Below are 144,179 nucleotides of genomic sequence, written 5' to 3'. Positions count from 1 at the left end.
GGATATTCCTGTAATTAACATGGTCATTATTCAGTGTTGCTGTTGCAAGCCCATCGTGAATTATGGCCCACCCTGGATATCGTACCAATGCGAAAACAACGAATGTGCAAATTTTGACTTTTTTACGTAGTGGAGTTTCTGTCAAATTTTCGTTGATAAATTCCTATGCTAACTTATTTACCTAATAAGTAGGTACATATTTTGCCTATGGCAACACTGATCCAAGTAAAACCTCTTTTTTCCCCCAGGACACTGAATATTACAATGCTTTTATTTAAAAAAATAAGATTCATTTTAGCACATTCCTGGTGCGACGGTGAGTTTTTTCTGTGTGCAGGGCTACATTTTCTCTTTCTTCTTTTTCTCTTTCCTTACTTGCTTCTCTTTATCACTCTCCACCTATATTTATCTCACATCTGCCTTCCCTTATTTCTTCATATTTCAGTCTCGCTCGACCTATACCCTGTACCAGCTAACTGTAGAGTAGGCGAACGATAACAAGCCTCTGCGTAAGTAGTGACGCGAGACGGCTCCACCAATGAACGGTGAGAGGAACGAGATTAAGTAATGGGCGACTGGAATTACCCGCTTTTCCTGCTTCACTCTGGCTTTGCCGACTCGATTTCAGTCCTCCTTCTCTGCCGCTATGCGCAACCCTGCTCCACAGTTAGCTGGTACAGGGTATGTATCGTTTCCTTCTTTCGCCTATATATACCTACCTACCTCTTCATCCCCCTTTCTCTCTCCTAGGAAGCTTTCAGACTGAAGCGGCAAGCGGGGTTTCATACCGACGTTACAAGGGACAAGCGACATGGGCCCCTTTAGTCTATAGGTCTAAGCAAGCATTACTCCGTGTATGCGCGAACAACAAGCCGAGACCACACGATTGAGTAAACAGCTTAGTCCGAGCGACACGTGCAGCTTGACGCGTCGCTCCGGTTCGAAAAGTTTTATTTATTACTGAAGGTTCGTTTCCAAGCGACATGTGTCTCTTGCTGCGAGTAGATTTTTGCTTGGGTCTGAAAGTTAACTGGAAGACAAGTTCAATTTAGGAAAAATACTAAGAATTCAGGGGCGGCTTAAGAGCCTGGCGACTGTCTGGGCACCGCCATTATGAAACGGCAAACCGGGACATCTCTCTTGCAAAAACCTTACTTCTGATTACATAAGTGTGGTTATTTGTTTTTAAAGAGTGTAGACAAGAATTTGTAATTGATGTTACTGGTGCATGCCATGCAAAATCATATAGCAATTTTTAGCTAAGAGTTTACTGTTATTTTGATATCATTGTGTACGTATTAAATAAACTCCTACGTACAATAAGCGTGTGGCAACCCTGGAGGGCCAGGGGTGTGGAGGAGGCAAGGGGAAGCTCCGACCTTGAATGGACCGCTTTCGAGGCGAAAGCTTTAGCACACACATGTACAGGCAAAATACTGTCACTAGAAATAACCTGTTGTAGAAGTTTAATACTGTTGCACTAAACAAACATAGAAGTACGAGGGTCACTATTTATATTTTGAGCCTTGGCAACACTGATTGAAGTTAGGCGCGATTTGACGTTTGCACGGAATCGTCTGACATTATTGACCATAACGTACTTCAAATGTTTTGTCAATAGCTTCATTTGTGTTGTTTATGTTGCCTTGGAGATTGTTCGACAACAATAAAATGGAATTAACTCGTGAACATTTTCGTGCGATGATTTTTTTACGATTTTCGACGTGGATTATCAAGACAAGAGTGCATCGATCAACTTACTTCCACATTTGGCGATGAAGCCCCATCTTTGCCGCTGTGAAACGCTGGTATAACGAATTTAATCGTGGCCGCCATTCGCTCACCGACGAGATTCGCGAAGGTCGTCCAAAATCAGTTGTTGTTCAAGAAAACATTGATGCTGTGCAAAACCTACCGTAATACTGCAAGATCGTCATGTGACATACTGTGAGATTGAGGCAACCATAGGCATTAGTTCCACCAGCATATATAAAATATTACATGATCATTTAGCTGTGAGAAATGTATGTTCTCGTTGGATCCCACACAATTTGACAAAAACTCAAAAAGACGCTCGCGTCAATTGGTGCAAACAAATGCTCAATAAATACAATCGCGGTGCTTCAAAAGACGTATATAAGATTATAACAGGTGACGAATCATGGATATATGCATATGAGCCGGAACGTAAACAGCAGTCGACTGTATGGGTGTTTCCAGATGAACCCAATCCAACAAAAGTTGTTCGCGCTCGAAGCACATCGAAACAAATGGTCGCCTGTTTTTTCTGGATAACTGGTCATGTGGCAACTGTGCCTTTAGAGGAACGTAGAACGGTCAACTCTGAATGGTACACAACAATTTGTTTGCCAGAGGTCTTCGGTCAAATACGGAAAACAAACAAACGCCGTCGGATCATTCTTCATCAAGACAATGCCAGCCAGCTATCACACATCTCGTCTAACAACCGACTTTATGAAGAATCAAAAAATCGAATTGATGGGTCATCCTCCGTACAGTCCTGATTTGGCACCCAATGACTTCTTCTTGTTCCCGAATGTCAAGAATAAATTGACAACGATTTTCGTCGGCGGAAGACGCCGTTGAATCGTTCAAAAACCATATTATTGAGGTGTCTCAAGAAGATTGGAAAAACTGCTTTGACAAATGGTTCGAACGAATGCAAAAGTGTATTGACCATAAAGGAGAATACTTCGAAAAACAATAAAGCAGTTTTCAATGCCAAATTCCTGTTTTTTCATTATTAGGCTCAAAATATAAATAGTGACCCTCGTATTAGTCAACTGTATATTACACAGAAAAAGAAATTAACTGATTAACGAGCAAAGCAAATCCGCGACACGAAATACCACATAACCATCTCTTCTCCGTCCTCCATTGGCACTCCAGTGTTCCCAGGTCGCTCCTATTTCTAATGCTTTAGTACTCTACTTTTACAATATTACTAACACTAAGGAGTTGTATCTGGTTATAGGTGTCAGAAATCCATCTCGCTCCGGGTGAAAATTTTACCTTGATCCGCCTCTGTAAGAATTTACTGACATTGTTTCTTCATCTTCAAGATATATTTCTGAGTGTACTGTTGTTTGTGTGTATTTTGAAAAGTACCAACCATCACAAGCATTAGCACCAACTGCTTCTTCACGAATTATAGCCTTGTGTTTCAGAAGACTTTTTTTTCCTGGCTCAAATCGTTTGTCCATCGGCACCCGTGCGTAAAGACCACAAGCCGGGAGAATAGAACAAAATCTACAAAACCTCCCACCTTTCTAGGAATTTCAGCGAAGATGAAAGGGAACAAAAACTCCCCTGTAATTGAAATTTGTCACCAGGGCTGCCCAAGCCCGGTGGCGGCATCTTCAATTGCCGGGTCCTGCGGTCGTGACGGCGACGTCAGAAGATTCCGCGGCGTCATGGTGGGGAGGAGGGGGGGGGGTCATGCGATAGCCATACAACGTCTCGGTAATATTTCTGGAACGTTACAATGTTACAGGCACAATCACGGGTTTCGTAACGATCCTGTTGGCTTTCAATGGGGTTCGTTACCAGGGCAAAATTCAGGTGCGCTCTGCCTACCTTAGGGCACTGAAAATATGCACCTTTGCCGTAACAATAGCGTATAGTTGAGGTCCTGATTCGGACGCCAGTTCGGCATCTTTGACATAGCTCGAGAGCAAGTCGTGGCAGTCCCTAAAACGGGCGCTATTGGTGGGAAAGGTTTGAGGGGAGAATATACTGGGCTCCAGGTGAACTTGACATATAGCTGTCAGAGGAAAACTGACATTTCGTAACTTTCTTTGAAGTAAAGTGGCGTTCGAATAAGGACTTCAACTATACTTATCTGAGATTATCTAACTATGATTTATACGTTTTGTATACATACTTCTTCCCTCCAGTAATCTTGATAAACACTGAAGTTGTGCTCTAGAAATGTCAAGTTTGTATTTTTCGTTTACAGGTGGCAGCATCAGATAATTCTTTATCATTGGGTACAAAAATTACATAAATTTAGAAATTTTATAATCATTGTATGTGCTTTTATGTATGTTAATTGAATGATGAAAAATGAGAGGAAAAGGATCTCTTGAAATAAGCCGTAAAGTAAGAAAAATACGTATAACAACAATAATATCAAGGAGAAACTGCATGGATATTATCTGAATTGCATTATTTTATATTCTAGATTCATGTGATCATCATTTCGCTAATAGTTCCGTTACTTTTAAATACGTTTTACTTAAACGTTTAGGTTTAAGACGTTGAAATAATGTTTACGTTGTTAATTTCTGCCATGTATTATACAGGGAAAACGCCCTTCTTTTGGGCGGAGGTAATAGATAGTGGAAACCGTATCCGTATGTTGTCGAATAGAGATAGGCAGCCTCATTAATTTATTCATTTATTGTTGGATACCAAACATTAGTAGTTAAAAAATTCGTAATTTCTATAAATCAACATAATAATGATATTTTAATCTTACTGATTAAAATTTTGTCTCACACTAGTGCACTTAAATATATACAGGTGTATATACATTAGTGTTGCCACGAGACGAGACTTTGGCCTGTCTCGTCTCGTGGAAATGCTGTGAATTGCTGTCTCGTCTCGAAAATATTCGTTTGTCTCGGGACACATGATCAATCTCGTCTCGTCTCTAATTTTTAAAAGCCTGTCCCGTCTCGTCCCGTGGGAAACACTAATATACATACATCCACGTAAGAATCAAGGCGGTAGAAACCCAAAGACAAAGATTACTTTAGTCAAAACCATAGCCTGCTACGATCCTTCGGATTATGGTTGAAATATACAACAGCGCAAAACGAAAGATGTGAGATTACGCTTTTGATAGCTTTTAGCTCTGTGTCCAGCAATATTAATGAAAATTAAAAACGCATTTCCTACTTCGTATTTTTTTAATTTCTTCGTGCGAGCCGTTGGCTGTACGCACTACATGTTGATTCACATTGGTTTTTCTTTTGACACATGTATGAATAATATGAAGACAAAAAAACATATATATATATTGAACAATGCTGGTTCCACAGTACACGTATTACAAGCTAGGGTCACTTTGTGCGGTTTCTTCGTTCTTATCGCTGTCCGCTACCGCCTTTCCTCGTCGTTCTCTCACTTCCCACAAATACCTACACACTCGTTGGACTATCTCACTTATGATTCCTCTTCTATCTTCTACCACTTCGATTATTTCCCTCCCTGTTACGTTCTTAACACACTTGTCTCGCAAATCACCAGAGAGCAGATGCTCGTCCGTCTCTACCTCCCCGCACAAAGAGCATATCGTATCCCCTGCTTCATTCTTCATTTTTACTTGTTTCCAACCCCCAGTCTGAACCATGCTAACCCTCCCCTTTATTTTTTGCCTACCAAATTTATGTATCTTGCTTTCCCCCATTCCCTTGATTTCATTGATTTGGTGTTTTAAGTCCACTTTATGCACAGTAAGGCTAATCGGGACTGGAATCCGAACCACTATGTGCCTCCACCGGGTATCGAACTCGGGACCCCTTGATTACAAGGCAACGACGCTACCACTGCGCCATCGGGGAGGCCCTCCCTTGATTTCAGTTGATCCCTTAGTGAAGTCTTCGTCTGACAGTCGGCTAGTATTTCTTGTCTGTCTATGTCCAGCAATCTCTCTCTGATTTGATTTTCGACTGATGTATCTACCCTCCCTCCCGCTTCCCACACCCATCCCATCCCAATAGAGTTCATTTTTTTTATATCCCTCCTCCAATTCCGTGTACTTTCTTCTCTTACTTGCATTATCAGACATTGACCCTTCAGTGTCGTGTTACCCTCCCTTGCCAGCTGAAGCCAATACTTTAAAGCTCTCATCCGAGCTTGTACCGTCTCTCTGTCTAGACCTAGTTCTTTAAGTACCCCACAATTGGCAGTGCTTCTACTTACACACATCACTTTTTTGTAGAATTATGTTTGAATGCTTGCGGCTATGCTCTCCCCCTCTTGCCCCCCACAATTAAACCCCATAGTTCATGGTTTCTGTTACTATTGACTTGTACAAACTTTGAATCACTGACAACGGCATTTGAGCTACTTTACTTATGGTACGTATTACTTGGTCTATTCCGAGCTTTGCTTTTCTTTTTCTTGTCTGTATATGTTGCGTCCAACTTCCAGTCATAGAGAATGTTACTCCTAGGTATGTGAAACGCTTCACAGGTTCAATTACTCCCCCCACCCCGTAATTCCATTTTTCTTGTTTGCTGAAAGTATACCCATTTTTGAAAGCCATGATTTCCGTTTTTTTAATGTTAACTGTCATGTTGTATTTTTGGCACCCCTCGTATATGCTATTTAGTCCCCTTTGTAGCCCCTCTATTGTCTCCGACATGATTACTATATCTTCCGCATACAAGAGTACAGGTATCTATCTCTCTCTAGCTCCCCTATAGATGGGGTTGTGCCCTGCTCCCTTGGTATTTCGTTCGCCACCCAATCTATGAAAAGAGAAAATAAAATTTGCGACAGGATACATCCTTGTTTTAACCCAGTGTGGGAGGGTTGTAATGATGATACTCCTCTGCGGCCATCGCATCTCACACAAAATTGTACCTTTTCATATATGGCTTGTAGCGCCCTTATCATGCGCGCCGACATTCCTTTTTCTTGCATCTTCCCCCACAAAATACCCCTGTGAACTTTGTCAAACGCCTTCTCGTAATCGATGAAGCACGCGTACAACTTTTTTCGTTTCTCTTTTATTCGCCCAAGTACTAATGTGTGCAGTATGAATATATTATCTAGGGTATTATGACCTTTCCTAAATCCTGCTTGTAAAGGGGAAATTTTATCAAATATTTCTGTCCACTTTTGTATTCTACGATTTAAATTGTGCGAATATATTTTGCTCCATATTGGGAGCAAAGAGATACCCCTAAAATTGCCCGCGTCGCTCCTATCCCCCCTGCCTTTATATATAGGACAAATTATTGATGTAGCTCAATCCTTCGGAAAATATCCCTCTTTGAAAATCTTGTCTATAGTAGTCTACGGTCATTTTCTAACATATCCATGTCTTCCTTCCTCCATTGCTCTAAATACGTCCGTTCCAATACAATCCAGCCCAGCCGCTTTCCATTTTTTCAGTTTCCCAATCGCCATTCTTAGCTCATCTACTCGTATATCCTCATCAAGCATCGGTATGTAGTCCACTAGGAAGTAACGTTCCCGTGCAATTTCTCTCTGAAATGTCCCCGCCAAGTAAAGAACGACAGTGACATTCCCAAATATGTGGCTCAATATGTACCCAGCTGTTTTTCTGACCCCTCAGTTTGCGTAGAACTCCCCATAATGCCGAAATATTTCTCTCCGAGATTGCCTTTTAATTTCTTCCAATTTTTCAACTTGCCATTTTTCTTTTTCTTCCTCTAAAATGTTTTTAAGCCCACTGCTTCCTGTATATTATTTTCCTCGATGGTTATTTTAAAGCGCTCTTGCAACATTTTTGTCACGCAATCAGTCACAATTATCTTGTATTGTTCCTCCCCCTCTTTAGTCCATACGTATTTGCGTAATATTTTCTCCGACTCTAACGCGAGTTTTGGCATATCTACGTTACTATGAGTATCCCACTCAATGTCAATTTCAAGTGGCATATGACGTAGACGTGAAAACCCTTAATTCTTTGTAATATTCGAGAGAGCCAATAGCATAGTCAATAGTACTACTTCCCCCGCCTCCACGTATGTGAAGTAGGGCCTCCCCCTTGGCGCAGTGGTAGCGTCATTGCCTTGTAATCAAGGGGTCCCGGGTTCGATACCCGGTGGAGACACATGGCACAGTGGTTCGGATCCCACTTTAAACTGTAGGTCCAGTCCCGATTAGCCTTACTGCGCATAAAGTGGACTTAAAACACCAAATCAAACCAAACCAAACGTAAGTGAAGTGCCCCGGATGATCTGGGAAAAGATCCCATTTAATATTTGGAGCTTATGCAACCCGCATAGTTCTAGCAGCTGCCTGCCTCCCGCGTTTACTATTTTATCCCTGCCTTGTCTAGGTTTTCCTAGGTACATGCCGTCGTGAGCCGTTTGGTCACCGTCTTGCCCCCCATAGTCGTCCCAGGATACCTCCTCATCCCCTATTCGAGTGTTTAGGTCGCCAGACACCAATATATTGGCCCAAGGGTGTTTTTCCGTCTGTTTTGAATAGTTACCCCTAGATTGTCAAAATACTGCTCTGAATAGAACTTGGAACCTGGAGGTTGTCTGTAAACTGCTAGCACGATTACGTTCAAGGACTCCGCTGCAAAATGTACCCCAAGAATTCCCTCATTATCGATAAATATATCTTTTATAATTGTTTTCCATTTCACGCCCGATTCTATGTCGAATTCATCAGATAGAGAGTTGTCAGTGGCTAGGCACGAAGTAGGTAGCAACCCCCCTCCCCTCTAGCGGCCACTGGAGGAATAACTTTCCAGGGAAATGCAACCGTGTTCTAAGGGAAAATCATATTTCACGATCGCCCAGTGGAAGCGTTCACGGACAGGTGATTATAGGACTACGGCGTTGCCACATTTATCACGCAAAATCCCATAATGCCTCGTCTTTCCTCCCCCCCCCCCATCTAGCGAGAGAAAGCGTCGGAGAAAATATTTTTTCTTTACCAGGAAATACAGTCTACCGGATTTCTAACGCTGCCGTCTTGTAATCAGTGGATCCCGGGTTCGAAACCTGATGCATGCATATTGCACAGTGGTTCCGATCCCATTGTAAATTGTAGGTTTCGTTCCAGTTACCCTGTCTGATCATAAAGTGGTGTCGTGGCGACGTCCACCACAGGCCAGTGCAAGAAATACCCCTGTTTGCCGGCCTCCGTGGAAGAGTTGGTAGTGCAACGCGTTATGATGTCCATGTACGTGGTTTTGGGAAGAATGCCTGCCCATACAGCACAAATCTCCAAGGGATATCCATTGGATATCCACAATGTCGAGATCAGATCCATGGATATTATGGACATCCATTAGATATCCAATTCTGGATATCCATTGGATCTCTATGGCAGAGACGTATATTCGGGGCTATCTGAAGCTATCTGCGAAGCCCAGACTCGGGAAATAAAATACAGAAAAAATATCTATCAAAAATGTGCATAGAATTTTTCATTTCAATAAGAAGATGAACCTATTTCTTAGAAGTTGGAAACATTGACCGCTTTCTTTGAATTCGCGAGACGGCTGGCCCAGCTGGAGGGCAACTCCACGGGGTTGACGGGTAAGCTTGACAGGGCTCCGATCAATGTTGCAAACCAATTTCTCCCACCATGTAATTTCCCCAGGATCGGGGAATTGTGGAGTCAAAGTGTTACAGGAGAGAGAACAGGGTTGCATATGGTGGGGAAAAAACCCTCTGAACTTCCTCAACAGTCTGGGTCAATGTTGCAAACCAATTTTTCCCGGCACGTAATCTTCCCAGGAATGGGGAATTTTGAAGCCAAATTATTGCGGGCAAGGGGAAAGTGTCATGTGGCAGGGACAAGAACGCTTGCAGAGGAGTTGAAAAAGAGGTCGTTGACCTTCAAACAACTAGAGATACAGTGGGGAGTAGAAAATTGTTGGCTGAGCGGGAATGGTTTACCGAAATGACAAGGACCAGTTCTAGTCTAGATCGCGTCGACTGGTCTTCGTGCGTGGAATTTATTTAGAGGCAGCGTGTGAATACAGTAGTGAGTGGATTGTATTTTTGTGAATGATATGTGCTGTGTGTTGTGTAGTGAACTGAAATGAGAAACATAATTAACAAGCTGTCTTTTCGGCTTACGAATTACGATAAGCACCAAATCGTTGTGGATTTTTCTTGTATGTCCACTTTATGAACAGATAAGCTAATGGGGATCGGACCTACAGTTAAAGTTGTATCTAAACCACCATGTATCGAACCCGGGACCCCTTAGTTTCAAGGCAACGACGTTACCACTGTGCCAAGGAGTACCCGAACATAAAATCGTGAAAATAGGTAGGTTGAAATTTTATTTTTATTCTCGTATATAGGCCTACATAATATTTCACAATATGGGCCTCTCATTTATGCAAATAAGAATGAAATTCTTGAAATCCTTTCCATACTGACAGTGTATATTTCCATGTTTTATTTATGAGGTTATTTCAGTCGTTCACCGCCAGAGTGACGGCCGTTCGGCGGACTCTTCATGCAACAGGTCCCGGCAAATTGCATTACAGGAAGTCCGTAACAGAAACCGCTTGTTTTGTAATGTTTCCACTTTTCACAATTACAGTTACAATTACAATTGAAATAAGCACGTACCTTGTCGCAAGGATGCTGTGTGTGTGTGGAAAAGGTGTCCTCCCAAATACAAATATTTCTGGCACCTTATTTCTGACAGAAAATCTTAGATTAGACATCGCTACTTTATCCTCAGTTGTCGCGACAGCGCCGGCAGCTTATCGGGGGTTGGGTGAGTTGTCAGCCGCGAGAGGGCGATTCATACTGCACGTGTCGGCAGTGATGCCAACCGTAGGGACATGTCCCTAAGCATAGGGACTTTTCACTAAATTTCGCCCGCGTAGGAACGTAGGGACAGATTTTGCCAAATGAGGGAAAACGTAGGTACTTTTTTCAATCTTGGTAAATGACATTTTATGAATTAGTTTATCTGGATACTTTAGCGAAGAGGAGAAAAAAGAACTAACTAACAAATCTCCATCAGAATTTTGGAACATGTTATCGGTTGCCAAAAACTTTCAATGCAAGTTCCTTTTTGAAAACATTTCCACTCTCGCGAAAATAGTGCTAACATTGCCACATTCTAAAGCGGAAACGGAAAGAATATTTTCAATGTTAAGTGATACAAAAACAAAAAAGGGAAATAAAATGGGACCAGAATTGTTAAAGACTGCAGGAAATACAGCATCACCAACCAACATCTATCTCTGCACAGCAGCAGCATGTATGACTTCAAATAACATAATCAACAGTAAACGACTCAACGTTATTCATTAGGTGTGTGCGGGATCCTTTACTTTAAAAAGTCGTTAATTCTCGACGTTTTCTGCCTTGTAAGTTTCTGGAACTTATCGAAAATTGTAAGTTTTTATTCTAGAAATGCAAAAACAATCACTTAAAGTGAAAATGACTTGTAAAATTCGAGATTTCCAGTGCTTCGGAAAATTTCGAACATTTCCCGTCCCGAAAATTTTCCGACTTGGTCGGGAAATTGCAAATTTTTCAGTCCCGAATGTCGGGATTTAAAAAAATTACCGTCCCGATCCCGTCCCGATCCAAAAAATTCTGTCCCGCACACCCCTATTATTCATTAAGGCAAGAATTTACAATACCGGACCCTTCTGTAATTTCTATGCTACGTCTTATACTCACGAAATATTTATTCGTGATGATTTATCTCAAGTTAACATGTTGGGGTGAGGGGGAAAAAATGTTAATTAACGTGTAGAAGTTGTAAAATAAGCATTTCAATTCTCGCGATGATTCTCCGTATACAAGTATGGTAGCCATATTTGTTGATATGAACAAATTACAATTAGTTACGCTGTCTACAGCGTTGCCACACTGTTGATTTCATACTTGGAGAGCATGGATTGTGTAAGAATAGCGGAAGAGAACAGTAAAAAAGTTGTTAATGTTATACAGATTGTTAGGTGGAGTGTGCAGGAGGGCTAATTAATAAACTTATTCATTTCAGTATATTGCCCAAAGAACGTGCTTACATGTGACAGCGACAATCACGATGTAGAAGAACTGATTTAATTACAGGTAAATTTGGCAACATTACATCAATCATAAAATTACAGGATACTAAAATGGCGTCTTCAATGATGTTAAAGTGCTACGAAAAAAATATTTTTTATCGGTTCGTAATCACAATTACCGCAAAACCATTCAGGAATAGCCCCACTGAGCATTCTCGGTAAGGTTAGGTTAAGTTAGGTTAGGCAAGGCAAACATAGTTAAAATTTGGGCTCGAAAAACGGGTAGCCCAACAAACCATTGACGGATAGCCCCACGAACCATTCAGGTACAAAAAAGGTAAAGTGTTCCCCTGTGCATAGCACCACGCCATGAAGGCGTATAGGGGGTGTGAGGGTAACGCCCCACACTTTCTTGATCCGGTCGTGAGTGGGGGTGATGTGATCAGCATCACGCCCCTGACCGCCTTTACCCCCCAGGGTTTCCCCCAGGTACCCATGTTATTCGACGCTGGGTAGGAGCCGGGGCCGCTTCCAGGTACGGTAAGGTTAAGTTAGGATAGGCAAATGTAAATTCGCTCCTTCATTAATTGTGGAAGCACCGAGCAGAAAGATTTGGTAAGTAAATGTGTATATTTTATCTTCTGTTTTGCATGCTCATGAGGTGATAATTTTTTTAGTCGCTTTACTTGGCGTAGGGACATTTGGTCAGTTGTAGGGACATTTTGACTACGTCTGTAGGGACATTGCCGAAAAATGGTTAGCAACACTGTCGGCTACCAGACGTCAGTGTACGTTCATGTTCACTTCTGTTTGCGTTTATCAGTACACGTGTTGCTTATACTGTGTTATTGTAATGTGCTACTCATGGCCAGTGCTTTATTGTGTGTTAATTGTTATTCATTCATTAGTTATGTCGTTAAACAAATATAGTCTTGAACAGAGAGTTTTTATGTACGATAATTACGTGAAAACGAATTCTTGCAGAAAAGTGGTCAGGGAATTACGATAGACAGGATCTCTTGAACCTAAGAAACGTGTTGTATTGCTGTTAAAGGAGGTCATTTTCAACATCTCTTATAACACAGGAGGTTAGTGATCATCATTATTATTACTTTTAAATATCATTTTACGCTTTCGGTTTGCTTTATGCGCCGGGATGCTGTCTTCCCTTTCTGACAACTGACGATAAAGTAACGATGTCTAATCTAAGATTTTCTGTCAGAAATAAGGTGCCAGAAATATTTGTATTTGGGAGGACACCTTTTCCACACACACACAGCATCCTTGCGACAAGGTACGTGCTTATTTCAATTGTAATTGTAACTGTAATTGTGAAAAGTGGAAACATTACAAAACAAGCGGTTTCTGTTACGGACTTCCTGAACGCAATTTGCCGGGACCTGTTGCATGAAGAGCCCGCCGAACGGCCGACACGCTGGCGGTGAACGACTGAAATAACCTCCCTGTATTTTTAATCACAGAGTTACATCACTTCAACCCGCCACCCCAAATGAGTTAAAAAAACAAGAACACCCCCACCAGCAAAATTTTGTCCATTCGAACACTATGATATAGTGCGATAGTCCAGGTTCTTAACCCAGTATACCCACTGCTCTATGGGATACCTAAAACTGGATCTCTGAAAGTCGACCAATTCTAGATATCTAATACATAGCCCAAACATGTATAGAACTGGCTGTGAGAAACATTGTCCAATTCCAAATAACCAATACGTCTCCAGATCTTGTCCAAAACGGGATATCCAAAACACACTCAATTCTGCATATCCAAAACATATCCAGATCTTGTCCAAAATGGGATATTCAAAACACATCCATTTCTGGATATCCAAAACATATCTAGATCTTTGGATGTCCTAAACATATCTAGATCTTGTCCAAAACGGGATATCCAAAACACATCCAATTTTGGATATCCAAAACATATTTAGATCTTGTCCAAAACGGGATATCCAAAACACCTCCAATTTTGGATATCCATAACATAGCTAGAACGGATCCAGAACTGGATATCCAACAATGAACATAAATATGATCTGTTTCGGATATTAGAAAAATATCATATCGTTATGTATGCTCTTTCATACTGTATCGTGGAATTGAAATAATAATTGCATTCATGCATTGCTCAATTCAGATGTGAACAATAAATGGTGTGTATGTATGGGTTGAGTTGGTGTTTTAAGTCCACTTTATGCACAGTAAGGCTAATTGGGACTGGACCTACAGTTTAAAGTGGGATCCGAACCACTTGTGCCTCCACCGGGTGTGTGTATGTATGGGAGAGAGGGGATGAGCAGATATCGATGGCGATGTATCGGTATCGGAAAGTACCGGTGGAATATTAGTTACGGATACCGGTCAATATTTTCCGGCGTTTTTATCGATCGCGGGGCCCGCAAAAATGCTGCGCGACATTTTCGCCGAGTCTAATTTCCCTGGACTGGAAGTTGTGCAAAATTCGAAGTTTCCATTGATCTTGTACCAATATGTGAAAAAGATCTGTATTTTGTGATTACATTGAAGGCATTCCTTATATTTTGACGTAATTGTTTCATATTTTATAGAAAACTATGGTAATTGATGCTAATTGGAGAGGAATACTCACTCACTACATTAATCGATATTTTGATCAATATTTATTGTTACAGTTTTCAAGCATCGGTAAGATGCTTGGGTATTGCTATGGGTATCGGTTCAAAGTGGTATCTGCTCAGCTCTAATACACACACACACACACACACAGTCTTCTTGAGAGGCGATAATTACACACAACATCGAAATGTTTTCGTGAGTTGCGAATCGAATGTAAACTCAGAGAGAAGGTGATAAGAATTTGGAAGCCTATAAACACTTCGTCAATACCAGAAATAAATTCTTGAATTTCCCCGTGCCTTCACGTGGCAACACTGCATCCCGATGACGTAGTAGTACCGCCGTCACCTTGTAATCGAGGCGTTCAGGGTTCGTTCCCCGATGGTTACGCATATAGTGGTTCGGATTCCACTTTAAACTGTAGCTCCAGTCACAATTAGCCTATATGTGCATAAAAGTGGACTGAACAAATTCAAACTCATATGGCAACACTGTCCCCATGTTAATTTGCACCTTTCTACTAGGAGTAGATTCAGTGACACGTTCGAGTGAACCAATTCCTTCACGACCCGTTCTTACGATTCAGAAATTAACCATTGTTTGCGCTCCTGAAGCGAATTGCTGAGAACAGGGAGAGAAAAAAAAACTGTTCGCTGGAAGTACTCATTTACTCCCCCCAACCACGCGACTTCGAGTAAACCCCCAAGGCGAAACGCACAGTTGCCAGATCTACAAGAACCACTTTCATCTTCCCAGCTACCGGTAGCCCTCCCCGTGCCCTCCGAAGGCGAAACGCCAGATCATTGTTGTCCCGCAACAATGCTATCTGGAGCATCTATTGAGACGTTCCAGCACGGCTAATGCTTCCCATGCATGCCATTACCCAGACGTTTATATTGATAATTGTCGTGTCCAGCGATTGTTCTCAGTGAAGGAAGGAATTCAAAAACGGTCCACATCTCTTCCTCGGCGAGATAAGACTGATTATTTCCCAAGCATGGTTTGATGAGGTTCATGATGTATTAATTGGATTCTCAATCAAGAAAACAATGGATCATTGCCCCACGGAGTGACCGATGTTGAAACTATAACTTCGCCCTCTCTTGATCAAGCTTTGCTTGTAAAAAAAAAATGGACACATGAAAAGATAGTAAATTGTAGCACTGATTGCTCAATCCGGTATTACAGTCAGATCCTTCGTTTAGGAGTGATTATCGTTAACAAAGCAATGAGTCCCAGGTGTGTGAGACCAGGGAATTTTGTTTAAGTAGGTTTCTTATTTTCGGGTAGGTTCTGTTTGGTTTCCGTAGAGATTATCTTTCTTTTTCCTCTGTGACTCTTTTTTTCTATGTATGCGTGTGGCTATCACAAATATTACAATGTTGTGTTAAGTTGTGATTATTTTAGAATATGAATTTATGAACGTGCATGTCTTACAACGTGAATTTATGAACGTGCGTCATGTCTAAAAAAAACTGACAATCGAGAAAGGTAAACAGTTTTTTTTAAAAAAAGTTATGTATAATATACAAGGGATGAATACAGATTTGTTAATATGTTTTTGAATTTCTGAAAAGAAAACTACTATTTTCTCGTGGGGAGAGCTACTGTTTTTCCGCATAGAGGACACATTTTCCCCGCGTAAAAATAGGTGCTAGACTAATCAGAACAGCTTAAGGCGAAGGGGGACAATTAGAGACTCTCAGAGGTTTGTGGGAACACTGACCAAGGGAACGGATGAGGAGGCGTGGCTCTGCGAGAGCAGGCCAAGTCCACAGCTGCCTCCCTCGTCCACTTAGCGCCCAATATAATTTATGACTGTTGATGGGAGCGAGGGACAACCAAACAAGTCCTCGGTCAACTTTCTTGCAATCTGAGAAGGAAGCCACCAGATGGGGCCAGAGAGAGAACTTGCTCTGAGATAACTGGAACAAGTTCATGAAATTTAAATTTTGAGTTTGTGCTGACATTTCTAGACTTTCGTTTTCGGTATCCAGAAAGTGCAGAAATCATTTACGGAAGTTTGAAACTGACTTTGACAATACACGCGACGGTATTTTCAATTATTTATTTTTTCTACAGTATCTTTCGACGCGTAATATCATGCATCAGGAATACCATGAAGGAGAGCAGAGAAAGTGATCTCCGTATGTTTTTCTTTTATAATAAGACCTCGATTCTTTTATAATAATAATGGACTCAAATATGAACTTTTCAACAATAAAGTATTATGAATTCAATTACAATTTTATATATTTTCTTAACGACTGAAAGTCAAGACATGGAATCTTACTCTGCCACTCCTCCCTCCGCAGAAAAATCCTTCGGGTGCCCTAGGTCGTCTGAGGAATGAAATGAACTAACTTTACTCCTATTTTTATGTGATAAATCAAATAATAATGTATTTATGGTTTTGGGTATTGTTCAAACCCCATAGCCTACATTACAGTTTACCAAAGTCTCCAACGGGGAGACATTATCGAACAGTAAGTCTCCGTCTCGTCTCGATTTTACAAAGTTTGTCTTGTTCTCGGTCCTGTCTCTATTTTCAAGAGTTTTCTCATTGGAATTTTGAATATTAAGATGTAACAAACTTGTACCAATCTCTTCGAGTTCTGAGATTTCGTGCGACTTTGGTTTAGGTTAATTTTTCAAAGGTCACACATTCTGATTAACCAACTATCCAACGAGACGAGAGTGTCGAACAGTAAGTCTCAGTGTTTTCAGTCTTTAGAGAAGCACGTCTCAACTTTGGTCTCGTCTTGGAAGTCAAGGAAAAGTTCCCCGTGCATGTAGCACCGTGCCGAGGAGGTACATTTAGTGGATGTGGGGGATAGGGCCCCACATATTCTCGATCTCGGCAGCTTTGGAGGTGATGTTATCAGCATCACGCTGCGACCGCCTTTACCTCCCACGGTTTCCTCCAGGTAACCACTGATTTGAGGCTGGGTGAAAACCGGATCCGTTTTTAAGTGAGGACAAGGCCGGAAAAATTCCGACCTTAATCGAACCCGGGTTCATTTCTGGCGGAGATCTTTTTAGTAGCATTGCTCATTCCGACGATATTGGAATAAATGCATGCCTGGTGCGTTATTGTCCCTCTTCGCCTTAAAAGCGCGATGCAAATCACTGTACTTCCACTAGGAATCAACCCTGAAACCACTTGATCACTTCTCCCCGCAGTATGTACTTTTGGATCACTTATTTTCTCGTATATTAATTCTCAGTAAGCTATTTCGCTTTGGAGGTAATTTGCGGTAGGCTGTCATGGCCTCTCCCTCCTCTTTCCAATTTTTGAAAACTTGTCTTTCAAATCCAGTATGTCAACGTGCACAATAATAATTCAATCTTCCCAAGTGTTCAAAAATGCATTCTTTAGCAAAAACTCACGGTGTTGTGGTGCAAGATGTCTTGAAAACCCCCTCCCTAGGCATCCATTAGTCACAAAGTTGATTTAATCCCAACTAATCCCACGAAATAAGGTTGTCACACAAGACCCAGAGCTTCTCAGGTACACGAAATTCGAAACCTCTGCCTTTTCACAACCATTTACGTTCTCAAGTTTCTCTTGCTGGCAGCTGTTCGGATGAGACGGGGAAAACAAAGAGATTCTTCATCTGTGACAGGTACACTGCGACCAGGTGAACTTTGGCTGTAATGCCTTTATTCGAACAGCAAATAGAACTTCTTAACCTTTTGACAGTTTACAAATAACCTGGCAGATGGAAGCACTTTCTCCGATGCTGCAAAATGTCTTAGCGCTACATTTCTTCATCGCGACCACAACTGTTTTGTCCGAAGAAGCTTTATATTTTTGAAAATGTATTTTCGTTAATTCTTGGCTTGTGTTTTTCCAAGTAAATAACTTGCGCTGTATCCAATAAACGGAAAGTTGAAGGTCAGGAAGGAAACTGTCACGTGATATCACCCTAAGCCATAGTCTCGTCCAATTCACTGCACTTTTTGACATTTGGTGTAGTGTAGGTGTACCCCGCTGTCAGGCTGGTGCAAGGAAATGACGTTTGACCAACTAAGGGAATAGCAGAGTACAATTTCAGAAGATTCAACAAATGCCTGTCTGCTGCTTTAAACGTTCATTTGGTCAGTTAGCACTCACCACGTGACCATACACCACACGCTACACCGCTCCAGAACGTAGTGTAAAATGTACAGACACTAAATACCACATATTAGATATAGCTAAATACATTACTTGCACCGGGTAACCAACTAGAGTCAAACTGTGCAGCGAACTAGACGGGGCTGTGTGCAGTGTGGTTGTATAATCACGTGGTACGTGCTAACCAATCAAATGAACCATGAAAGCAAACAGACAGGAAGTTGTTGAATCCTTTAGACTTGAACACCGCCTATCGTCTACTTCGTTGAACATGGTTTCTTTGCACCAGGCTGCCACTGGGACTGCACCTTGTGTCAAAAAGTGTTGCGAACCTGACGAGGCTAATGATTGATGTAAGGATACTAATTCAACTTCACTCACATCCAAACAGATATTATAGAGTCACGTGGTTATATAAGACCCTACTCCTTTAGCTAGAAACTAGAATCTATGTAGATTTTTAACAGGTGGTGCATAACCGTAGCAAGGGGGGAACCGACGGAGCAGTAGCTCCGGCGCCGAAATAACACCTTGCAAAAAAATAAATTTGAAAAAATATTTTCGGCTTTACTTGCAACACATCCATTTCTGTAAAAGTCACATCAAGTGTATTCGTATTTCTAACAAACATGATCGATTGATTTGTTTAATTTTACCTAGCATATCTGCCACTTTTGGCTAATCGCAAAGATGGGGACGAATGGTAATAAAGATGAAATTGATTGGTGAAGGATAGTCACAAACACACGTGGACAGAACATCCCATACAAAACACAAATGTCCAAAAGACATCCATTGGATATCTCTTGGATATTCAGGTCTAAAGTTCTGGATGTCCAATAGACATCCATTGGATGTCCCCTGGATATCCATTTGTCCACATACGTAATATCCAGAGGATATCCAGAAATGGATATGTTATGGACGTTTCCGGATCACTTTTTCTGGACATTATATGCTATGATTTAGACATTTTTTGTACGTACTTTGGATATCGTATGGATACGAAAAGTACATTATTTAGACTACATTTGGATATTATCTGGACATTATATGGATAACAGGGAAGTTTATTATTATTATTTTATAACTTTAGTAGGGCACCTTTTAGACATCAAATAGATGTCTCCTGGACTGAATTATCTATAAATCCTTAAGAAATTGCATGTATACAAGAAAATACTCAGCATTAGTAAAAAACTTTTGTGAAGCTAAGGGGATTTTATAGATTTGTACACATATATTTGTAACATGCACTCCTCTCTATCTCTCTCTCTGACACACACACACACACACAAACAAACAAACAAACACACACAAACTTACACACACACTCACAAAAGCACACTGACACGTCTACACATCCGAAAAATATCTATAAACTGGCTGCGAGTCCAGACGCCAGAGACTCGTTAGTTCTCAGTCCAGGGTGTACTGCGTGGAAATGAGGTTGACATTTGGGTGCCGTCCAAAAGGCTCACCTCTTACATCCCCAAACAAACAAATATTGCATTCATGGCGATGTGATGTACAGTCCCGGACACTGCTGGGTTGTAATGATTCCATTGTAATTCAATGTATTCACTACAACCCAGAAGTGTCCGTGGCTGTACAAGTTACCAGTACTGTAATGAGCGACTACAAACAAGAGAACCATCGCCCTGAAGCCTTCACGAATCTTCCCTCCTCCCGTTCAACTTGGGCCGTAAGGAAGCTGTCCCTCCCTTATTCGCGCGAGTACGATGCACAGGCCATGCGGTCCTTTTCTTGTTGTTCCAGTATAGTATACGCTGGGGTCTTTTAATAAAGTAATTGTGAAAGTGTTAACTACAACTGCATTAAGAGACACAAAAATATTCTCGCTATTGATTAATGTCAGTTATAAAATAATTCGTCAAGGTATTCTGCTGTATTAACACATTATAGCTGCCACGTGAGTTGTATTTAACTGACGCTAGTTTTAGGCCTGGGGCCTCGTGAAGCGTATTTAACTCACAATATGGGCGCCCGAAGGGGGTGGGGCAGGGGGCAAGTGCCTCCCTGAGATTTCTGGAAAGAATTAATGTAATCCGAATGGTGAAATTGTAGAGATATTTTATAACAGAAAACTATTGTTTTCTGTGACTCACAGGCCGTAAGTTAACAGCAACAATTGTTATTATTATTATTATTATTTGAAGTAATGTTATATATAAGCTTACAGTCTATTTTACACTGAAAAACAGCTTTTTGTCCAACGCAATTTGTATGTAATTTTAAAAAAAAACAGTGGCAGTAGTAGTAGTAGTAATGTAAAAATAACAATAACACGAATAAAAACATTAATAATAGCAATAATAATATTATTAATAATAATAGTAGTAGTAATAATAATAGTAATAATAATAACCGTTTCTGTGACTGTCACCCCTGAAAAAAAATTCTGCAGGCACCCTTGACTCGCACGTCTCTTTACCTTGGAAGCCTCGTGGTGTACCGGCAACTCATGCTACGTCAAGAGTGGTCAGCCACATTGACAAAATTTTGCAGTGAAAATCATCTTTAGTGATGCTGTTATTGTTATAATTAATACAAACAATATAAAAAGCGTGAATGAATAGATGTACATTAACTTATTTTATATTTATTTTTGCCTTTAAATTTCACTTAAATCTGACAAGTAAACAAAATGAACATTTTCCCGCATGAACAGTTTTCACGTTTTTTCCGATTGTGCGTTTGGCCTTGAATTATTGCTGGTCAGCTCCTCAATATCGATATAACGGTATACGTCAGAGTCATGTTACAAATAACAAAAGACTCAATGCTCAGAAAGAAACAATAACAATGCTCAGAAAAATCAATAACAATACTCGGAAAAAAACAATAATGCTTTAAAAAAACACTAAATATGCTGTGAGCCAAATATAACTCAAGTGACGTGCAGCGTAATAATTGATTCTAGCGCCGCGTGAGTTGCATATGACTCACGCACATAAAATAATTAAAAATAGCAATTTTTCATCTAGTTTTTATTGTATTCTTGTAATAAAACATCGTGACCCCAGGGACTTTTTTTCTTCTAGTGGCAGTCAACGTGTTAAAGCAAATGATCATCATTTCTGCAACTTTACTCTATTAGAAATTAGAAATGATACTTCATTAGCTGTAATAATTGTACTGCACATTAACTACCAAATAGGGCAGAGGTCGGGAGTTGTTTCTACTCAAACATTAGAAAGACGTGTTAAGGAAACAATACCTAAATCACACGAGGCTAGACTTCCTGCTGGACTTTCCAGTTAGACTGACTACAGACTACGATACTTATTATCAGTGATGTGCGTCTACGCGTAAAGAACCCTAGTCTACATTATACACGTAGACTGTTTTATACACGTAGATTAAATAATCTATGTAAACAGCATGGCCAAAGGTGATAACTTAGCAAAGGGCGCCTTGGAATTAAAAGAAAATTATACTGCGTATCAGTTGCTGATGTGTGAGGAGAACTTTTCATACTCTTTCTTTCAAATTCGAACAATTTCTCACCTAGGAAGAAACCTAATATAGGAAATATTGTAGTGTTTTATGGAGAAAAGACCACTTTTGCCTCACGACTGCCATCTGTTGTTGTTTTTGCATACTATTTATCTTCTTCCATAATTGATAATAGAAGAGAAGATACATTTTGTTGTAAATAGGATTCTATTCATTTCGTTAGGAACCAATATAGTTGTAAATGTCACTTTCCTTCATGAAACCCTTGAAAATGCACTTTAGATTGTCTACGTAGTTTATGTAAATTACAACCAGTGGCGAAGCTCCTATGAGGCTTTTGAGGCTTAGCCTACCCAAAAAAATGTTGAAATTAAAATGTTCTTATACCCTGTAACAATCAAAGTTCGTTAAAACGAATTAAACTATGTAATCCGAACGTTTGGTTCCGCCGATCCTTCCATATATCTCGTCAGGCGGGCCAGAAAGAGAGAGCGCGTTCGGGCCGAACTCTGAGGCTTTTGACGAAAAGCCTCGCGTTTAAAAGCAAGGCAGCTACAGCGTGAGCTCTGTGTACTGGGAGGGGAGGCTAAGGGGAGGGGACCGCCGATTCGCTGGGTAAAAGCGGCTAGCCTCAGGACCAAACCTGTTGTGCTTCTTCTCGTGCAAAGTGCGTTCGTCGTTCACGCGCTGCATTGTTGAATGTTAATTTACTTCAAGTGCATCCGCGCGTGTGTTTGTGTGTGTGTCACATAGTGTATTTATGTTATAAAAATATAATACTGTGAAATTGTGTTGGAAACTCTAAGATGATTTGCAGTAAAATAAATGTAAGTGGACAAGACTTCGTGGCTCTCAGATCCTTAACCTACGAAATATTGGACACACTGACTGTGCAACTGGAAATACGTTTTGGAGATCTTGAAAAGATAAAATTTGTTGAATTGGTAGACCAAAATAGCTTTGGGGAATATAAACTACATTTTCCTGTGATGAAATTAATTAACCTTCTGTCCACATATCCATTTTTCAACAAAGAACGATTAAAAAATGATTTAAAGAATATCTGTGCTGATGAAGAAAAGCTTTTACCTCCTGCAGACCTTCTAAAATTCATAGTTAGCAATGATCTTCAAACAATCTACAAAGAAGTAACACAACTTATCAAGTTGGTCTTGACATTCCCAGCTTCCTCCGAAAGAAGTATGAGCACCCTTAAGAGAGTAAAAAAAAAAATATCTCCGTAATTCAATGAAAAATGAAAGATAAAGTTCTCTCAGTCTCAGTACAATAGCCAATGAAAAAAAAAAAAAACTGGTTAAAGAACTTTCTATTGATCAAGGCTTCAAGCAAAGAGGAATTCATACTTTTGCGACCAACAAGAATCGACGCATGAACCTGCTGTATAAAAAAAATATAAGCATATTTTTCAGCCTACCCAGTATTTACGCCTTAGCTTCGCCACTGATTACAACCCAATGTCATCTACGCGTAGATTACGTGTAGACAACGCATATAGACGTAAACTTATAGTCTACGGCACATCACTGCTTATTATCGTACTTCTTGACAGACTTGACAGACTTTCGTTCCTACAAGGCATTGGGCAGACGAACAACTTGAGGAAGAACGTTGTAGGGTAACACCTACTGCTGCTCTTCTTAATATTGCCAAAATTAAAAGTAAAGTATGTGCTAGAAATCGGCTCGAATGAAACTATGATAGTCAAGGAGTACTCAACATGCTCTTAATGAACTCGGGTATGTATTCATACAGGATTCATTCATTAGAGAAAATAATAAATGAAGATTTTAATTTTCACATCTGTCGTGCACAAATCGCATTTCTGTGGATGAATTCCTACATATTAATGAACACTAATGTACCTTATTTATGTTACTTTTTTTTCTACATCGAGCAGAAAAGAAAAACAATCAACAATCGGAAACCACAGCATAAAAACTCTTATCCTCGCCAAACTCACAGATTATCTTTACGTGACCAAACTTTCACTCTGATTGGCTGTTACCACAGCACAGAACCAGGCACGTATCTAGAAATATATTTCGGGTGGGGGGTCCGAGCCAAGTGTCACAGGAATAAGAATAATAATGTTTAAATTAAAATAATTATAATATAATTATATTATATTAAATAAATACTAATTAATATATAGAAATTAATATTAAATTATTATTATTACAGGTTAAAAGACGGCACAGGATATAGACTTAACAGCACGTATTCATTTTCTAGCTTATCTGTAGTTCAGATCGGCATAATTTGCATAAAAACAAGTGCCCCGGCAAAGAAATTAATGTCAAATAGATGCAGAATTGAATATTGAATAACATAAAGGGATGTTAGATCCAGTTGGCAAAAAGTGAAGTTTCTGATTAATATTTTATCCACATTATCATAAATAGTAGTGTGCAAGCAAAAATATTTGGCACTGCCCTTCAAAGTAGTATTCCCTGTAAGTTCAGATGAAAAAAAATAACCATCGATTATATAACAGTCACCAAAACCAGTCAAGCAAGCACCATTTCCAGCCAGGTAGCGAGCCCAGCGCCAACTGGTGCATTGGCACCAAAATATATTCTCGTCCCAGGTACAGAAATCTCTAGCTACGTCTAAGAGGTGATGTAATTAGCTTATAATTCTTGGATAAATTCCTTTCCATTTCATAGCTATAATTCTCTCCACAGTTCATAAAGACAGAGGAATGAAGAGCTAAGCTTCTTAGAGAAGAGAAGGTGAAAAACACACACCTGCTAAAGGTAGATCGCGAAGAATTCAAAGTTGGGACATAAATGTCAAAATCTTGTGTTTATGACTTCATAAATTCCAAATGTCCTTCCACCCATTGTTTGTTATATTCTGTGCTTCCAGCCGACGAATGCTTAAGCGGCGGAATTTAGCTAGGTGTGCGTGGTGGGGAAAAGGAAGGGGGAGGAACATAAGTCAATAGGCGATGACTTCCAGTGCTCGGTTCCAATCGATGTTGTTTCGGATAGGTAACATTTTCATAGCTACATCCCCTGGCGTACGCAGAGAGGGTGCTGACGGGGCTGCAGCCCCTCCCGAAATTTTGAGAAAATGGAAATTTTCAAATGAAAGCTGTAAAGAGCTCTGTAAAAACCAAAGTGGTAACTGAAAATCCGCTTTAAAATGATCCGCGTTTAATTTTTTTTTTGTCTTTGAACAAACTGTAAGCCGAAGGTTAAAAATGACCATTATTAAATAGTATAGTGTATCCCCTTCCCCAAGAACACAGCTATGCAATATCCACCTCTACAATTCCAGCACCACCCGAAAAAAAATAATCCTGCGTAAGCCAGTGGCTACATCGACGATTTTTTACTTCCATAATACTGCTAAACAAATTTATGATCATTTGGAATCCAATTCTTCACCTTTAAAGTAGTTAAATGCTGAATAAATAAATCATTTACAATGCAATTATGAATGTGGAAATGGCATGAAATAATTATATTGGTCTATTTTCTTAATCATCATGTATTTGTATATATTTGGAACACTAACTACAGTGTTCAATTTTTTCTTATAAGATGGATGACATGATGCAGTAATGCAGGTGAGGTTCAAACTATGAATATGGCATTTTACCTATGATTTATATCTATATACAATATTTTTGATCTCGTATTTCCTCCACAGACCCACAGATGACAACTGTGTTCTTGTTGGATGGGGGTGGGAATCCCAGTTTCTTTCCTCCCAGTCAAACTGGTATATATATATAAATTTCAAAAATGGAATTTCCTATCAAATGATTTCTATTGGCCCAATTTTTTGCGTTGATCGTAATTTGAATTTGAATTTATTACTCCATATAAACCTCACGCACATTGGTATTTGGAAGGTACAGTTCACATTTTTCATTACAAGACAAAAATATAATTAATCACAAAATTTCTATAATTTACAATCTAATTATTTACTTACGCATTAATATTCATCATTTAATAATAATTTCTTCAACTTGCTTTTGAACCTTATCATATTTGTTTTTTCTGGTTTTACTTCATTTGGTTGATGTTTGAATATTTTAATCGACATATGTGCAGGTACTTCGTTGATCTAGCGTTAGTCTGATGAAGTATGATTTTAGAAATTGTTTATTTCGAGTGTTATGCGTGTGTGTTCTATTGAGCTTCGTGTCGCTTTTCTTTTCGCATATAATGCCATTTCATAAATGTACAGTGAAGGCAGAGGTAATACGTATTTTGTTCTATCATAAATGGGTAAGTGAAGAAATATACATATTCGGTGAATTCGAATAGAATTTTATTGAATTGAGATAAATTGTGGTTGTTAGAAGATAATGCGTCGTCGCCTTGTAATCAAAGGGTCCCGGGTTCGATACCCGGTGGAGGCATATGACGTAGTGGTTCGGATCCCACTTTAAACCGTAGGTCCAGTCCCGATTAGCCTTACTGTGCATAAAGTGGACTTAAAACACTAACTCAAACTCAACCAACTCAAGATAATGCTCTATTATAGACGGGCTAAGTGATGATTCTCTAACAGTAGTTTAGAGCACTAAGGAAGCACTAAAGAATTGCAATATTAGATTCGTTAGTGCTCTGTGTGTGTGGGGCGGGGAGGGGGGTAGGTTCACGGACGTGCGCTTCAGCCTTAATCTCAGCAAGCGCACGCTTTGAGTTCGCAAACGTAAACACACACTTGAAACATATATTTTCCACGCTGCGACAATTCGGACACATTGCAAGTAAATAATGCTCCTATGTTGCAGGAGATCAGCGACGATGGAAACTTTTTTTTCCCCTTCTGCTTTCCACCGTTTGCAGTAAATCTTATCTATTCTTCGCAGGGAAAGGCGAAATGGGCGATGAATGGTTGATCCTAAAGATAACGGCCAATATCTCTTGCAGCAAGGAGATTTCTACGTCCCGAGAATGGGTCTCCTCCTTCCACCCCCTAACGAAAACGCTTGGAAAGCACGGTGGGGATAGGTCGCGGGAATATCCCTCAAGAAGGTTTTTTTCCCTCGGCGAGAGGAGAAAAATCTGTGTAAAAGGCAGACTGTGAAAATATCCCTCAGCAGATGAAAATCTTCGTCAGAGTGGGCAAGAAGTACACATTAGTAAACATTTCTTGACACGGGAAGTATTCATCGGAGGAAAATATTAGGGCTGAACCGACACCACTTTGAACGGATACCACTTTGAGCCAATACCGATACTTTGAGAATTGCAATAATCAAAATTTGTTCAAAATATTGATCAATATTGGTGTGTAAATATTTTTCTCTAATTATATATGCATCAATTTACCAAGATATTTGCTTTAGTATGTTCAAGAATTACATCAGAATATGTTATGTAATAAAAAAATAAAGTTTTCGTGCAAAATTTGTGCAAAATAAAATGAAAGTTTTAATTGTGCATAATTTCCAGGATAATTAGACCCCGTGAAAGACCAAAATGGCGGGAAAAGTATCGGCTGGTATCGGTAGATGAATTTCAACCGATATCTTTCCGATACCGATACCAATAGATCGGCATCGGTATCGGCTCAGCCCTAGAAAATATCCCTTCACATCACTGGCGTACGCACGGGGGGAGCTGATGGGGCTACAGCCTCTCCAGAAATTTTGAGAACATCAAAATTTTCAACTGAAAGCAGAAAAGCACTCTGGGGAAAACCCAAATGCAAACCCACCTTAAAATGATCCCGACTACCATTTTTGTGTTTGAACATCTATAAAGAGAAGATTAAAATGACAATTACGAAATGTTTTATGGTGCGTAATGCCAACCCACATTTACAATTCCAGCCCCCTAAAAAATCCTGCGTACGGTACTGCCTTACATGGTTAAGAAACTTCTCCCGTGATGGGGAAAATATTCCTCGGTATAAAGAAATTATCCCATGTCAAGGGACAATATTCCTTGGCAACTGAGAATATTTCTCGGCGTGGGCAAAATGTACCTCAACGTGGAAAAATATTCCTCCACGTGGAGGAATGTCCATCAGCAAGGGAAATGATTTGATTTCATTTGATTTTTTGTTATTTAGCGCCGCTTCTCTGCCACTTTTGGCTTTTCGCGACAATGAGGATGATATGATGAAATTGACGAAGGAACACTCACAAAGCACACAGGTCACCAGGCCAGGATTCGAACCCAGGATCCCTGGCGTTGTAACGGGCTGTGTTAACCATTCCGTCACGGAGATAGGCAAGGGATATTATTATTTTTATTACAAAAAAATATTAAAGTAAGCAAGACGTATTATCCAGGAAGCCAAAACATCTGTATAAGTCGTGGCACTGCTGGTAACATCGTGAATAAGAAAGAATAGAAATTATAATAGTGCCGCCGTACGAACCGGTCTCCAATCACACCGCAGAACGACTATTTTCACAAAATCCTGTTTCCCTGCTGGCTGCTTTGAGGAGGAGTGTTTGAAAGGTTGCCGCTTGTTGCCCGAAGAGGGGGCAGCGTTAGGTCTAATTGGCAGGTTGACCGCAAGTTCCTTCGTAGGTAAACGCGGTAACAGAGGGTCACTGCCACAAAAATTAGACAATATCTAGGCTTTATAGTTCTCGTTCTTGGATATATTGAAATATCAATGTTTGTGCATTTAAAAAAAAAAAAGAATCCCTGCTTTGATAAACTTTTATTGAACGGGAAATTTCTCTCTACGAGGGATTTTTAATAAAAAAGAGGGAAATCTCCTGAGAGGGAATTTCTCCCACTCCCGCGAGATCTCTCGTTGCCGTTATTGATTGGGTCTCTATTGGCCGGGAAGAGGAGGGGAGAGGCAAGCCTTGTAACTTCAGTTCGAGAAGTTTCTAGACTTGAAAAGGATTTCTATGGCGCCGCATTGGATGCTGTTCGTCTTCTGTATCCTTCCAGGATCTCCTGTCGGGACTCTTCGCGATGTAAGCCCCAAATTGGTCTCTCTACACCGTTCCAGTTGTAGAACTAGTATCACCTGTACAGTGTAAATTAAGTACTCACCCTAACATAGGCGTGCGCACGAGGGGGCTAGGGAGGGGGAAGTTGTCCCTCTTAATATTCTCACTTAGAAATTTAGGGTAGAGAAATTTATTACCGTTATTGAACAAGTATTTTCAAGCCGACGAAAGTTCCAAGCAACTACGGCGGGTTTATTTTAAATATGGACGATATCGGAAATTTAATATCGCGATATATCGTCACAGACGATACGATATTTTTTCCATATCGAGATATCGGCGATATATAGTCTCCAAGATATATATATATCGCCAAATATCGTGACGATAAATCGTCTAGTTGATATTGCCTGGACGATATTTTTTCAATATCGGGATATATCGTCTGGACGTTATATCTCCCAACACTAGTTTATTTCCTATAATTGGACCATCTCACTTCATTCTCCAGCAAATTCCTTGTTATTAAGAGTCGCACATTTTATTCGTTAGCCTAGTTGGGCTACACCTATGCGGTCGCAGAATAAATTGGTCACACATTAAAATTAACAAATTATGTATAGTTGTTTTGAATCTGCTGTAGGAAATTATGCATATATATAAATTAGTCTGAACCACAAAGAAGAAAAATAAAGACGGAGGGAAACAGAGAATTTTTGTGCTACGGAAGCTGGAATTCTTCTAATAGAGTAATTTTCGGTGAGTCCAGACACACACTACTGTTTAGTACACATCCATAGAATAAAACAGTGAGATGGAATGAGTTTCTTCTTTCTCCGACTGAACTTTCATCAAGGCTTTTGCCCCCTTAATTAGAGGGTCTGCGCACGCCTATGCACCCTAAGTGTAGTATAAATTATATCTGTGTCTGTCCGCAGGAATTTTATTCGTGTGGAGGCAAGCAAACCACTCCTTCCAAAATGACTACTTGATTCAAATTCTGGTGTTCTTGTAAGAAGCGTGCCATTCCCTCATGATAATTACCATTGCAATGAAATTAACATATTTTTCATCATGGCCTAGTAAACATTTTGCACTAATTGTATAGCTTAATAAATTTAAATCCCCAAATCGGTCAAAACACTACATTAGGTTAAAAGAATTTGAAAGTCCTATTAAGTTTTTTTTTTTTTAAAAAAAACCTTACTCTAACAAAGTTAAATAGAAAAAAAATATTGCTAAGGTTAATGTAAGCTGACCTCCATGGCAGAGTGGTTAGCACAGCGCGCTACGATGCCAGGGTTCCCGGGTTCGAATACCGGCCTGGGTGTTCTTTGTGAGTGTCCCTTCATCAATTTCATCATATAACTCATCATCATCTTCGCGATTAGCCGAAAGTGGCAGAAAAGTGAAGTAAAATAAAATTGGCATCGTTCATTTCAAGTTACAAAAAAGAAAAAGAAACAGAAAGCTTGCTATTGTTTTGTTAGTAACAGAAATAAAGTCAATTAGTATTTGAACAGAATAATGAAGTAAAAAATGCGTTAAAACGACAAAAATAAGTGTAGAATAAAGGGATCACTTTATATTTTACCATTTAAATAAATAATAAATATTTTTCACAATTCTTAAAATTCTAATACTTTGAGGTTACGCCAATATAAACACCATACTATGACTAAAATTTTCCCCTAACTTTTAAAGCTATTTCTTGAACGAGGTGTGTAAAAGTTAATAACGAGATAGAATAAATATGCATTTCAGTACACTAACTGTGTGAAGAAATAATAATAATAATAATAAATAAAGAAAGAGTTGTGCTGGATATTCACTCATCTGGGGATCGAGTAAAAGTCTCCCCAAGGATAGAGGAAAGTGACCAAAGTAGAACCCCCCTTTGTTTTTCATCCCTGATGTCATTATGGCACATTATTTCTATTAGAAATTTAATAAAATGGGTTCTTTGATATGTTTGCTAACGTTTTGAGTAACTTAATCCACCTTAAAGCGCATCATGCTTTGCCAGTAAGCATTTCTGTAAAAAGGGACGAAAAGTAACAACGGAAAAAAAGTGGCCAAAGTCGGACCCCTCCTTTAACAAGTTCCAAAAATTAGAAAAGACGCAACGAAATATAAATATACGAGGGGCGATCAGGTTGCTCTGACCATAACATAGAAAGAGCGGCAATAGGGTTTCAATTTTTTTTATTTTTCAACATACTCGCCTGCAACTCCAATGCACTTCTCCCATCGGTTCTCCAACGCCTGGATACCTTGCAAAAAAAAATCTTCCTACTGGTCCTCCAACCATGAGTCCACAGCCTTTATCACCTCAGAATCATCAGAAAATTTTTGCCCACGAATGTCATTCTTCAAATGTTTGAACAAATGGAAATCACTGGGGGCCAAATCTGGGGAATAGGGTGGGTGAGGCAGCAATTCGAACGATGCATCTGCGATAGCGGCCCTCGCAATGCGTGAAGTGTGGACAGGTGCATTGTCCTGCTGAAGGAGCACACCACGGGTCAACATCCCATGCCTCTTTTTCTTGATGAATCACGTAATTTCTTGATTAGATCACTGTAGTATGTGCCAGTGATGGTTTGGCCTCTTTGTAGATAGTCCACAAGAAGGACACCCTTGCAGACCCAGAAAATTGAGGCCATCACCTTCTTGGCTGACGTTTGCACCTTGAACTTCTTCGTTGGTGGAGAATGTGGGTGTTTCCACTCCATGCTTTGTGATTTTGTTTCTGGGTCGAAGTGATGGACCCATGTTTCATCCATAGTTACAAATCGGTCAAGGAAATCGTCTATATCAGCACGAAACCTGTCAAGAAGTTCTTGACTGATGAGCACTCGGGTGCGCTTCTGATCTGGGGTGAGGTTTCGAGGGACCCATCTTGCAGCAATGTTTTTCATTTGCAATTCCTGGTTAATTATGTTTTGCACAGTGCCATATGACAGGCCACACATCTCAGCAACATGACGGATAGTGATTCGATGATCCTTCAGCACGATATCGTGGACTTCGTTAATGTTTTCGGTCATCATGACAGTTTTTGGTGCTCCACCTGCATGTTCATCCTCACACGACTCTCTCCCACAATTAAACTCACTACACCATCTCTTCACCATACTGTATGAAGGATCAGTGTCCACTTGTGTATCCACCAAGTCCTCATGAATTTTGGATACCGTCCACTTCTTCTTCACAAAATATTTGATCACCGCTCTCACCTCAGTTTTCTCCATTCTGGCACATTGACACAACTTCACTCAGTTAAACCCCCGTAAAAAGAAAACTTGCAATTCAGATTGAAAGCATATAAAAGATCACTAAACAATAACAAAATAAAAAAACAATCGTGGCGTCATTCCTTCTATGTTAGGGTCGGAGCAACCTGATCGCCCCTCGTATGATACGTAGTAAATAAATTACATTTATTGAGCTTGCATAAAGAATATAGATGTACAAAAGTAATATAATAGACTACCAATATCTTAACTGCGTCAATCGCCCTTTCCATTTGTTGGACATCCCACCATCTCCCACCTGCATTGCCTTTCCCTTGAACATCTGAAACAATATGTAAAAGGGCTTTACTAACGAGTAACGACCCTTTGCTTCAATTACAATTGCAATGTTAGGCATTCATTGAGGGGTCCGACTTTGGGCAGTAGACAAGGGTTCTACTTAGGGCATTTTACTCGTGGAGTCTTATTGTTTATACAATAGAACCACACGTATCTTCAAACAAACCATTACCATAATTTCAAAGTACAATACTTACTAGTGTCTAAATTGTAACAAGATGCTACTTACCTCTCTCTTAATTAGCAAAATTCCCACTGTTGTGCACCGATGTACAAACTTTCATTCACACAAAAACAAGTCATGGCGGACTACAGCACCTGATACTTGCACGTTACTGCTGATATCTTCCCTACACAATCTTTTCGTTATTCTTGACGTGTTTCGCCCATTGCCACCACTTGGCATCACCTACTTACGGAAACAGGAAGGGGGTCCGGCTTAGGGAGTGGGGTCTGGCTTTGGTTATTTTCCTCTATAATAATAGCCTAGATACATTTGGAATAAAACTGTTTATTATTATTATATTTTATGTTCTAATAATAATCATAAGCGTTTTATTATTACTTCTACAATTCAAGTTTTATCAATGGACTGACCTCCCCAACAAAAAATTTCTGGTGGCGCCCATGACCTATGGTATTACTTCACATTAGGATGGACAGTGGAAGAGAATAGTGCACATAAATATCATTGAGAGTTTTTTTTTAGCAATATCTACTCATGGGAGAAAATGTGGGGGAGTCTGTTCCCCACAGGTCACGCAATGCGATCTATTCTAGGACTCGGGCTGCAATCTTATCAATCCGTCCTTCCGCCCGTCGGCTTTAATTAAAGCGATGAATCAAGGCGCATCTCGTGGAGCAAAATCGAGGGGATCAATTCTCAGCTAGCGAGGGGCTGTCGCGGCAAACGACGTCCTAAAGAAACACTTCGGAAGGGAAGGGGGGGAAATGGCCTCCATAAATAGCACCCCTCACAAGCGCGGAGGAGTTTAGCACAATCGTTATTGGAGAAGGAAATTCGAAGCGAATGGGTCTTCGAGATACAAGACGTTGTGAATCATATAAAGCCGTTTTCTTCTGTACAGAGTGAGGCAAAAGTCGTCAAATTGTTTTAAAATGCTCAGTAATTAGTCCACGAAACATTCGCGCGTGCGAATTTCGCGATAACTTAAAATTATTATTCATTCTTTTTTTACAGTTTACATTACTATTAATGTAATAATATATAATTAATGTAATAATTAATACATGCTGCTATTACATGCGCAAGCATAAGTGAAAAATATGGTCACGGGTTTTCGGGATTATTTGTTTATGTGCGTATTGTGCCATATAATTTCACGAATAATTTTATTTTTTTCTGAAATGCGAGTTTTACCCTGCTGATTCGTTCGTAAAGTTTTGTGTTTGTATTTTCTTTATTTGGCGTAGCTTTTTCTATTTTAATAGTTTGTTTCTAGCAATGAAGACAAACAATAAAAAATATTTTAGGAAAGGGGGGCAATTATAAAGATGAATTTATAAAAAAAATAGTAGAAAGATCCAATGCAGAATTTATAAACACACACGTATGTGTGTGTGTGTGTGTGTGTGTGTGTGTGTGTGTGCCGGGTGAATCACCTAAAACTTGCACCCCAAATATTTCAGAAATGGAAAGTGCTATTGATGTGCTGTTTTCACAGAAATTAAGTGTAACCAAGGGCTCATAATTGTAGCCCATACACAGATTTTTATAGTTATTAGAATGTGTATTTATTTTAGAAAGTTACATTTTTTCAAATGGAACAATGCCTATTGACAGTAACAAAATAAAACTAGAGTAAATTAGAATGTCAATGGTGTTTCTTTCAGGATTCTAGTACAAGTAGTTTTCGAGCTATCGTAGTTTGAAAATTGAACACACCGGCAGTTGTCTGCGACATGTGTCATCACTAACGTAAGGAAAAAGTAAACACGTTCTAGCATTTCATCAGAAATTTCAGCGCAGGCAGCAGTAATGCGTCGTTTCATATCATCTGGTGTAGTCGGTATGTCCTTGTAAACAGTCTCTTTTAGCTTACCCGAGAGAAAATATCTAAAGGGATCAAATCTGGTGAACGGGCCGGCCAAGGTACAGGTCCCTTTCGTCCAACCCAAAGATTTTGAAACAATCGGTGAAGACAAGCTGTAGTACGTCGTGCACTATGCGCTGGACAGCCATCATGCTGATACCACATGTTCCTCCTAGTCTGCAGTGGAACGTCTTCTAACATCTGTAGAAGTTGGTCTGTTAGGAGGTTGAGATACTTTTGAGAATTTAGTGTTCCTTCTATGAACAAAGGGCGTATGAGCTGATGGTTCACTATTCCACACCAGACATTTAAACTCCATGGACGCGGACGTTCCACCTGACGAATCCAATGGGTATTGTTGACGGACCAATAGTGCATGTTTCGGAGGTTTACTTGGCCATGATTTGTAAATGTTGCTTCATCACTAAACAAGATACATGATAAATCTGGTGTATCTTGTCTTAATGCCCATGTACAAAAGTTAACACGATTCTCGAAATCGTTTCCATGCAGCTCTTGATGGAGAGAGACATGATACGGATGGAACTTATGACGGTGAAGAACGGAGTACACTTGCCTGACTCATGCCACTTCCTCGCGCGATTACGGGAACTAACGTGCGGATGTAGTACAGCAACAGCAGCGATAACATTAATTTCACTCTCTGCTCCAGTCACTCGTTTGTTTCTGTTACATTTTCTAGGTGTTACACTTCCAGTTTCACGTAATTGGTTGAAGAGGTTCACAAATAATTGTCGCGATGGGTGACGTCATTGGGATATTGTTCCGCGTACAGAGCAGAAGCACTAACAACATTCCTCCTACATTCTCCTTACACCATTAACATGTCGGCTTTTTCAGCATTGGTAAACACCATCTTCCACCACGTCCGACTTCTTGCACTATCACCACGTAACTGAGAAGGAAGTCGCAATGCAATCAGTAGACTGTAAAGGCAAAAAAACATACGAACATCAGAGCCTCGTAACTAAGCAGTTGAATGGAGCAGACAACTGTACAATTTTCAAACTTCGATAGCTCGAAAACTACTTGTACTAGAATCCTGAAAGAAACACCATTGACATTATAATTTACTCTAGTTTTATTTTGTTACTGTCAATAGGCATTGTTCCATTTGAAAAAATGTAACTTTCTAAAATAAATACACATTCTAATAACTATAAAAATCTGTGTATGAGCTACAATTATGAGCCCTTGGTTACACTTCATTTTTGTGAAAACAGCACATCAATAGCACCTTCCATTTCTGAAATATTTGGGGTGTAAGTTTTAGGTGATTCATGCCACTTCCTCGTGCGATTACACTTGAACTAACGTGCGGATGTATGTGTTTGTGTGGAGGGGGGTGTGTTTCAGTGTCGAAGTGGAAGGGGATGCTTGGTCCAGTTTGAAGGTTGAATGGGGATGTTTGTATGGATTAACATGGAGACAATGCAGCAGTTTGCGGATACTTATGCAAATTATTCTAGCTAGGGTTTGCTTCATCAAAATTTAACAGATGTAACATCCCCCAATCCCCTTCGACCATTGATTTAGTTATAAATTGAACTTCAATCTCTGCTTTCAAAATTACTTTACGCATTCCACTCTTATTATCTATTGTGTATATATTTAAATGTAAGTTTGATCGTGTGCCTCACTTTCTTGAACCACCCTGTACTAGCTCTCAATATCTGAGCGGGCGCTAGGAACGTGTGTATTCCGAAACAGGTGGATTCAGCCTAAAAAAATAAAAAAAAAACCTTTGTAATTTCAATATCTTAATAACAGTTCTGATGAATTTTAATTGTTGCATGACAAGGTGGAGCAAAGGACACTCAACGCGAGTCTTCTTTTCTCTCAGGGTCGTATTTTTTGTGTGAAAACTAAACCAAGCTGAGAGGATTCCAACACGCGATTAGTAAAAAAAAGTGTCCGTTTGATGGTGTAACGTGTACAGCACGCTTGTTTTCACTCGGCAACTTGCACGTACTCTTGCGTGTTTCGCTGATGCCTGAAAAGTAGTTGAAAACCAAGGAAAGCTGTAATACATTGTTGACAAGTGGCCAGGGTGTTTGAAAAAGGGGAAAATAACCCATATAAGCACATGTAACACAATGAAATCAGGTTAACTTCTTGAATTACTTATCTCGTTTCACGTAGAATACAATTATCTTATCCAGGATGCGAAATCATTGAAGGCTGATGGGAGGGGGGATATTAATTTACACACACATGCACACACCATATAGTGTGTGTATGTGTGAGAGAGAAATATTATGTGATTTACATATTTACTATGTTATTACATATAAAAGTAAATTATTAAATATTTTAAAATATATACATATAAATAATATATATATTTACAAAGTAGCAAACCAGTTTCTTTATCAACTGGTTAATCATGCAAATACATTACAAAATAGTTGAAATTACAATCGTAATTTTATACACTTTATTATGTATCAGTTTTTGTTTAATTTTTACATTTTATTAATATAAATAAATTATATTTTATACTTATATTTGTCTGAGAGCATGCAGCACACACAGATACCGACATCAATCTTCGTTCTGTGCGTGTTTTCGGTATTATCCTTAGTAAAGTGCATTTGAAGTCAAAACTAATGGTTTATATTTGTTTTTATGACCACCCCCCTCCCTTACGTATTTCGCACCATGATCCTAACACAATTTTATAAAAAAACATGGATTTAATTTCTTTACTTAGCCAATTAAAACCAGTAAACAATAAATGAAATTTGAACAAATAGGCCACGAACTAGTCGTTTTCAAAGACATTAAAGTATATTCGATTCAAGTGATTGGTCAGAACTGTAACATTTAATTCCCTAGCGGAGTTAATAAATTATTTGCCCAATTTTCCCATTGCTTGCCATTTCCATAAGTGGTCTTTGTTAGAGCTTGACATTTACCCTGCATGTCTATGTTGTTCCTGAGAATAGATTCATAGGCTTTCAGTATAGAAGTACCTTTGGGGGGGGGGGGGGGTCATGTCCTGCGGTCTGCGATGCTACTCCAGAAAACTAAATATGTCCTATTTTTCAACAGCATCCTGCGAAATGCCCTGCAAAACATCCAGACGAATTGTTTACCTTTGTGAAACTGTTAGCGCCTTTTAAATTAATAGTATTGTTAGTTTGCAAAGAAATACTTGTAGATCTAAAATGTTTCAATAAAAGTATACTTGTGACTAAAAGTATACCTATGTATGCAGAGCCCAGGACCTTAACCAGGATTTTAAAGAACCACTCCTTATATATTTATACACTCCCTGCCCCCCCATAAGTTCACTTCATCCATAATCAATAGCCTTAATATATAACCCCCCAGTAATAAATGAACTACCAATTAATCCACCAGAGGATAAGTAAGGCAAAAATCATATTCCTCCTAATAAATAGTATATTATTTTATTATTAAAAAATGGATAAACTTCGAACAAAAAAGATGTAATATTATACCCAATTCATCCCCCCAATAAAATACAAATAACTGCCCCTATTTTCAAATTAAGGGGGATAATAACAACAAAAACAGAAGGAAAACCTAATCATATTAGCCCAGAGCCCCCTACAACAGATAATAATAATAAGCCTAATATGCCTTTAAACATACCTCACCCCCCATCATCAGAAAAGAATTGAAATGATGTACCTCTATAAGATTTACCAGCTAAATAATAATTTAATCGAAAACTATAAGCTATGGTTATACCCGTAGAAATTCATAATAAAACAAATATTACTAAATTAAAAGAAGATATACTTAATATTTCCAAAATTAAATCCTTAGAATAAAATCCAGCCAAAAATGGTATCCCACATAGGGCAAGACTAGAAACTATTATACAAGAAATAGTTATTGGTATTTTATTAATTAATCCCCCCATACAACTAATATCCTGAACATCCCCTATAATATGAATTACTACACCAGCACATAAAAACAATAAAGACTTAAATATAGCGTGTGTCAACAAGTGAAAAAATGATAACTCCTTTAATCCCATAGATAATGTTAATATTATTAGCCCAAGTTGTCTTAATGTAGATAAAGCAATAATTTTCCTTAAATCATATTCAAAATTAGCACCAACCCCAGCTATAAATATAGTTAACCCAGATAATAATAAAAGTACCCTACCAAAAACAGTATACATCAATATATCTCCAAAACGAATTAATAAATAAACCCCAGCAGTAACCAAAGTAGAAGAATGAACTAATGCAGAAACTGGGGTTGGTGCAGCTATAGCTGCCGGCAACCACGCAGAAAACGGAATTTGTGCACTCTTTGTTATTCCAGCAATAATAATAAATCTAGTAATTAATATTATATCAAAATCAGAAACTAATCATAAATAACAAATATAATTTCATCTACCATAGTTTAATATTCAAGCAATAGATAATAAAATAAATACATCACCAATTCGATTGGACAGAGCAGTTAATATCCCAGCAGAATAGGAACGAACATTCTGATAATAAATTACTAGACAGTAAGAAACTAATCCTAGACCATCCCATCCTAAAATAATTCTAATAATAATAGGAGAAATAATTAAAAACATTATAGATCCAACAAATAATAAGACTAAAATAATAAATCGATTTATATTATAATCTCTCTTAATTTAAGAACCTCTATAATTAATAACCATAGAAGAGATATATATAACTAAGCTTATAAAAATTAAAGATATTCAATCGAATAGTATTGTTATAATAATGCTAGAACTATTCAAATTAACAATATTTCACTCAATAAAAATTGTAACATCTTTAATTAAAAATATTATCCCTAATAACAATAAAATTATTCTACTAATCAATAAAATAATTGATATTATGCTTGTAATAAAAAAATTAAAAATCATTGATTTAAGAACTTTTAGTTACCACTAAGTCCACAACTTACTATTCTATTTAAACTACTTAAATACTTTAAATTCAATGAAATATTGGAGAACAAAAAATAATTAAAAAATTTAATGGAAATAAATGACAAAATAATAATAAATATTCACGAATATTACTTCTTCAACAAGAAAATACACCAGAATAATATATTCCATGCTGAGTATAAGAATATAAATATAAAGTATAACCAGCACTTAAAAAAGAAAGTAACGCAACACCCACAAAACTAAAATAAGATCACCCAATAATTCTATTTAATAAACTAATTTCGCCCAGTAAGTTAATAGAGGGGGGGGGCAGCCATATTAGTAATTCTTAATATAAATCATCACAAAGATAATCTAGGAATATAATTAATTATTCCCCTATTAATTAATATACTACGACTACCTAATCGTTCATAAGTAATATTTACTAAACAAAATATCCCAGAAGAACAAAGGCCATGTGCTACTATTAAAGTAAGACCACCATTTATCCCTCATGCTCCTATAGTTATAATCCCTATTAAAACAAGACCTATGTGTGCTACAGATGAATACGCAACCAAGGCCCTTAAATCAATTTGACGTATACAAACAAGACTAATTATTCAAATTCCAACAATTCTAATACCAAATCAAAAAATATTATATTTAATAGCTAATCTCTCGATACAAGAAATAATTCGCAAAATCCCATACCCCCCAAGCTTTAGTAAAATTCCAGCCAAAATTATAGGCCCACTAACTGGAGCCTCAACATGAGCCCTAGGTAATCACAAATGAACCAAAAACATAGGTATTTTTACTAAAAAAACAAACACCATTCTAACATATCAAACAAAATGATTTATATCAATATTAATATATCTAAATATATATATATATAGGCCGCCAACCTTATAATTTAACATAAAAATACCAACCAAAAGAGGTAAAGAAGCAAGTAGTGTATAAAAAAGTAAGTATACCCCCGCTTGTACTCGCTCTGGTTGATACCCTCACCCTAAAATTAAAAATAAAGTAGGTAATAATGATCCCTCAAAAAACAAATAAAATAAAAAAAATTATTCTTATAAAAGTTAATATTAATAATAATAATAAAATAATTAATAAAAACCCGAAATCGTGCTGTGAAATTAAATTTTCTTTAATTTTCTTGTAACACCACCATTGAACGATAATTCTATGTTTAGTAAATGATAGGTATTAGCAATTATTATTACAATAAAGAACTCGAAATGTGAGTTAACAAAAAGAAAAACGAGACATTTTCATCTGGTAGCCAATTGGTTGCCAAAACTGGGGGGGGGGGGCAAGGACAATTTACTTTCTCCTAGTAGAAAAGTTTGAGATTTTTTAAGTCCACTTCATGCACAGTAAGGCTGATCGGGACTGGACCTACAGTTTAAAGTGGGATCGAAACCACTATGTGTCTCCACCGGGAATCGAACCCGGGACCCCTTAGCAGAAAGAGGCCATAGCTCAGGGGCAATTGCTCCCCGCCCCTCTAATCGCCCCCTCGGCTGGTAGCCTTGCAATGGTTATAAACTTAAAACTACCCACTAATGCAGAATGCAGACTTCTGGAGCCTACCTCTCAACACAACAAACATTTATTTACGCAAAGGCAAAATTCAAATTTTTACAAATTTGAAAAATCGTAGATGTTATTTTCGTGGCTTCTTATAGGTTCACATTTAAATATTTCATGACTCGAGGAGGGGGGCATGGCCCCCATGGCCCCTCCCCTGGGTACTGGCCTGGCAGGGCCGCTTTGGTGCATTGAGTAGATGATTACTACAGCTGCAGCAAGAGACTAATATATTCTTAGTATTGATTAATAATTTAATATTATTTCCCAATGTATTAATGTTTTATGGTAAGAAAGTAGGGAAACACAAACAAAAAAACAAGAACAAAAGAGCTTAGTAAGGTTAATCTGAAAAATTGAAAAGAGAAGCAAAAGAAGAAACGAAAAAGAGAGAAATGAAGAGGAAAATACATAAAGGGAAGATCTCAGTGGCGGAGTGGTTGAATGCTAGGACTCCAGGGGTCCTGAGGTCGAATCTCGGCCTGGACATGGATTTTATTTGTGAGTGTCCATTCATGAATTTAATCATATCACTCATATTCATTGATGCAATTAGCCAAAAGTGAGAGGAAGGCGACGTTAAGTAACAAAAATAAAATAAAATCAAGAAGAAAACAGATTAAAGAGAATTGTGTAATATTTCAGGAGACATGTAAGCAGCATGACTTTACCTTTGGCAGAACGTGAGGGGGGGGGGTGCACGTGATCCTGTGCTCTTTTAGTTATAGCTGCATTACCCCCCCCCCCGCCCGCCGTAGGCATCCATGGATGTCCTGCTTTTCGTTTCAGAAAATCTGGTCACCCTAAGCTAGCCTAGCAATTCCCTGATGGCCAAAAATTATAATCGCATCCTTCTCGCTATTTTCAATTTCATAGTAGGGAAAACCTTTACTCCCCCCCTTCATATCCATCTCTGCGCGCAAAGGTCCGTATTTTTCACTTGCGTGGAACTGCCGCCCAACCCCCTCCACTTGCATATATTAATAAATATATGCCAAGTTTGTTTTTCATTCTATCTGAAAAATAATGTGAATTCTTAATTTCTTTATAATCCATGGTTTAATTTAAAAATTCAACGAACTCAAAAGAACTCGTGTGGCATTCATAGCTTCCCAAAAGTTAATCTAAAATACTTGAATGGAATGAAATTAAGAAAAAACACAACTCTTGGTGGACTTAGCTACACTGCAGTGTTCACTAGATTGTTTATTACGTCAGTCTGTCACTACATGTCTGTGGTTCAATTTATTTCTTCTCAATTCTAACGTTGCTCGTTGAAGTGATTTTGTGTAGAACTAAGTTATATGCACATGTTTGTCAAGTACTGAAAAAAGCTTACATCCAGGCGCAATTGCTGTGTATTTTCCAACCCTTATTTCATCCGTCTCTGTGGGTGTTCCGTCCTTCACTTAAATTCCAACACAAATAAGAGGGGGAGATAACTTCTTCTTTTTAAGTTATTTTCGGTTACAAACTACCAAACAAACCGGTACAATCAGTGAATAACAGTTTTTATGCTCGACCTATGAGATCCACTTCAATAACAAGCCAAGCAATCTATTACTGAGTTCTCTCGAAAATTGAAATATTAATGTTCGAGAAAATAATTAAGATGAGACAGCTGCTGTCAAAGCATCGCGCTATGAAAACCACAGGACAGCTGTTTCCATCTTTCCTCCAGGCGCTCCGAAGGGGGAGTTGGAACGCGATGAGAAACGAGAGCCATCTATCGGCAAGTTAATTAGTTACTACGTGCCAGAAAGAAAACTGCTTCTGAGCTTGTTTCACAGGATTTCGTAGAATTACAAAGGAAAGGGGCCATGACTATTTCTCAAAATTGACGTTAATTGTGGAAAATACGTTCTTCTTTCCTCATTTTAATTAATTTTATCTTTATTCGAGTATTTATCAACAACAAAAAGTCAACGAAATGTATGTAAATTATAAGAGCGCTGGGTCAGGAACCAGCGCGGAGACAGCCTTTATGGAAGTGAACCTCTGTTGCCGCGTTTACTTGCGAAGGAACTCACGGTCAAACAGTCAATTACGCCCGCCGCTTGGGCAAGAAGTGACACCGTTAAAATTCCCCCTCCCCAAAGCAGCCATTAAGGAAACAGGATTTTTGTCGAAATAACCGTTCTGCCACACTGGTTAGTACAGCGGCTCCATTATAGCAATGAATCATTTTCAAAAGTAGGACGATAAAAATATGCCACTAATTTTCTCTAATGCGTATCTGTATACTAGCTGACTGCCCGGCGTTGCCCGGGTATTTATTTATCCCAATCTTCTATTAGACAGGAAAATAATGAATTCTAACTATGGTGTAAAATGCACTTGGAGTTGAACGGCATTGGGAGTGTCACTATCAGGCCCGTAGCTAGAGAGAGCCTGCTTTGCCCCCCCCCCCTGCCCTGTGAAAATACAGAACACGTTCCTGCCTGGAATTCTCACTAATCATTATAATTATATCATGTGTTACACTAGCAACATAACAAAGACACTAAATTGATTTTGTGATTTATTAGGGTGTATGGGATTCCGTGTAATGTCGTATCAGGATTGGGGGGGAGGGGAATTCCCTTCCAGATCCAGACTTCGGGAAATGGTTTCGCAATTTTCAGTATCTAGAACAGTTGTGACATTTTGAGTAGTCTTGTATTACAGGTGCCTAATGTGTTCGGATGTTTTTCTTGGATGTGTTGCTATGAACTTGGAACTGCTTAAATTTTTGTTTCCCAAGTCTACCATATGGTAATAATGATTCATGTGGTAGAGAGAGGGAGTGGATATTTGATTTTTGTCACTTAGCATTTCTTTTCTGCCACTTCTAGCTAATCTCAACAATGAATGATGACGTGAAATTGATGAAGATGAACTCACAAACAGTGCCGCAACCACTTTGAGGCAGGCGGCATTGCCCCACCCCCCGACCTTGGACGGAAATACATTCTACGGGAAGCAAACATTGAAGTAAAAAAACAAGACTAGGAGAATCTAAGAATAGCAGGACAATTGGATACTTATGATGGAATTAGTTTTTACGTGTTCCTTGCATTTTTCTTCCAGACGGCCAATTGCACTTGCAAGGTGCAAGGAGCACAGAGGGGCAATTGCCATCCCATCGATTTAATTTTTTTTACAAATAAAAATATATTATTTTAAAATTTTCTTGCTTGCTTCGCTCGCAATGTCTGCTATTCTTATGGTCCAAGTTCATAGCCATAGCTATGAAACGGCGGGAGTCGGCTCTGGGAGCCAAACAATCTATATGAAGAAAAAATGTTAAAGAGAATGCCATGGCGCCCCGTAAAATTATTTGCGCCCTACTAAATCAATTTCTCTCTATGAAATTTAATATTAAATATTAATGATGACACTGTAATCCAAGAAGTCATTGATCAATCAAGGGATTACTATTTGTTTGTCAGGTGTCAAAACATGTATTTCAACTATAATATAATACAATTCACACAATATTTTGCAAAATGGTCCACGTAACCAGTCGACAAACATTGTCTTCCCTTTGAAGGAAATAGAGTCCGTGGTGGACTAAGGGACCCATGTTTTAATGTTTTAGCAAGAACAAAAAAATATTACAAATTTTTACACAATTCATCAAAGTGTAGATAATATGTAACCATTATTATTTAATTGTTACATATTATCTATTATTAATTATTATTTAATTAACACAATGCAATGGTGTTCCTGGATTCTCGTTAGATTCCTTTGTGCGTAAAAGTCTTGCATACTGGAAACTAGAGGGAATCATTATGAAGCATGATTTATAAAGGGCTCCCTTAATCAGCTCTGCAGAGGACCTGTAAATATCAAGTAGATATAGTCCCCATTAGCCTATTTATGTTAAACTTTATATTCTTTGGCAATCTGGAAAGGTCATTAATATCGAAATATTACTATTTGATGTTGCTCGAAGTTTTTTTTTTTGTTCGTTGCACTTTCAAGATATCATTCCTTTTCTGTTACTTATCTATTTTGGGGGAGGGGCAAGTGCCTCTGTGTACCCTGCTATATATGCCAATGCGACACAATATATATAAAAAATGACCCCTCTAGGATTGACTTCGCCACCCCCCCCCCCCCCACAAAGAATTCCTGGCTACGGGCCTGGTCACTATTCATCTTAGCGGCCCCGAAAACTATGGATTCCACACTAATATCGGTCGTTTTACATGTCACCCCCTTCCCCTCCTTTAGGGGTCCCAGGGGTGTATTGGAGTTGAACGGCATTGGGAGTGTCACTATTCATCTTAGCGACCCGAGAAACTATGGATTCCACACTAATATCGGTCGTTTTCGATTATTTTACGTCACCCCTTCCCACCCCCCTAGGGGTGTCTTACCCCCACAATATTTATTTCGAGATTGCAAGTGATACGTGTACCAAGTTTGGTTGAAATCGCTCCAGGCGTTCGAGAGTTATGCCGTAACAAACACATACACACATGCATACATCCATTTTTATCTGTCAGCTAGAACGAGGTGTAGTGCCATTCCAATAAACAAATCAGGATAAAATCCGAACTTGACAATAACAAAATAGTGACTTGATATCGATTGATTGATTGATTGATTTAGTTTATTTTACTTCGCGTTTTGTGCCTCTTGGCTAATTTGCGAAGATGGGGATGAGTGATGAAATTGATGAATGGACATTCACAAACAACCAAGCCCGACCAGGATTCGAACCCGGGACCCTTGGCGTCGCGGCGCGATATGCTAACCACTCGGCCACAGGGTCGGGCTGACTTGATATCAGTCTACCTTATTTTCACACCTTGAGGTAAACCAAAAACTATTAACGGACGTACAGAGGGTTCCATTAGTATTACTGTGCAAATTGACCATCACCATGTTCGTGCGCGCCTCCGATGGCGCAGTGGTAGCGTGGCCTGGTAATCAAGGGGTACCGGGTTCGATACCCAACGAAGCCACATAGTGGTTCGGATCCCACTTTAAACTGTAGGTCCAGTCCCAATTTGCCTTACTGTGCATAAAGTGGACTTAAAACACCAATTCAATCAATCAACCATGTTCGTGCACTTTATTTGACCCAATAAGAGCTTCAAGAATTAAAAGAAAACTCAAAAACAAGCTGTTGAGAACTTCTGCACCAGCATACATAAAAATACATCGTTTAAAAACACACAGGATGTAAGAGAAAAATTAATGAAAATAGTCACGGACAATTTGCACGGTAATACTCATGGCAGGGGTGCATGTTTAAGGTCGGGGTGTTTATGTAACAATATTGTAAGATACGCACAGCCGAAGGGCTCGTACCAATATCAATAAATATCAAATATCATAACCACGTTTACCCCCTTTGTTTTCTGCAATGAGAGCTTCAACAACTGACAAAACACCAAACAATCTGCTTACAACCTCTGAACCAGTATACGTAAAAATATAGTCCTTAAAAATAAGTAGGATGAAGAACCAACGAAAATTGTCATGGACAATTTGCTGAGCAATTCTTATGGATTCCACTGTTCAGCAAATTTAATCGCAGATTATAAAAGCTCAAATTCGAAACTGTTCAGAAATTAAGAACAATGACAAGTCTGTCTGACATTGATTGCTCACCAACTAATTGGGTAAACTAACTGATTCACTTTCAGACAAAATTCTCCAAAATAGAAATAATCTATTTTGATTGTATCGTGAACAAAATCGCAAGTAACTAACAAATATTATAGAATTCATTTCCTCTAAAATAACGTGGTTTAAAATGAATAGTAATGTGCAAACTTAAGGTAGTTGCATTTCTAATATTTGAGTCAAATATTCTCACGCATTAGAAATATTTTTGTACTTATAGCTACCGTAGAACATTTATTGTTGTTGAAAAGTAATGGCATCAGTTGTGTCACAAATAAATTACATGATTGGATACAGCTACAACTTTCCTATAATTGCAGTGTTTTTTTTTCCAAACTGTAATACGAAAAGATTAGATACAAAGTTAAATCCCTTGTTCGTACATGAATGTACACACACGCGCCCGCGAATCTTACACACATAACACAGACACACTACAAACACACGACTAGAATTGAGCATAATTGTTACGAACCTATCATTACAGAGACAGGCGAGTTCAAGTGTTCCAAACCGGATCGTGCCGTGCACTTTCGTGTCTACAAAGTGGTCGTTTCTCTTTCTTTGGAATTCAACTACCAATTGCTGAACAAGCTGCTTTATTATTACTTTTGAGGGGGGGGAAGGCAATAACGCCTTTTGAATATTAATCGAGCCCTGCACTTAGGAAACACCTTAGGCTTCAATCTTCCTCCTGCATTGCTTCCGTGACCAAAACATTAGGCCTAACAGAAAAGCCTCCACTGCTCACGCGACGTCGCACCAGCGGCCATTCAACGCGATCCTAACGCCACCTGTAGCACCAATTATGGCATGACTCCCCTAAATAACAATGGATGAATATATCTTCGGTTGTAATTTTTGTTAACTTATTTGTGAAACCAGAAAAGCTGGGATTCGTAAAATAAAAAAAGAAGCTCTGTATCAGGTTTCTTTTCTTCCTCCTCTTTCTTTTTGCGTTCTGTACACTAATTTTGTCATAGGTATGTAAATTTTCGAACACCCTCCAGGTGGGGAAAGTTTTCTTTTCGGAATCACGTTCTTGAGCAACCAGAAGGCTTCATCCTTGCGGAGTTGTAAATAATTGTCAGATATTAACATCAAATCAGGGCTTTTAATACTTCCACGTGACCATAGCAATAAAAAGGGAAATGAACTAAAGGAACGTTTTATCAAAAAAAGAGAGAATGGCGATGAATGAGTGCTTGCTCAACTTTTAGAGCACGTCAATTTCACTAAGCTTTATACAGTATGTAACATTCTTATTCGTACACACGGATTTTCAAAGAAAATGCTCTAATATCTGAAGGGAAATACACTCTTTTGAAATTGTTTCTTTACAATTCAATAACTAATATCATTAGGAACATAAAATCTTACCCAAATTCTGTATAACCAATGACAATAATAAATTAAATTAAACTGAAAGAGAAACATGCCATATTTTGTACAACTTTTCTATTCTTACACTTAATAATATAAAAGAAAAAAGTATATTCAGAGCAAATTGACTGACAGTTCTAATACTTTGATGCGTATCCTTCGGCTTTAATTACTGCTTGACACCTGTTCTTCATAGAATTAACCAGTTTCCGACATGTTTCAGAGCTTTTTTTATTCCAATCGGCTTGCTCAACGGTTTTCAACTCTTGTTTGGACTTGACGCCTGCTTTATGGACTCGCCTCTTCAAAATTGCCCATAAATGCTCAATGGGATTTAAGTCTGGACTTTGAGCTGGTGTTTGTAGTAGTTTGGACACATTCCATATTAGCCAATTCATGTTAACTCGCGTCTTATGCTTACTGTCATCGTCTTGTTGGAATCTGTAGATAGGCGGTATGTGCATTTTTTGGGCACTCTGCTTTACATTGTTCTTCAATATGTCCAAATAGACATATGCATCCATGATACCATCAATAAACTGGATGGTACCAACACCTTTGGACGCCATACAGCCCCAAAGCATTAATGACCCACCACCGTGTTTAACTGTTGGAACTGTGTTAATGTGATCATTGTCTTTATTTGATTTTCTTCAGACCCTATTTATCCCATCTGACCCGTATATGTTAATCTTGGATTCGTCTGACCATATGACACTATCCCAAAATTCCTGATCCTTGTGGATGTGCTCTTTCGCGAATGAAGATCTATTCCTGCGATAAACCTTATTTATATACGGTCTCTTTCGTGGTATTCTGCCATACTTCCACAAAGCACGTCGGATAGTTTGATCGGACATCATCTTGCCAGCAACATTTTCTACTAACGGTCGTAACTGAGGAACACTTAGTCAGGAGTTTTCTCGCACTCTTGAAAATAAAGCGTTCATCACGTTTATTCAACCGTCTCTCTTTTGGTTTTCTCGGCACATTCTGTGTTGAACCTTCCTGCGTCCATTTCGATCTGCAGCCGAGAGATCGGGAGAAGCGTGGCGGGCGGCGCTGACGGAGATGCCGACATTTGCGGCCTGAAATGCCCGCTTATTTTTATGGACACATGCAGACATTTATATAAATATTGCAAGACGAGCACTAACCTGTGTTATAAGAGTATGGTTTTAATTTTAGTAGCTTAGTGACTGTATGTGCCGATGATTTTGACACGCCCACCTCTTGTGAAACACGGCGTAGAGGTTTGTTTGGAGAACGTTCTAACGCTGCACCAATATCATCGAGTTTTGCTTCGGTTAGAATCCGTCGTTTTTGCTTAGGTGTTTTAAAATTTAACGATACAGTTTCTCGTAATTTAAGGACAAGATGTCTAACCGTATCTCTGTGTGGAGTTGAAACGCATGGGAATTTCTGTACAAATTACCTACACACGTCTCGACACGAGTTTGTTTTCACGTACGTGCCATACATAAAAAATCTTTGTTCTAACGTGAATCTTGCGGCTGGCATTCCAATCGTCTCACTGACACGTCACACATACACACTACAATAACACAAACAAGTAACTGCAAGTAACCAAGAATAACACTCTTGCGCACAGTACGAAATTAACACGCTCTTGGTTTACATTGCTCGCCACTATATTTACAACTCTGTCTTCATCTAGTCGCGAAGGAACAAAAAACTCGAGCTCGGATATTTCGGATTGCAAGGAAGCTCACGAAAACCATTCACTTTTATCGGTTTTGTCTGCAGCGTAATCCTGATACAGTGTTCATTAACATTAATTCCAGGTACATATGAAAATGATTATATTTACTAGTAGATATGACATTTTTTCCTCAGAAATTCTATGTGTACGAATAACAATGTGGCATACTGTAACAGTGGCGTCACATTGACTGAGGGTATGTAGAGTCATGTACTGTATTATGTGGAATTCATATTCCTGCGTATTTTTAATGGGACATTTCCGCTGACAATTTTTGCACCTTTCTATCTGTTACACACACACATATGCACGCACTCATGACTGTACACAAAGAGATGGTTAAACGGGTCCAAACAACTCCCATAGATTCAGTACTCATTTTGCATTAATGCGTCAAAAAAATGTACACACACTTTGAACTGTCATAGAATTTTTTTTTTTCCAACCTACGAGGTTAAATTTCTGCGAAAAGAAAGGCTACAGTCCAATTTAAAAAATAAGTGTACTTTCTGGTCAAACAATGTTCCAAATGGTGGTTAAAGTAAATGTTCAAAATGTTGGCTTACTTACAAATGGCTTTCTCCTGGCTACACGGCCATGATAGTTTGCCCTTCTGAGCACTCTTCGTATAGTTTCAGGATGACTATGCTTTCCACACTCCCCAGCTACCTCAGCCCACACCATTGGAGCACTCATCTTTGTTTGTTTTTTTAAATTTTCCTCACGATTACTGTCTCTTCTCCGGGGGAAAAAAATCTTGGCCTCCCTGTATGACCGTGGGACTCGATCCTGTCTTCATCTTTAAATCGCTTAATAATATCTGCAACTGTACTTTTTTTCATTTTCAACATTGAGGCAATTGCACGGTAAGTTTTACCCTTAGCGTGGTGCCATATCACTAACTCAGAGGGGGCCACTCCGCGACTTGCACGTTATTGGCTAGAGCTTGTGACGTCACCAAGCGGACACTAGCGGAAGAGAGCTATGCGTAGAATGTAGCAGATGGCCCATGAAACGCTGTGTTTTCATGCATCTTTTGATATTATACACCAAAGCTGTTAATTTGACAACAAGAGATCAAATACGCGATAGAAGAATACACTTATTCCGAAACAATGCATAGTTTATTTTTCATACATTATATCCGTGATATCTTGTCCCTGTAGGCTGTAGTCCACTGCCAGCTTTTCTTTCCAGCTAACCTATTGCATTTATTTTAAATGTCTAATTCTAAGGAAAGTTCTTGTCCGGGCATATTCTGATATGACTTTTTACTGAATATCCTGGAATTTTCCTTTAATATTTTTACGCTACTTTTCAGATTCTCCAGTTGATCGCCACGATGAGGATAAATTTGTTTTTGTTATTTAGTGTCTTCTTCCACTTTTGGCTTATCGCAACGAACAGGATGAGTGATGATTAGTTTAAATTGATGAAGGGACACTCGCAGCAGGCACGTATCCAAGGGGGGAGCTTAGGGGGCTCGAACCCCCCGAAAGTTTGCGGTTTACAATAGTTAAAATGAGGTTTTTGGTTTCTTGTGGTGTGAAATAAAATAACGTGGCGATAATTTAAGGAGAGAAATAATTATCGAGTCAAGCACGTATGCAAGGTGGGAATCAGGGGCTCCAGCACTCCATTCAGGAAATTACGCTACATAAAATTAGGATCATGGCTTCTTAAATAATGTGATGATAATTTGAGATAAATAATTTTCGAGCCAAGACACAGAATGTTCTATAACCCTGTTATTGTTAATAGCGCGCACCCAAGGTGGGATCAGGGGGCTGGATCCCCCCCTTAATTTTTTCATTTTACAGTACATAAAATTAGTTTTTTTTTGTTGTTTTTTTGGATTTGATTTATTTTATTTTACTTCGCGTTTTGTTCCTCTTAGCTAATTTACGAAGATGGGAATGAGTGATGAAATGATGAAAATGATAAATGGACATTCACATATAACCATGGCTGAGCGGGATTCGAACCCGGGACCCTTGGCGTCGCAGCGCGATGTGCTAACCACTCAGCCACAGGATCCGGCAAAATTAGGTTTTTGTTTTCTTGAATAGTGTGCCGATAATATATAAGGAGAGAAATACTTACCAAGGCAACACGGAGAATGTTCTTTAAGCCTGTTGTTGATAATATTGCATTAAAACTTATCTTGCGCTTTCGGTGTTGTCGCAACACTATGCAAAGACTTGTCAGCATTTGGAAGCTGCAAACGTAGCGCCACACGTAGAGACGATTCATTGTAATTTTTTAATCTCTGGAAAGCGCGAGAGGGAACGTTCTTGAATAAGAGAAGGAGTCGAACTACTGGCAACATTAACGAATCGTTTTATCTGTGGAACGTTCTAGAATATAATGAGGTTGAAATACACGGCTTCAATTTCCAGGTTGATCTGTACAACAGAATCAGTTAATGAGTATTCAAAGGTAAGTGTGACAGTTCATACAGTCGATTAGTGATCAGTCAGTGTCTATTGGTGGCTTTATAAGATCTAGTGATTCGAAAATGAAAAGGACTAAATACCATAAAGTAACGAAGTCTACTACTAGTTCCAGTTCGGGTCCAAAGCAGAAGACATTAACGACAGCGGAATTTCCGGAGCCTCAGTGTAGTTCTAGTTCGGGTCGAGGGCCGAAGAGATCGAAGGTCTCTCTCTAAAGTGAATATTTAAGCAGTATTCAACCATAACGTGTTCCTTGCATTTTCTTCCAGACGGCCAAGGGTACTTGCAAGGGGCACAGAGGGGCAATTGCACTCTTCGATTTAAAATTTTATACAAATAAAAATACATTTTGTAAAATTATCTTGCTCGCTTCGCTCATAATTTCTCCTATTCTTATAGTCCAAGTTCAGAGCCATAGCTATATGGGGCGGCGGGAGTCGGACCTGGGAGCCCCCGTAAAATTATTTGCGCCCTATTAAAACAATTTCTTTCTATGAAACTTAATATCAAATATTAATGATGACATTGTAATTCAAGAAGTCATTGGTCAATCAAGGGATTCCTATTTTTTGTCAGGTGTCGAAACATGTATTTCAACTATAATATAATACAATTCACACAATATTTTGCAAAATGGTTAACGTAACCAGTAGGCAAACATTGTCTGTAGTGATGCAAGAGTCTCCCCATTGAAGGAAATAGAGTCCGTGGTGGACTAAGGGACCCATGTTTTAATGTTTTAGCAAGGTCAAAAAAAGTATTACAATTTTTTCCACAATTCATCAAAGTGCAGATAATATGTAATCATTATTATGCAATTAATCCGATTTTGCTTGTACAACACAACACAATGGTGTTGTTGGATTCTCGATAGATTCCTTTGTGCGTAAAAAATCTTGCATACTGGAAACTAGAGGGAATCATTATGAAGCATGATTTATAAAGGGCTCCCTTAATCAGTTCTGCAGAGAGGCCCAAAGCTGTTGTTAGTCATCAATTAACATTATCGACCTGTAAATATCAAGTAGGGTGAAGGCACATAATGGTTCGGATCCCACTTTAAACTGTAGGCCCAGTTCCAATTAGCCTTAGTGTGCATAAAGTGGACTTAAAACACCAAATCAATCAATTACAATATCCAGTAGGTACAGTCCCTACTAGCCTATTTATGTTAAACTTTATATTCTTTGGCAACCTGGAAAGGTCATTATCGAAATATTGCTATTTGATGTTGCTCGATTTTTTTTTTTTTTTTTGTTTGGTCGTTGCAGTTTCAAGATACTATCCCTTTTCTGTTACTTATAGCTTTTGGGGGAGGGAGCAAGTGCCTCTGTGTACCCTACCATAATATGTGCCAATACGACACAATATATTAAAAATTTGTCCCCTCTAGGATTGACTTCGCCCCCCACAAAGAATTCCTGGCTACGGGCCTGATTGAATAGCTTCTTTGGTCATTATTTACATGACAGCTCTTCTCATTGATTGACGAGAAGATTGAAAGGATGTGCAGGGGAGAAACGCATGTCCTGTAAGTCGTACATTATATTTTCAGCACAATTTCTCAACAAACACACATAAAGTAAAGTAACAGTGCAATTGTTAATTAGTGTTCGCTACCTACGAGATGTTCAAAGTATTATTTTCGCGGACGATGTTTCAACTTCAAAGCTAATACATCTTATCTTGCACTCAATATTCAATGAAGCAATACTTAGAAACAGAGTTCCGATTGTGTAAAGGTTTTTGAAAGTTGCATACGTGATGATACGGAAGGCGAGTGTGGAAGATAAGGCCGGAGGCGCAACCACAAATTTTTATCTGGAGGGAGAAAGTACCAGGATAAACGTACCAATAATAATAATAGTAATAATAATAACATTAATGATGGCATTATTATTACTAGTGGTAGTAGTAGTATCAAAGACGTTATTATCCTCATAAATTACGCAAAAGGGAGGTAGATGTCTGTGCTTAAGCATTTATTTGGAACAAACGATTTGAAATATTTTTTCAACACCAGAAATTTTACATTAGCTAATAATTGAAAACAAGCACACAAACTGTATTTTTGAATGGCAGAAAATAAATGATAAATGCATGCCTAAGATATTTTTTTGTACATATAACATGTATAACTTTCATATGTTTTACACATATGCAACATGGAGCGACATAAAGTAAGAAAATACATATGCAAGATGCTAACACTAAATTATGTACGTATTCAAAGTTTTTTTCATTACATATATACAAAACATATTATTTAAATACATCACATTACAAAAAACAATTATATTGCGAGCGAAGCGAGAAAAAATTTTTTGATCCAATTTTTGCAATTTAAAACAATATTTATTTAATAATGAACAAATAATATCACATGGCGCCAAGGCATTCTCTCTTTCACATTTTTTTTTTAAATTAGATTATTTGGCGCCCATGGCCGACTCCCGACGCCCCGAGCTACGTCTCTGAACTTGACGAGACTGAGAAGAGCTGGCACTGCAAGCAAAGCGAGCAAGAAAATTTTACGAAATGTATTTTTATTTGTATAAAATTTGAAATAGAAGGGGGCAATTTCTCCTCTGTGCTCCCTGCAGGTGCCTTTGGCCATCAATGTTTGCCCCCTCTAGAATTGACTTCCGTCGAAGGTTGGGGGACAATGCCCCTGCCCTCCCCTGTGGTTGCACCACTGAGTAAGTCCGAAATTCGGAGGAAGAAATTGAATCAATCCTGCTGCAGCAACTTTTTGGGAAGCGATGATCACTTTATTCCAGACGATTTTCTTCTATTATTATTGCACGTGGCAAGAGCACAAACAGGTTGATTTGTTCTCATTCTACCGGCATTCAAGAAAAAGTGTGTATAAGTAAATAATCGAACCATTTATCTCAAGCTTCCGTATACGATAACGAAGTAAGTTCCATTCTGTCCTCTTAATGACGTCATAGCGCGCACAGAATCATGGGAGAAAATCTCGGAACCTCGGGAATGGCTTACCTTATAAAGGTACCTTGTCACTAACTGACGTTGTTCAAATGAACTTTCCTTTCCTCTTCGCCCCATTTCTACATAGAAAATGTTCGTATATCACAAGTTTGTTAAACAAAACGCGATCGTAATTCCTATAGAAACCTACAGGAAACCAGAGTTAATATAGAACAGAGTATACATACATCAATCAATCCGTAAATCGAAATTGTCACTGTATCACAAACTTACGTTAACATTTACTATGTGTCCGAATAATTTTGTAGCACTATTTTTGCAACGGTAGGGATTCATCCTTCGTTATATTGTTTCTGATGTTCGTTTTTTAACTTTTTATCGTCCAATTTTGTGCTAAACATGACATTTTTTAAACGAAAATCAACTTCAACGCTGTACACAGATTTCACTCCCTTCCCTCTCTTAAACGTTAGAAATTTACTGTGTGTCCGAATAATTATGTGACTCACTGTATTTACATTGAAATTTTGTGTAAATAAATATTTTATTAATCATTTCTAACCTGATTATTAATAATGATAATCATAAAATTATAACAACATTTTCCTAGTTTTGGGTTACTGAAGGTCGAACCTCGTCCATTATTTATCTTCATATACGACTGTATACTAGATTTTCTATGAAACTAAGTACAGAGGAATCAAACATAGGCTATGTCCATAGCTTGTACGAACAGGTTTTTTTCTAAAACATGCGTAAGAATATTAAATTTTTAGCTACTGTTTCGTCCTGCGTCCTTCATGTGCAAGTTTCTATCCACAGCGAAACCTATTCCACTTGCACACAAGAAATCAACAGCAGTAAGCATGCATTTATAACTGCTTTATAAATAGTCCTTGCACTTTCTTACTCGGAGCAGACTTTCCTTTAAAAGTTGAATGACTTCATTACAATACGGAACGAGAAACATAATTTAATGCCCGCAACTATCAAGATTTATGGTCCTCTTTTCAAGCCAGAACATCCAGTCCTGCAATCCTTGTGCAAAACCTGACCTCACACCCGTAACGTAAAATTTCAAATCGCAACCAAACCGACTGTTAGTTCGAATTTGCTTCGGTCGATGCGAGTTGTTTTCATGTAATTATTCGTTTTTCAGGAAGCATCTCGGGTTATACACCACAAGCACATCTATCAATTTATTCACACTCAGGGTTGAAGGCACAAATGTACCGGTACTTGAAACTTAGTGCACGACACTGGGGATCTAAACCGTTGGTATTCAATTACATCGCTTGTGATCTATGGTTTCTTACTAGCTGCATTTCTTTGCTTGGCATTTTGATTTAGTGGCTGCTTGCAGCTATCCATCGTTTTCCTACGCACTTTGCCGTCGTAAGAGGGAGAATATATAGCCAGCAACTGGAAGCTAAAACATGGATTACTTTCATAATGTTACTCTCGGCTCAGACATCGTTGCTTTCGGTGGAGGGAAGAGTTGGTTTGAGGCGAGAAATCATCATAAATTAATCCTTTTTGAATGGCCAACCTTTCTGAAATGACCCCGGTGCAGCAGACAGCACACAAGCCAGCTTTTGACAAATACTGCTATCAACTGACACAACGGTGATCTATTTGTGGTGAATTTTACGAAATTTGATTGCAGTATTGAAATCAAAAGACACGAATAGATTACCAGATGCCCGTAAGGTCATCAAAGTAAATAAGAAGTTTAATTTAGTAAATTGACCATAAAATAAATTGAGAAGGATGATGGAAACCTGATAAGAAGATAAAAGAACGGATACAAAACTTCTTCATAAGGTTTGCATCATAACCGAATGTGATAAATTCCTTCAATACAAATATATCTTCTGCACATCAACCGCGCCAAGTGGATTTTCCGTATTTAATCAGCTTGACTGATTTCGTTCACAAAACCAAAACAGTCATTCAATAGGCTATTTAAAAAATTAAGATCTAGAACTTTAATTTTACAGAAGTTGACGTGGTGAAAACAACGTTGAATTTTTATTGCCGAACTAATGCTCAAGTGATGCCCTAAAATTCCTGCTAGTCTTAATCTGCGAAAATGTTGACTAGACATAGATTTGAGAATAACAGCAGAATTTAGTGCCGGCAACATTAAATTTTTCTTTGGACGATTTCGTTCAAATGTAATAAAACTCCAGCCAGTCGTAGCGGTCATAAAATTAATGATTCTCTCCCATTTCGACCTCCCATGCTCCTTCTAAACCACGGATCATTACGAAGTTTTTATTAAAAACTTGAAGCTTGTGATGCCCTAAAATAGCTGAGATTCTCGTTTCTTATTCTATGAAAATGTAGTCTAGGCCAGTGTTTCTCAACCGCAGGACTGCGGCCCGGTACAGGGCCCTGGAATCAATTATACCTAGGTACAGGGTCACGAGAGGTTCTCCTGAAGTTTGTCGTTTTGCGCATCAAATTTTCATTAACAAATCTTTTGTAGTGGAACTATCCCAATTAATTGAAATTAAATATAACATGGCAATGAAACATTACCACTTAACATATTTTAATGATGCTGGTCTGAGGAAACTGCAAGATATCATTGCATCCACTGGTTGGCAACTAATATAAACTTAATTTTATATTTGTCAACAAGCTTGGGCTTAATATCGAATTCGCCCGTGGAGGCATATTGCAGTGGTTCGGATCCTACTTTAAGGGCATGAGGAAGGGTTTCCGCAAGGTTCTTCCTTCCACGTAGCTGCGGAGCACTGTTGCCAACTTAACTCTATTGAAGCCAGATCTGACTCTTTCGTGCACTCGTTTGGCTGTGAACTGGGATGCCCGCTTCCCTGCTATGGTCTCCTCACTGACAGTGATCAGAACGCTACATTTTAAAACTAGCTTCGCTACAGCTACCAAAAAGTTGCTCGCTACGCTACTCATGTGCGCTACTCCCTACTTTTGCGCTACTTCTGCATAAAAAAGCCATTGAAACAACCACATGGATATTCAAAAGAAGCCCCTAGTATGATAGGATCATTATTTATTATCATACATCCCGTAATTCCTTAGAAGTTTGCTCTAACATTGCGGATAGCTGGGGGATGCTTCTTTGGTATAGCGATGCTTTACGTAAGATTGCTGTTAGGAATGCTTCCCTGAAGGCACAATGGAAATTTTGTCATCTTTCAAAGGGTCCCATAGCCCAGTCAATGAAGGACAAAAAAGAGCCAATGTCGGGAATAATTCAGTAAAAGCTGAATTTTGTCCAGTTGTTGGAACACTACTAGTAGGGCAAAATCACAAAAGTCCCCGCCCCTCCTCGCGGTGCTTCCACCCCCCCGCCCTCCCGAACATCAATTTCGCAGACTCTCAGTTATTGACCTATATCTACGTAACCAATTATCGAAGGCAGGTAATATTTTTTAGTCTTAATCCTCATTTGATGGTATGCAATATATATATATATATATATATATATATATATATATATATATATATATATATTCTGTTTAATGTTTCGATAATGTCGGTGGTTTTGCAGTAATTTAAAAAATAATCTTCAAAAAGTGATTTTTTTTCTAGAAATGTCTGAAGTTTTTGCCTTGTAACTCTTGAACAAATTAAATGACAAGAAATTGTTTCGAATAAAAGTTGTAGCCTAATTTATGAGCTTTAAAACGATATCAGTTTTAATATATTTTAATGAAAGATGCGCCATAAAATGTGTCTCCAAATGGAGGACAGCACCAAAAAAGTGCGTCTTTATCACAGTCCGGCGGTTAAGTCCAGAATCATTGACTTTTCGATAAAAGCATGAGACTTGGTAGAATCAATTGTTATATCACTTAAGACATGTTCAGTCGAGTAGCCAATCGCCATCTGGGTGCTGATGGCCGCCATCTTGAAAAAAGTCCGCCATATTGGATATTTTTGATTTGATATATCTCGGGAACGGTGGCACCTGTCAACTTCAGGATTTTCAGAAATGCTCCAAATAGTGTAAACTTTTATAATATATCAATAAATCTATTTTGGAAAAATAAAAATAGTGGTCTTGTAGAAAAACTCACTATAACTCGGGTTAAAAGTAGGTCCAGTCCCGATTAGCCTATCTATGCATAGAGTGGGCTGCAAAGCAAAAACTCAGCAAATTTTAAGCTTTCACAAGACATGAAAAATCAGATTTTTGCCCTCCAGATTGAAATATGTTGACAAATTTTAGGTTCGATCCCCACCACCAGCAGAAAAATGGTTCATCAGAAGATGAGAGAAGCATGAGGGGGGGGGGGGGGGTCAAACGGGTGGGTGGACCACTGGAAATTGACATCGTTCATTTAAAGATACAAGAAAGCCGAAAGTTTGTTACTCATATTGTTAACAGGAAAAAAAAGTTAATTTAGTTAGTATTCGAACAGAATAATCAAAGTAAAAATGCATTGGATCGAAAGCATTGAGTGAAAAATACAGGAACAATGTTATATTCTACTATTTCATCCAAAGAAGAAATGGTTTCAAAATTCTAATAATTACAGTTGTAGGTGATAGGTCACACAACAAACTTTATGAAAAAAAAAATCCCCCTAACATTTAAAGTAGGGCTGAGCCGATACCGATGCTTGTATACTTTCAATTTATAATGATAATAAAGGATAATTATATATGTGTGCGCGCGCGTGTAATTTTTATTATTATTACATTTTACACGTATGCACTTCTGACGAGGGGCGTTGAATAAATTAACCCACCAAACGATGCTCTCTTCCAACGATGCATCTCAACTTTACAGTATTTTTTTTTAGATAAGTGACAATCGATTAGATGTGTCAAATGTGTGAGAAATATTAAGTGCAGCTAAGAGCGAGGCAATCGTCGTCCCCATCCCCCCCAATGTTGAAAAATGAGATCATGTCTCTTCAACCTCCTCTATAAGGGATCACTCTTCCCAAACTAACATTAAATCATCCGTGAAGAATAATTGGTAATTTACCAGCCCTAGACACAACGTCTAAAACTAACAGTAAAACTGTAATGTGAAACAAATCTTCTCTCTTTTTTGTCCTTATCAAAACGAATAAAAATTAGTAAATGAAATTTAAGGAGAGAATGAAAACTTACCAGTCTCTTGCTTCTATATCAGGCGATCGACTTCAGTAAAGTGATATTCCGACGTGACTTCGCTTTCCATATAATATACGGGTCCTCCGTTCAGCCTTGAGCGCCTTACCGGCGGCACGCTTAACGGCCGCCCGGACGCCAACTCCCGTCAAATCGCGTGCGATATCTCCGCTATGAAAGCCGCTAGCTTCGAAATGATTTCACGTTCTCAGAATTATAGTTACAATTACATTCGAAATAAGCACGTTAATTGTCACGGGGGATGTTGGAAATGTTTTCCTCGTGCATCCACTCGTTTTTGGCACGGTTTTAGGAAATTTGTGGGCTGATCCCGGAGATTTGTTTTAAATTTTATGCAATAATAGGCTAACGATTTGCCATAAAATGCCTTTCCTTGGCCAGATAATGTAGGTGTTTGTTTAAAAATCGTCTCGTGACATTTGAGTGGTATTGATTGATTGAGTTGGTGTTTTAAGTCCGCTTTATGCACAGAAGGCTAATCGGGACTGGACCTACAGTTTAAAGTGGGATCCGAACCACTGTACCTTCACTGTGTATGGAACCCGGTATCCCTTGATCACAAGGCGACGATGTTACCACTACACCATCGAGGAGCAGCGTAGAGGTAACGTTGTCGCCTTGTAATCAAGGGGTCCCATGTTCGATACCTGGTGGAGGCACATGGCACAGTGGTTCGGATCCCACTTTAAAAACTGTAGGTCCAGTCCCGATTAGCCTTATTGTGCATAAAGTGGACTTAAAACAACATATCAATCAATCAATCAAAAACCATCGAGGAGGCACAAAAGTTGTAAAAGAAAGAATGCATTGGCGTCCCGTGAAATTATTTGCGCCTTATTAAATCAATATTGATTACAGCCTGCAAAAAAAATTGGATCCAAAAATTTTCTTGCTCGCGTCATTGTTGTCTGTAATGCATTGTAAATTACCAGAACCACTATGTGCCTTAGTGAGTGGTATTCATGTTTCACAGGTATAGTGTTCTTTTGCGACTGTTTTAGTCACAAGTGCTTCTTTCGCAGATAACAGCATTTTCAGTGTCTAATCCATGAAAATAATGAAAAATGTTCAGCACGTTTAGTTTGATTTGATTTCATTTATTTTACTTTGCGTTTTGTGCCACTTTTTGCTAATTTGCGAAGATGAACATGAGTGATATGATGAAATTGATGAATGAACACTCAAAAACATCCATGCCCAGGCCAGGAATCGAACCTGGGACTCCTGACGTCGTAGGGCGATGTGCAGAACGATTAGTACCTATTTATTCTTATTTGCCTGCTTATTTTGCGAGTTTTAGTGCCTATCAATCCTCATCCTGTTTATAAGCCCTTATTTAACTCCATTACATTGGTAATAGTGATGACCGTGGATGGTGTAAATTATATAGGACACTGAAAAGTCTCGTATAAAAATTATGTAACATTTTGAAAACAGTTAGTAATTAAACTTGCGAGAATTCTTTCAGTCTTTAATGATGAAAACTTTTCTTAATCGCAGAGACTTTATTTCTTATATATATATATACAGAAGGTCGTTCGGGATCTCTGAGGACAATGTTGGAAGGGTGATAAGTTCATGAAAACCCATGTCGCCACCAACGTTCATGCTCAATTGGAAAACCAGCATTCCGCGCTAGAGCCCGACAACGTAATTTCCATTGCAACAGACTTTTCCGAAGAGTTATCATGTCCAACTTTTCCCACTCCTCCAGACAGGCTTTCCAGAGGCCATTGAAAGTGTGTGGACGTCTCTTTCCTAAGGCCCGTTTTAGGAGTCCAAATGCACAGAAGTCCATGGGTGACCCATCTGGCGCCTTGACCGGAATGTCGCTGTAAGGAATTGCACGGATGCCAGTTTCCACCTCCATTCGCTGGAAGAACAGACGAGTCGAACGGGAGGTATGGTTGGATGCTTTATCTTGGTGCACCCAGACCTGGCTTCTGGCCTTCCCATACAGTGCCGGGATATCTATGTTATAAATGGGTGTTAAAAACGTCATCCTGATAGTACGTGGAGTTCACCTTCACATTATTAGCTACACGGCGAATTGCTAGCTTGCCATTATAGCAGTATCCAGCGATGATCATGAAACCCCGTGGAAAACTTTCCTGGCATTCTCGATACAATGTTTCATAATTGTTTTTGTCGCGAAGGGGGTAGTAAATCGCACGGGGTTTGTGACAGTCACTAAGGTAGACATATGCTTCGTCTAATGTCACCACATTTTTCCATCTCTCCCCTGCAAGATAGGTCTCATAGAGCTTTCTAGCGTTCGTGCGACGTTCTGCAATGTGACGAGGCAACAGCTTGTGAACTCGCCGCTTATGCCGCATTTCTAGTTGCAGGTCCTTGATTATGGTGTTTACTGTTGACACAGACATTCCCAACTTACGTGCGATACTCCTTGGGGGGGGGGGGGGGCAGGGTTACCACCTGACACAAGGGCCTTCACTTTTCTCACTATGTCCGGTGTACGACTCGTAGCTGCTCGTGGATTTGCCTGTTTCTTCCCCTGTGGAATTAGGCCCAGTCGGCCTTTGCCTTTTTTGTTCAATACCGCACCGATCCCGTTCTTCGATATCACAAAACCACGCTTCTTGCACATTCCTTTGATTGCCGAATAGCTATATTTAGCATCGGAAAGGGCTGTTATGTAGCCCTCCCAGTATGGTTCAATTTTCTTCGGCGTCGTCGTAGGTAAATGGCACAACACTCTGCACACGCGTTCTCGGTACTGACGTGACTCAGCATGCACCGTTTGGACGGACTGACGTTCATAACAGCACCGCCAGCGGCTTTCAAAATCGTCACCAGAGATCCCGAACAAGCTTCTGTATATACATAACAGGCAATTATTGTTGGGGTTCGAGCCCCACAGGCTCATTTAAATTGACGCCACTGGCACTGTCCCCTATTTTTGTTTCACTAAACTACAATAATTTCTTTATGCTGGGATTACTTCTGGCTTCATGACAATACTGGCGTCGAAAGCGTAGGGACGGGAGGGCACGCCCCTAAATAATTAAGAGAAAATATTTTGGAAGGTGGCAGATCGGACTCTCAGAGATGCCAACTTTTAAAATTAAATTTAGAAAAGACTAGATATCCTTTTTTCGAAACGAGTTCAACAATGGACGATAGGTCCCATTTCTGCTCGAAAAGGAGAGATGGTCACAATTTTTTATCAAAATGTGATAAAAGAATAGTTTATTTTCAAATAAAATTACATTTAGAAACATAGGCTAGATATCCTTATTCAAAATGATTTCACAACGGAAGTAAGGTTCCATTGTTCCCTGTAAATGGAACCTTGCTTCGTTAGAGAAGAATATTCAATCCTAGATCAAGTACCCCACCACTAACATTCCCCATAATTCATTTACATAAACTTAACCGACTCTCGTTCTCAATTTGTTCACAAGGTTTCGCACGGTATTTCTGTGTGGAACAGGCACACCTGGGAATTCTGTTGAAAATCATCTAGGAACATCCCTTCCAAGAATTTGTAATCAGATACGAATCGTACATAAAAACGTTTCGTTGTATTGATTGATTGAGTTGGTGTTTTAAGTCCACTTAAAGGCTAATCGGGACTGGACCCACAGCTTAAAGTGGTATCCAAACCAGTATGTGCCTCTACCTAGAATCGAACCCGGGACCCTTTGATTACAAGGTGCCATCGGGGAGGCCCTACATTTTGTTGTAATGTGTGCGTGTGTGTCATTATTAAAACTATAGCAAAACACAAAATAACACTTGGAACACTATACGCTTAATAATCAAGAAAATCGCAAGAACACTTGTAACATGTACCCACTTTCAAAATACGACTGAACTGAGATCGCTACTAAAATGGAATAAGGTTAAGAAAGAAATCCACACGTTATGCTCAAAGCCATGTGTTTCAGTTGGCACTCTGGCGCCAGGAGCTGTTAGGAAATTTAAGTTCCCTTTTAGCGTGTCTTGCTACCAAAGCTACGCGAAATTTCCTAACATGCAAAAAACGAGTGGATGCACGAAGACAACATTTCCAACATCCCCCCTGACAATTAACATGTTTACTTTGAATGTAATTGTAACTATAATTCTGAGAACTTGAAATCATTTCGAAGCTAGCGACTTTCACAGCGGAGATATCGCACGCGATTTGACAGGAGTTTGCCTCCGGCCGGGCTTTAAGCGTGCCACTGTCAAGGCGCTCAAGGCTGAACGAAAATGATTTCTAAAAAAAATAAATGCAAAGTTATATTGCTTGGCGTGGAAGGAAGGGCCTCCCCCATGACGCAGTGGTAGCACCTTGTAATCAAGGGGTCCCGGGTTCGATACCCGGTGGAGGCACAAGTGGTTCGGATCCCACTTTAAACTGTAGGTCCAGTCCCGATTAGCCTTACTGTGCATAAAATGGACTTAAAACAGCAACTCAAGCAAGCGTGAAAGGATATCCAAACACATCACTACACTTTCCAGAAAGTAAGTGCCATCAACTGTCGTTCAAAGAAAATTGTCGCGTTCCCTGTGCCGCCAAAACACGCCTGTTGAAACCCAGTTATCCAGGTCCGGACAAACAAAAGTCTAAAGTTGGAGAGGAAAAGGGGATTAGCCAAGGTATTTGAATTTACAGGAATATACTACGTTTGTACTATGTCTGAGACACGTCCACCACTCACGTGGGCGATGACTGTTTTGACCGTGGGAGGTGTCTAAAGAGAGAGATGTCCACACTACATCAGGTGCCTCTTTAGCTACCGGAACCTCATTGGGATTATTGTTACACGAGACCGCATCTGTAGGAACAAAGCTCGTTAGACTTCGAAGGAACTCCTACGGGGATAATTTCACGTTACCCTTGATTTGCAAGATACTTGACCGCGAGTCTTATCTGCGTAAGGATCTTTGTGTCACGTATTTGCTGTTCACGGAAACTTGAGTACAGGTTCACTTAACAAATGCACAACTATTTTTTTTTTTCAAAACCAAAGGTAAGTTTGAAAAGATGAACGAACCTTTGAAAGGGAACTTACTTTCATTTTGGCTACGTTTCTAGAGACTCAAAAACAATGGTACGACCAGTATCGGAGCAAAAATATCAACCAATACCCATGGTATCGGCCAATACCGATACATCGACTCAGCCCTAATTTAAAACCTTTTCTTGAACGAGACGTGCAAAAGTCAATATCAAAATCCATTTTGGATACTAAATGCATACAATGCAAAAGAAATCATGGAAAATAGTTGTGCTGGTATTCACTCATTTGGTGGATCGAGTCTCCCCATTCATATAATAATAATATTATTATTATTTCGAAAATTTATTTTTGCTAGCGTATAATATTTATTATTGTATAATAACATTTATAACCATGATAATAATACTTATTATTTTTCTACTATTCAACTTTTATCATTTGCCGGTTTTGGTAAATTCACAACACAAGAAACAAAAGTGAACACTCACTTCAACCATCCATTCTTCCCACACAAATGGAAACTGTTCTGAAAAATACCGAAACTAACAGAAAACTGATACCAACCTCCTCGTAAAAATTATTGTTCACGAAAGAGTAAAAGAACTCGCTTGAAGCTTAAAATTAAATTAAGCTTCGGAATCACAGGTAGAGTTCCATTGCTTTCTTCACATCCAAGTTTTATCCAAAAACCATCAGTTAATTGAATTTGTTTGTATGGAAACTCACAATAAATATCGTGTAAATTATTTGGTAGTTGTCAACACTGGCATTGTAATTTGAGTCAAATGTGGTGGACAGCAGTCAGATGTTCTGCAAATTGCAATGTCCCCTAGTGAAGGGGACACTATGATTGTCTTAACCCCTGAATTTCAACATTATTTGCACATTTTACAAATCGTGGAACTTAAAAATTTGTCTACATGGAATTTGGAACAGTAATAATGAATTTCAATAATTCTGTATTTATAATAAAGCAAATGTTTATCTTAGAGATCATGTTAATACTTACATGCTTTCTGCTGGGCTCGGCTATTTTCCAGAAGCCGAAAAGCAGAGCTTTAGTTTGTGGGTTCGGGACCATACCTTCACCAGCATTTCACCCTTCGTCATGACTCCTCATGACCCTTGGTTTCCCATGCAGGGCGGCCACAAGCAGAGAGTCTGCTGCTTGCAAATGAGCTGCTAAGGGAGTTTGCGGCCGTAAAATATCGCAAAATGAAGTGCAATAGAAACTAAATAAGGCAATCAACATCAAGAACATTAAAGAAATAACATTTTAATAGTGCAAACAATGTGCTTGCAATGCTTGAACTGAGATATATCATGAAAAATACATTAATGCTTTTTACGCACATTAGGAAAAAAGAAAAATTTGAAGTATGCTACTTATACTGCATTACACATAGTTTCTTCTTTCTTCCAGTGATTACAAATGCACAGCAATGCATTTCATCATTTCTTATTGATGATAGCAGATTCAATAGTTTACAATCACTGGTGTATGCAGAGGTGGGGGTCATGGAACTACAGCCCCCTTCTAAATTTTGAGAATTTCAAAATTTTCAAACAAAAGCAGTGAAGAACAGTAGAGGAAAAAGCAAAGCGATAAATGCAAAAGCCCCCTAAATTGCCATTTTTTACAGTAGAAAGTTTCAAAAATATGAAATACCCCCCCCCCCAAAGCAACTATACTTTACAATTCCAGCCCCTCCCGAAAAAAAATCCTGCGTACGCCAGTGTTTGCAATAGATAATTGCTTACTTCAACACACACCAAAAAAAAAAAACCTTTCTCACATATTAAATATTTATTTAGCAATGTCAACATGTGATTAAAAGATTTATCAAACTTTAATACTCTTTAAATACAATTCATCTTTAAACTATACAATACATATTTTCAATAAGTCTTGAAAATATTATATTTAAAATTAGTAGAAAATTCAGTGTTTTGCATCTTCTCAATGTTTCTACATTATTAGTTACTTAGTAACAGGCTGTTCTGTTAACGTAACTTTAACCTGACTAGCTTACAAATCATGTCACCACATCAAAATTATTTTAACAAGAACACACTTCATGATTAAACTCAGTTCCCAGTGAAACCTGTCACATTTCACAACCATATAATATGAATACAGGAATTCTTAGTGAAATAAGTATTATTATGATACTTATAAATAGAAAAGAACTGCGAGATTTTTTTGTTAGCCAAGTGTGGCCAACTGGCCATGTTTCAGGAGGTCACACATTCAATTCCCAGTAGGAAATGTAATCCCCTTACCTTTTTCACCTTGGTAGATTGTTAAAGAGGATAATCTTAATAAAAGGTTTCTACTTTTGATTTATAAACTGCAAATTATCATGGATGGCATTAAGCCCACTTTATGTACAGAAAGCTGATTACACGTTTGTTACACTATGAACAACAGAGGCGAGGCATCCGGTCATCGGGAGATGCGGCGATGACCAAGCAAAAGAATAAAAATATTGCATTTTATATATTTTGGAGAAGCAGTAAAAATAATAAGTCAGAATACTCGCATATTTGTGTGAAATAAGCCAAGCAACAGCATGAAACAGCTCGACATACGCACGCCAGAGATTCGCTAATCTTAGCAAATTGCAATGAGGCTCCAGTACTACCCCTCGCGCCGAACCCTCTCGCCAAGTTTCCTATTGAAGGCAATGGTGTTCGTTGGCCCAGCTCATCGCAGAATGGTGCGAATCTCTCTGGTCTCTGCCGGTGCCGAGAACAGCCAAATGCTTCCGAACAGGCAGGCAGGTCCAACGATCTGTACTTTCCCCCACTCATGAAGGTCTGGGTCATAACAAGCCCTTTTTTCAGCCCCCATCCCCATGTTTACAACCACGTCAGGGTTTGTCTGGAGTCATCAAGATTTTTCCGAGTGTCCAGTGGCGTGCTCAAGGAGGGGCGGTGAGGATCATAATTGAGCTTAGGCTCAATATTATTTGAAAAAAGAAGTAAGAAAAGGCAGGAAAAGATGGCAAAATGAGGATTTCAGGAATGACTACTAAAAAGTACACGTAAACCCTCCTCTCTTCGAAAATCCTGGCCACATCACTTGAATGTCTGCTATTTCCATTGGTTAAGAGCAAAAGCACACATTGAACGATATGAATCTGCTTTTCATTATCAAAACAACAATTGGAGGCGAACCATACAGGTTCTTCATACCTTTAAACGCGACAATTGAGGTGTTTGCATTTCAGTTTCCATCATATTTAATAATTCTCGTCGTATGGGATAGAATTATGTGTCTTTTGTAGTTGTAAGGTCTGTGGTATGAGCTTTTACAATGAATTGGCAATGACCTTGCCATTTGTCGCAGAGAAATATTGTGCCCCCCCCCCCCCCCCATTTCCATTGAAAGATCCACCCTGATGTTTGGCAAATCTTGCGATGACTACGTAAAAATGTCACGCTTCGCCACTGACTGTCAAGAACAGATTTTGTTTGTGACAAAATAAGTAACTTTCCTTTAGATTCCACTGTTTTTCCTTTCTTAATTGAATCGATGGTTATTATTTTTTGGCACAATACTGACAAGATCCATTTACATTGTAGCTTCCTGTTATGTTACATGAACATAAATTATGGAACAACTGATGTATAAGGAGCAATCAAATGAAACTACCTGCCCAAATATTGCAAAAATGTGGTACATCAGACATACTTTCTTTTTGTGGTAGAAAGCCACAAGTATATGTGATATCTCCAGGGAAGGATGCCGGCGCATGCATTCAATGTCAGCAGCTAGGTAGCATGCACGAACTCATCAGATGTTATCCTAACTCACACTTGCCACTTTGCAGGGAAGTTTAGTTGCCGTTGCTAATCATCACAATGGAAGAACAGTGAGGTGTGATATACTTCCCGTGTGAGGAAATGCACCATTGGATGATCACTGCTTACGGCACCAAACATGTATCGGCTAACAGTGAAAAAGTGGAGTACCCAGTTTCGTGCTGGATGGAACAGGCTGAAAGACAATGTGCGACCTGGCCACATGATTAATCAAATTCCTGATGAGCAGTCCTCTGTTATTGAAATTCCTACCATAAGGGCAAACCATCAGCATACATGATAATACTGTGACACACTGCTCCTTCCAAGAACAGCAATCAAGAACAAGCTCAGGAAAGGCATCACTCTGTTCCATGATAATGCCTGCCCCCAAATTTCCAGGGTTATGGCAAAATTGCTTGCAGAGTTTGGTTGGGAAGTACTTGATCACCCTGCCTACAGTCTGGATTTGAGCCCTTGGTATTTTCACGTTCAATCTCTTGAAGAAACATCTCAAAGGACTCTGCCTCAGTTCAGTGCTGTGACAGACTGATTTGTTTCTCAGAGCAAGGACTTATTCTACAACAGCATCTTGCAAAATACCATTTATACAGTCAAAGGTGCCTTTTCATTTGAGCGCTTCTTATAAATCAAATTATGGACAGAATTGATAAACAAAGAAGCCACAAATACACAATAATAGTTATGAATAGTTACCCCTTTCATTTAAAAAAAATACAACAACATAACAAGTCATATGACTGTAGAAAACTTCTTACGTCACGTGCCGGCAACATATTTGTTAAAACACTACTCCGTGAAGGAGTCGAAGGCTTGCAAGAACTCCGAAGTGTTTTTTATTGTGCTGTTTGTGTGTTATTTTAGTGTTTTAACAAATAACAAGTCATCTTAATATATTTTGCAACTTACAGTTTAAACCTCAAGGAGAACAATAATCAAGTGGAATAAAATAAAAATAATATGGAGTTTCAGAACTATCTAGTCACGGACACTCCTGTGTTGTAACGATCCTACTGACTTACAATGGGATCATTACAAACCAGAAGTGTCCGTGACTGTACATTATCAATTAGAAGTTAAGTAAACAAAAGAAAATCCACCTTGTACACAAGATGCTAAGTCTGAATTCTCTCAGAAATTAATCAATGCACAAAGAAATAATACAATGAGAGAATCTTGAATTCATTTTGGCTGCAGTGTAGAATTTTAATTATGAACTAAAATTAGGTTACAAAACAATTTGTCCTTATTCAAACTAAAATATGAAATATTTTACTAAATACAGGGTGTCCAAAAATTAAGTATCTATTTTGTAGAATAGAGCATCTAGGAGTAAGATGTATATGGTAGCTCATTGCAGGTACACTTCTCCAAATGTTACCTGACCGCCACCAAAGATTTCATGGTAATTTGGCAACATAGTTCTTGAGCACCAGCACAGTAGCCAACTGTACTACAGGCCCCTCCACTAGGCGACAAACACTGTGGTGAAAGATTTACATTCTTGTTCATAACATGAAGTCAGAAACTATATTCACCTATCATCAATAGAGAACTTGTGATTAGACATGATAAAAATTAGAATAAGAGAAACTGTTGAGAGGTTGGAAACACTACACTCGCTGGTTGTTCACCTGGAGGAAATTGCCATCAAGTTTGAACACAAAGGGACATAATTACAAATAGTTTATTCTAAATAAATACACCACCACCTTGCAAAGTACTCTGCAATGAGCGAAAAATAAATTTTTTTTACTATTTGCAGCGACAATGTGTTAGTCATCTAGAAAAGTGGCAGCTTGTGCAGTCATCAATTCTTGGAATTCTAAACCAAATTAATTATTGGGAACATTCTAAAACAAAACTATTCAACTTAATTCCTAAACTCCATACTCAATGTATCTCAATGCCATACTTACGAAAAGAAAAACATTGGTGAGCATTGGATTTGAACCCGCGATCCTTCATTCCTACGAAAAAGAGAGCGCTGACACCAGAATTCGACCAAATGCTCTACAACATCGCTGACAACAAATGTCTTTAACCGCAATGATGACTGTGCAAGCTGACACTTTTCTATGTGACGAACACATTTTCGCTGTGAATTGTGATAATTTTTAATTTTCGCTCATTGCACAGTACATTGCAAGGCGTTGTTATATTTTCCATAAACTATTTGTAATCATGTTCCTTTGTGTTCAAATGTGACAGCAATTTCCTCCAGGTGAACAACTAGCGAAGGCAGTGTTTCCAACCTCACAACAGTTTCTCTGATTCCAAATTTAACATGCCGAATCACACATATTCTCTAAAATTATTCATCACACTGAAGTTTTTCGTTTGGTTCTCTATTGATATGTTAGGTGAATATAGTTTTTTACTTCATGTTATGAACAAGAATGTAAATCTTACACCACAGTGTTTGTCGCCTAATAGAGGGACCTGTAGTACAGTTGGCTACTCTGCTGGTGCTCAAGAGCTATGTTGACAAATTTACCATTTCTGGACTTTGAAATCTTTCAGGGCAGTCAGGTAACATTTGGAGAAGTGTACATTGTGTATTTTTACCTGTGTACTGCTGAAGTCTGTGCATTGACTTTGTGATAACAGCTATTTTTTTTCTTTACAGCTAAGTGAATCTACATGATGTTCAGCATACCAGAGAGGGTGGCTATTGTGATGTGGAGGCTGCTGGGATCATCCTATGATGACATTCGTATGAAATTTCATCGTAGATTCCATCAAGTTCGACCCATGGACAAAACAATTCACACATTAGTGAACAAGTTTAAGCAATGGAGCCCAGACACGGATGTCCATTGAGCAGAGTCTAAAATCGTTGCAGCATTTGTCAGGGGAATTGCACATTCCACATTTGACGGTGCATAAGGTGGTGTGGTTCATTCTGAAGAAGCAGCCCTGCCACCTGCAGGTTCTGCAGCACCTGCATGAAGAGGACTTAAACAAAGTGTGAGACCATGTGCACAGATTGCTTGCAGCTAATGAAGAACACAACATCCTTGCGCATCTCTTATTCAGCAATGAGCTAACACACCGCCAGTTGGCCATGTTGAATTCCAGTGAGAGACTCCCAAGGTTAATGTGTGGATGGGAATAACATGTGACCAGATTTATGCGATCTTTGAGGAAAACAGGAGCATCGTACCTGCACAGATGGGAAGTGTGTTGTGCTCGTGTTGAAAGAAATGTGCAACGAACATATACGTACTATGAAAAACATTGCAAGTAAAATCACTATTTTAACAAAATCGATACTTAAGTTATGGACACTATTTTGGCATGGTATAATTCAATTCACTATGCCTACGAGTTGTATAAATAAATATAACACCTCTGAATAATGGTTGGCTCAACAATAATAATGGTATGTATTCCACAGAATAGTTGAAAGAATATGGAAAAAATCCTCATATCATACACTTAGCATAAAGTTGCATATAAAAACAAAAATATTTCCGTCTCAACATATATATTTTGATACTTACGTAACTCATTTGTACTGAAACCATTCCCCAAGTACTGTTTTTGAAATTTGATTACTTTAGAATAAAGAGTACAGTGGTGAAAAGAAAAATACTTCCCCCAGACTGGTATTAAAGCCTTATAAGTAAAGTATTTTTTCACCACTGTTCATAATCAATACCAAATGATTCCTGCAGTAAACAATACTCCATTATCATCAAATACTACCAAATTTACATAATACTTGCAAAATAAAGTTACCACACAATTTTGTCATTAAAATTAAAACAAGTAGCAGAATTCTTGCACTGTCCCCATGACTCATATTATCAATATTTATTGTCCAGCCAGAACAGGGGCATTACATGATGTCCTGGAAAAAAAGAGGGAGAAATTATCTACCTATATACGTCTACTGTTCTTTTCCTTACATCATTTTGTTCTATGAAAGCAACTGAAATATTTCAAGCAAGATCTTTTGCCTTGTCTGAAAGATACTTTATTGGTTTTAGCTACGAAAAGTTCCTTATGAATTACATTTTGTTCAGTGGAGGTCCCTCCATGGAACAGGCTGTTTCCTCTTATTTATGGCCCTTTTCATCTATTTAAATTATATATAGTAACATAATAAGAAGGCTTTTTTCTCATATTTGCTTTAAAATTATTATTGTCATATAATGTAAACATGCCTCGTGTATGTCACTTCCGATAATTTGGAATACAAATATATGTTATCTGGTTCATTTCCAATAAGGGATGAATTTATTTGGTCTACTGTATTATATTAAGATGCACATACATTATATTACGTGGTATCTATAAATAGATAATGTCCAGACATTATTAGAATGATTAAATCAAGAAGACTTAGGTGGGCAGGCCATGTGGCACGAATGGAAGAGAAAAGAAGAGTTTACAGGATTCTTGTTGGAAAATCTGATGGCAAGAGACCTGTAGGAAGACCAAGACGAAGATGGAGGGACAACGTTGAGATGGACCTAAAGGAGATTGATAGGGATGGAAAGATCTTGCTCAAGATAGGGACAGCATGTTGCTGCAGCCATGAACTTTTGGGTTCAAGAAGGCTTAGAGAGTTAGTTAGTTATAAATAGGGGCAAGTGCAGGTGGCCTGTTCCCCAGCCTAATTTAGTACCACACGCCACTGACTTTGATCTTAACAGTTTAATTTTATATTAAAAGATAGCATGCATAAATTCACAATTTTCTAATTTATTGTTACGTCTCCGGAATATGTGATCTCTAGTACTGATATTAAAGAAAGAAAAGGAGTTCTATTTGGCCTGCTATTGAACAGAAGCTAGAATTTACACGTGCATTTTATGGAACTGTACTTATTTAACTTCTCTAGAAGTGCTCAAAGCACATGAATGAATAGAAAAAATAGCACGTCAGATGAAAAAAAAATGATTAAGGAAAACGTTGCACTAAACAAGTGTTTTAACTCTGTTCAAGAAATAAAAGTGAGTAACATAATTTACAGACTTTTTAATAGCCTTTATCTAGCTTTATTAGTGACAAATATTGATTTGGTTTATTTTACTCTGCCTTTCTGCCACTTTTGGATAATTGTAAAGATGACATGATGCAACTGCACAAAGAACACCCTGGCTGGGATTTGAACCCGAGAACCCTGGCATCGTAGAGAGCTATGCAAACCACTCCAACATGGAGATCGGCAACTGACAAAGAGTTGCTTGCAACTGCCACATGAGAAGAAATACATACTCAAGAATACTATAGAGGATGTTTTTTCAATGTCAGTACATTTCGGCAGAAGTAAAACAAAGTACACCTCATTCAAAACTGTACCCCATACTCGACTATTTCATCTCCATTGCCTTCACCTTGCATCTATCTGTCTCCTTCATTGTCCATGCCTCTTTTATACATGTGAACTAATCTTTGTATATTTCATTTTCACTACCTTATTCAATTATCAGTTCCCATACAATATGAACCTGTTCCCAGTTTTTCTCTTCTACCTACTTTGTCAGTTATTCTTCCACTTTTTCAACTGCTTCTCAGATAGTTGAAACTTTCCACCCTCTCAACTCTTTTCCAAAACTTATTTTTTATATTCTTCTTCACTTTTTCCCATATTACTAAATTATCAGCATGTGACTTATATATCTTCCTAGCACCCAAAGTGGAAGGGGACGCAAGTGTTCGTAAGCCCTGCAGCAACGGAAATTTATGCGAAGACCTCCCCTCCCAGTTGTCCCATTAACCCAGGAGTATTCCCCTCCCCCAGTAACCCCAAGGCTCAAGCAAACGATTTCTACTTGTTATCTGATCTTCCCTACATTCTGTAAATTGTATCCATCACGCATATGAAGAGTAGTGGGAAAAGTGCACTTTTGTCTATTACTGGCACTGAACCAATCATAGTATCTTATCATAGCTCACCCACATACCATTATATGGGTCCGCATGTAGCCTCAATATACGTTCACATACAGCGGAACTTGGATTTGGTGTTTTTCAGGTGACCAAGCTGAAAAACTTTAAATGCGGGAAAATGTAAAAATCGAGGAAATTTTATAGCATTTTACTATGTTCGGATTATTAAGACTGAATGTATAAAGTGGGAAAATCTAACATCCGGGAATCTAAAATCGGGGTTCCACTGTACTTGTTAAGCATAACAAAAACATTGGTCATAATTTGTTACAAAATTAATATTCTTTATGGTAATTTTACCGACTACAAAACACTCACCATGCAGATATATCAATTTTCTTCACGAGACAGGCACTGGAACACCCATTTCCACTAAAACGCTTTCAATGCACTGCAACAATTTCTTTATATCCTCAGGAAACAAGTTGCCAATGTTCCCTATCCGAAAGCAGTTTGCATTTGTCACTTTCCCTGGATAAATTACTTGTCCTGAAAAGAACATTTGCATATGCACTTTAAGAATTTCATCAAGACAAGCACACAAAAGTGAGACCATGTCAGAAGAATTTGTAAGTAAGAATGGTGTATGATCTAATAATCTAATTTACACCTGTACACAGTAGATAATAAGATTATCAAAATTAACAAATAAATTTTTGCTCTGTGGAACTTTTTATCTCAGTTTCAAGTAAACCAAAGACTAGGGATGTGCCGAAGCCGATTACAGATGTATGAAAATCGGCATCAGAATCGGCAAAAATCCGATATTTAAAACAGTACAGATTATACTAGAGTTTTACCTTCTAAAAAGTTTTATATTCTAGTTTTGTAAGATTTATTGAAAATTTGGTTATGGTTCGTCATTATTATAGAGTTTTTGTAATAAAATTATTGCAAACTCTCATTCAGAGGATCAACCTAACTATAAATCGGAAATAAAACAGTACATTGCTATTGTATTGAAAATTCAAAAATGAGTATTCAAACCCGAAGCCAGTGCTGAGAAAATACTTGGGCATACATGCTGCATCAGTTTTCAGTGATTGAATGTTCACTGTTGCTGAACAGATTTGCGAAAAGAGAAGAAGTAGGTTACTTCCTGAAGTGCTTCCAAATCTCGTATTTCTGAAGTTGAATCTGGCAGAACAGGAATTCATTTTGCATTTCAAAGAACTGCTTGTGTACTAATGTTAGATCTCTAGGTTCACATAACCTTTTGTAGATGCAAATGTACATTTGCATCTCTTGAGAATATATATGTATATACATAATATGATATGCAATAGAAATGTACATAGCAAATCTATTTTTGTCATGCAGAAAATAACATCCCATTTCTGTATAATAATCTTGTGTATCTGAATCAGTTAAATATCGGCATCAGCATCGGTAAATTTTCAGCTTCGTCACATCCCTACCAAAGACCCACAATTGCTGAGCTACCATTTTGATATAATTTTTCGGTTATTGCTGAACCAGCCTCAAGAGACAACATAAAATGTCGTATACATTTGAAGTACACAATTATGGAATGAAAGACTACAAAATATACAGCAGTCTTTATATTATTACACACTAATGTAGAAATGAATTTTTTGTGGTTGTACTTTTTCATTCATTCGATGTTTTGACAAGTGCACACAAAAAGATAAAATTTCATGTCTTGTATCATTAACATTATAAAAAGGTAAATGACTATTGTCAAAACAAATACCTTCGAATTTTCCAAATTTTTGAACCTGCCAAGATTCTTCATCAGGGAGAGAGAATTAAATGCACATGTTTACAAGAAGAATTGTTAAAAATTAAGGCTGAAAGTACTTGACAACCAGGCTTTATGGTAGCCATGTCGTCATTGTCTGCTGATGACACTAACAATTAACCAATGTGCATTTAATTACCTCCCCTTTCCTGATGAAGAACCTGCGGGAGTTCAAAAATTTAGAACATTCAAAGGTCCATGGCTAGACCATTGTTGACACGTTCTTTCCCATTGGACAAAATAAACAGTTCTTGTTATTTTTACACTCTGTAACCTATCATACAATTGATATACTACATAGTTCAATGCTTAGCCTAGATCTGATGACCTCAGGGAATATTGATGCACCTGGGTGTGTATGTCTGGGAACTCAGGTGGTTCCTTGATTTTCCATGATCAAATGCATAAAAAAACCCTGATCTGACACAAATGGCTTTTTTGGACTTTCCACACGATCTGAATATCGACAGTGGTAAGGCACATCATGTTTGGCTCCTGCTGCTGCAACAACTCAAACCTATCACACGCAGGAGACAAACTAGCTACATCTGCGCTCCAAGCAATAAGCGAGGAAACAACAGGAACCGGAAGTCAACCCAAAAGTGAAGCAATGAGTTCCCAAGTGGATGGTGGCAGAGGCGACCGAAATTAATTGAACATTCACAAGTAAGTTTCGCAGAAATAATTTAGTAACTCACTTATGGAATATTATTGTTGTAAAATTTTGTTAAATTGAAATATCAAAAGTGATGTTTTGGCACAAACAGTAAATGTTACACAATAAGTAGCATGCTTGGTAAGAAGTGAAGTATACAGTGGAACCTCGATTTTACGTTTCTCAGGGGACAAAACTGAAAAAAACTTAAAATCGAGGAAAAATTTATAACATTTTGCTTTGTTGGGACCATCAAGATAGCATGTATAATGCGGGAAAATGTAAAATCCGGGAACGTAAAATGGGGTTCTACTGTACTTATTTAAATTTGTCAAAACTTCTTCCATGCTCTGAGAGACATCTGGTAAATGCTATCAAGTCTCATGTTCATATTTTCTTGTGTTTTATAAAAATTGTATTCCGAAGACATACGTTTGTTAAAACTTCATATAAATTCAATATACAACAACAAAAAGTACACTTTTATATTAGTGTTTAACGCTTATGAGTTGTCTTATTATTATTATTATTATTTTAGATTTATGTACATGCATTAATTTTGAGATACTTAAGAGGAACCTTTAAGGTACAGTCATGGACATTTCTGGGTTGTAACAATCTCATTCAAACTCAATGAATACTTACAACCAATATGTGTCCGCGACAACAATACGATAGCATTCATACCTCAAAAGTCCTTGATTTAATACCACATCTATCACTCTTCTATTTCTTAGCATATATGCTAAAACAAAACTAAACTCAACACACGCTTACTGTTTACACGCAAGGCAACTTTACTGGAACTTACCCTGGTCACTCAGTCTTTCATAGAAGTAGTTGAAGTTGAAATTTGGATGTTCTGGATAATAATATGATGTAATGACATAGCTTCGGCAGTCGGCAGGGAGTAGTGTTTTGAACCCTAACATCTTCATTCCTTTTTGCAAAGTGCTGCAGTTCTGTTGGTACCTGAAATTTCAGACAGCACAGCTGTAGCTGGAACCATGACATTCTGATCATATCTTTGTTGTATTTTATATTTTTACAGTAAGCAATAATGATGGTGTCAAGGAAAAGGTTAACATTTAATTAATAAATTAGCTTGCTTGTTAGTATTAATGTCCATAATAACCGAATGAACTTGTACAGTTTTTCAACATTAAATGTTTCTTCTCTTCTGCCATTGTTAGTACAGAAAAAATACACAAAAAGATGCAAGACATGGTATAAAGAAATTTACAAATATGGATGCCCTTCATTAATAGTAATGTTCTTGTATCATACACAGGCAATTTTGAGAGCTTACTGACAATAAATTTAAGACACAGCATATATGAAAAAAAAATCTCCATAGCTGTTAAAAATAAATTAATAAAAATAAAGAGATGGAGTTAATCTATCTGGCAATATGCATATCAGTAACATGAACGTACAGTAAATCTGCAGATAATTTTGTTCAAGCAACTGTTTCTATAAACAGTTTGTCATTTTGTTATATGTTCTATTTTTCGTAAAAAAATCATTTTAAATACACAGTTCCCTTTTTTAAAGCAAAATCCATCATAGACATGATCACATACGTACTTAAGGCAACAAAGGATTCATGTTTTACCCCTAGTAGTAATTTTAAGAAATGTCATTTTAGTGTGATATTAGTTAGATGAAATTTTCTCCATGAAATGTTAATGCACTTTGCATTGCATTTGTATAATATTGATCATCAAGTAAAAGAAAACTTTTGATAGTCAGAACCGAAATAAACAATAAAATGTTATTGCGACCACCTAGTTATTTTACAGCAATGAAATAATATAAAGTTTAGCATGGTGATAAAGATGTAAAGATTGATTGATTTGGTGTTTCAAGTCCACTTTATGCACAGTAAGGTTAATTAGGACTGGACCTACAGTTTAAAGTGGGATCCAAATCACATGTGCCTCCACCGGGTATCAAACCTGGGACCCCTTGATTACAAAGCAACGACGAAAAGTTGTAAACGATGTTAAAAATAAACAAAAATGAAAGGAAGATACACTTTAAAATCTAATATCCTTAATATACCTAAGTCACCTAAGTGGGTGACTGGATTAGATTTTCCTTTAGAAAATTAAATTGTGTCTTTACAAACCACTGGCATATGCATTGTACCTTTTTACTCAAAAATTAAAATAAAATGACACAATTTTACACTAAACCACAGACTATAACTGATACCCTAATGCTTACAACTGCTGATACCAGAAGAGTACTAATGAAATGGCAACTGGTCTCTTGGGACTGCCAGCACAAGACTACAAGTTTCTCATCATTTCTGGAACAACTCTTGATATCTCGATTTACTTTTCTTTCTCATTTATATACGTATGAAGGTAGGACATACTTGGATTCCAATGAAATATGACTATGTAGCTTTGGTGAAAGCTGCTTTGGTAATTAAAAAAAAAAAAAGTAAAGGGCTCCTCTGTGCTTAGCACCATGCCACGAAGGTGTATAGGGGTGTGAGGTAAGACCCCACTTTCTTGATCTGGTCGTGACCGCCTTTACCCCCCCCCCCCCCCAGGGTTTTCCCCAGGTACCCATGTCATTCGATGCTGGGTGGGCACAGGGGCCGCTTCCAACGTTAGAAAAGTTCCCGGATTTGAACCGGCCGGGGATCGAACCTGGGACCTTTAGTACGGTAGTCAGACACGTTACCGACTGAGCCACCGTGGCCACATGGGTTTTTAAAATATGAGGTTACACACAAAAATCATTACTGAATGAGAAATAATGTGTAGGGTTGATATTGGATTTATTCTGGGCAGAATTGCAAGGATTTGCACAAGAACTAAAATGTTGATGTCCGACCTTCATACAAATGCAGTTAGATTTGGTTTGATCTTACCGACTTCCCAAGTAAACATATTCTAGTAAAAATGGAAATTTTCTTCTTCTAATATGCTTGTTTGGAAGGGGGGGGGGAGATCAATATACAGTGGAAGCCCAATTTTACGTCCCCAAGATTTTCCATTATCCCTCACCACACACTCAATCTTGATGTTCCCAACATAGCAAAATGTGATAATTTTTCCCAATGTTATATTTTCTCGGATTGTAAGTTTTTTCAGCTTGCTTGCCAGAAAAAGGTAAAATTGATGTTTCACTGTATTTCAGCATCCACAAAAGCCTTGTCTCCACCCCACTCCCCATACAAACTCTCTACACAGCCCTTGTATGCTGAAAACCTCCCATCTGAAGGTGGTTTACAGGATAAAGGTCGCCCCTGCCATCATCTGCTTTGGAACTCGTTGCTTCAGTGCTGGGCTGGTTTGATTGATTGATTTAGTTTTATTTTACTTCGCGTTTTGTGCCTCTTGGCTAATTTGCGAAGATGGGGATGAGTGATGAAATGATGAAATTGATGAATGGACATTCACAAACAACCAAGCCCGACCGGGATTCGAACCCGGGACCCTTGGCGTCGCAGCGCGATGTGGAGTGCTGGGCTGGCTTCTGGTTCTTGTCGTTTCCATGCATGCACTGGGTTTCAGTTGTTTCAGTAGTGGGAGCCAAATGTGATGCGCCTAACCATTCTCCATGTTCCGATCGTGTGGAAAGTGCATAATTGTGTGTCTCTGATTTTGGTGTCAATTATGCACTTTCCACACGATCGGAACATGGAGAAGGGTCAGGCGCATCACATTTGGCTCCCACTACTGAAACAACTTAAACCCAGCACATGCAGCAGGCGAACTGGCTACACTAGCACTCCTACCGCCACGAAAGGACATGACAAAAATTAGTGACTCGCTTACATCTAATTATCATCAACTGCATCTTTTATTCCCAAAACACTAATAAAAAAATAACAGTTACCTTTTTGCCCTTCCTGCATGTCCCCCTTCCTCCTCAAACTCTTCCAGTGCTTGCCGGAAGGCCAGAAGTGCATGTGTGGGAGGGGTAAATCTGAACTGGCCAGTGGTCTCCAAGCCCTCCAGCTGTTCCACCAGGTCAAGGCTCAAACTACGGCTGTTTCCTACACAGGAAATACAAAAAGAATGCACATATTTCAAATATGTTTGTACTCACTTCCATTTCTTTCTTTTTAATGTTTTCACTAATCAGAACATTGCTTTGATATATTTTTTAATCCAACATATTATTCTTGAACTTTTCTTCTTTCCATTCATATGCTTTGTGCAGTTCTATGAAGTAATATGCTTTTGAAGTAGATAAAAAGTAATACTTCCATAAATGTTCATGGATGTTCTAGCCTTTGTCTGACACCAGGTCATAGAGACTCCTCCTTGTTCTGCTCTTGTAATTTCCTTCACTGGGTGTCAGGACTTAAACAAAATGGAGATCTAGACAGCCTGGTGCCAGAAACTAGAATTTCACATGGTCACTTTACTACTTTTCAAGTACTTAATATACTAGCAAAAATACATGAACAGAAAGAACTAGCTGTTACAAATAATGCCCGAACAATCCACTAACACTGATAAACAATGAAATACTCCTTTAAATAAAACTAAGTGCTCTTTATGTATTCAGATGTGCTGATAACGAATATCGCATCCGTTTTCCTGTATCACCTAAATTTTTTGCAGAACACCCACATTTTATAGTTTATGGTTTCAGGTCTCCGCACCCTGCTCCGCATCCGGCTTAACGTTTGGTTCCTAGCAAATGGATAAGAACCTTTTAGCGACCTTGTGTATTTATGACTGGCACTTAATATTTCGTGGAGGAAACATCTGGCAGTAGAGTGCTTTCCTGTTTCTCTGTTAAAATTTGTTCTTTTGTGGGTTACTCGAGTCTTAACTTCCTTTCCGATAACTTCGCGAGTAGCCGAATTTTATGTTTGTGTATGTTCGTGAAATTGTGAATGTAATATTGTGTATAGTGAAGTGAAGTGTAAGTTGTATTTTAACAAAACGATCAGAGCATTCATAATAGTTTTTTTTTAAAGAAATATATATATTATAACTCAATTAATGAGTTCGCCATGTCACGCAAATGTGTGAATAACCCGAACTTGTTTTGTTATGTTTGCGGGAAATTTACTCCGAAGTCACAGAGAAATACTATTACTCCTATAGTGAAAAAAGCATATGAGTTGTATTTTGGAAGTAAAGTAGACGAGGGAAAAAGCTGGGCACCAGGTAAAATTTGTTGTAATTGTTCGCAAACTTTACGTGGTTGGCTTAATGGCACTCACAAATCAATGCCATTCGGAAACCCTGTAATATGGACAGAACAAAAAGATCATACTACGGATTGTTACTTCTGTTTAACACACATAGTGGGATATAGTTCTAAATCAAAACATTCTATATTTTATCCTGATGTTCCTTCAGCCAAGAAACCAATGAGTCATGATTTTATACCAATTCCTAAGCTTCCTAAAGAATGGACAGTGTATAAAACAGAATCAAGCAGTGCTTCTCCAGATGACGAACCTGGACCCTCATATTCAAACACTGTCACGTGCCAGTTCGGAAGACACAATGAGAAATGCAAGGAAGAAATGTTTCCCGACAGATGGCAGCACGCCATATAAAGAAGAGCCAAGTTCATTGTAGAAACTTGGAGCGGAGAAGAGCGATTATATATATTATAGTAAATGAAAAATACATAAAGGAAGAGTATAAAAATTATAGAAGGAGTGAATGAAATGCTGTATATAGCAAATTAAGATAATTAAGAATATGCTCATATATGAAACAATTAGGAAAGTTAATAAGTGAGCAAATGAATTCAGAAATGTATATCTCTCTCCTTTTTGAATCTCTGATGAGGAGAACATCGTCAGCTTTTGTATTTGTCCGTCCCTCGGTGGCGCTGTGGTCAAATTAGATGCCCCGAAGCACTTACGGTTGCGCTTCTTATAGACACACTGGGCCATAGGCAGCGCTTGCTGTTAGCGATCCTGGGCTATTCCCCTTTTGGTCGTTACATAGGAGGTGGCACTATTGTCAGTTTAGATGCCCCTAATCTTTCTATAAGTATAGCTTGTGAAGCGGGGAAAGTGAGGGCATATATGTAATAAATAAGATTACGCTTTGAAAGGAAAGACAATAAATTAGAAGAAAGAAAAGAAGAATAAGCCTTCTCAAAAATTAGAAAGAAGAAAAGAAGAAGAAGCCTTTTTCCTAAAAAGAAAAGAAGAATAAGCCTTCTCCAAAATTAGAAAGAAGAAAAGAAGAAGAAGCCTTTTTCTAAATAGAAAGAAGTCTTTTCCAAAAATAGAAGAAAAGAAGAAGAAGAAGCCTTTTCCCAAATCAAAGATAGGAAGGAAGAAGAAGCCTTTTCCAGAAATTACGAGAAGAAAGAAGAAGAAGATTTCCTTTCAAGAAGAATATAACCGACGTAAATTTGGAATCAGCATATATTTCAATGTATATACAAGCTTCGCTATATATTTTCTGTATTATGTATAGTTTTCAGAATATAGATCCACATTTAACTATATACTCTTGGCTATAAAACGCTTTCTTATTTGCAATTTTCGAAATAAAGTACCTATCCCCTGAGATTAAGATATCTGTAGCTGTGGTATAAATAACATTTAAGTACGTACCCCAAGGGCGTAGTAACACCGATCCAAATTTTCATGATCCAAATATACCTCACTTTATTTCCCAATCCAAACTAAATGATCTAGTCAGAGACCTCAACCTTTCTAAAGTTCAAGCGGAATTATTAGGTTCTCGTCTCCGAGGGTGGAATTTATTACAAGATGGTGTTAAGGTGTCATATCGGAAACGCCAACAATCACCGACATTTTTTTTTCTGTTAGTAATAAGTTAACTTACTGCAATGATGTAGAAGACCTTCTGCAAGAACTTGGAAGGAGTCACAACCCAAACGAGTGGAGACTATTTTTAGATTCATCTAAGAATAGTTTAAAAGTAGTCTTGTTGCATAATGGGAATATATACCCATCAGTACCCCTTGCCTATTCTTCCAACATGAAGGAAATATATGAAAATATGGATACAATATTAAAAGTGATAAATTATGAAAAATATGGTATGGCAGATATGCAGAGACCTCAAAATGATTGGTATACTGTTAGGCATGCAGTCTGGGTTTACAAAATTTTGTTCCTTTCTTTGCGAATGGGACAGCCATGCAAAAGATAAACATTACAACATTGTGGATTGGCCCATACGAAAAAACTTAATTTCTGGAGAGAAGAGTGTTAGGAATCACCCTCTACTTGAGAAAGACAAGATTTTGTTACCACCGTTGCATATAAAGTTAGGGCGGATGAAAAATTTTGTTAAGGCTTTGGATAAACACTGTGAGGGTTTTGGGTACTTGAGAAAAACAATTCCTAAACTCAGTGATAGTAAGTTAAAAGAAGGCATATTTATTGGCCCGCAAATCCGTGAGATCATTCATGATGACAACTTTGTGGAATTGCTAACAGTAAAAGAGAAATGCGCATGGTTAGCTTTCAGACAAGTATGCTGTAATTTTCTTGGAAATGTGAAAGATGACAACTACAAGGAACTTGTTAAGAACTTGTTGAAGTGTTATCAGTACATGGGGTGCAATATGTCCTTGAAAATTCACTTTTTACATTCGCATTTGGACTCTTTCGCCCCTAACTTGAGCGTGGTTAGTGACGAATGCGGCGAGAAATTTCACCAGGATATTTCTGACATGGAGAAACGATATGCAGGAAAATCGGTACAGAACATGTTAGCAGACTACTGTTGGAACCTCAAGAAAGAGGTTTCTAGTGTCAGTTACAAACGGCAGAGTTCAAGAAAGAAATTTTGAAAATGTGAGTAAAAATGTGTTTTTTCCCTTTTTTTGCATGAAATTTCTTCATAGAACAATCAAAATCGGTTCTATATATATTTTTTAATTTGTTTATATTTCATAGTTATTCACTTCAATATTTAAATCTTATTTCATGAGCAATCAAACAAAAATAATTTCAAATTTCGATGTATTATTACAAAGGGAATTAAATTTTTATTAAAAACAAAAAATGAAAATCCAGGAAAAACAATAGGTGATACAGCATTTCTACCTTCAGATTTGGATTCATACTCTTAAGGATTACCAGGAATACTAGAAAAATGTAACAACTCAACGTAGTTCAGAATACTTGTAACTTTTAATTAGGGCCGAGGCAATACCGACCAATACTTTTCCAGTATTTTGATTGTTTCCAGGGTCAAAAAATGTCATGCAACATTTTCAGTGTCACTAATCATTCTGGAAGTTATGCAAAATCTGATGTTTTCATTACGTTTTGCACCAACAAAATGTAAAAAAAACTATTTTGTGTGATTACATACCAGGTATTTTCATCATTCTGGTGCAATTATAGTAATTTAAAGCAAAACTATGATAAATTGATGTTTATAACTGGAGTGGAATATTAACCTTTTTCCGCACAAGCGTCTCGAACGAGATACCCAAATGTAACCCTCACTGTCCCAAGCATCTCGATCGAGACGCTGTGTCAAGGTCGTAGTTTTTACGTTATAACTTTTCTATTTTTGGCTAGAATTTTGATTTTATTTTTTTATATTGTTCCTAACACATGTATTTAACAGAAATGGTTTTTTGCATTTTTTTTTGTCTTCATGAAAATGGAGGTGAAAAGGCGGGAAAAGGTACTTCTCTTTTGCGGCTCTTTTCAACATCAAATTTTTGCCGATAAAGGAAGATGGGCTTTGTTGTTCTAAAACAATGCTTTTCACTCCCGTCTGTTAACTGCATTCGAAGGAAACTTGTTTATCAGTATCCGATGTCAAAATGAAAGTTGTCCGTGAGGGTGCATGCAGGGGGTGCAGGGTGGGGGAGGGGGAAGACTGGTTGTTGAATCTGCGTTGTGAGTATGGAATTTCGAAGCACGCTGAAGGAAACCTTCTTTTTTTTTTTAGCACAAGTGTCCACAGGTTGCGACAGGGGTTACCCTGCATTGTCTAAAAATAGAATTTCAAGCAGCTGCAAGAATCGCTGCTCATTTTTCACTGCGTTCTAGCTTTTCGTCCGTGAATGTTGTGCGTAGGTGTCGTTTTGTGCCCAAGTGCGAGGACATTTTTTGGGTGGTGACAATTTTTTAAAATAATTTTTGGGGGTTTTCTCCCTTCCCCCTCCATATATACGCCAAATTTGCATAAATTTTGCATTTTGTGCATTTTGACCTTTTTTCGGGGGGGGGGGGACACCATTTTTTTAAGAAAAGTATTTTTGAGGGGATTTCCCCCTTTCCCCCTCCATATGTACACCAAATGTGCATAAATTATATATCGTCTGAATCTGTGATTCATTCTGCGTACAATGGTATATCTTTCATATCTCTAGGGCATTTAGTTTCTGAGCTATAGTCATTTCAAGGTACCGCTGCATTTTGAAGCTTGAATCAGTGGCGTGCCCACCATTCCTTTTGGGGGTACAACTCAAGTTACATTGGTCATACGACAATGATGCAAATATTTTTCTGTTTCTTACATTCCAGCGATAATTTCTATGTGCATTTTGAACTTTTCTTATCCTTTTTTTCGGGGGGGGGGGGGGCGAAACCCCATTTCTTAAAAGAAAAATTATTTTCAGGGGATTTCCCCCCTTTCCCCCTCCATATATACGCCGAATGTGCATAAATTATATATCGTCTGAATCTGTGATTCATTCTGCGTACAACGGTGTATCGTTCATATCTCCAGGGCAAATAGTCTCTGAGCTAAAGTCATTTCAAGGTACCGCTGAATTTTGAAGCTTGAATCAGTGGCGTGCCGACCACTCCTTTTGGGGGTACAACTCAAGTTACATTGGTCATATGATAATAAGGCAAATATTTTTGTGTTCCTTACATGTCAGCGATCATTTCCATGTGCATGTCGACACTGTCATGTACTTTTTTCTTGGGGGGAGGGTGGGGGAACCAAATTTTTTTCCCGAAATTTTGAGAGTTAGCCCCCTCCCCCCTGCCACATATACGCCGAATTTGCATAAATTTCATATAGTCTGAATCTCTGGTTCATTCCATGTCCAACGGTATATCACTCATCTTTCTAGGGCAATTAGTCTCCGATCTACACTCATTTAATTGAAACTCTGCATTTTGCTCAAAATCGGCTCGGTACCGAGAGGCTTACATGTGAAAATGGCCTTGGGCGCCAAAAGGTTAATTAACATTTTGAAGTAATGGTATCAGTATATGTGTGTTCAAAGCAGTACTGGCTCAATCCTGCTTTTAACACAAATTTCTCATTAGGACTATATAATAGCAATATGCAAGCTTTTCTTTAAATTATATATAATTGCACACGAGATGGTCATTTAACGACAAACCCCATTTTTTCGCACAGCAATGCTGCAAAAATAATTAAAATTATATGTTTTGCATAATTTCCAGGATATTTAGACTTGGCAAAAGTTTTTCTGCCAACTCCCCAAGACAGTGAGACTCTGGGGAAGGGGGGGGGGGGGATGCCAGTATAAGTTTCACCCAATACCTTCTGGTTTCAGATAACACTGATACATTGGTATTTGTATTGGCTTGGCCCTAATTTGGACATGTGAAGATGAATGCCAGTGAAAACGTGCACTGCACAGTGAGTGGGAAAAAAAGTCCACAAGAAGATCAGATAGTGGAGTGTATGACAAGAGGCTTGCTTTCTATGCAAACTGGAGACAGATTATGATGGATTCCACAATTATAACCAGAAAACTAGGGTTAGTTTCTACACCAAGCTCATATTAGAAATGGTAACTGCATTATAAAGTGCTTGAGATGTACCTTTGCACTTCTCGATCTTGTCCCTCTTGGCCACCACAAAAGCAAAACCAGGAACTCCCTGAAGGCATTTATTGGCAGAGCTCACAACGAAGTCTATGTTGCTCTTCAGAAGGTTGAGAGGAACTGCCCCGAAGCTGCTCATGGCATCCACAAAGAAACTAGCACTCGGTTGGTACTTCTTCACAAGTTTTCCAATTCCATCAACATCATTAATAACTCCACTGCTAGTCTCGCAATGAACAGCTGCCACAAGATCATAGCGAGTCCCGGAATTCAGAGCCTTCTCCACCTGCAATGAGAAAGTATTGAATTATATTACGTATACAGGGTAATATGCACCAGATGTACTGAATGGCCATTTTTGTGACCTCCCACTATTGAAAATAGTGTTAAACGAAAAACTATTTAGAATATCTCAACGCACTCCACAAATGCTTCCAAATTCTGCTTTTACCTGGATTTCACCGGAACAAGATAAACGATAAAATCATCAGCCGTACGAGTAGATGAAGATTCCATTCTCATGATTAAAAAAAAATCATTCACCACGTCCTTATTCCTATCACGGACATATTTAATTTCTCCATGCTTTCCGACATTTCCCTCGCTTTGGAAACTTACCCAGGTACGGTATACTTAAAACAAACAACGATATCTACAGAAACAATTTTAGACCAATCTGCATCCTCCCAGCTCTGTCTAAGGCCCTTGAGCATCTTATTTGTACTCAAACCCGTGACTTCCTAGCACGAAATAACCTAATAGACCACTTTCAAACTGGGTTCCGTAGCAACCACAGCACATGCATGGCTCTCGTCAATGTAACCGACGACATAAGGTTAGCTATGGACAGTAGACAACTTACAATCCTTGTTCTTCTCGATTTTACTAAAGCTTCCCAAACCATTGACCACGAAATTCACTACACTATCATCCATATTCAGTTTTTTGGACTCTACGGTTAACTAGTTTCATTCCTATCTGCAAGGATGTCAACAATGTGTCGTCGACCTACGTCGAAGAACATCCTGGAAAAGCATCCCCTGTGGTGTCCCTCAAGGCACCGTACTGGGCCCCCTCCTGTTTACCCTGTATATAAATGACCTCATGTCTGTGCTTAACCACTGTAGGTATCACATCTATGCAGACAACTTTCAATTATATTTTTCTTTCCCTTCTCAAGAAATATTGCATACAATCGAACGTGTAAACGACCTGAAGAAAATTAACAAGTGGTCGGTAAAACACGGCTTGCTCATCAACCCGACAAAAACCCAATGTATGCTCGTAGGTTCCCCCCCCCCCCCCCCCAAGATTCTGAACAAAATTGGCAAATTAAATCTCCCTAAGCTAACGGTCAATGATATACACTTGGCTCTCTCCACTACAGTTAAAAATCTGGTAATTACTCTCAACCATCATCTTACCTGGAGAGAACACGTGACCCCAGTATGTAAAAGAGCTTTTGGTGCAGTACACTCTCTCTACAGACTTAAAAACTTCCTCCCCGAATGTAAAAAAACCAAACTTGTTCAATCTTGTGTTCCCCATAATTGATTATTGTGACACTGTTTATTCAGACGTTAATGACGAGCAAGCTAGATGCCTGCAGCGAACCCAGAATGCCAGTATTCGCTTCGTTTTTGACACAAAATATTCTGAACATTTGACGTCGTATTATGTGAATGTCGAGTGGCTGAAATTAAGTGATAAACAGATTTACCACAACCTTGTCCTACTGTACAAAGCCCTAGAAATAAAAGATCAAAATTACCTCTCCAGGCAGTTTCCATATTTTTCAGACTTTCACTCCAACAATACCAAATCACGTGAAAAATCTCCATTATCCATTCCAATCCACAGATCTAACTTCTACGCAAATTCTTTTACCATTACCTCTGCAGGACACTGGAACAGACAGCCTCCCGAAATCCAAGCAACTTCCTTAATTGTAACATTCAAAAGACAATTAAAATCACACATGTTAAACATTTTGGACCTAGAATGAATTCCCAGAAAACAATGCATAATACTTTTAGCTAACGAAATTTGCTTTCTCTATAGGTATTTGTGTGTGAATATGTGTGCATGCAACAATTGCATGTTTTGTGAAGTGTTGTGGCCGATGGACATGCAGGAGCAAAAAGTGCTTGTTTTGTATTTGCACCTGTGACGTCTTGCGACGTTGAAAGATCCTTTTCAGATTACAAGAACATTTTATCGGGACGATGGCAGTGTATGACAGCTGAAAACTGGAGAAGTACCTAGTGGTTCACTCTGTAACAAAACATAAGTAAGACCTGTGTGCATTAATTCTTCTTGAATTTAGATATTCTACAATAATTTGTGATGTGAAAAGTAATTAATAGTTGACAAAATTGGTACATGTTGCTTTGTTTTTTTAGTTTATAAATTTGATGCACATTTTAATTTTAACAATTTATGTCCTTAAAATTATGTTGAATACGTTCAAATAAAATAAATATGCAGCAGAATTCTTGAGATTGCTTGGATACTTGATTATTATTAATATTGCATATTCTTTGATACTACATATTTAGCTACATATTTTATCAATTATTGTTACATATTTTGTACTTTGATACTACATAAAAATCCAAGCTCTAGTCATCAGCAAACAACAGGGCCTTCATCTCTTCCTCTCCTATCTTCTTCCCCACCTCTTCGTTAATTGCATCCATTGTAATTATGAAGAGCAGTGGGGAAAGAGCACTTCCCTGTTTTAGTCCATTACTTATACTGAACCACTCCATTCTTCCCACTGGTGTCTTCACACAGCTCTGGTTGGCCTTGTATGTGCTCTGTACGCACTCTCTTTCTCAACTCATTTCTCTCTCAGAGCCTTCCAAATCTTTGTCCTGTCCATGCTATCATATGCCCTTTCTATATCTAGGAATGCCATAATCAAATCATTTCCATGCTCGTAGTGCCTTTCCTGTATTTGCCTTATGGTGAGTATCAGGTGTACTGTTCATCTGCCTCTTCTAAATCCATACTGTTCCTCTCTCATGTTCAGCTCTGTTACTTCCCTTATTCTTTTCTCTGATATTTTCTCACACACCTTTGCTGAGTGGCACATTAGTGTTATTCCTCTGTAGTTTTTACATTCCTTTCTGTCCCCCTTCTTGAATATGGGAACTATTATTCCCTTTGTCCAATCTCTTGGCACTTCTCTCTCTTAGCACACTGTTTTCATCATTCTGTACAGCCACTGAACACCAATCACTCCTGCTCCTAATATCATTTCCTCGAGCACTTTATCTACTCCAGGTACTCAACCTCTCTTCATTCTCTTCAGTGCTTCCTCCACTTCTTTCCATGTGAGATTAGTCTTTTCCTTCCTGTTTTCTTTTACCTTCACTTCATGTTCATTTCCTTTTTTCACGTTCAGCAATTTCTCAAAATGATTTCTCCACATTCTCCTTATTTCTTCATCCTCTTCTACAAAGTTTCCCCTTTCATCCCTTAGCATACAGCTGTCTCCTCTTTCTCTCACTAATCCATACAATACAGGGTCCGTTCTGAAAGTATCCGAACTTATTTATTTGCAAACAATTTATTGATGACAATTACAACTGTTGTCAATATTCTTCAATGTAGGCACCTTCAGCCTCAATACAGCGAGTATAGAGACTTTTCCACTGTTCACAGCAGTCCTGGAAGTCCTTGACTGACACCCTCTTTAATGCTGCGGTCGTGGCAGCTTGAACCTCTTCAATTGACGCAAAACGCTTCCCCTTGAGCACCCTTTTGACCTTGGGAAACAAAAAGAAGACAGCCGGTGCCAAGTCCAGGCTGTAAGGGGGATGAGGCAGTGTTGCCACGCATACGTTGGCAGAAAACTCACCTACCAACAGCGCTGTGTGAGCCGGCACGTTGTCGTGGTGAAGCACCCACCTGTCGGCGACGTCAGAGCAGACGCGCTGGACCCTCAGTCGGAGACGCTGAAGCACTGTTTTGTAGTAAGCTGCATTCACGGTGGTCCCAGCAGGTACAAACTCTTTGTGCACAACCCCCTTCGCGTCGAAAAGACAAGGAGCATTGTCTTCACCTTTGATTTTGACATCCGAGCATTCTTTTGACGAGGGAACATGGGGGTGTGCCATTCTGAACTTTGTCTCTTGCTTTCGGGGTCATACTCGAATAGCCAGGTTTCATCCCCGGTTATCACTCGGTCGAGAAACGTTTCGTCACCGTCCACACGTTCCACAATTTCGCGGTGTAAGCCCATAGTGTAATATTGCTCATGAATGACGGATGGAAACTCAACAGACAGGTGACTCTGGAAGGTTCTGCCATTGGCTGGGCTTCTGCGCTGGTCGAGCGAGAAGTTTAGCGTGGCAGATCCTTGCCGACTACGAGAGACTTCTGACGTACTGGACACTGGCTGGACAGGCTGAGTATATTGCATTACAGTCTATCGCCCTTTATAGGCCCTCATGGCCGGGTGTAATTTACCTAAAGTCCATTGATTTATTTTGAGTTCTTAAAAGTGCAAGAAAAGGAAATTGTTTTAGTTTAGATTTTTTTAGGTGGATTGCTCCGGGTCATGTTGGCTGTGGGGGGTTTTGGGCTGGGCTGCGATTTGCTCCGACTCGTGTAGCCTTTACTTACTGACTGCTGACTATCAAATGGGACAAATTAAACTAGGTTAACTGGGAGATAATCCATAGACATTTCTGTTGAATTAATTGTATTTGGAAAGTATAAATACTAATATGTTTTGTAATAAATATTGGGTTAACGAATATTAAGTTCCAATTGTATACTTTAAGTACCTAATATATGATCATCCACTGCGCCGATAAGACAATCCTCGTCTCACTTCTTTGGTATTAAAGGGGAAACAAGAGACGTAGAGGATTATAAGAGCAGAGCATGGTTACATGCTGGTTCTGTCTCTGGTACTTATGTACAATTGGCTATCAATATATCAATATTTCTAGTTTGGTTAGACTGTAAATGGTGCGGTACTATGGCTACCTCCCAGAATTATTATACTGCAGATATTACGGGAACAGTGGATGGGAGGAATTTTGTTCCGCCTTTTCCTCCACTTTCATCAACTCAAAAAGAACATTCTGCTTTGCAGTTGGTAAATGAATTTGTTGGACCCTTTCAAAACACTCCAGAAAATGCCCAAGGACGACAAAGGGAGGGGGAAGATGTAGAAACGTACATAAAGGTACCTTGTAAACCCCGGTGGGTGAATAAACGCCCAAGTAAGCCTTTGGAAAGTTCGTCGTCGTCGGATGAAGACGTACGAGTATTATATAATAGGTCCGATTTGAGAAAGTTAAACATGGAAATGGCCAAAGAAAATTTGACTCAATTAATAGCTACTGTACCTATAGTTAAGGACATTAATGCTGAAAGCCTGTATAGATTTTTGTATGTATTGCAGGGTATTAAAGACAGAAAAATGTTTCCTTCTCACGAGATTATGCTCACAGTTTTACCAAAATTAAATACTGAAATGGGTAAATTATGGATGAAATGTATAATTGAAAATATCCCTTGGAATGATGTAGTTCAAATGATCTTAAATAAGTATGCAACTTCTATTGGGAGGCAGTATTTATGTTATAAATATGTAATGGGTAATCAAAGAGACAATGAAACTCCATTAGAGTATTTAGACAGTAGAGTTCGAGCTGCTAAGATTTTGCAGTTTGATATTGATGAAAGTACATTTGTAAGTTATCTTGTGGATAGACTTAAACCTCAGTATTCCCAAAAATTGTATCTAATGGGGATACCTACTACTTTAAATGACTTACAGAACGAGTTGAAAGTTTTAGAAAAACTTTCTTATTTGTCCAAAGATTTTTGGGGATTGCCTAATATGGAACGACAATTCAAGGCTAAAGGTCATGCATTCAAAGACTATACGCTCAAATATTGTCGTAAATGTTCAGCAAGTGATCATTTTGAGCGATGGTGTCCGATGCAGGTGAGAGGTGCTCAATTTGCTTTGCAAGGATTGCGTAGTGACAAAGGACCCAGACAAGGTGGTGAAACTAATGTGACTGCTATGTTTGTTGACTGTAAAATCAATAATCTGAATTTATTGGCATGTTTAGATTCTGCGTCAACATATAGTTTAATTAGTGAAAGTCTATTGGAACGAATAAAGACTAGGGGAACTGTTCGAGAATGGGACCTTGATATGCAAGTGATAGTTGGTAACAACAACCTTATGAATATTAATAAAGGAGTTATGTTAAATGTTGGTCTTGGAAATTTATCGTGGACCACAACTTTTCATGTTTGCAAAAACATGCCTCTAGACTTAGTGCTTGGTGTGAGATTTCAGAAACAGTGCCACATGGTGATTAACTATTTAGAACAAATTGTTGGTTTTTCCGGAAGTGATGAGAAAATCCCTATTAAATGGACATCTGAAAGCTTATGCAAAAATTTTCGTGTTTTACAGAATATAGGTCAAAGACAAAGACAAGATCGTCCTTCATTTCCTGTACGTTCTCCTGCCCAGGGTTCAGCCAGCACAGGCCGAGGTGTCGGAGCTCGGTCTTATCAGCGCACGAGAACTGACCAAGGTCAACATGTAGCTTCCAGCAGGCAGCAGGTGCGAACCAAGAAAACTTCGTCAGAAATGTAAACAATGGTAAGAACTCCTTTCGGAGCCAGTCCAGGACTTCGTGGAGGCCACGAGAGAGAAGGCGTGGACTCGAATCCAGAGCTTCTGATGTTTCTGGCGCATCTTTTGGACAGTTTGCATTAGAGGATACTGAACAACAGTTATGTAAGTTGAAAAGTGAATTTTCTGATGTTATTACTTCTAAGCTAGGACATTTAAAGAACTTTTCGTATAAAATTAAATTATATGATAATGTTCCTGTACATCGGAGTCCATATTTTGTTCCACCATCTAAACAACAGGAACTAGATGGAGTAATTACTGAATTATTAGAACAAAACATTATTGAAGCATCTTCGTCACCGTACGCAGCACCTTGCTTTGTAATTCCTTCTTCAGGGGCAACTAAAAGACTTATTTGTGATTATTCTGCAGTGAATAAGAAAATAATCTATGATGCGCACCCAGTGGCTAATATGGAAGAAACTATGGCTCAATTGAGTCAGGGGAGAGTATTTTCTGTTATTGATTTGAAAAGAGCGTTCAACCAGGTAAACTTGGATGAATCTAGTAGAGATGTAACAGCCTTTGTAACTCCCAATAATCAGTATAGATATAAGGTCATTCCTTTTGGCATTATTATTGGGCCAAGTTGCATGTCACGAGTTATGAACCAAGTTTTTCATGATTATAAGGGAAGGTTTTTACATTTATTTTGTGATGACATAATTGTTCATAGTGCTAATGAGAAAGAACATCTGGGACATTTACGTTTAGTACTGCAGAGATTACGAGAATATGGGTTAACTATTTCCCCCAATAAAAGTTGTTTTTTGAAAAGGAGAATAAAATTCTTGGGATTTATTGTGGGGCAAGGAAATTGTGAAATGGATCCAGACAGAATTGAAGCTATTCAAAATCTCCCTTCGCCGAGAAATTTAAAAGGATTATTAAGATTATTGGGTACCTTAAATTTTTATTCTAAATTTATTCCAGAGTATTCTACTGTGGTAGCTCCCTTAAATGAAATCCGGACACCCAAAATAAAATTTTATTGGGGTTCTAGGCAACAAGAGGCACTAGAAAAAATTAAAACTCTATTTAGAGAACATGTAATTTTGAAATTGCCTGACTTAAATAAACCGTTTGTTATTTAATGTGATGGGTCCTTGAGAGGATTCGGCTCTTGTCTTTTACAAGCTGATGAAAATAATAATCTGAGACCAGTGGCGTTCTTTTCTAAAAGATTAAAAGAAGTTGATAGAAAACGAACAATTTATGAGATTGAACTTATAAGTTTAATGCAAGCCATATCACGTTTTGAATACTGTTTGAAAATTCAGCCTTTTATTATTCAATTAGATAATATGAGCCTGTTATATGGTTAAACAATCTAGGAAATATTCCAAATATGCGAGATGGATGGAGAAACTCTCTTGTTATAAGTTTGAAGTGGTGCACATACCCTCTAAGCAAAATGTGACTTCTGATTTATTATCTCGTATGTATGATTGGAGAGATTATCAAACGGAAGAATTGGATTCTGATTATGTTAGTAATGTTAATTTGGCCATGTTGGTAAACCCATTTCATGCCGATACCTTGAAGAAAGAAATGTTGAAAGATCAGGAATTGGCCAATATTATGAGACAAATGGAGCAAGGTATAAATTTCCCAAATTATAAATTGCATCGAGGGTTCTTATACAAAAGAACTAAAGCCAAGAATTTTCCTTATAGGATATGTGTACCAGATAATTTGAAACATCCTTTAATATTATATTATCACACTAATATGCGAACAGGATCTCATGGTAATTGGTTGAAAACACTTAAGCGTCTACAGAGACACGTTACTTGGGAACATATGTCTCAAGATGTTAAGGATTTAGTTCAATCTTGTGATGTATGTCAACGAGCTAAGTGTAAAAACACAACCCCTGAAAATATATTAACGTCTGAAATTGTAACAATTCCTATGAAAAGGTTGTACATAGATATTTGTGGACCATTACCTGTCTCTAATGGTTATAAATATATTTTTGTTCTGGTAGATGGAGCATCAAAATTTTGTATATTTGAGCCTATTAGGAAATTGAGTTCAAGGGTATTGATTGATAAATTAGATCATATATTTTTGACTTATGGCTATTGTTATGAGATTGTATCAGACAATGCTTCATATTTTGTATCAGATGCATTTACCAGTTATTTATTTAACCATGGAATTCAGCATATTAGATTATCTGTTGGCAATCCTCAGGCCAATTTAAGTGAAAGATACATACGTACTTTGAAAACTGCCTTGAGATGTTATTATTCAGCAGATCAAACTAAATGGCATGAAGGTTTGAAAAAGATACAGTACTCATGGTGGTTGCGGTAAACGCGGTTTAAAATTACTTACGTGAAATTTAAAAGATTTCGTAATTCCGCTTTGCACAATTTAATGGTTCAATCCTATTGATTTCGAAGATCCACTGTCTTCATTCACAAAAGGGTACGGCGTTTGAAGCGGAGATGGTACCGCATCAGTACCTTGTTTGTTCCCGGGCGGCGGTGGTTGCGATTTTTCCCGTTCGGCAGCACTGGCGCGCGCATCTTGGTTTGCGTCGTCTGCTTCCTGTTGTCCAGTGGCGTTGTCAGTTGGGGGTTGGGGGGCTGGGCCGTGTTGCTCGGTAATGTGCCGTTCCTGTTCCCCGCGTGGCTGGAGGGGGGGTCGAGTATGTGCATAGCATCTTTTCTTTTTCAGGTCGGGGATGTTTCTGAGGACAGGGTGCCAAGTTGGGTGTGCTTGTCCATTGTCCAGGTTTAGTGCTGGTTTCTGCTGGATGATAGCATGGGTTTCTTTGATGGTGTTTTCTATGACAGAGCCGGTTGGGTGAAGTATGAATATGGAGGAGATGGTGTGGTTAGTGGAGTGGAGGTGTTGGGAGAGGCCTGATTTAGGTGTGTCGTTTTTGGAATCTTTTTACATGTTCGTTAATCCGTTCTTGGACGGTGCGGATGGTTCTGCCAATGTAGGTGTTGTGGCATTAGCATGTGGTCTTGTAGACACCGGGGGATGCAAGTTTGGGTAGGTAGTATCTCTTGAAGTTGGGTAGTGCCCTTCCGATTTGTGATATGGGTTTGTGTGCTACTCGGATGTTGAAGGGTTTGAGGGCCTTGGCAAATTTTCCAGATGTGGTGGGGTGGTATGGAAAGGTGATCCATTTGGGTTTAGGATTTTGGTTCGGGTTATCTCTGTTTCTTGGATGTCTGAACTGGGTTTCTGTTTTTGCGCACCACATGGATAGTTGGCGCTCGGTGTAACCGTTGTTTAGGCCTATTTCCGTTACGCACGCTATTTCATCTTGCAGGTCATCTTCTGTGCAGCTGTGTGTGAAGGCTCTTCTGTAAAAGTTCATCCATACTCCAGCTTTCTGTTTTGGTGGGTGGTTGGATTTTGCATGGATATACTGGGTGCCCGAACCTGGTTTCCTGTATACGGATGTGACGAACTTGTCTTGGAGTCGTCGGATGCTGAGGTCGAGAAAGTTGAGGCGGCCATTTTGTTCCCTTTCAACGATGAAGTTTATGTTGGGATGTATGTTATTGAGGGCAGTTAGGAGAAGGGTTAGGTCCTCTTCCTGTTTGTAAATGACTATGGTGTCATCGGCATTTCTTTTGTATCTTATATGAGCAAACTCTGGTTGGGTGAGAATTGACTATGATTCTCAAGGGGGTTCCTGGTTTGTGAGATAGTGAAAAGAAGAAACTAAGGAACACCCACCCCAGCCTTCCCTGTGCATATGGCATACCAAAAACTCACAAACCAGGAACTCCCCTTGAGAATCATAGTGGCCGGCTTCAATCAACCAAGTGTCCACCTAACCAAATGGTTCCTCCAGAAACTGACCGCCCACAATGACAAACTCACCTACTGCCTAAAAAACAGCCTCGAGGCAAAAGAATTTGTCACCTCTTTTGTCAAAGCCGACAACTGCAAACTAGCCAGCATAGACGTAGTGGACATGTACTCCTCCATCCCGATCAGCCTTGCACTTGACTCCACCAGAACTTGGCTACTCAGCAATAACACGCCTCCATTTGTAACTGATGAAATCTGCAACCTTCTACAAGCCTGCCTCACCCACAACTATTTCCAGTTCGAGGACAGTTTCTTCCACCAGACAGGGGGCCTAGCGATGGGCAACCCCCTTTCTGCACCCCTATCCAACATAGTGCTGCATGTGGCCGAGAAGTCAATTCTCACCCAACCAGAGTTTGCTCATATAAGATACAAAAGATATGCCGATGACACCATAGTCATTTACAAACAGGAAGAGGACCTAACCCTTCTCCTAACTGCCCTCAATAACATACATCCCAACATAAACTTCATCGTTGAAAGGGAACAAAATGGCCGCCTCAACTTTCTCGACCTCAGCATCCGACGACTCCAAGACAAGTTCGTCACATCCGTATACAGGAAACCAGGTTCGGGCACCCAGTATATCCATGCAAAATCCAACCACCCACCAAAACAGAAAGCTGGAGTATGGATGAACTTTTACAGAAGAGCCTTCACACACAGCTGCACAGAAGATGACCTGCAAGATGAAATAGCGTGCGTAACGGAAATAGGCCTAAACAACGGTTACACCGAGCGCCAACTATCCATGTGGTGCGCAAAAACAGAAACCCAGTTCAGACATCCAAGAAACAGAGATAACCCGAACCAAAATCCTAAACCCAAATGGATCGCCTTTCCATACCACCCCACCACATCTGGAAAATTTGCCAAGGCCCTCAAACCCTTCAACATCCGAGTAGCACACAAACCCATATCACAAATCGGAAGGGCACTACCCAACTTCAAGAGATACTACCTACCCAAACTTGCATCCCCCGGTGTCTACAAGACCACATGCCAATGCCACAACACCTACATTGGCAGAACCATCCGCACCGTCCAAGAACGGATTAACGAACATGTAAAAGATTCCAAAAACGACACACCTAAATCAGGCCTCTCCCAACACCTCCACTCCACTAACCACACCATCTCCTCCATATCCATACTTCACCCAACGGCTCTGTCATAGAAAACACCATCAAAGAAATCCATGCTATCATCCAGCAGAAACCAGCACTAAACCTGGACAATGGACAAGCACACCCAACTTGGCACCCTGTCCTCAGAAAGATCCCCGACCTGAAAAAGAAAAGATGCTATGCACATACTCGACCCCCCTCCAGCCACGCGGGGAACAGGAATGGCACATTACCGAGCAACACGGCCCAGCCCCCCAACTGACAACGCCACCGGACAACAGGAAGCAGACGACGCAAACCAAGATGCGCGCGCCAGTGCTGCCGAACGGGAAAAATCGCAACCACCGCCGCCCGGGAACAAACAAGGTACTGACGCGGTACCATCTCCGCTTCAAACGCCGTACCCTTTTGTGAATGAAGACAGTGGATCTTCGAAATTAATAGGATTGAACCATTAAATTGTGCAATGCGCAATTACGATATCTTTTAAATTTCACGTAAGTAAGATACAGTATAGTTTAAATTGTTCATACCATCATACATTGAAGTATACTCCGTCGGAATTGTTTTTGGGACGACAATTGTGGGATCCATTGGAAGTCCAATGGCAATTATCTGATATGGATTTTAATGTAGCAGATGGTAATTTGCAAGATAAATGGAAAAATGCTATCAGAAATATGCAAAGGGAATGGGAAAAGAGAAAACAATTGTATAAGAAGCGATATGCACCCATAACGTTTCAAGTCAATGACAAAGTATTAGTTAGGACAAAGATTAAATCTTCCTTAGAGGACAAGATAACTAAAAATCTTTCTAATATGTACGAGGGTCCATATTTTATAAGTAAATTTCTAACAGAGAATTCAGTTCTGGTTAAGAAAGTTGATGATGACAAGGTATGTTCCAAAGTACATGTACATAAATTGAAAAGATATTTGGAGCCCAGGAGAGGCAATAATAGGTAATTTTATACATGGATCGACAAGATCTCGACTATGTAAGGTTAATTAAGGATTCTCTCATTATATAAATGTAAATTATTGTAGATTTGGTGTAGGTTGACTGTATTATAGTAAGAATGAATGGTGTATGTTTGTAAACTTGTACTGGTACCAGTTTGTTTTCTTTTTCTTTTTGAATATTTACAGGCGATGGAGTTGGAGGGATGACATGCGCAAACCCATATAACTATTACAAAACCTCGCTCTAAAGCTTGAAACTTGGTTATGTAAGAAGAGTATGTTTGTAATGTGAATTCTAAAAAGATATGTGTAACTAGTAGTACACTATGTGCTAGAAAATTGTAATTTTTGGGGGAGAGGTTGTTTTGTAAGCCCATAGTGTAATATTGCTCATGAATGACGGATGGAAACTCAACAGACAGGTGACTCTGGAAGGTTCTGCCATTGGCTGGGCTTCTGCGCTGGTCGAGCGAGAAGTTTAGCGTGGCAGATCCTTGCCGACTACGAGAGACTTCTGACGTACTGGACACTGGCTGGACAGGCTGAGTATATTGCATTACAGTCTATCGCCCTTTATAGGCCCTCATGGCCGGGTGTAATTTACCTAAAGTCCATTGATTTATTTTGAGTTCTTAAAAGTGCAAGAAAAGGAAATTGTTTTAGTTTAGATTTTTTAGGTGGATTGCTCCGGGTCATGTTGGCTGTGGGGGGTTTTGGGCTGGGCTGCGATTTGCTCCGACTCGTGTAGCCTTTACTTACTGACTGCTGACTATCAAATGGGACAAATTAAACTAGGTTAACTGGGAGATAATCCATAGACATTTCTGTTGAATTAATTGTATTTGGAAAGTATAAATACTAATATGTTTTGTAATAAATATTGGGTTAACGAATATTAAGTTCCAATTGTATACTTTAAGTACCTAATATATGATCATCCACTGCGCCGATAAGACAATCCTCGTCTCACTTCTTTGGTATTAAAGGGGAAACAAGAGACGTAGAGGATTATAGCGGGCAATTTGCACATGACACTGCATTTAATCGTCCGTCAAAATCTTCAGAAACATTTTTGCACAGATTTTGCGCATGTTCAAGTTTTGGGTAACAATTTCAAAAACTTACATTTTCGCCAGTCCCACTTCCTCTGCAATCATCTGGAGACATGAACGCCTGTCTTTGTCTAACAGAGCTTTCACACAGCCACATTTTCCTCCATTTTTGACGTGGACGGCCTCCCCGAGTGTTGTTCGTCCTCTACTACCTCCCGTCCTTCCTTGAACGCTGTGTGCTATGTTTAAGCCTCCTGTAGCATGCTTAAAGTCTCCATAAAGTTTGTTTTCAATTTAACACAAAATTTCACAGCGTAGTGTTGTTCCAAAGTGCGCTCCATTTTCACCAAATCCACCAACTGCAAATTCTCAACGCGACGTTTTTTCCATGTACACAACACGAGCGATTGCACCTCAACCACTGCTTGCAGGCAACTGAGCGAGGCCTTGTTTTGAAGGTTAAGGTCCCCACTGCCACCTGGTGCAGCTTACCCAAACCCTCGACCGATTCTCGCTCTGCGCTGCGGTAAATTCGGATACTTTCAGAACGGACCCGGTACTTTCTTGTTCCCATCTACATTTTCTTCTAGCACTTTGGCCCATTCTTCCATCCACTTTCTTCTTTCCTCCTTTACGACTGCTCTTGCCTCTCTTCTTTTCCATGTATCCTTTTCATGCATTTTGTGATTTAACTTTGAACCTTTTTCTAAATGCATCATTTTTGTTTTTCACTGCCACTCTAGTTCACCCATTCCACCATGGTGTTTCTTTCTTCGTTCTTGCATCCTTCCACATACCTTTTCGGCTGCCTCTACTAATTCCGTTTCTACTCCTTTCGGTTCATCTCTTTGCACTTTTGTTCACAATATTTCTTCTAAAAAAGTAGGGCAGGAAAATTATCCATAAAAATTACACCAAAATGGCACAATTTTTGCACTAAATTATAAGATATTTTATAAGATATATATCGACCGATGCCAATAGAGTACCGATCTGTCCCATCCCTAAAGCACATCCATTTTCTTCTTTCCTCCTTTACGACTGCTCTTGCCTCTCTTCTTTTCCATGTATCCTTTTCATGCATTTTGTGATTTAACTTTGAACCTTCCTTCATAATTCCAACCTAATAACTTCTCGGATATTTCAAGTTTTTATAACCTGATGACTAGGGCTTGGAAGTTGATTAAAAATCTTTTTTTTCTGAGCCTTCAGTAGTCAATTAGAACCAGAAAACATTGCTTTCATTTTGCATTTTCCAGCCTTTTTTGTCTGTCATTTTATAGTATTTTTTGTTGCATTTTTATAATTTTTTAGGTTTCCTTTTGCTTCTTCCCTGTTGTTTCATGAATTTTAAATGCATTTCCGAGCATTACATATATATTTAAATTTCCTAACAAGCATGCCATTATACAAAATATGAACAATGTGCAACACAATATTATTTTAAACTGAAATCTTTGGCATTCGATTAAATAATTAATTGTGGTCAATTTATTTTTCTTCCAACACACTTAAAATATAGATCCACCAAGCTTTGTGAAACCTTGGAAAAATATACTCCTGTCCCTGTAATAGAGTCCCGTAAAAATTTTAGTTATGATTTGTCTAACCAATGGAACCTAGTAGAATACATGTAGGAGAGTAAAAAAAACTTGGGTAGACATCACAATATTCTGGCCCGGGTGTTTTAGACGCCATTTTCCAAAATGGCCGACAGCGACAATATTTTGCTTTTATTTCCGCTCCTGAAACCCTTCAAGCCATAATTTTGGTGTCTAAATATATGTTTTGAAGGGTGAGGAATGGAATAAAATGGTCCCTGAAGTTGTCTGGTTGTTATTTATTTCAGAAAATCTGTTGTTTTTTTTTTGCATCTATAAAGGATAATATGAACAAAAACTGACTACAATTATTTGGAAAGTTACATTTACACAACATAAAAGATTTGAAATAAAATAAAGCACACTTCAAAAAAATTATATTCCAATAAAGCACACATGATAATTATGAAAACTCTGAACTTAAATGTTTTTTACAAATTATTGCAACAATCTGCATAATAATATTATAATTTCTTATTTTTCTCCTACACTATCTTTTACATTCTTCGCCGCATGGTAAATATTTCATACGGCATTTACATCTACTAGTAGCACATGATTTACAAGTACACTGTATTAGTAGCTCAGAAGGCATTTCATGAAGGCAGATATCAGGCTTTAGTACGCCATTTGCATCTTTTCACCATCCATAATTGGTTGGTTGCAGGGTTCCATCAGGAAAGTAGCTTCGTGAAAGTATTAAGCATTTCTGCAGAACAAAAAAAAAATCTTCTCAAATGTCCATTTCTTATTGAGAAAGATGAGGGTGGTAGCTCAGATATGTGCTTCTGTTTGTGTAATGAATAACGAAGCTCATCAAATGTCTTATACTTAGAGGATGGATGTTAAACTTGAACACGATATTCCTCTGCTTTATCAAGTGCTTCTTCAGACAGAGTATTTTCTTCTGCAAATCCAATAAGTAATGTTTCTGGTGATGCTTTCAGTGAAGATGGCTTTGTTCCTATCTTGCTTGTAACATCACTACCTGTAACGATGTGTGCCTTAATTAAAGTGCTGCAAAGCGTAGCTCCCAGTTTTCTCCCCAGCGTGTGTAGAGGCACATAACGCACTTTGTCACCCACTCCCACTTTAATGCACATTTCTTCCAATCTTTTCGTGAATAGTTCAAATAGATATCGAAGGACGAGAACAACTACATCAGTGTCATTAGATAATACTATGAGGTATGTTATGCCTGAATACAGCATGAAATAATTGGAGTATCATTCTGGAATCTGCTTCTTCTACAAAGGTCTGAAGGTCAGAAAGAGTTCGAAGTTCCTTCTTCATAACTATGAAGGCATCTCTGGTATCATTGTCTCCTGTGATGGTTCCACTTATCACTGTAGTGAAGTTAGTCATTTTTGCATGTTCAATAAAAGCGGTAGCAGCGGACAATTAAAGCAGCTGTTTGTTTTTACTTAAGACCAGAATCTGTCCATCTGTATAGGAATTAGTGTGTCCCATTCGATTGTCATCATTTCAATTGGATCAGCAGGTATCAGTCTTTCTCTTTCACCTTCGTTTAGTGACTGCTCGATGTAGCTGTCAAATACAAAATCCACTCTTTTAGTTCCGTGGTATTGAGTTGCATTAGTCCAGACTTTATCAAATATACTTTTAAAAGTTCCCATACACTTAGTTCCGAGTTGGCGAACTTGTGACATAAAATCAACTACGACAGCAGTATTCATGACTTCACGTTCTTGAAAACAGTAATCTGTTGGATCTAGTTTTCTCTCCAGTTCAGACAACACTAGATATTTTACAGGTTTGGTTGTGTAGCCATTATCATCTAATAACATATTAGTTGGCAGCAGATCATATTTCAAAATATCTTTCATTGTTTCTCCTCAGCTTTAGCTATGCGTATACTTCTATCAGCTGCAGCAATATTATTATTTTGGGAAGCAAGTGTTGTCTTCGATTTCGGAGCAGGCACTACTGATTCACCCATCATTGTTGGGAGTCTTACCTTCTTGATGACACCAGAAAGTTTTGTAGTTTTCTTAACGAAACGTTCACTTCTGAATAGTTCATAACTCTCTTCTCCATGCTCTCTCACTTTCATCAGGCTGATAGCATCCTCTCTAGGTACACATTGTTTACTGATAAAATTATGAAGTTGGGTCTGGCTGGATGTTTCATATGGATTGCCTCTACTGTTCATAAATTCAAATACTGCATTCACAAACATTAACATCTTGGAACTCAAGTTTCCTCATAATTCATGATGAAGAGTTACCTCACTGTAACTAGTATCATCAGCACCAAGTATTTCTCGGAAACAGTTGCTTATTCCTAGTACCTCGTGATATACCAACTCCCATTCGGTGACATACATTTGTTGCCTTGTTTGTCCAATTATTCCTTTAGAGCTCTTTCGATATCGTTGGATAGTTTGCTCCAATTTCATGACCGGTGACACTGCACTAAATGATCGATTGGTTTGCCTCACTACAAAATGGCCTGTTTGAAATTTCTGATACACTTCAGGATGCTGTTCCTCTAACCATCGCATTTTTTCCAGATACCATGATGTATTCCTTAAATAGTTAATACTGTCAAATTCACAGAATATAGGTTGAAGGTTCTGAATAGCTTGAAGGTGGCTATTCCAATCGCCATCTCTGTAATACGCTATGAGAAATTTCAACAAGTTTACAAGGTAAAGGAATGTATCCTAGTATCGGCACATTTCGAACTTAGTGGCACAATCATTTAAAAATTTCTGAAAGTCATTTATTCAAAACTGCTAAGGTTGCTAAAAGTTCATTAAACTCTGTTGGGCTTGTTTTCACATTCGTAGTTGAAATACTTATTTTCAATTTCTGGGCTTGTTGAATGGTAATAGCATCATATTTTTCTTTGGGGTTACATTTCCAAAATGCTGACCATTTCATCTTCAATGTAGCTTCTTCAAGAATCAGTAAACCCTTGAGCGATCTGACATAATGACTTCCATTCATTACTGATTCTGCAGTTTTAACACCAAACACTTTGCACTCAATAAGTGCATCCTTTGCACCACTGCCACACAGATATTTTCCAATAATCTGCCGGACGACCTTTGCGCAATGGAAGTTTCCGATCATTGGAATGATGTCAGGAAACTCAGAAGGGCTACTCATCATAATATCAGCAATGATATGGATACACCCTCATCTGAAAATACTGGTAAGGCTGATTGTTTTAACTGTGAGCAAACATTCTGCAAACTTTTCAATGATAAGAAAACTGTAGCATGTTCTGTAACTGGCCTGGGGATGAATGGAAGAAATCCCACATGCATGAGAGGTGGTGTACCTGTTGATACCAAAGCACGACATCCAGCCCATGTTGGAACAATTAGATCATCAGTTGTATCTTCAGGAATCCCATTCTTAATTAGTGATTGCAAATTCAGTTTCAGCATGTATCTTTTCAGTGCTCTCATTACAGAGCAGGCCTTCCTTAACTTTGAAACTTTCATGAAAACATGGTTTGCTGTCTGGTCTCTTGTAATGTAGCACCCTTTGACATGGTAATTCCTTTCGTATGTAGTGACTTCGTTGGATAAGATTACTCTGAGATATATTTGATTTGACTGGCAGTTTTGTTGGATCTGGACAAACAAATCTAAAGAAAAAAAAAAGAAAAAAAGATTTTCTGAAATAAATAACAATCAGACAACTTCAGGAACCACTTTATTCGATTCCTCACCCTTCAAAACATATATTTAGACACCAAAATTATGACTTTAAGGGTTTCAGGAGCGGAAATAAAAGCAAAATATTGTCGCTGTCGGCCATTTTGGAAAATGGCGTCAAACACCCGGGCCAGAATATGGTGATGTCTACCCAAGTTTTTCTGACTCTCCTACATGTATTCTACGAGCTTCCATTGGTTAGACAAATCATAACTAAAATTTTTACGGGACTCTATTACAGGGACTGGATTAATATGGGAACTACAGGTTTCGCCGTAACTTAGCCTAGCGACACTAGCGCCACAGTTTCCACGCCAGGGTTTCAAATATCTTGGGGTGGATCTATACTTTGGGTGAAGCCTGCTTTGAGATTTCCTTGCTGGCCACCATTACCACTTTAATCTGTGGTTTTAATGTAAAATTTGACAACATAAAAAAATGTATAATGTGATGCATGTGAAACACAACTGTATTTTTAGATGCTGCTCATAAGTGTATCTATCGTGTATACAGCCCAATGTGAAAGGAGGCGAGTGAGTGGTGTATTTTATGTAACCTTCAAGTACTTACGAACTTTGGCACTTAATTGCTTAACCCCCACCCCTTTAGTTCGGTTGTTTAAACCACCAAACAGGATTCTCTTGTAATTTATAAAAATCAAGCTTTCATTTTAAGAGAAAATTATTGTTAGGTCATTTTTTAAATTTTAAAGACATTTTTAAATCATTTTAAGGACATTCCATATGTTATTCTTTGAGATCTTTTAGATCATCAACTTCCAAGCCCTACTGATGACATGCATACATGTGTGCGTATGTGTGTATTCTAATGGCTTTTGCTATTTCTTATTCATATAAAAATGTGAGCACATGCTCACCATTGGAGGACGTTCTCAGTCTCTTTATTCAGATGAGATACAGCAAGTGCTCCAAAAAATTGTTATTTCTATGACTCAATGTCTCTTGAACCATTTTGAATGAAATTTACCTCAGACAGCTGAACAAACTGGTCTTCCGGGAACTCAACAACATCGGCATCAATGGCAGCTTTCTCGCATATTTTCTTCATTCTCTGTCCATAAGATCCATTGGAAAATATGATAATCTGAAAAATAGATATGCAACTGAAGAGTTTCAATGTAGCCATGATGCGTTATCATTCTAATCTCATGTAATTTGTGGCTAGATTTAACACATAGAGGAAGAGAAAGGCGAACAGATGAAATAGCTTGTCCAGGATTTGAACTCGGAACCATTGATTTCATGACATGCTGTTCTACCTGCTAGACCATGCAAGTCAGCTTGAAAAATATACAATCTAATTACAATAGACCCTAGAAAAATGTTCAACATAAAGAAAGCATTCCAAAATCTACCCATGCATCATATCGTGCTAAGTGTATGTTCCCATGTTTAGTTGCAGTAGTGCATCATTTTGAAATGTGCCTATTTTGCTTGAATGTAAGTCAGAATCAGTACCCCAATAGCTGTTATAAAGTTTCTAGCTCTATCTCTCCTCATTTAACACAAGCAACATAGAGACAATTGTCACTTTTTTATCAATCTTGATATGCGTTGACTAGGGTTGAGATGATACCCACCTTGAACAGTCAGTACCAGGGTTAATTTCACACATACTCACTGACACCGAGCTTTGAAAATTGTAACAATCAAAGCAGTTCACAGTGTTTATAAATTTTAATACACATGTTTTTTTCCATTGGACTATATCACGAGAGAATCACTTCATCACAAAATTCATTTCTCCCCTCAATGTTGTTGCTTGGTATTTTCCAGACCCCATGATTAGACAGTATCAGCTGGTGTCATTGATTAAATTCCAACCAATACTTTCCAATACTGATAGATTGGAATCAGTATTGGTTCAAACCTAGCGTTGACAGTTCAATAATTCAACTCATATAGTCTCACATCAAAAGTGCTATATAAAAAGACATTTTGGTTTTAAAATTGTGAATATAATTCTAAATTTGATTTAAAAACTGCACTTATTACACAAAATAAACTTACCCCTTCTAATAGCACATTTATGTAGTTACCAGAGTATTAAGTTTATTCCTGGGTAAAACGGTCCATTTTTGCTTCTCAAATATTTACAGCAGAATTAATCAATTTTCCGTGAATTGCATAACTCACAGCATACTTCAGAATTCAGAAAGTGTCACGTCGGTATATAAACAGTAAATTTCGTGTTTAAGAGTATATTTCGCATTTTGCAGTTCATTTCGCATCATTTCGTGACAAAACTGGCTAGAAAAATGCACCTCACACCTTTCAGAAACATGAAAAATGAACATTACAGCATGTTATTTCATATTTCGTGTTTTCGTAAAAAACAAAATGTGCATGCCTCTATTAATCAGTCATGAAAAATACTCACAAAGTTCTTGAATTGGCAAACGCCTTGACTATCTCATACTATATTACACACAAGTTTAAGATAGACACAGCTAGCAGAGTGTCTATATCTTGTGATTATGTCAAGTTAAATAATTATAATCTGGAGATTCTGAAGAGTGGCATCTCATGGCAGAAATGCGAAATAACTCAATAGTGAAAGAAGCTGGCCTGTAGCACATCATACACAGAAGGTATGAGCCAGAGAATGTTGAGGATGAATATATCGGTCCAACACACTGCACATAGCAAGTGGGCATGACGGATACATCCGTCATACCCACTTAAAAGGTTAAAAGCTGTCAATTGACAGCAGTTTGGTATCATGTTTTCTGTTATGTGCACATCCTAGTTAACGACATTCAGACAACGGAAACAACATATGTTTCTCAATTTTAAAATTTTGATATCCTGTATAAGGATATAAAATCAAGGTTGCTAAACACACAATAACAGTAAAGTAATGGACTTCCAATGACTATAAATGTATTTTTGCAATGTTCTGACACACACATGTCCCCTTTTATAGATATGTTTAGAATATAAATTTATAGGTCACCCACAGTACATTACTTTATTAACATTTATGCTAAATGTGGAGATGTAACCATGCTTGGTTTTTCAAGGGTTAAAAAAAAAGGGTGCATCTTAGCAACTATGGCATGCCACCTTCTGATGCTTACTGAAAGCTATACGACAGATGTAGTGTTGCCAACTCCATAGTTTCTCCAGAAAAAGAAAGACCAATTACAAGATCAAAGCGGAAGCTGTAGAAGAAAGGAAAGAATGTAGTCATAAGTATATCACTTTTCACAAATTTATAGTGCTTGACGGAAAAGATTGTATTCAACAAGAGATAAGAAAAAAGGAAAGACAATATTTTCATGTTATTGCCATAAAGTCAAAATTTATATTCTAGGTTGTCCTACAACAAGCTTCAGTCACTGTGGAATCTAGTTCATTCAGATTTTTACTTTTTGGCTATTTGCAACATTGAGAATGATCAGATGAAATTGATGAAAGAAGAATACTAATGACCAGGATGGGACTCTAACCCAGAACCTTGGGTGATGAAACTGGGAGTCAACCTTTCAAATAACTAGCTTTCAGGGAAAGTTAAATATGAGACACACAACTAGGGCTGAACAATATCACCTTGAATTAAACTCTTACAAATGCTTGTTGATACAGGTATCTGAAACTGTGGCAATTTAAAGTGGTTCGGATGAATAAAATAATCCTACTGTACCTGTATGATATTAATTAAACAAAAATTCCCTTCAAATATTCATGTATAATAAAATTTAAATAGTTGTATTTTAATCACAAGATTATTTTGTCACCTAATACAGTGAAATTAATGAGAATTGAACATTTTGCATAAATTCAAAGATAGTTTTGAGCCAGGGAAAGTATCAATCTGCATTTTTTTGTACCCTTCTGGCAACTTTGACTTACCTTTCCACCTTTTCTTGGAGTGACAGTTTGCAACACTGCTTCCACACAATATGTTCCACTTCCTTGTAAGAGAACTGATGCATAATCTATGGGTGAGACCCCTGGAAAAAATTGGTGTTTGTATCAGTTATCCTGATAAGTAAAAATGAAAATAAATGTCTAATGAAGGGAGCGTGTGTTCTCCTGAAACTACAGGAAAATAATTTACCACAAGTTTGCTTCAAAATATTCAGGATATTTAAATATTAACGAAATCAGAAAATACAGTTTTTCTACAACTTAAATGGAAACTTCAAATTTTACATAACTTTCATGATAACTACAATCTGCAGAAGTGTTGCATGGCTTTATTGCAGACCCGAGAAGAACCAAAATGTTGGAAAAGGATCAGCCAGCATTGGTAAATAAAATCCAACAGATACTTTCCGATACATTGGCATCAATGTCGGCTCATTCTTATACATATCTCAGATGATATGAGGGGATAGAGGTTTAACCCTAGCTTACCTGAGGGGGAGGGGGAGGGGGCTGTCAGGCCCACCACATCTATTGATTTTTTCAACTGTGAACATTTTTATAAACAATTGAAAATCAATTATTGCTCCCTAGAGTGTTTTCAATATTTCTGTATTACTTTTGTTCATAAAAATATAAATGTAATGCAAATAGGATTCAAAATGCAGTTGGTCGGTGCATTGGGTGCCATCTTTGAATATGTGTCATTCGAGACACTCGTGCCAGTGACAGTGTACATTGGTTGGAAATGATGGTAATTTTCGTAATTATTATAATTAATAAACAACCGCCCCTCCACAAACAAAAAAAAAACAATTAATAAAAACATATTCTGGTTTTTGTGAGTTTTAGCAAATGGTAAAATATGTGGGACACTCATGCAATAATTAGCTATTATTTTTTTTATTAATGATGGTATTTTTTGTAATTATTATAATTAATAAATAACTGCACATACATAATTAACAAAGAAAGCAGATTCAATAACAAAATCGTTTCTTGAATTTTAGTGACAAAAGCCCCTGAACTAAGTAAGTTTCTTGTACAGCACGGGTAAGCTAGGGTTAATGCTGTTCATGCTACATCATGGCAAAAGTTGACATGGATGCAAATCTAACAAGAATCTTTGATCAAGATTCATTTTTCTCTGTTTTGTATAGATACGAACATTTCTACGTTGTAACAATCCCATTTGTGACAGGAAGATCTTCGTTATGCATTCACCGTTTCACATGCAAACAATATGTTCGTACCTGCTATATCCAGCAGCTTGGTCCGTATCAACTTCACAATTGTAATGAACTCATTGTCTCTAGACCCAACATCCCTGAGCATTGCCTCCTTTACGGTGAACGAGCATGTCAATGGACCGGGAGTGAACAGCTTCTTATCTGGAAAAGCAAGTTTCATTGTTCATTTGCAGCGTGAGAATTGAGCACATTTAATTTATTGTGGGGTTATACTGCATTTACACACACACACAAAGGTCTGCAAGTATTTCTCTAAAGCTAACAATACAGAATAATTCAAAATGAATGGTACAAAAAGAAACCATACCTGTTACTTCTGTAATGATTTTAATTCACAATTATCGATGTAACATTATAAATACGGAGAAACTAGTACTCACTTATATTCGCGAAGGTGTTTTTTCTTTTTCGATTAATTTCAGTGGCCACTGCCACCATCCTCGTTGGAACTTGCTGTACTGTTGCTTGGCGTGCGTCTTTTGTTTGTAGTTCTCTGGCTGCCGCTAGGTGTGCTGTTGTTAACTGTGCATCTCGATCTGTGTCGTCTGCTATTTCCGGGCGATAACTGTTGTAGTAGGGGAACCCAAGTGTGGTGCGCTTGCCCACTATCGATGTTTAGCTCGTGCGGGAAGTGCATTATGGTGTGCATTTCCTTGATTTTGGTGTCTACGAGCATGTGGGCAGTGTGTTTGACTTGAACCTTTTGAATTTTATGGCTATTGTATTTGATATGTTTAGCAAGACCAGTAGTGGGTTGGGCTTCTTTCGCATCTGCGAGGTACTGTTGGATTCTTTCATTGACAGATCTGATGGACCTGCCGATGTAATGTGCCTTGTTTATAGTTTACCATTCCAGGTTTCATCTGGCAACACAAACAAAACAAGCTTGTCATCCAAAATGACGGGATCAGCGAAAGAAACTGCTTATTGTGGGCTAGAATACGCAAAAACCTCATTGGTAACCGTTGTTCAGGCATTTCCAGATAAAATTTAAAAAAGACGGACCTCACCACATCAGAAAGATGTTACAGCAGTGGATAGGTGACGTGATCGACTCAATTGATCAGGCTATGCTGGCACGGGTGTGGCAAGAACTGGAATATCGCCTAGACATCTGCCATATCACACGCAGCAGCATGGAACATCTGTGAATGTCCGTAAAAATGTGTAGTTTGTGTACTAAGTAACTTGATGAGTTGACCTTTCATGTTATATTGATAATTGTGAATTACATTCACTACGGCAATCACAGGTATGGTTTCTTCTTGTACCATTCATTTTGATATACCCTGTATTATTGGGCACTGCTGGATCAAATCTGTTCAGGTAATTAACACAAGACAATAAATGCAAGAAATTATTCTCATAAAACTGAAAATCTAAAAAGGAATTATGTAAATCTGCCAGGTAAATTCTAAATTGCAGCCAAGAAATTTTTAACAAGATAGAAAACTGTATACAAAAACAATAATATCTGGTCCTGTGTCCAACAAAAACTGTTGTGTCAGGTTTCACGTAAATAGGGTGCTGGTGCTTCCAATTAAGCAACTAATCTATTTTTCCTGACTTCATGGATTGTAATAATAATAATAATAATAATAATAATTTATTTCCGTAAACCTGCAATACATAAGTGTGGAAAACGTCAAGGAGGATTACATGTGTATTATTGAGAGTTTTTCTACAGGTAGTTTAAGATACATGATTGTTAAGAATATGATATATCCTTAAAAAGATATTACTGAACAGAATTTCATACATGAGGGCATATACAGAGGTTGTTCCGCCTACGTTTGGCCAATTTCGTTCCTCCCACCCTGCACTCAGAATGAACTCACCCAACCTTGGTCAGGCATGTTTGTCAGTGTAGTGTGTGAGCTGTAAAAGTGTGGTTGTGTTTTCTCACTGGGCCAAAAATCCCGCCAAAACTGAGCCGCTTTTTGGGAGGAGTGCGTTGTATAACTTTCCAAGTGTTTGCATTTTCTCGCTTGGCCGAAAATGCTGCCAAAACAGTTGCTTTTGGGAAGGTTTTGTTGTAGCCTTTTATGACGCAAAGTTCAGTGTGTCAATGATCAGGAAGTAGTGTAAGAGCAAGAATTGTGACGTTAGTTTGACTTTATTCAAGAATGTGATCGGCAAGTATAAGGATTGCATGGCCCCAGCGTTCGGTTCTCCAACAAAGGGGACGAGAACACGGCCGTGCACACAAGCAAACCACCAGTATGCAGGCGAAACTTCGCAGAATGGGCATGCAAGAGAATCCACCGACCCAAAGACAGATGGAAAATCATCTAAATATGTCTTTGGAAACTGTTAACAGCACCTTGCACTTGCATACTGGTGGTGGCTTGTGTGCACGGCCGTGTTCTCGTCCCCTTTGTTGGAGAACCGAACGCTGGGGCCATGCAATCCTTATACTTGCCGATCACATTCTTGAATAAAGTCAAACTAACGTCACAATTCTTGCTCTTACACTACTTCCTGATCATTGACACACTGAACTTTGCGTCATAAAAGGCTACAACATAATCTTCCCAAAAGCAACTGTTTTGGCAACATTTTCGGCCAAGCGAGAAAATGCAAACACTTGGAAAGTTATACAACGCACTCCTCCCAAAAAGCGGCTCAGTTTTGGCGGGATTTTTGGCCCAGTGAGAAAACACAACCACTCTTTTACAGCCCACACACTACACTGACAAACATGCCTGACCAAGGTTGGGTGAGTTCATTCTGAGTGCAGGGGGGGAGGAACGAAATTGGCCAAACGTAGACGGAACAACCTCTGTATGTTACAACTAGTACAAAATAAAGTATATATAATATATAAAATGAGTAAATATGGTGTAATTACATATGATAAAATTAGAGGTATCGTTAATAAATTTCTAGACCTGGATTTTCTAAAAATTCAGTTAGACTATATAGTGCTTTGTTTAGCAAATAGTCTTTTATAGCTTTTGTCCGTTTAATTTGGGGTGTGAGTATTTTAATATTGTTTGGGAGATTATTATAGTACCATATTCCAGAATTCAGTGGTGTGTTTTTTGATAACTGCAGTCTGTTTTGTTTTAGATGGTAGTCAATTTTGCTTCTAGTGTTATGGTCATGTATTTGGTAATTGTTTTTGACATGCTTCAAAATATCCAAAATTACTGAAATCATGTTCTAAACAAAGAACTATATAAAAATTGTGTTCAACCATTTCAATCAAAAATAGTTAATATGAACTGTTTGTTTAAAGAGCTAAACCCATCTCCAGACAGGCAGTGAAAATAAAAATGGGGAAATCGTCATCTCTGATTTTCCTGAAATTTTAATATCTGAAACTGTGACAGAATCTGAGAAATACCTATCTTTTATCTTTTTTAAATTTTCACTCAAGATATAGCTGATGAAAGTTGACCATGCGGTAGCCATTGTGCATGTCAATTTTTTAAAATAGCAATATCTTTTCAACTAATAGAGATAAATGGATGAATCTTTTTTTGTTTTGAAGTATTTGTGCTTCTACATATTATAAACAAAAAATTTCTCCAAAACAACATTGGAACAGCAAATAAAAAAATAAGCATTTTTTTAAAAAAATCGTTTATCTCAAAAATTTTAAAAATATTACAGTTGTATATCTAAGGGTACTACATATCCTGAAAAGGAGAGCATGCCAATTTGCTTCTCGAATTTTTAATGAATTTGGAACCATGGAAATGTTCTGGAACAATCTGGAACCTTCCAGAATGTAACAGAACCTTCTAGAGCTGTCTGGAAACTTCCAGAATGCAACAGAACCTTCTAAACTGTCTGGAAATTTCAAGAAACCATGTATTTTCGTAATCATGTTTGGCCTAGCATATATAACAGGGAAGGGACATGGAAAAACCTGCTGCAAGAAAATTATTGTTCGGACAGCCTTGTGAGTAAGGTGTTATCATTAGTTGTGTCCTATGGAGAGAGAATCATGCTTATTACAAGAATGTCACAAATGTCCAGGTCAGGGTGGAGTAACTTTCAGGAAAATCAGAGACTGTGATTCCTACCCCTCTGCCTGTCTGGAGATGGATTCGGCCAAAGAATGAAATTATGAAGTGAAAATATTATTTTACATGAAACAATGTAATTTCAGTACAGCATCAAAATACAATGAAAAGTAAGAGAATTATGATAGAGAATGCACTTAAAATAGCAATTTTGATAGGTATAATAATATTTTCATATTGAACACAGCCATTTTTGTTATTAAATATAATGGACATCATGCAAATGACACATCATAAATGAAAAAATAAACCACAGGAAAAAAAAATAATAGTTTAGAAACATTTAGCCAGAGGTCTGGAAAAAAATCAGATTCTTGTTCCTTAATCTGAAACACAGATGTCCTATTATTCCCAATATAAAGATTATTACAATTAATTTACAAACTTCTTTCAAGCAGTTACCTAAGAGAAACATGTTGAAGGTTAAAACCAAGAATTACATGGGGCTAATAAAAGTTTCTAAACTATTGTCTAGGGCCAGTCCTGTCCGTAAATTACAGATTCAACAAAGATTGAATTGATGGTGTATTATTAAATTTTAATTGAGTTATTTTTTCTCGAAATATAAAGTCCCAATAAAATTAAATTGTAAGGTAAAAGTGTCATATTTCTCTGTTGGTAACACAGACACCTTGTAATTAAGGGATCCCATGTTTGATCACTGTACAGTGATACAGATTCCACATTAAACTGCATTTGGTACATCCTGTCACAGTTCCCATGCTTGCCGATCGTTGGCATTTCTAGCAGAAACCACACGGCGTTGCCACTGTACACAGAGTGAACCCTGCATTGGAGGAAGACGAGGACAGGTTGCACGCAAGATATGCGGGTATGCACAAATTCAACACCACACTAATCAGCACCAAGCTTATAAAACAAGCTTCTTCAACAAGACAATCAAAACGTGTGGGAGTTAGACCACAATGTGGCAACAGCGGTTACGTGAGCACCTCTCTACTGGCTTCCATTTGCTCCTCGCTACCTAGCAGATTACTTTTTTCTAGTTTCTCACTGGCACCAAAAATGTTGAGTGATCACTAGTGTGGGAAACATGATAGGTTGAAACAAACACCTGTCTCATCAAAGCATTATTTATTGTGTGTTCATGTATGGTCATGGCAATCTCTCTTTCAATACTGAAATCACACTGACAAGGGATAAATGAGAATGAAAAACAATGAAGCAATAGTAATAAAATTAACTCTCTTTTTTCTTTAGTTTTGCTGTACTGTAACAAAGGAATCTGCAATTGCAGATATGCGTAATTTTCCTGCAATGCCATCTTGTTCTGATTTTCACATGCTCATTACAGTCTGTGTAAAATGCTCTTACAGTACTGTATGTAAAACTTTAAGTATAAAATAAATTATTTTTGACTGCTTACCAGAGGTAGACTGCATTTCTGCTATTTGACTGAAAGGTCTTGCTTGTAAAAAATTTGGAAGATTTGGAACTATTTGAAATTTTCTGTTGGAGAAAAGTATAATCGTGATTAGACACACAAAGTATTAAATCTTCAAGGAATTAAATTTCCATAAACAAAGAAATTTGAGTAATTTTATCAATATGAAATGGCTGAAAAAATTAAGAACTTCAGAGTGTAAACAGTAGTGAAATTATATATTTAAATGTGATATATATATAAACTTACTTAATGGACTATAACCACCAGTGAGAAATACAAAGGAATACTATTTAATATAATTAGTTTAATTATTTCAAAGCATATATATTACAAGTATCCGCAACATTTTTTTTCATGAAGATTAGAGGATTTCCAACAAAACGCTTATTACCATTCGATAATACAGTACATCTTATATCTAATATATTATCCAATGGAATGCATAAATATTACCAAGAAAATTGTCCATCACCATATTCATTCTGTTTTGCTTTACGCAACGAGAGCTTCAAGAATTGAAACAAAATGCCAAACAAGCTGCTGGCAACTTCTGCAGCGCAAACGTAAAAATCCAGTTCTTAAAAACACGGAGGATGCAAAAGTAAAATTAATTAAAATAGTCATGGACAATTTGCTGAGCAATTTTTGTGCATCCTCCTGTACAATATACCTGTACCATTAAGAATATGAATAGCAGACTTGTATGGACATCGCCAGAAATTCTCATAAGGAGAAGGGGAAGAGGAGGCCATTAATAAAAAATGCTTAGTACAAATAATAATAATAATAATTATTATTATTAGCACAGTTATAATTGTTATTTTACAATAATACTATTGGAAGTTAATAAAAATAAACCAACTTTATTTCTTTTTTGATTTGCTTTACTTTACTTCGCGTGATGTGTAAACCATTTCACCACGTGGGTTGGCCAATTTTATTCCAAATTTACTTTTATTATCATCGTTATCACGATCCAACACAACTGTTATCCATTATTTTCTTACATTTCATACTAGTGCTAGTTATTGTATTTTGTTATTAACTTTTACACACCTCATTCAAGAAAAGAAAGAGGGAAATTTTACTCATGAAGTTTATATTGTGTGTCTTCTCACAAAAAAACTACAAGTTTTGGGAACCATATATTCTAAGAATTGAATTGAACTGAATTGTTGTTTTAAGTCCACTTTATGCACAGAGACAAGTAAGCCTTTAGGGGGCCGTCAGCCATTGACATGGGTATGTAAAACATAAATGTAGGTACTCAGGGGTACAGAAATAAATACAATATATACAGCGAAGCGTATATTCTATGCTAGCTAGGATATCTGCAAAGCCTGAAGTCTACAGAATAAAATACAGGAGGATAATTGATCAGAAATTGTAAATAATATTATTCATATAAGTCCTCCTCCGTAGCCGAGCAGGTTAAGGCGTTCACTCGTCTTGAGATCGTTCGCTGCAGGACGGCGTAGTTTCGAATCCGGCTCTGTTCGGAATTTATTTGGCCTACGTATAGGGCCGGTGGCAACCCACCATCGTGAGGAAATTGGGGAGCTTCGAATGAGTAAGCGTAATCCGGTCCCGGAAACCTACTATAACGGCTGGGGATACGTCGGGCTGAAACCCCGACTATTCCAGTACTGGTTGTAGATCTCCACGCTTAGAGGTGACGAAGGAAAGCGTGGGAGGGAGACCGGCAGTCGGTAGGAAAGCCAAGGCCCTTCAGGGCTGTTGCGCAAAGGATTATTATTATTATCATTCATATAAGTTAAATGACGATGGTGATTCTGGTGTTGGCAATCTGATTTCTTGTGAGTTTGTAGCCTGATTTCCTATGAGTTGGCAACCTGATTTTCTTATGAGTTGGCTACCTGATTTCCTATGAGTTGGCAACCTGATTTTCTATGAGTTTGCTACCTGATTTTCTATGAGTTGGCAACCTGATTTTCTATGAGTTGGTAACCTGATTTGCTATGAGTTGGTGGGTCTCCTGATGGTGCAGTGGTAGCGTCGTTGCTTTGTAATCAAGGGGTCCCACGTTCAATACCTGGTGGAGGCACATAGTGGTTCGGATCCCACTTTAAGCTGTAGGTCGTCCCGATTAGCCTTACTGTGCATAAAGTGGACTTAAAACAACAAATCAATCAATCAATCAATCCTAGAGTTGGCAACCTGATTTCTTATGAGTTAGAAACCTGATTTCTTAGGAATTGGTAAACTTATTTCTATTCATAGCCTAGGACCACGTAACATAGTGAGATTGCCCAGATCTTCGACTCGGTATACGCCACTGATATACAGGTAAAGGTAAAGTCAGTGCCGGATCTACAAGCCGCAAAATCCTGAGGGAAGGGGGGTCTGGAGACAATTAGGCCTTTAGGGGGCCCTCAGCCCTTGACATAGTAGAGGGTTTGTATATGCGTATCTAAAAAATAAACTTAGTTATCTAGGGGCACAGAAACATGTAAAGGTAAAGTTAAAGTTCCCTGTGCATATAGCACCATGCCATGAAAGCACATTTAGGGTATGAGGGGCCCCACGCAGCGGGCACCTTTACCCCCCATCCCCATCCTCGGGTACCATTTGATTTGAGGCTGGGCTGGCCCTAGAACCACTTTATGCAGGGACAAAAAATTCCAACCTTAGATCACCCACCCAGGATATCCTGCGTTGCAGTCAGACTAGAATCAAATCAGGCTAGAATTTCATGAGAAATGCAGTGGTGAAGGTTTCTTCAATATCTTTAATCAGGAAAAAGTTACAACTGCATGATTGTAACAAATGTCTCATTTTCCAGGTGTGAGATTGATTGATTGATTTAGTTTATTTTACTTCGCGTTTTGTGCATCTTGGCTAATTTGCGAAGATGGGGATGAGTGATGAAATGATGAAATTGATGAATGGACATTCACAAACAACCAAACCCGACCAGGATTCGAACCCGGGACCCTTGGCATCGCAGTGCGATGTGCTAACCACTCGGCCGGGCTCCAGGTGTGAGAAAAGAGTGTCATATATATATATATATATATAGGGTGTTTCTAAAGGTCGTTTACAACGCTTGGGAGGTGATTCCCCTCACGAAAACAAGCAAAAAGTGTGAGTTCCATTTTTACGACTGAGGCTTCGTTTCCGAGATAGGAGCCTCGCAAAAGGTGACAAAGTGAACGTCACACCTAACTGGGACGAATACTATCACAGATAGAGAGGCGGTTCCAAGGGAATCATAAAGGAATCGTATGTGCTCAGTCCGGAAGTCACTATGAAAAGTTCACTGCACGCATGCGCAATGGAGTCCTCAAAGGAATTTTGGATTTCCAGCAAGAACAATGCATGGAAAGGGTATGTAACGCAGCAAGAGGGACCGTGACAATGAGAAATGTGTTAAAGACAACACATCCCGACCTCAAATATCAAAACATGAGCACGGAACACAAAATCCGAAAAGTTGAGCACGGTTGCATACCCCAGTTACACGCGAGGAATAAACGGATCATGTCATGTGGCATACGAGACACACATTACTCCACCAGGAGGAGGGAAAGAAAAACACATTATCAGATGATTGCGACAACGTGTATTTTTACACGCGACAACTACGCAATATCCCCTCCCTGACGCTGTTTCACGCAGTCGACTGTCCACTACCTGAAAGAAGGCGTGAGACGGCAAACGTCTATGTGGAAAGCGTTCTCCATAAAGATGCCTTGCCTCACGGCTATTACCACGTACCTCCCCATACATGAGATGTATGTCTGCTAGATGCTGGGTGGTATACGCAGCCATCTGTGTCATAAGGAGGTGGAACTGCAAAGTATCGTTCGTGTTTAACACTGGCACACTGCACAAATTGGCCGTATCACCATACGAACACCACAGACCAATTGTTGCGATACTTGACTTGCCCACTCCACCATGTCAACTTCTTTCAATACAACATACTAGTACTCTTCAATGCGTATGACAACCTAGAGCGAACTGCTCATCATATCCCAGAACCTGCAACACGACTGGGATGACTGCCGGAGAGAACCAACCATTCGAGCTCCTCTCGCGGGTACAGCAGTCAAACGTAGACTACGAGAGCCAGACTTGCCTGCGCAGAGCTTCCAAAACTGGTCTCTTTTACGTCACAGTGATCGCGTGCTAACACTCTTGGTATTGCTCCCCACCCCCTTTGTGTGGTGAAAGTGACACCTTCAGTTGGTGTACAGTGACACGCACTGTCTGTGCGTAAGAGATTGTAGCATTTGTTGCTTGTTGTGTGGGGGGAGGGGATATTGCGTAGTTGTCGCGTGTAAAAATACACGTTGTCGCAATCATCTGATATTGTGTTTTTCTTTCGTTAATCCTGGTGGAGTAATGTGTCTCTCGTATGCCACATGACATGATTCGTTTATTCCTCGCGTGTAACTGGGGTATGCAACCGTGCTCAACTTTTCGGATTTTGTGTTCCGTGCTCATGTTTTGATGTTTGAGGTCGGGATGTGTTGTCTTTAACGCATTTCTCATTGTCACGGTCCCTCTTGCTGCGTTACATACCCTTTCCATGCATTGTTCTTGCTGGAAATCCCCAATTCCTTTGAGGACTCCATTGCGCATGCGTGCAGTGAACTTTTCATAGTGACTTCCGGACTGAGCACATACGATTCCTTTATGATTCCCTTGGAACCGCCTCTCTATCTGTGATAGTATTCGTCCCAGTTAGGTGTGACGTTCACTTTGTCACCTTTTGCGAGGCTCCTATCTCGGAAACGAAGCCTCAGTCGTAAAAATGGAACTCACACTTTTTGCTTGTTTTCGTGAGGGGAATCACCTCCCAAGCGTTGTAAACGACCTTTAGAAACACCCTGTATATCACATCATCCCCTTCCAATTTAAAAATTTTGAGTTCAATTAAATATGGCGGACGTTCGTTTGGAACACACCACTGTGGTTCCCCCTAAGCATAACCTGTTTATATCATGACCAATTGTACCCATCCTAACTCCTTTACTTTTTATAGGGGGTATTAAGTATTAAGAGACTTTTCAATCACCCTCTAGGCTTTTACATGTGACTGACTTTGCCAACATGAGATCAAGAAGATAATTACCGAGAAACTAGTACTCATTTTATCCACGAAACTTGTTTTCTTCTTTTTTGTTCTATTAATTTCAGTGGTCACTGCCTCGTTGGCATCCACATCTCTCTTCTCCTAATTATGAATGAGATCAAGAATTACACACACATACAATATATATGTGTATGTAAAGGTAGGTAGGTAGATGGGGCCTTAGGTAATATTTTGCAGGGGGTGGGGGAGGGGTGGCAAGATTTGTATATCCAGCACTGACCATGATGTAAAAACACTTAAAAGTAATACAAAGAAAAGCACAACAAAACATTAAAACTTCCCACACAAAAAAATCAAGTTTAAAAATGCACATTTTTGTTAACTTCCTTTGTGAACACGAAGAACAAAAAACTAAGCATCTCCCATGTAAAATATAAAAAAAATACGCAAAATTGTAACAAACTACATAAAGATAAGGGTACCAGTTTCATAGATCGGAGACACATTAAAATCTGATATTTTGTGTTTTGCATGGCTTGTACTTACCAATTGTGTATTGCGGAACATAGTTCAAGGTGCCATTATGCTTTTTACACGAAAACAAACACTTTTTCTACTAAAATAATGCATTTTTCTAAGTGCTACCGAACGCACATAACCGTGCGATATCGCTTACTTTGCGAATTATATAGCTTCCTTTGTTTTCGAATATCAGTGTTTCCAACCTTCTTCCAACCGAAAAATATCTACTATCGTGTTCGTCACATGTGGAAATTGTACATTATGCACGGGTAGCTGACGGATAGCCCCACGAACCGTCCCGATAAGGTAAGGTTAGGTTAGGTTAGGCAAGCATAGTTAAAAAAGGGGGGTTGGAAACACTGACAGGGGGTTACATCATCCATTGTATGGAGCTTCCGGTTCACGTAGGAAAGCAATGGCACTTGTGCGTCGGTGAGATATTTATATTGAAAAATACATGATTTCCCGGTCAAATAGATTCCACGATGAAAGAAAATACCTAGACTAACATTTGAAACCTTAGAGAAACTCATTTCCGTAAGTAGTTTCTTCTGTAAAAATGAAGAAATGTGTCTCCAATGTATGAAACTGTTACCAAAGATAAGTATAGCAAATGAGTTTGTAATGAACAAGTTGAATTTTCCACCATATGCAAACACTATATACACTCACCCAGATACTGAAGTTTGCTTTAAGAAGATGCATCTCTCAGAAGAGCAATCTGTTATCTTTCTGGTCACGACTTGAACATGTCTGCTCACATTTGAAGGCATTTTAGTACAAGAGATCCATAGCTTTCCTATATGGTTCACAGCCATTTTCGCAAAATAGATGCCAACTCATTAGATTCTGGTCATGGGAGTCCGATGCTTGGACCTGGTTAGCGAAATAAATAGTCATCTATTACTTCTACAATATGGCTGATGTTTTTTAAGAAAATATTACTTATTTTCCAAGTCTTTCATAAGGGCTTTGCCTTGTAATCAAATGTCTCTGGGTTAGATCTCCAACCAGGGCACACTAATGAATAGGACCCTGTATTTCCAGTCTCAATTAGCCTATCTATGATTAAAAGTGCACTGAAAACACTAAACTTTGTTTTGTAGTGATGACAAACAAAATGTGTACATTATGGCATTTTGTCAAGATTTCAGACCATTATACAATAAGGTCACACACACTATTTCAACATTTTCTGCTAGAAAAAACTAAATACAGGGTGGCACAGAGAAACAGCAAAATTTGAATGTGGAATTGGCAAGAATGCAGCACCAGCATTTGTTCGGGACTGATGCGACATCATTGAGGAGGCTTTGCCATTTAGTAATGATGCAGCATTGAATGGTTTGGAGCGTGCTTTCACTGTGCAAGCTTCTAAGAACAGTGATAGTGTGACTGCAGCACAAAGAGTATTTCGGCAGCATTACCAGCTAGGACGTCTTGCTCGTGCGATTACAACATGGGTGCGTAATTTCAAAGAAACGGTTCAGTGTTGAAGACGAAGCCCCCAGGTAGAGTTAGAACAGTACGTATACCAGAGAATATTGAAGAAGTTCAAGTTGCCATTCAGAGGAACCCTCACCGCTTCGTTCGACAACATGCATCAGCCCTACAGTGTAGTTGAAGAAGCGTACAAAGAATACTGCATGAAATGAAGTTGCACCCCTGTAAGTTACACATTGTGCAGCAATTACATCCTGGAGACCCTGTGTTGCATAAGAAGTTTTGTGAATTGGTGTTGGCTAAGGTTAACGAGGACGCCAATTTCCTTAACAATTTGCGGATGTCTGAAGAAGCCCATTTCCACCTTAGTGGCTATGTTAACAAACAGAATTTCCGTTACTGGTCACAGGAAAATCCTTGTCAGCTTCAGGAGCATCCATTACATAGCACCAAGGTTACAGTATGGTGTGCAGTGTCAAGTCATGGTGTTTTTCGCCCTTATTTTTTTGAAAGTGAGGAAGGCATTGCAACAACAGTGACATCAGATCGATATGTTGCTATCCTTGTGAAACATTCTTTGCACTGAAGTTGCACGACGCACATCTTGACACCGACAACATGTAGTTTCAGCAGGACGGAGCCACGTCACATACTGCTAGACAGTCGATGGAGGTGATTCGCAAATTGTTTGGAAGGCGAATCATTTCACGTTACTGTGACATTTCATGGCCTCCGAGATCCCCTGATCTCAGTGTGCGATTTCTTTCTGTGGGGACATCTCAAACGTAAAGTGTACAGCACACGTCCTGCAACCGTTGCAGAAATCACAGATATTCCTTGAGACATGATACAGCGGGCATTCCAGAGTTTCTACAGCAGACTTTCAGAATGTGTACACCCAGATGGAACACATCTTTCTGGTGTAATCTTTAAGAAGTAAAGTGACATGTAAAATGACATGTAAATGTCATAGTTAATGGCATATACTATGTACATGCATATCCATCATTAAATGTGTTTTTTTCCTGTGATTATTCGTGCATTTTATGTCAATTGAAATTTTGCAGTTTCTCTGCGCCACCCGTTATATTCAACAATTTTTAGTGCTGGTCGTCAGGTTGAAAACCTCTAAAAATTATTGAAATCTCGTTATATAATAAAACAAAAGTTTTTTCAGTTACAATGGAGTGACAAGTGGTGAAATGTGAAAATTACCATTAAAGTGTTTACAATCCCACTGTGCAAAAACTTTGTTTCGAAATGCATCTAACCCCAATAAAGCCATGCACCTAAACTATGGAGTTTGTTTGACAAGAATGATGCATTGCATAGGTTGTATTCTTACAAATTTTGTAAACAAACCTCTCTCTCTCTTCTAGCAGGGCCCATGACCGACTGTACCCTGAAGAGAGTTACTTCAACATTTTATTTTAATTGATAGATTTTTGATGTCTCATGTAATATAAAATAGGTTTCAAGGAGTGAAAACTACAAATAACCAAAATAGTTGATTCCAAAATATGGTTCACACAAGTAAAAGCCTTCAGGCTAACGTAACAGAGGTACATTACTTCATCACATCTTCACACACTAAAATCAACAGAAAGCATTTATAAACATCATCTTCATAAAGCATGCAAAAATTTTCACTTTCTACCAGGGATACAGAGGGTCAACGGTACCAATGATAGCTATTAGGTTTGCTTATGTATATACATTTCATGCACAGAGGTTAACAAAGACTGGAAAATCTATTCTGAAATGTACCTCCAATACCTTTCAAGCTCAACACTCTTTTAGTATGTAGCTAAACATAACATGGCTTACACAATTGGAAGGATTCCACATGTTACTTGCAACATAAAGAACATGGTACAGTCTTGGACACTTCTGGGTTGTAACAATCCCACTATCTTGCCATGGAAGCCCAGAAGATCCATGATTGCACATACCTCTATTATTTGAGAATGCTAATGGAACATTAAACAAGAGTGAAGAGTTAGGTAACTTTAGAAGTTATCACAAATTGTATTCTGTGCCAGATGCCAATTCGGTACTTGTTTACTATCCGTCAGACAGATTTCTTCATTTCTACAGAAAAAACTACTTACCGTAATAAGTTCCTGTAGTATTTTCTAACATCGGGAAGGTATTTTATGTGAAATTCAGGTACATTTTCCGTATCCTGGAAACTGATTTCTTCAAATTTAAAAGTTTGGGGCTCGTGACTCTGGCCAATTTCTAACGTGCCTTTAACAGCGAGTCCATAGAAAAAGCCAGGGAGCCGGAGCGGAGCCGCGTTAGCGGTTGGGGGCGGTAAGTCAATTACCCCAGGGGCGGAGCCCGGAATCGGTGGGGAATTTGAATCAAAAATTTCAAACGAAAATAATTTTTTTGTTTAAATTTCGCACCGATTCCGGGATGGATAGCCCCAAAAACCATTCACGGAATGTTCCGCGAAGCAGATAGGTAAGTACGAATGTCAAAAATTGACGAAACTCAGACGTTATAGGTGTCCGACGTTTAGTAAACTTTTACCAAAATACTTTTACAATTAGTACAGGAGATAAGTTTAGAAGTTAGCACAGGGAAAATTATGCATCCTTGCAAGATAAGACCAAGTGGTAGTGGTATATAAAAAACCTAATTACATACACAAATCTGTTTGAATCTGTTTCTCAATTCAAATATTTAGGAGTTATATTAACTGAAACTGGATATTAAATTAAAAATATTTTTAAGAGGAAAATAAAAGCAGACCTATTTCAGATAATGTGGTTTACTTATCTATTCAGAATCATTTATCATTTCAATATCAACAAATCTAAAGATTTAAATATATACAAACAGTAATTTTGCTAGTTGATCTGCATGGATGTGAAACATGATCTCTTACGCTGAAACAAGAATGCAAATTAGGAGCTTTTGAAAAACAAATCTTAACAAATTTGTACCTAAAATAGATGAAACAACAGGTTAGTGGAGGAAGATATAATTCTGAACTGTGTAATCTCTAATCATATCCTGTATAATAAAATGACAAAAATTTGTTGGGCAGGCCCTGTAGGGATGTGGATACAAAAGTTGGTACCCTTGACCTAGGGTGAACCGGCATCCTGATTTTCGCAGTACAGTTCTTTTTTAAGGGTCATGTCCTGCGGTCTGCAATGCTAATCCAAAAAAACAAAGGTAACAGTTCTGTATGGTCACAACATATTTCTTCATTTTTACAGAAGAAACTACTTACGAAAATTAGTTTCTGTAGCATGTTGACAGTTTGTGGAGGTGTTTTCTTTCATTGTGGAATCTATGTGACCGGAAATTCATGGGTTTTTCAAGAAAAATACATCTCAGATGCACAACAGACGTTGCTTTTATTTGCTTCCTCTACGTGTACCGGATGTTGAGTACGTTTGATGATGTAACTCCCTGTCAGTGTTTCCAACCAGGCTGTTGTTTTGGAACAAGATTTTTAACTATGTTCACCTTAACTATGCTTGCCTAACCTAACCTTACTGGAAATGGTTCGTGGGGCTAGCCCCAAAAAACATTCACAGATATCCCATGAACCATTTCCGGTTAGGTTGGGTTAGGCAAGCATAGTTAAATTTTTTTTTAAAAAAAAATCTGTGCATAGTGTACAATTTGCACACGTGACTAACACAAAAGTAGGCATTTTTCTGTGAAGAAGGTTGGAAACACTGCATACCCACTGATGATGCACAATGCAACTCAAGTGGAGCCCGCCATATTGTGTGTTACGCAAGCGAAAGAACAATAATTACTGTTAATTTAAAAAATTGAAATTATTTTTGTATAAAAAGCAACATGCAACCTTGAAGAATCTTTCGCAATGCAGAATACGTAAATATGAATGTTAAAAATGCTGAAATAAAGGGCCCATACGGAACTGTTACCAAACCAAATATGTCATATTTTTCAATACCGTCCTGCAAAACATCCAGACGAATTCTTTACCTCTGTGAATTCAAATAAATAGTATTGTTAGTTTGCAATGAAATACTTATAGATCTAAAAATTTTCAGGCTCGCATCTCTCACAACCTTATTATTACTATAAAGCTTATATTTAATGCTTAGAAGCAGATATTGAAAGCAGTCCGTTCATGATATGATACGCAAGATACAGAGTATATGTAGGAGCACTTTGAAAATTGAAAGTAGACCAATTCTGGGGATTTCCATGTTTGATGCATTGATGAGATGATTACTACAGCTGTGGCAAAAGACAAATATATTCTCAGTATTGATTAATATTTTAATATTATTTCACAATGTATTAATGGTTTATGTTAAGAAAGTATGGAAACAATAAAAAAACAGGAAGAACGAGAGAGATAGGAAGGTTAATCTGTAAAATTAAAAAGATAAGCAAAAGGAGGAATGAAAAAGAGAAATGAAAAGGGAAATAAATATATAAGAAGGGAAGACCTCCGTGGCAGAGTGGTTGAATGCTAGGATGTCAGGGGTTCAGGGGTCGAATCCCGGCCTAGGCATGGATGTTCTTTGAGAGTGTCCAGTCATGGGTAATTATGCGATAAGGCTCGAACACCTCTCACTCGTTTATTTCGTTAATTTTAGCATCGATACTTACCTATTCTGCATTGTGGAACATTATTTAAGGTGAACGGACTGCTCACTCATGAATTTAATCATATCACTGATTCAACAAGAAGAAAATATTAAAGAGAATTGTGTATTTCAGGAGACATGACTTTTCTTTGCCAACCTGGGGGGGGGGGGGGGGATGCACTTGACCCTGCGATCTTTTAGTTATAGCTGAAATCTCCCCTTCCCTTATGCATCCATGGATGTCCTGTTTTTCGTTACAGAAAATCTGGTCACCCTACCTTGACCATCTGTACCCTTCTCCAGAAAGTGAATTATTTTGCATGGTTTATGACATTTTCAGTTGTTTTTAGCTTGCGGAAATATGTAAAGTACATCTGTTGGTAAATATGCGATATCGCCCGAACGGATTTCTTCAAATTTACAGGAGAAACTACATACTGAAATCAGTTTCTGTAGCATTGTCGAAGTTCTTCGAGGTATTTTCTTTCGCGGAAACTGAAAAATTCACCATAGAATGCTGTACAACAAGAAATAATCACTTTTTATGTAAGGAACTTGCATTTTCTGTAAAGCGACAACATTATGCTGTTGTTTCCATTATGTACCTGCAGATGGCACGAGCGTTGAAAGTCACGCGGTCTCGCCAGTGTATCCAAATGTGCCCTTTTTTTTTTTACGAGATTTTCCTTTTAACTATGCTTACCTAACCTAACCCAACGTAACCTAACCTCGCCGGTAATGGTCCTTGGGGCTATCGTGAATAGTTTTTGCGGCTATCCATCAATGGTTTTTGGGGCTATCCGTCAATGGTTTGTGATGACATAATGAACACGAAAGTAGGTATATTTCATACCCAATCCAAATCGACAAAACATAAGCACGATGCGCGATGATCCATGACGAGTGCACGCCATATTGTCTGTTACCAAGCGGAACAAGGAAGACAAATAATGACTCGTAATATGAAAAGTTGACACTATTTTATGGGAAAAGGCATAACTTCACCTTAAAGAATCTTCCGCAATGCAGAATAGGTAAGTATCAATGCTAAAATTAACGAAATAAACGAGTGAGAGGTATTCGGGCGATATTGCATGTTACCTTAACAGGAAGCAGAAGAGTTCAAAGGCTTAGTGCAAGTGAATATAGCACCCAACACAACATTCCACAACAGTAGCTACATAATTTTACGTTGTTAGGTTAGGAGCCGATAACAATTTCCAACGTGTTCTTTTGCTATTTTAGTGTGCATTCAAACGGATTTTACTAATAAAAAGCGGCGAAAGTACTCCCAAGATTGCAGGTTTTTATTTACGTGGACCATACTTTGGAATCAAATATCTCAAGTTATTTGTCTCTTCTACATGCTGGAACAAACTTCATATTACGTAAAACATCGAAATTTGTCGATTAAAAAATCAACGTCATTCTCGAGGGCATACAATAGGCCCTTACGAATAACATGAACGAAACAATAGGGAGAATGTTTAGAACACTCATAATAGAACAAAGTTTTGTGCATCTTAGTATTTGTGCAACAAATATTTTACAGTATGCAATGATACTGAAGTAGTCCATATTTTAATAACTACTTTCGCCGCGGTGGAAAAGTTGGTAAGGTCTCTTTGACTGTCATAAGCGAAGGCTTGGGCTAGATTATCAGGGCTGCTGTTTACTCCATTTTGGCATTTGTAAAACAAAATATAAGGAAGTACATCGTCCAATTACATTTTGTTAAAAACATAGTTAAACCTAAACAAGTGTAGAAGAACATGGTTGGAAATAATTGAAGTGAGATGGAAGAGTATTTTTCAGTAGCCACGTGCATCGTGATTGATACAGTTTTACCAAATTTCAGTTTCTAGAGAGAAGGACTTTGGTTGGAAAGGAATAGAGTCATTAAAGCTAACAAGGAAAACCTATTGAATACAAAAGACAAAGTATTCACTCTCCCTTCAAATTACCAAGTTCAACAGCAACAGGTGACAGGGTAAGGCAAGCAAAAAGTAGGCGTTGCAGATGCAAAACCGGCTGCAACTGCATGTGGTCCGGCATTACAACTTGTCCATGTCCACAAATAAAAGGCTCCTTATTGAACAAGGCTTTAGCAACCTTTCGTGCAGACGTCAGATGAAAAATTCCTACGAGGTTAGGCTAGGCTGCATTAGCATAAATACAATGAAAAATTATTATTTACGCTAAGAGAACTAAACCTAGCTAGCCTAACCTGACAACGTAGGTATCTAGCCTAAAATTAAAAACTTTACTTCCGTGACGTCAGAACACAAAGTTGCTCAAGTGTTGTGCAATAAGTGAGACCCTCAGCATAGTCCTTATTTTTTTTTTGCAGATGTTCAAAAACAGTTGAACAGGGATGCAGAAATGACAAGCAAGAAACGAATATATTACCGAGTTTCGACACCTCTGATATCGCGTGATGATAAGTCTACAAGAATTATTTTCTCATATGATATTTTCTTCAAATCAGCGACAACGTGCCTAACCGGTTACAACAACAGACCGTAATCAGCACCACAGTCAGATCGGTCAGCGGAAGCAGCATAAGAAAGGAAAGGTTCCCCCTCCCCATATAAGATATGGAATTGTCTCCATGTTGCAAAACAATTCTATTACAATGAAATGAATAGGTGCCATCAGTTCTGATGCCGTTTTTTTTCCCCCATGTTTTAATGCGAATACTGAATTGAATGTCCCAACAAACAAAAGTAGGATGTTCTGTGCTCAATGAAGTTTCTGAACTGGATGCAACCTCTGTGCCGGATATTACAATTCTTCCCAGGGGGTGCTCGTTCGGCGGCGCAGATCGTATGAGCAGTTGTCCGTGGATGCATGACGTCATCATCGAAACACTCGGCACGGAAAAGGCTGGTTCCTTATGCAAATATTGAGAAATTTGACAACGAATATCTTCTAAAATATAGTAGCAAGGGAAAAGTTACAACTTTTACTGTTAAGATTCATCCTTTCTAATCAATTTATCACAAAGTTGATTCAAATGTGTAAAATGGTTTTCAAGAAATCGTGTTACGAAGGAACCCCTGTTTTGTTCTCTCCAGGCTTCCAATGTAAGGGAGTTTTAACTAAAGCGCGCTGGATTTCTTTTTGCTCTATGTTTTGAAATAAGATTATTTTGTTCTTGTCAACTGAAATCATGCCTAAATGCTATGTAAAGCTGTGAAAACTATTATCAGAAAACTAACGGAAGAAATCTAAAATATCACAGCTTGATTGATATAAAAAAATGCGAGATTGCCCATTTTTGTGAAAAAGTCATTGTGCGAGATCTAAAAGCAGAACTTTATAATATTGTATGTAAATGTAAGGGTGTAATAAACGTGACTGCTTCCCAGGCACGTATCCAAGGGGGGAGGCTTAGGGGGCTCAAGCCCCCCGAAAGTTTTCGGTTTACACTAGATATAATGAGATATTTTGTTTCTTGTCGTATCAAATAAAATAATGTGACGTTAATTTAAGGAGAGAAATAATTATCGAGGAAAGACGGAGAATATTCTATAACCCTGTTATTGGTAACAGCTCGTATCCAAGGTGGGAATCAGGGGGCTCAAGACCCCTTCAGAAAATTTTCAGTTTACGCTAGGTAAAATTAGGTTTTTGGCTTCTTGAATAATATGGTGATAATTTGAGAGAGATAATTATCTAGGCAAGACGGAGAATGTTCTATAAGCCTGTTATTGTTAATAGCGCGTATCCAAGGTAGGGATCAGGTGGTTCGAACCCCCACCCTCGCACCCCAAGGAAATTTACACTGATAAAATTAGGTTTTTGACTTCTTGAATAATGTGACGATAATTTAAGGAGAGGAATAATTATCGAGACAAGACGGAGAATATTCTATAACCCTGTTATTGTTAATAGTGCGTATCCAAGGTGGGCATCAGGTGTCTCGAGCCCCCTCCCCCAGGAAATGTTTCAGTTTACTCGAGATAAAATTAGGTTTTTGTCTTCTTCAATAATGTGACGATAATTTAAGGAGATAAATAATTATCGAGGCAACACGGAGAATGTTCTACGGACCCTGTTATTGTTTATAGCGCGTATCCAAGGTGGGGATCGTAACTCGTGGATTCCCCCCACCAGGAAAGTTTTTATTTTACACTAGATAAGATTAGGTTTTTGTCTTCTTGAATAATGTGACGATAATTTTAGGAGAGAAATACCTATCAAGGCAAGACGGAGAATGTTCTATAACCCTGTTGTTGATAATATTGCACGTAAACATTTCTTACGCTTCGGTGTTGTCGTAGCGAACTTGAACACTATATGTAGAAGAGACTTGTCAGCATTTGGAAGGTGCACAACAAAGGTAGCGCCGCAGGTAGGGCGATTCGGATTCATTGTAATTTTTTAATCTCTGGAAAGCGCGAGAGGGAACGTTCTTTAAAAAGAAAAGGAGTTGAACTACTGGCAATATTTACGAATCGTTTTATCTGCGAAACGTTCTAGAATATAATGAGGATATTAATACGCGGCTTCAATTTCCCGGTTGATCTGTACAACAGAATAGGTAGAGACTTCAGAGGTAAGTGTGACAATTCATACAGTCGATTAGTGATCGGTCAGTGTCCATTGGTTGCTTTATAAGATCTAGTGATTCGAAAATGAAATGGACTAAATACCGTAAAGTAACGAAGTCTACCACTAGTTCCAGTTCGGTCCCAAAGCTAAAGACATTGACGACAGCGAAACTTCGAGTAGTGCTACGAGTAGTTCGGGTCGAAAGACGAAGAGATCGAAGGTCTCTCTCTCTAATGTGAATATTTCGGCAGTATCGGGCTGGGCATTGGAGCGATTTATTAAAAAAGAAATAAGCTGCACAGATCAACTGAAAATCAAAGTTTTGAGTGATGATTTGGTTGTTCCAGGACCAAATTTTGTGTATGCAGCCCGAGAATTTCATGGCATAAAAAAATACTTTTGTTTAAGGCTACTGGGTTCGACACACACTCAACAGACAATTTTGGACACTTGTGAGTGCTTAGGCCTGAATATGAACAATTTGGTGGGTTTCGGCTTTTATAAGAGCTGCAAACATGGGAGGACAAGACACATTAGTGGTGTTCAGGCTCGAATGAGAGAGAAATATTCGTGAACTGTCTGATTCCAGTTCCCAGCACACAGTTTGAATCTTGTGTTGTCGAGTGGATTGTGCATTCCGTGCATGTGTAACACCTTCGTAAAGACACTTCTGGTACATAGATGTTTTGATGCCTGATGAGAAGAAATGGACAAACATACATACTGAGATGGTTCCGGCACACAATATTAATGCATGGAAACAGAGGAGTTGAGTGGTAGAAAATGTCGCGATTTCACGTTCTGATTAAAATGACAGCCTTAAACAGTGGCGACGATTTAGGAGATAGTTGCTCCCCATTCTTTTGCCTCCACGCTATCACACTATGGCCTCTTAATGCTTGTCTCCTTGTCCACCCCCCCATTTTGGAACCCAATTGCCACCACTGCCCTTAAACATACAATTGTGATACCCCTTTAAAAAATGGTGTTCAGCCGCCACCCTGAAAGGAATTCCTGGATACGTGCCTGCTGCTTCCCGTAAAATATCACTGCACTTTCCACGTTTCTCTTCTGTCTTTTCTTTGGCGCCGTCAATAGCTTCAACACGTTGTTTTTTTTATATATATTTGTCACATATTTGTTTTAATTAGTATTCTGCTCGTTCCGCCACCTGAACGCAGCAGCTACGGCTCAAAGGGCAGTGTAGTTACACCGGAAGAAGGCTCGGAAATGGCAGGTTTCAGAAGTTAACTCATCCAAATTAAATTAAACAGGTACGTGCTCGCTCTAAATTTAAATCATAGTTCACAAATAATTTGATTAAAAGTTTTAAAAGTATCTGTTTTATTTAATAGCATATTAATTGGTGCATTCTTCTCCAGCATAGCCATAGGCAGTGACCACACTACGGGGGGGGGGGGGGGGGCAGGAACGCCCCCCAATTCTCGTTCGACAATTTCTCTCTCTCTCTCTCTCTCTCTCTTATCTGCCCCCAGTAAAACGACAAAATAAATAAATGAATGAATGCTCTTTTAGCCAAAATATGCATTTTTGTGTCGTATGTAACGGAATAATAAAAATGATTGCCCCGGGAAAATATGATTTACCCCTCCATCTTTACTATTGCGCTGTCACCAGCTACAACATATTTTGATTTCTATTGTTCTCACATATTTATTTTAATTTTAGTATTGTGAATTATATTCCACTATGTTACCTCACGTAGCCACCCCCCCCCCCCCACACACACACGTACGACTTCAGTTGTAAGTTTTAGACTAAGCTTGTCAAATATCCACTTATATCTTTGTATTCTTGAGCTTTTAAAAAAAATCATTTCGCCCCTTCTTCTGGACTATTTCATAGGAATGTTTTCCCACTGGAAGCCACTTTGCAGATCGAGATCCGGGGCTATAGCCTTCCCAAGCCAGCGTCCCCTCCAAATACTCTCTTGGCCTCATGAAAGACAAATATATGTATTTCTACGAAATATTAATTTGACTTGGCAGTTTCTCTTTTCGAACACTAGCAATTTTGAGTAAAGGTTTTGCGTAACCCTAAAAGTACATTACTGCAAGCAACTCTCGATATTTCAGATATATTAATAATTTTCATCACAACGTCTTGTAATAATTATTTGTTACTTCAATAACCTCCTCGCAAATGTTTCTCGCATATTAAAACATAGATGCCAATTTCTGTTTATTTCCTTGTAATGCTGACCTCCGTGGCGAAGTGGTTAGCACAACGCTTTACGATGCCAAGTGCCCCCAGGTTCGAATCCCCGCCCGGGCATGGGTCTACTTTCCTTTCTTCAATTTCATCATATCATCACGCATCCTCATCTTTGCGATTAGCCATATGTGACAGATAAGCGAAGTAAAATAAACTAAGTCTATTAATCAATTATTTTTTAAACTCTTTAATTCTTCTTTAGCATGCCACGTTTTTGTTAAAATTATATTACGATTTGTAAAATGACGAAATTCTAAAGGAGAACACGCAACTTTCTTTGTAGCGCATCGGTCAGAAAGTTTCAGGAATATGGATTTTCAAAATACATTTTTTCACATGTACTTTGCCCCCTTTTAAAAGTAGCGCGTTTTCAATTATGTTACTAATCATTAAAAGGATGCCTCAATACCATCTTGGAGGATGACAATTATTATTTTCCCCCTCCTAAAAGTAATAATATACTTTCGCTCTCTGAATCTCCCATGTAAATGCTAGGGGCCGTCTGCTTCAGCCCAGCTCACTGCTTCTCCGGTGACGTCACGCGTTCGTGCAAGATCGGCAATCTTCGGATGGCTTTACCTAATCTCTATATTCCTTGAATTCTTCCAATATTGAAATACCGCAACATAAATTAGAATGACTGAGGTCAACTTTTCCTGTATATTATCGCATCTTAATTTCTGGTTCTAAAGTTGGTGAATTGAGTTAATCTTTTCACTCAAAGGAAAGCTTGTATTTTCCTAGCAACGAAATCAAAGTCTCTATCGTTTGCTGTACGGTGTGGGATTATTGGTCACATCCTTTGTGCATTCTCATCTTTATACAGAGGATTTGTGTTCATGCTGTCGTGATAATTACAATTAAATTTTGTTTGTCGAGTAAGATTTAAGACAAATATATTTTATATTTCTACAATGAGCTCCATTGGAACTGGTGTAAGTTACATAAAATTATGATTTTAATTTCTGTCATGAGCCAGAATTATTTATTCCACAGTATATTACAATGGAAGAAGTGACATAGGTGCAATGTTCATATTGTGACATGCAATATATTTTGTTTATTAATGAATTTAAAAAAAAACAGGATAATTAATGTTACGGCTCTATTCTATTTGCTTAATTATGTAGTTCTCTGCCATTTGGCTTATTTTTTGAATGATCGTACAGTGCTATGATTCTGCTCTATCACAGAAAACATGAAAAGTAGATATATTGTGATAAAAGGACCTAGCCTATGTGGCTTTTCTTATTACTAATTGTGTAATTAACCATTTACCAGTTTAACCTCTTTTAATATTCTCTCTCTCTCTCTCTCTCTCTCTCTCTCTCTCTCTCTCTCTCTCTATATATATATATATATATATATATATATATATATTTCTGTGTGTGTGTGTGTGTGTACACACGCTTATTGGTGGTCTGTAATATTTGGTAACCTAATATTTTTTCTCTTTACTTACAGTACGACTTGTCAGCCTCCCAATTTTCTCCTGATGGCAGAGTTTTCCAGGTGGAATATGCGCAGAAGGCAGTGGAAAATAGTGGGTATGTTAAACAGTAAACCATCATTGAAAAGAAAATGAGGCAACACTGTACTCCCTCGAGAATTATGTTGATTTTTTAATCGGCAGATTTCGATGTTTTACGTATAAAATTGGTTGCAGAACGTGGATGACACAAACTAACACTCCTAACCAAACAATGTTATAAAAAAAATCACATTGCACTTGATGCAAGGGGTCCCAGGTTTGAATCCCAGCCTGGGTATGGATGTTTGTGAGTGTTCATTCATCAATTTCATCATATCATCTTCGCAAATTAGCCAAAAGTAGCACAAAAGATGAAGTAAAAGTATAGCAAGTTAATCATTCAGTGTAAAGTTATAGCTGCTTTGTGGAATGTCCTGTTGTGTGCTACATTCACTTTTGCAAAGCCTTTGGACTGATTTGTTTCACAGTAAGGTAACAGAGGTACTTTACATCACAATAGCATATTTCCGCAAGCTAAAAACAACTGAAAATGTTTAAACAACAAGATCTTCGTAAACCGTGCAAACCCCACTTTCTCAAAGGGGTATAGAGGGCCAAGGGTACCAAGGAAATATATAATCACAAGTTCTTGACTTCTCAAGTTGATAAGCTCTGCTAATTATTTCAGTTTGCATAGGCAGTGTGTCCGAGACAAAAATAGAAATCTGTCCTCGGAGTGTATATGCTGATCTTGACAAATTATGAAAATAGAATTTTTACTGTCAAGGAAATGCAAATAGTATTGATTCTTCAGTCTTCAAGTGGACAATACAGCAAGAACTTGGCTTTCTTCCATTCTTTCCAGCTCAGTTCAAGTACAATCTGGTGATTTTCTTTTCTAAAAAAGAACTAAAACAAATTGACATTGGATTGTAAAATGAAATACTTTGTTGGGAACAATGCACATAGGTGATTTTAGCCTACATGGTGTTAATTATTTTAAGGTAAAAAAATGAAAGTTTTCATTTTTATTACCATGTTGTTTTATCTTTTGGTACTACTTCCGTATAGTGGAAACACCTAGAAATCATTTCTTTCGCACTTTTTTACATTGCGGAACATTTCTTTAGGTGTAATAATGAATTTATATCGAAAATAATGTCTATTTTTTAAAATTTACGAGTACTCACTGTTTTTCCTTTTTCCGGTTCTGTAACACACAATGTGGCGATAGCGTACTGGTTCATCGCACGGTGTGGCAGTGTTTTGTCGATTTGGAATGTGTATGCAGTGTTTCCAACCTTCTTCACCGAAAAATACCTAATTTGTTGGCCGGATTTGAAACTATGCTAATACCTTGTTAGCCCCACAAACCATCGACGTTAGCCCCACGAACCATTGACGTTACCCTACAAACCATTCATGTTAGCCCCACAAACCATTTCCGGTAAGGTTAGGTTAGGCAAGCATAGTTTGAATTTTCGAAAAATTAAAAATCTTGCAACAAAAAGACGTGTTTGGAAACATTGACAGGGGCAGAGGCGTATATTCGGGGCTATCTAGGCTATCTGCGAAGCCCACACTCTGGAAACAAAATACAGAAAAAAATATCTATCAAAAAATGTGCATAGAATTTTTCATTTCAATAAGAAGATGAACCTATTTCTTAGAAGTTGGAAACATTGCCCGCTTTCTTTTAATTTGCGAGGCGGCTGGCCCAGCGCCAGAGAGCAACTACACGGGGGATACGGGCAAGCTTGACAGGCCTCCGATCAATGTTGCAAACCAATTTTTCCCACCATGTAATTTCCCCAGGATCGGGGAATTGTGAAGTCAAACTGTTACAGGAGAGAGAACAGGGTTGCATATGGCGGGGAAAAACTCTCAGAACTTCCTCAACAGTCTGGGTCAATGTTGCAAACCAATTTTTCCCGGCACGTAATCTTCCCAGGAATGGGGAATTTTGAAGCCAAATTATCGCGGGAAAGGGGAAAGTGTTATGTGGCAGGGACAAGAACATAATTGAACGCTTGCAGAGGAGTTGAAAAAGAGGTCGTTGACCTTCAAACAACTAGAGATACAGTGAGGAATAGAAAATTGTTGGCTGAGCGGGAATGGTTTACCGAAATGACAAGGACCAGTTCTAGTCTAGATCGCGTCGAGTGGTCTTGGTGCGTGGAATTTATTTAGAGGCAGCGCGTGAATACAGTAGTGAGTGGATTGTATTTTTGTGAATGATATGTGCTGTGTGTTGTGTAGTGAACTGAAATGAGAGACATAATTAACAAGCTGTCTTTTCGGCTTACAAATTACGATAAGCTCCAAATCGTTGTGGAATTTTCTTGTATGTCCACTTTATGATAAACTAATGGGGATCGGACCTACAGTTAAAGTGGTATCTAAACCACCATGCATCGAACCCGGGACCCCTTAGTTTCAAGGCGATGACGTTATTACTGCGCCAACAAGGAGTACCCGAACTTAAAATCGTGAAAATAGGTAGGTTGAAATTTTATTTTTATTCTCTTATATAGGCCTACATAATATTTCACAATATGGGCCTCTCATTTATGCAAATAAGAATGAAATCGTTTCCTTACTGACAGTGTATATTTCCATGTTTTATTTATGAGGTATATATTTTTAATCACAGAGTCACATCACTTCAACCCGCCACCCCAAATGAGTTAAAAAAACAAAAACACCCCCCCCACCAGCAAATTTTTGTCCATTCGTACACTATGATATGGTCCGATAGCCCAGGTTCTTAACCCAGTATATGGCACTGGACAGGGGGTTATGTCATGAAACGCACGGACCATCCTTGACTTATAGAAGCAAATGGAACCAACAGGAATTGCGTGTCGGAGAGGTATTTTTATAGAAAAAAGAAGATTTCACGCTAAAAAAATTACACGGCGAAAGAAAACACATCGAGGAACTTCAACGATGATACAGAAAGTGATTTCCGTAAGTAGTTTCTTCTGTAAAAATGAAGAAATCCGTTTCCACTATATGGAAGTGTTACCCTGTTATTATTATTAAACGAACCTGCAGATGCGATCTGACTTAACCATAAAAGTTCTTGATTTTATAAGCTGATAATAGCTATGCTTATCTTTCAGGACAGTAATAGGTCTGCGAGGAAAAGATGGAGTTGTCTTTGCTGTAGAAAAGTTGGTGACTTCTAAATTGTACGAACCTGGTGCCAATAGAAGAATATTCAACATTGACAGACATGTTGGAATGGTAAGTATAAGATAATTTATTGTATGAAGTAACTTGTATTTTCTAATTGCTACTCTAATGGGTAGAGATTGTTTTGAAAAAGTGATGTGTATCGTAAGTTCATGTACATAGTTATAGGCTAAGATAAACAATTAGAGAAGGCTTCAGTTATGTAATTTTGATATCACCAAATGTCTCCCTGATGGCTTAATGGTAACATCATTGCCTTGTAATTGAGGGAGGTCCTATGTTCGATGCCCGGTGGAGGCACATAGTGGTTCGGATCCCACTGTAAAACTATAGGTTCAGTCCCGATTAGCTTATCTGTGTGTAAAGTGCGCTTAAAAGAAAAACTCACTCAATCAATCAATATTATCATGATAGATACTAGGGATGGCCAAATCTGGATATCCGAATGTGTGCATTATCCGGACAGTTTTATTGTTTATCTATTTTACAGGCTATCCACATATTCTTATATTCGTCATGTTCGTATTTCACTGTATGGATTTTCTACAAATGCTTCATCAAATCTGTTCTACCCAGATATTTGAATTATTCGGATGATCCAGATATCTAAATTCTCCAGATATTTGGATATCTGGATTATTATTAATAAGGCTCTGAAGTTCAGGAAAAATCTAAATTCTCCAGATATTTGGATATCTGGATTATTATTAATAAGGCTCTGAAGTTCAGGAAAAATCCTTTTTTTTTCCTAGTGTCCGAAGACAAGGCCCAACATAATATATGTTCATTTTGGGTCATTGTAGGCCAGAAAAAGGTGGGTTTTATTTGTCCTTTTTTTTCCCCTTTTTCGGCATTTTTTGGCTTATTGGTCTTTTTTTAGCCTTTTTTTTTAGGCCTTAATGGCTTTTTTTTGCACTTCACCTTCTTTCGACTACGTTTTTACTGCCCATTCTCACTTCGAATCGTCATCGGTTTACCAGCTCTTAAACATCCTTTCTGTAGTAAAGAAATAAAAAAGAAAGAAAGAAATATATTTGGTTAGGTCAAATATGATTTTTCAAATTATGTTAATCTAAAAAATATGTAATGTCTGAAAGAAGATGCATTTCATTCATATAGTTTTCTCGCACTCTGTGTTCCATACCGCCAGAATTTTGTATTTTTTTATTCATTAAATGTGTAGCCTAATTAAAACTGAAGCTATTAATTAATATGGATCACATTTATTTTTCATTTTTAGGTCCTTTTTTTTGATATTTTTAGGTCTTTTTATAGGTCTTCAACTTCCGAGCCCTAAGTATTAAATATAAGTGCTTTAGAATGTCTTGCTGATATGGGTTAATATGAATCATCTTTTCACATATGCTTGCTTTTCTTTTGATATTCAGGCAATATCTGGCTTGTTGGCAGATGCAAGGCAAATAGTGGAAACAGCAAGGATTGAAGCATCCAACTACAGGGCTCAGTATGGTTCCAACATTCCTCTTAAGGTGAGAAACATTTTCTGTTGCTTAGTTGATGTTACAATATGCCAATTCCAAAGATAACGTTAATAGTGTGTACATTGTTGAGACAAATATTACATGCCACTTAATGTAAGGGTAAGCCCATGGATTCTAGCTTTGAGTTATTTTAATAAGTTTTATTAGGAATGGGACCAATTAATCGGTACTCTATTGGTAGGGACACTGATTTATGGTAAATAAAATTCATGAATTTCGCATTTAAAAAGATACAATTTCGGTATATAAAAGCGGTGAAAAAAGATCATTTTGTTGGAAAAGCGGTAAATAAAAGTCAAAGTTAAGTAGTCTGCACCTACCTTTTATCAGTTAAAGTGTACACTTAACATAACCTCTGCATTGCATGGTTTTAAATTGTATCTCTGGTTGATCATTATTAGGGAGACAAATTTATGGTATATAAAAACTGAGGGGAGCGGTATATAAAATGTTATATCAGCGGTGGAAAAAAAAATGTCACACACTTTTTCATCATGAGAGGAAACATCATACAAAAGAGCTATAAATTGATAAACTACTTCATTTTTATATACTGTACACATACACAAGTACTTAGCTGTCCAACCAAAAAGAAAACATCAACACAAAATCACTTCATTTCTAAATTGCATATCTCAAGTGATTTATTAATTGTATGTATTTAAAGGATATCCTTGCTGTCCATCAAATAAAATAATCATTATTGCACATACAAACACATGTTGAAAATCACATGATGATAAACAAAATTCATTCATGACTGAACACAAATGACACCATTGTTTCCCTTGATGTGCGGGAACAGACTAATCTTATCACTGCTACAGCTAGCAAGTTCAATGAAAGTGGAAGTTGAGTGGAAATTCGGGGAAGAAAGGAATGCTTCTTGACACGGAGCGAAGATTTCGAACTGAGATTATGTGCATGGGAAATCCCAATTTTCAGCGTCTTCCTGATGTGATAGAAGATAAAACGTTCTTCAGCTGCAAGTGGTAGGAAACGTTAGGCAAACGTTTCGTTACAAGTCGACAGTTTGCGCGCACAACCTCGATTGCCGGTTTTTGCTTATTTTCTACATAATTTGATGATATTTCACAGTTATTTCGCGAAAAGGCGTTCATTTCGCATTACTTCGCGAATAAAACTCATGCATATTTCATCATTGGAGGTGTAGTTACGTGCAGAATGTTCAAAATTGCATCTTTTTTTCACATTTCGTGATTTCGCGCATCGCGAAAATTCAATGTCCCTATCTATTGGTATTGGCATATCGGTGTATTGATAATTTTACCGATTTGATATATATAAATATCTTCTAATGTAGTGCAATATTTTGCCATTTTGTTATGATTTTTTTTAAAAAGTAAATTTCTAAATATGCACCTTCTTTTGTTGCATTCACATGATAAAGATAAATAACTTTTTTTTATACATTCACCTATGTGCAACATTGCAATGGGATAGTAAACTATGGAGATAGTGTCATGCCAACAGAGATTCAGGGAAGGTTCATTCTCTACCCCTAAGTCATACATACATATGTTGGCTATCATATTTTGTTTTATGATTAACGAAGCAGTTCGTAAGTTTTGGCCCAGAGGTGTTTACACTCCCATGAATGACTTTTTCTTTAATGGGTGAAAAAAGTCTGTCCACAGCAAACTGAAACTTTTATCGTTTTCCAACAAAAAGTATGTCAGTGGCAACCGTGAATCTATACTGCATGGTTGCATACAGGAAAATCACTATTTCAAGTGCTCGTAGCATCAGGTCAACTTTGCAGCAATTTTTCGCACATGTAGATCCAAACTTGTGCGCAGAATATAGTTCCGTTGAGATGGGTTCTATTCCGACATAACTGCATACTTGCAAGGA

General features: G+C 38.3%; 2 protein-coding genes across 2 annotated transcripts in view; one reads left to right on the top strand and one right to left on the bottom strand.

Moving 5' to 3' along the window:
• Positions 1-67,072: 67,072 nt before the first annotated feature.
• LOC145978853 (2-aminoethylphosphonate--pyruvate transaminase-like) lies at positions 67,073-131,386 on the bottom strand. The gene is made up of 11 exons (XM_083111737.1): positions 131,306-131,386; positions 123,979-124,182; positions 117,702-117,784; positions 112,284-112,421; positions 111,016-111,116; positions 108,128-108,244; positions 88,174-88,462; positions 81,279-81,438; positions 78,232-78,392; positions 75,322-75,492; positions 67,073-72,955 (listed from the first exon to the last, which is right to left on the bottom strand). The coding sequence occupies exons 2-10, from the start codon at positions 124,122-124,124 to the stop codon at positions 75,344-75,346; spliced, it is 1,344 nt and encodes a 447-aa protein (XP_082967863.1). The 5' UTR covers positions 124,125-124,182; positions 131,306-131,386; the 3' UTR covers positions 67,073-72,955; positions 75,322-75,343.
• A 5,390-nt stretch (positions 131,387-136,776) lies between these two features.
• Positions 136,777-144,179, top strand: part of Prosalpha7 (proteasome alpha7 subunit) — a 14,867-nt gene continuing 7,464 nt past the window's right edge. Inside the window, exons 1-4 of the mRNA XM_083111738.1 lie at positions 136,777-137,068; positions 137,598-137,680; positions 140,730-140,853; positions 142,191-142,292. Coding sequence (XP_082967864.1) covers positions 137,048-137,068; positions 137,598-137,680; positions 140,730-140,853; positions 142,191-142,292 — 330 coding nt within the window. The 5' untranslated portion in view covers positions 136,777-137,047. The remainder of the gene's footprint in view (positions 137,069-137,597; positions 137,681-140,729; positions 140,854-142,190; positions 142,293-144,179) is intronic.

Source organism: Lepisma saccharinum, chromosome 25 (genome assembly GCF_977018435.1).
Source record: "Lepisma saccharinum chromosome 25, izLepSacc3.1, whole genome shotgun sequence".
Lineage (NCBI taxonomy): Eukaryota > Metazoa > Arthropoda > Insecta > Zygentoma > Lepismatidae > Lepisma > Lepisma saccharinum.
The sequence above is the reverse complement of the archived record's forward strand: the minus strand, read 5'-3'. Positions and strand labels throughout refer to the sequence as shown.

Excerpts from the sequence above, each read along its gene's own strand:
- LOC145978853 (XM_083111737.1), bottom strand. The coding sequence starts at position 124,124 with ATGGCTGTGAACCATATAGGAAAGCTATGGATCTCTTGTACTAAAATG. Across the intron at positions 117,785-123,978 it reads AAGCAAACTTCAGTATCTGG|AAAATTTCAAATAGTTCCAA; the intron begins GTGAGTGTATAT and ends TTTCTCCAACAG. Across the intron at positions 108,245-111,015 it reads CTCCAAGAAAAGGTGGAAAG|ATTATCATATTTTCCAATGG; the intron begins GTAAGTCAAAGT and ends TCTATTTTTCAG.